Source organism: Myiozetetes cayanensis, unplaced genomic scaffold (assembly GCF_022539395.1).
Source record: "Myiozetetes cayanensis isolate MyiCay16 unplaced genomic scaffold, myiCay2020 scf5-8, whole genome shotgun sequence".
Classification (NCBI taxonomy): Eukaryota; Metazoa; Chordata; class Aves; order Passeriformes; family Tyrannidae; genus Myiozetetes; species Myiozetetes cayanensis.
The window spans coordinates 112,951,732-113,095,910 of record NW_026087742.1 but is presented as its reverse complement, the minus strand read 5'-3'; the positions used below and the strand labels follow the sequence as shown (position 1 = coordinate 113,095,910).

Here is a 144,179-nt window from a genome sequence, read left to right as displayed (position 1 = left end):
AGATCAAAAACTGGCAGTGACAGATGAAGTTCAGGTGGAGAAAGGCATGTGCCTCCATCTACCCTCCTGTCAGGCATCGGCACAGCTCCTCTCAGCATCGCTCAGCACCTTCAGCAGTTTGTCTCCTGGTGTCAGGCTGAACTCTCTGGATGGCTGTCCTTGGGCTTGGTGGTGCTACTTGTTGGCTACTCTTGAAGTGGGGAATGGAGGGAGCCACCAATACCTGCCACATGAATTATCAGCCCTGTCCCTAAGTTGCTGGGCTGAGCTCTCTTGCAAGCAAAATGTCTGCAGAGGTACAGATAGGGGAGAAGACTATAATCTGTTATCATGAATTTTAATGCAGTGCTTTATATTTATACCCAAGCTACAGTCCATAAAACTGAAATGAATTTCTAATGCTGTAAGTATTATTTGCTATTTTCCATTCTGGTTGCCATTTCGTTCAGATTTTCTTTAATAATGCATTTTATAGGCCTGTACCTCTGCAGCTCCCCCTCTGCCAGCTCAACTCCTCTGCTAACAGTAGCAATGCTTCACAAAGCCCTGTGATTTGAAGTGACCTTGGGACTACCTTTTTCCCTGTTCTCCCCAGCCTGGTAAAAATCACAGCATTAGCTGGAAGTAGCCCTGAATTCCCTGGCTTTTGTTAGCTTATCTCGGATTCTCCCGACATGCATTTTTGATGTTTAATTTCTTCTGTGTTTGGCCACCCTTCTAAACTGAAAGGGGAGCACAGCACCCCTCCCCAAACAGCAGCCGGGAGCATCACCAGCCACCTGCACGCTGATGGGAAGCATCTCACCACTGAACCTCCCAGTCACCACAACCACAACCGTCCCCTCATCAGCACGGTTGTCACGTCCCTCCAGTCTCTGCCACGGTGCATCGATGAGGCTGCTAAAGGTTGCAAAGAGAGGCAAGTTGCTTAAAAGCACCCTGCTGCCGACTCCCTGCCTCATGCCTGACATGCTGAGGATGCCACGTGTCAGGTGCCATCTCCTTGCCTCCCTCCCCAGGCAGGTACCCTTCCAGTTCCTGGAATAAAGCCCCTTGCAAATTAGGAGCAACAAGCCCTCCATGCTGCTGTCTCGTCCTCCTCCTGGGTCTTGCCACTTCAGTTAAGTCCTGGAATTGTTCTTGCTGTTATTGCCTGGCATCTCTCCCTCTGTGGCACTGATCTTCCCCATCCTCCCCCTCCATCTCCTCTTTCTTTGCTTTATAAACAGCAGCAGAACTATTTGCTAATGAGGGAAGCCCCCCACCTCCCAGTGCCTCAGCCTGCTGTCATTCCCGAGTCTCGAGCCTTACACTTGCAAGGAGTGGGAAACAATTCTGGCCAGGTGGGCCTTGCAGCTGTTTTTCCCAAATAAACTGATAGAATTTAACGTGCTCCCTTTACAGTCAGATGCTGACTTAACTTTTCCAAGCAGCAAATATGGGCAAATGCTTGTTCGGGTTTATATCACGTACCCAGGAAAACCAACCTTTTCTCCCTAATTTTGTCCTGTTTTATCGTAAAAGCTTGAAGAAGAAGAAGACACCAAAATAAATTAACCAAATCTGGTTTGATGAGCTATAAATTGCCCTTATTGGATGGGGCTCTGAGCAAGCTGCTTGGTGGGGAAGGCCCCCTGCCCATGGCAGGGGGGTGGAACTGGGTGATCTTTAAGGTCCCTTCCAACCCAAACCACTCTAGGATTTTTATGATTCTATGAAATAAAGGAAGGCCCCTGACTGTTTAGTGGTGACTCAGCAAGCAGCATAACCTTCCTGGCTTGACCTCACACGATATAGAGCCCATATAAACAGTTTTAAAGCTAAACAAACATAGAGAGAACCTTATGAAACGTTTCTAAAGCTGGTCCCAGGGCTTTGGAAGCATCAGTTTTAAGGCATGATTTGCTGTCTGCTATCACAACAAAACAAATACCACAGATTAAAAGCAAAATATGTCTGTGAATCTACAAAATATGGAAATAATGCACATGGAAAATGGAAATCTTCCTAACCATCTGGAGCCTAAGTGTTTGCCATCAATGTTGGATCCAGTAGCACTGTAGCTAGTTAGCATTTTGTCACTGATTTCACTACGGCCAGGAATCGTGGATAGCCACAAGTGTTCGGAAATGGAAGCTCAGTGCTAGGTAAGCAGAAGAACTCACTTCCAGCAATTATGAAGTCAGAGGTGTGCAGTTGCCTGGTTGATTTTATTTGTTTGCATGCTAGGCAGTAGAAAAAGGAGAATAACAAAAAAATTTATTTCCTTTGCTGCTCCTCTTTGATCACTTTGGATAATTCTAAAACTTCTACCAGAAAATTATAATCATGTGTTGTGTAAGATATATGTCTAAGCAAGACAGAATCAGGAGCTGAAAGTTTGGAGCTCACCACTGAAACAATATTATTTTGTATCCTTTAATACAAAAATCTGCATGTCATGCAAAACTCCCAGTAAAATATTTTCATTATGCACCGTGCAGGCAGCACAAGCAAGGGCATTGTTCCCTTATCCTGCTCTGCCAGTGGGAATGACCCACATTTAACAAAGATCATGAGAGTTACCAGAGAATTAGTGTAGGCCTAAATCTCAAAGACTGCAAGGTTTTTTCTGGAAGGTAGGTGGCTTTTCTCCAGAGTTCCTCCAAATCCATCCAGAGACTGTACAAACATCTCAAAGCTTTCCTCCTTCTCATTCCCTTAACTATCAGACTAGAAACTGATCTTCTAAGGCTACATGGATGGCAACTGCATGCTCTGATTAGCATGGGGAAATAAAGCAGCTGAAAAATCCAAACCAGCCCATGCCTGCACCCTGCAAGAGAGTTTCTCACCAGGTGGGAAGGTGGCAGCATGGAATCTGGATATGTGCTCCAGATAATCTAATTCTGACACTGAAACTCCATCAGCAAAAGGGAGTAAAGATCATTTAGTCACTATCCCCACAGATGCCTCTTCTAGGGACTGCATCACATCTACAAGCTGTTGTCTGATGTTTTGGGTACCCTGGAGAGTCTCAAATGGCATCATCACTGGCCTGTGGTTCAGTGACACCGTCTCTGCTTCGCTCCATGACCAGATGAGACCACGAGGAGAATGCAAGAAGTTGTTTTCTCCAGCCCCTTTTGCAGCTTCTCATCTGAAAGCAAATCTACACCACAAAATCATAGAATAACAGAATGGTTTGGGTTGGAAGGGACCTTAAAGATCATCTCATTCCAATCTCCCTACCATGGGACTTGTTTCACTACACCAGGTTGCTCCAAGCCCTGTCCAACCTGGCCTTGGACACTTCCAGGGATGAAGCATCCACAACTTCTCTGGGCAACCTGTGCCAGTGTTTTCCCACCCTCACAGTGAAGAATGAGAAGCATTCTCTTACTTTGAAGATTGTCTACTGGCCAGACACCAAAAAAACCCCACAGCACTAAATTAAATACTGCCATGGAGTTTCCACTCTTAAATCATTTCTTTAAAAGCAGCCTAAGTGTTTGCGATGAAGGAATATTATAGTGATATGAAGGCAGGTGAGTGCTCAGATACAACCACATAGACTTGTCAATATCTGTGCATCACACTGCTTTTTCAAGTGGTAGATGTCCCACTGGCTCCAAAAATACACGGTGACACGGAGGGGACAGAGGGTTGCACAGGTGCCGCAGGGAACATTTCCGTGCTGGAGCTCAGTAGCCAGGGAGACTAAAAAGGTATGGGAGAGGAGCCTGTGGGAGGGGAGTCAAACACAGCAGGGAGAAACATGAGAAGAGGGATGTGAGGGAGTGCAGTGAGCGTGAAGGTGATGAAGAAAGACACCATGTCCATGCAGCCCCTCTACAAGCAGCTGCAGGCAGGCAGATCCAGTGCTCCTGCTGCAGTCCATAAGCTCCACGCTAATCCTGGGGTCCTCCCCCCTGCTGCAGTGCTCAGGTGATGGGAACACCTTCCCCTGCAAGGGGGGAGCCAGGGAGGGGTGAGGAAATGGAAGGACAGAGAGTGAGAGACAGGTGGGGTTTCACTAGGACGGGGCGTTTGAAATGGACACGACAGGTAGAAAAAACATTCCTGGCAGGAATGCCGAGGTGGAGGAATGCAGTCTGTGTTTGGGGAGGAGAGAGAAGCAATATTGCATTGCATTGCAACGACTTGGAGGGAGGGAAAGATCATGGGAGCTACAACATGCGGGGGAGAATCCGAACATAGGGTGAGCTGCAAAGCCACGCAGAAGGAGAGGAAGGGTCAGGTATCAGATGTGGGGGTGAGGAGGGAGGAACAGCGTGAATTCTTGTACAGAGTTGTAATAATCAAAACATTGGCAGGGCCTTAACTAGGCAGCCCTGCTGGGTGCCCAGATAATACAGCTGATTTTAATTGCTGATGTGTGCATTTCATGTCACTTGCCTGATGCACAGCCCTTTTATGACCGTTGCGTTTGACCACAAATCAACAGTCAGTCATAAAGCATCAGGCAAATGACCTCCTCTCCCAAACAGGCTGTGTTATCTTTATTGATATTCAATATTTAGATTTTAATGGAGATAGATGGATGGGCATAAGGTGGGGCACAGAGAAACGGGTTTGAAATAAACAGGTTGACAAAACACAAAGGCAGGAGGCAAGAGACAGATGAATAGTCAGGGAGGTGCCTGCCACCAAGGTAGGCAAATATCATCTGGAGTCAGGCTGCTTGGGAGAGGCTGATGAATTACAAAACTGCCAGGCAGCAGAGAAATATGAGTATGAAATAGGAAAAGAAGGACCAAAGAGACCGAAAAGAAAAATAATTTCATACACAAATCCCGTTATTCCACCTTCCCCCTCCCCCCAGCCCACCACTCTGCTCCTTCCCACCTCTCCCCGTTTCCAAGGAGCACGGTATAAAAGGTTTGATTTCGGGACTAGCAGGTTACATATTGTCAGATGTGGCATTGTTAGCTGGAGGTCTACAGGAGGATGCATATTGCTTCTCTCCCACCTGCTGTTCATTTCATAAACTGCAATCAGCACACAGTCAGTCAACACCTCTCTTGTTTATTATGTGGTGCAGCGGGAGATTTCATTAGACCTTTAAAGCACTGGACCAAATGCCACACATCCCAAGCTGTGCCAATGGCTGAGACAGGGGTCTGTGCAGCACCTGTGCCCTGTTTGTCCACAGACCTCACAGACTGGTTTCTTCCTCATCCTTATCCCTTTTAATTGCGTTAGTTTGAATTCTCTCACGTTGCCATGAATTTCTGTTCCCTTACTTGATTCACTTGTTACTATCTGTGCTCAGCCAGGAAGCTGTTTTAGAGATCAAAAGTAGCATCCATTTCTGTCAAACAGGAACAAATGGTTATTGCACTGCCAGATATTTATCATATTTATATCATGACACAGGAAGTAGATGTTGGCTCCTGAGCTCTGGGGTCCCCAGAACAGCAAGGGAGTTGATCTGTTGGAACTGGTCCAGAGAAGTTCACCAAGCTGATCAGAGGGATGGAGCAGCTCTGCTATGAGGAAAGACTGAGAGAATTGGGATTGTTCAGCCTGGAAAAGAGAAGGCTTTGGGGTGACCTAACTGTGGCCTTCCAGGACACGAAGGGAGCTGACAAGTAGGATGGAGTTCCAACTCCCATCCAGGGAGCACCAACCTGTAGGCTCCCTTCAGGCATGACAATGCTCTCCAAAAGCCCCAAAGAAGCAAGCACAGGTAACAGAGCTGCACTGGGCTTGCAAAGCTGCCTGAAGGTGTGGCAGCCTCTGCTGAAAGGTTCAAAATGCCATGTCAGTGTACTGGGCATGCAGAAATATTGACCCCTCTTTGGAGAAAAGGATACTACTGACCAGAAATTCCAGACAAACAGGGGGACTCCTTATTACTCCCCCTGTGTATGATTCCAGTCAAGGGACAAAGACTGTGTCTGAAACCTCCATCTTCATAAGAGGAGTAGGCCAATATAATCTGTTGCCCATTTTAGAGATGGGATCATTTGCCAGTTGAATATTTCACTCTCTGCAGATGTGAAATGATGACTTCAGCTGCAAGGTGGCAGATTCAGGTCTCCACCAATGACTCATGCTGTCTTTTCACATGAGTGTATGGAGTTTATGTGCTTGTCAGTGACATCTCTAAGTGACCACAGTCCCCAAAGTCAGAAATAAAATCCAAGAAATACCCTTCAAACGTTTGTAGCTAGCAAACAGTATATGACCCCCTAGCAATATCTGTCTTCCAGTCCTTTTTTCACAGGTAATAGATAGAAGAAAAAGCAGTAACTGCTCCCTGACATTCGTGGGGCTCATGTGGTTGAGACCTGAACTGGGAATCTAATGACTGTGTACAAAGGACTCAGTAAGGTTTCACGTGATTTGATTTCAATCTTCCAGGGTTCTTTTTCAAAGGATTACATTCAAAAAGTTGCACTGCTCAACCAAGAAAAATTTAAAAACAGAACAAAACAAATGTAACAAACAAATATACTTAAAAAAAAAAAAAGGTCAAACAAAAGGGAGCTGTGAATCTATAAATCTAATTCTTTTTTCATGCATAGCTTTTATTATGCAATCACATACTCTATAAGCTTTCTCCAAGTGGGATAAGACTAAGCACACACTCCTGTGAAAGCAGGTTGCAAGGGCTGCCTTTAATCAGACTTTTCCAACATTGCTACTCCTTTGATGGACAATATTAAGTGCCCACTTGACTGTGGGCAGATTTGGGGTTTGCTGACAAAGACCATGCCTGTTCCCAAAGTATCCTGCCTTCTCTTATCCACTGCAAAGGGTGGCTAAGCACTGACCTCCTCTGTCCTGGGGAAAACAAGAATGAGTAAACATTACTTATTGTGGCTAGCATGAAATGGCTCATCAGGATCTGGATCAAACCACCTGGTCGGTACCTTAGCAAAGACAACACAATATTGCTGACCCGACTTCAGCTTTGCAGGACAGGAGCTCCAACAGTGTGGGACAGGGATACCAAGTGTAAGGGCTGGGTCTGGACTGATAGAAACATGGAAACAGTAGAATGGAGATGGGGAGGAAAGGGCCATTTGCATTTTTTTCACATGAGAAAGTTGTCTATTCAGGCAGGAAGATGGACATCATCAGGATGTTCATCTCAGGTCATGGGTCTCCCTCCCCTTTACCAGTGAGGTGCAAAAGTAAGAGAGAGGAACAGGAAAGTCTGTGTGCCAGATAAAAAGGCATCTAGAGGCAGACCTACACCAGACAGCCAACCATTACTGGTACAGACCATGAACAGACCATAATAGACCCTTTGACTCAGGAGAAAGAGCTGCTATAGAACCTCTCCTACGAAACATTCTCAGCTTCCAACAAGTCTGAGCATTTACAGGTCCTTGTGACCCTGAAAAAGTAACTCATGTTGCTTCTGGAAAGGATCAGATTTGGCCTCGTTCTGATTTGTGAGTAAATAGGACAATAAAATGTATCAAATCTTGTGAAAAGGAGGTCCAGAAAGTGAACCTGTTCACATCAGCAATGATACTTTCATTTTCTCTTATTTAAAGAGCCCTTGCAGAAGAGGAGGAAAAGGTTATTTAGAGGATCTTGCTTTCTGTTGGCAAAGCTTTCCAGAAAAAACTCAGAGACGGAATAACAGCTGAGTGAAACACCTGAAGAGTCTGTCTGAAGTGCTAAAAACTAATTTGTAGCACCCAGGAGTTTGCAACCTGGTCACCCTGTGACAGCTTGCACTCTCCAAGAGCTTGTGCACAAAAACGGCCCAAGCCAAGCCTGCCTTGAAGGTCACCTCTGAGGCACAGCAAAGTTACCCAGGGAGGTGCCCATGGAGCAGCTCCCCTCTGAAAAAAATTATGCAATTAAAAGGGGTCAAACTGCCCTACTCACAGGGCTGATTGCTCTGCTCCCCAGCTGAGCTCGGAAACTGTGAGTGAGGAGTGGTTTGAATCCTGGTCTGCAGCAAAAAGAATCCCTTTCACAGACAGGGATGCAGGGAACACACATGGATGACTGGTAAGGATCTGAGGTGGGAATGTAAAATCTTCTCAGTGAGGACAAATCAAAGTCGAAAAGCTGGTTGTTTAACTCTTTTCATATAAAGTTTTTCAGGGGAAAAAAAACAAAAAAAAAGCCAAACAGAGCCACATCTGCCTGGGTAGGGGAAGTTCAGAAGGGAAAATCAAGGCTCCTCACTTTGAGATTTTCTCCCATTTTATCTCTGCACCATGGAGCTGGACTCTGAAGACCCAGCCTCTTGGCTGCCAAACCTGAAAATAATTTGGACATGGAGATTTTGTAGAACGATGCCCTTCAATACAAAAACCTTTCCCTTCATCCTCGTTCACCCTGGCTCAGGAGACAGCTTCCTTTTTTTTTAAAACAAAAAAAGTTTCCACGGAATAGTGCCAGTTCCCCTGCAAAGGCCAGCCTTTTCCTTCATCACTGCAGTACCTGTATGCCCACCAGAAATGGAGACACCTGGGGTGATCAAAACCAAGAGAAGCATGAGTTCACATCAAAGCTCCCCTTCCCAGAGGAATGTCCCAGGCAACTCCACAAAGCCGCCCAGAGCCCGGCGCTGAGCTGAGCACGCATCCCACATCCCGGTCTGATGAGACTGGCAACGACCAGCTCCAGGGACAGCCTCAGATCTGCACACCTGAGCAGCTACTGAAGCAGCTGTGGGGACCACAGCCAGTCCCCTGCTGTCTCAGCCTCTCTCTGAACCAGGTGTTCAAACCCCCTTGCCCAAGAGCACACCCCCAGGAGCGGCTCCGTGTGAGGCGCAGAAGTTACTCGCGTGGGATTAGCACCAGGCACGAGGTGATCTGCGGCAGGACCCGGACTTCAGAGGGCGGAAAGTGTGAGCAGTTTTGGAGTCAAACAGATGAGGATGGAGCAGCAATGGGTCACAGCTCTATTGCTGCCACAACCCGAGCGGGATAACAAGGCCATTTCTTGCTGTGAAATGGTACTTACTGCATTCAGGAGGAGGGTCTGACAGTGAAGAGGGAGATGCCATCTCCAGCTCCCTGGCTTTTTAATATTACATGTGCATGGCTGGAACTAGTAAGTCTTCACTGACACTAGCCCCAAGGTACAGACAGCTCCGAGAAGCAGGCTAAAATAAGGAAGCAGATGTATGTTGTCATTACCTTTAGGAGTGAGTTACTACTGCTGTTTGCTATTTGCATAACAAGCAAGTTCCAGAAGCCCCAGCCAGCACCTACATCTGACTTTACTGGCTAATCTATGCCTGTAATATTGTATGGTGTTCATGAAATAAATAAAACACAGTTGTAGTTACACTATGCAGCAATTCTACAGTTGTTTTTCTGGAGTGCACTCACAAGGGCTGCTATTCAGTTGAGGTCCTCTGCAGCAATCATTTTTGCAGACTCATAGTGCCTTCCAGGAAAAATCCCAGAGCAATTTTCTATTTTTGAGAGCTGGAGAAATCTGCAGAGGGTGAGATGCTGAGGGCTGCTAGTCCAGAATCCAGAAATGCCATCAACAGAAAGGAGATTGGAATTTGAGAATGACAGACAGATTCATGTCTTCCTCTACTGACAGCTCTAGATTCCACCCTAAACACAGAAGAAGTGGGGTCTCCAGATCAGGGTCAAAGGTCTTCAAGGTAGGAGACAGAGATAGAAATACCTAGGGACGTGAGCTGGGGAGGATTAAAGTTCAAATAAAAATCTTTCAGAGACTTTATCAAAGCTGGAGTAACAGTAAAGAAAATTCGTGGCAGGTGGTTCATATTCTGCTGTGTGGTATTGTGCTGCCCACTGAAAAGAAGTAAATCAGAAATAAACACATACTGGATGTAGTCCTTGTAGGACTGTTAGAGAAAAAGCAGTGGTTTAGACTTACAAAGCTTTTACATATGCAAACAGTTTGGAGAGAGCACATGGATACACATAGGGATGTGTGTGTCCTTTGGACTGGGGAGAAGAATGAGCAATAGAAGTTGCATTATTGATCTTCATTTCCAATAGCAAACCCTTATTTTCTGGTCTGTATCCTTTATATCTATCAAAAATTCAGAACTGTGCCCAATTCCTCTGAGAACCACAGCATCTTTCTCCAGAGGGTACCTATATTGTGAGAGCACATATGTATTATATTTTTTTTTTCTCTCACTGCCCTCAAAAGAAACAAATCCATCATCAGGAACTTGCTTTATCCTTCATTAGTGTATTGCAAAAAAAGGCATGTAGACATGAACCTTCCTTTTTTTAAAGCAAGCTTCCTACAAAGGCTTCTCATTCCTAGAGAACCACATCTGTTTGGCTTCTTTCTGCTATCAAAAGGCTGAGACAACTATTGCTGGTAGTAGGGTATTACATAAAGTAAGTACAGCAGTGACGTGCTAGACATCAGCACAACTGTTGCAATAACAGGGAAAAATAAAACACACATTAGGATGGGAATCTTTCTGCAGTCTTCCACTACAGTTTTCCTATTCCCAGTTGCAAAACTGGCTCATACGGAGAAGACTTGATATTTATGTCTCGATGTGTCTACCAGCAATTGCACTGATCACATTGTTAATATTTGAATTTCTGATAATAGGAAGGTGGGTAAGATTTAAGGGGTTTGTATAACTGCAAGAAGATACCACTTAAATTTCCATATTAACTGCAAGAGTCAGCATAAATACGCTCTCAGGCGTCCTACAGCAATAAAAACCCAAATTCAGCCAGGAGTTTTTGCTTTTCTAACGTGTAGCTCCTCATGGAAATTCTAATTCACTCTATGATGAATTCCTATTAAAAAGAGGTTAACCAAACCCAGGAAAAATGGCTTCATTTTAGGCACCAGCCAAACACAGTAATTCTCCTTTTCCTCCCATGCCTCCAGACTGTATGTCTCCAAACAATACCTACCCTTAGAATTGAAAACACAGCAGAAATATCCTCAAATTGTCAGAATATGTCTCCAAAGAAGTCCTTCCCAGATTGAAAATGGTGGTACGTTCCACTTACAGTTGTGAGACAAGTTAATTAGACAGATACAATAAACTACATAGCAATTTCCAAGTAACTCCACTGGAAATTATGGTAATTGCACAGTCATTGAAGTAAAAAGGTCCTAAATAGAAAAACACGGCTCAAATGGCTTTGTATACGTAGCTGCTTTGACTTCAGCTTCCTTTCCCCCCCCCCCAAGTTCAAAATACTGAGCACCCACCTTCCCTGCGTGCACATTTCTTGGCAATTCATGGCTCATTTTGAAGAATTGTGTCATTTTGTGAGGCTCTCTGAATGCAGTCAGGTGCCTACGGGCTTTACTGGACTGGAGCTACAGCACAGACAGATTGCATGACTGAACCCCTTGGCCATTTCACCTCCACTGTATGATACCACTCCATTAAACCTCAGTTCTGGCTGGAGGACAGAAGCAAAAGGAAAAAAAAAATACTGGGGATTGGAGGCACAGCTCATGTGCAAGGTGCTTTCCTGCTCAGAATGCCATGCCAAGTTTAGAGTATGCTTTTCTTTAGGTCTTGGGCAATATAACATCTGTTAACTTTGCCAGAACCAACCCCAGTGTAAACGACACAAGAAGGAAGCTCCAGAGCTTTATACCCGGTGAAACATGTCTGGATGCTTGAAAATAAATGAAAGCATGTACAGAAATACCCAGAAGGCCTTTTTGAAAGTGAAAACTAGTCCTGGCTGGAGAGGGGGAAAGCAGATCACTGGTCTCCAGAGCGCAGGCACACCACCTCTCCCACTCGGGATTGAAAGGGATTCCCCAAGGAATAGCAGAGGGAAAACAGAGTTCATGGCTCCCAGTTGTCCCAGCCCATGGCCAAGACCATCCTCCACAGGAAACCACAAGGTGAAGCCAAAAAGCCTGATGGCAAAGGCCAAGACTGTCCTTCCATGATGGTCTCCACGAGGAGCCACGCAGTGCCCGAAGCAAAACACTTCCCAAATTCCCCCTGGGGAGAGCGGGTGGAGACTGCCACAGCCATTGAAGACAACAGAAAAGCTTCAGGAAGGAGTGGCACCCAGTGTCCCAGATATGCCATGCAAGGAGGGGACAGTTTGATTCCTCACGTGCGGTCAGGTACAAGCTGGAGGGAAAAAAAAAACCCCTGAAATCTTTCAAATTCTCAAACACGTATTCGTGCATTTCTCCCCCACCCCCCCTAGAGGTTTCATCGTGTGACTCATGAAACGTGTCATTTTAAAACCTCAGAGGATAAGTTGTCAGAATATATTGTGCTTTAAAGCCTTTCTTTGGTCTCTCATTTAAATCTTTGAAAGACTTTGTAAGTTATTTTTTCGAGTTCACTTTGGTTTTAATATTGTAGAGATGAACGTGCCTTCTCTCCTGCGAGTTAAGCACTCAAAATATTCCAGAAAAATGAAATGTGAGGCATGAATCGTGAAAAATGACAATCCTTATGGCCCTCTATATGCAGAGCAGCTCCCAAGTCTTGCAGACCCTTTAGACTTCCACCTCCTCCTCTGGTGGTTACATCTTAACACCATGCTGATAATAAAAGGTAAATGAGCTCCCTCAGCAGAGTATCAAGGATGTGAACGTGGATGCTGCTCTTAACCATTACGGGCAATTAGAGGGCTTCGAAAGTGTGTTGCCTGACTTTCTGTTGCTTGGTAACTGTGCACCTAATTCTTTCTCTAAGAGGTCACAGAAATGTCAGAAAATCCATTTTGTTGGGGGGGGGAGGGAGGGGGCGAGAGACGAATGCCCCCATCAGAAGGGCAGCCTATGGGTTCGTTAAAAGAACTTCATGTCTTCCATCAGCAGATACAAAATAGTATCAGTAGTATTATTGTTATTTGCCTAAGACTACAAAACTGCAATTTCTGAGCATCACCAACTGTATAACAGGCTTGCTGTGCCAAAGGGCTCAGGAACTGCAAACACACTGACGAAATTTGGGATGATAGAGGTCAATATAACTCATGGATAGGCTGACAAGTGGCCATTATTGGCCTGATGCAGAGCCTGGTGGAGTCAATGGAAAAACACACAAAAACAACGATGGTACTGTCAAAGTTTTAAGGAATTTCTGAGATGGGAAGCTTTGCAAACATTGCCTGGCATGGGAAAAAAAAATATATATGGAATTAGAAGGAACCTAATGAGACAGAAGATAAAATTCTCTTCCCCAAAAAGATCCAAGTTGCAGTTTCTGCAGCCCCTGAAATGCTGGATGACTTTCACGAAAGGAGAACAAATTAAGTGACGTCTGTGAGGGGAAAACTTGTCTATTTTTACCTACATTTTAAGGAACAGGACTTTGGAAGTGTATCTCATCTTCAGCAAATTTCCAGATCTTTCTTCTTTGAGGCATCTCTGGTAATACACTCCTTGTTACACGCTGTTCCCCACAAATGGATACTGTCAAAAGAAAACTACTTCCCTTCAGCTTGAGCAGTGTGCTCAAGTTTGCAAAATGCAGTTTAGATTAAATGGATGCCCCTGAGATTAAGCAAATGCATTTCAGGAGGGACACAGTATGCAGGTGTCCAGCACTGACCATCAATCATTTTCTTGCAGAGCTGGAGGTTTCCTGCAGTTGTCTCTGTAATCGCTCTGCAAGAATTTGCAATCATTTTCTAACAGCATTTTTAGGAGGAAAGAAAGGCAGACAGTGCATTTTGTGCTTAAAAAAAATGTCTATTTCATCATAAAAATGAAAATAAAGTACATTTCCGTGTTGAAGCAGCCTGCTTGTGAAACACCACAACTATATGGCCCTTAGACCCCTGCACAGGACAATCTTGTGCCTGTGGGCAGCACAGAAAGACCAAACTTGGGGTCCCAGCCTTCCTTTGGCCACAAACTCACTGCACAGTATTAAATAAATAAAACTCAAGCCACCACCTAGTGAGAGGGCAAATTCATTGATGGAAAACTAGAACTTCATTTTTAAACGTGTTGCGAAAAAAAGATAAACCTGATTTTTCCTTACGATCTTCAACTAAAAAAAATTCTTTAATTCAAGCTAAAAAATGTCTGTTATTCTTTCAGTGCATAGGTGTTTTTCTGTCAGCCATTTTTCGACATAATTTTGAGGTGAAATCACATTGTTTGGATGCTCTCATTTGTTTATGTACAGGGGACAGTCAATGTGAACGAAGAACTCACATAAATAAAGATTTCATGCATATCCAGAACAAAAGAGTAGCACAGGCTGCTTTGAGAAACATATATTGGCAAAATCCAGCAAATCTTTGTGAAGATGCTTGTACCATTATTCTGGTCCACAGACTAACATGGGTTTTGAAGCACTCTAATGCATAATTAAATTCTACTGTGCTAAGTATGTTTCTTCTGACATGATTTTCCAAAGACACCACAGAAGATGGAAAAAATGTATTACGCAATCCCTTAAAAATTGTAAGTTTACAGAAAAAACTCCTGAAAAATTTTTGAGGCAATCGAAGTCCTGTGAAATGGAGGTGGATTGGAGGTCCTTGGGAAAAATAGATCCCAGGAAGAACAGAGGAGTTGAAAAGTGAATAACCAAAAAACCACGAAAACAGTAATGGTGCAATAAAAGAATATTTTTTTTTTTCAGTATTGACTGTGGATGCAAATTTAACACTGGCCAAAAATGAGCTGTGCCAGCCATGTGGAGAACCGTGCAGGTAACGAATGTGCTGACTCTTAAACCCCTCCACACCTCTTCCTGTGGATGGTTTAAATGCTCTGCAAAGGCTTTGGCTGTAGTGCAATGATACTAAATGGCCACTGGCATTTAGGCAGCACAAAAAACTGCAGACAAACACGCACAGCCACACACCCACTCGTTTTCTGTAAATAATCTGTCACCTTCAAGTTCCAGGACTGCATTTTGCTGCTCCATATATTGTCTTCCTGGAATCAGAAAACTGATTCAAGCAAGAATGGAAGGAGGAAGCAGAGCATGGTGGAGGAAGCAGAGCATTCAGCTGATGTGGAACAGCTTTCCCGATGTGCCCCTCACTGAAGTGCTCTGGCACACATCTGAATTCCCTGTACACTGTTATTTTTCTGTTTCAGCTACTTGAAGGTTTTCAAGTTTTGTGCTACAGGCTGGGGGCAGAGTGGCTGGAAAGCAGCCCAGTGGAAAAGGAACTGAGGGTGCTGGTCACAGTGGTTGGACACGGCCCAGAGTGTGCCCAGGTGGTCAAGAAGGCCAAGGGCACCTGGACTGTATGAAAAATAGTGTGGCCAGAAGGACCAGGGAAGTGACTGAACTTTTGTCCTTGGCTCTGGTGAGGCCTCACCTTGAATCCTGGGCTCAGTTTTGGTTCCCTCATGACAAGAAAGACATTGAGGTGCTGGAGCATGTCCAGAGAAGGGCAACAGAGCTGGGGAAGGGTCTGGAGAGTAAATCGTATGAGGAGGGGCTGAGGGAGCTGGGAGTGCTCAGCCTGGAGGAAAGGAGGCTCAGAGTGGACCTTCTTGCTCTCTAGAACTGGCTGAAAGGAGGTTGTAGCCAGGTGAGGGCTCTGCTCCCAGCAACAGGACGAGAGGACACAGCCTGAGGCTGCACAAGGGGAGGTTCAGGTTGCATGTCAGGGAGAATTTCTACACTGAATGGATGGTTAAACATTGGAATGGATGGTTAAACACCCAGGGAGGTGGTAGAGTCCCCATCCTTGGAGGTGTTCAAGAAATGACTTGACAAGGTGCAGATCGGTTAAAGGTTGGACTCAGTGATCTCGGAGGTCTTTTCCAACCTAAATGATTCAATTGTCCTGTGATTCTGTAAGTGGACTGCTCAAGGGCAAGCAGCTCGAGGAGGTGGTTGTTCAGGTCCCCAGTGCTGAGGGAAAGGCTAAGTCCATGCCTGGAGAAGGAGGGAAGGGACAGAAACCACAGACACAGAGAGGGTTGACAGAAACCACAGCACGGGAGGGCTGACAGAGCTGGCAGGAATGGCTGCAGGTCACACCAAAGCCAAAGGGACTCTTTGCAATTGCTTTCAGCAAGCTTTGGCTCTGGGCCCAGGTCTCTTCTATCTCAATTTGCTTTTTTCCAGGATTAAAGATTAGGAGAAGGTATAAAATGCAGTCAGACTGGAAAGGGGAAGCATTACTTGTGACCATCTTTCAACACCCAGTGCTGTGCACTCCCTGATCCACATCACTGTTACTAATTTCACATCAAAAGCAATTCTGAGGTTGTTTAGGGTATAACTGTGTTTATATTTCAATTTAAACGAGTTAGCAGCTCTTCTTTAATTGTCCCTATCAGCTAGAGGAACATGCTGTTTGAGCAAAACACCTTTTAAGGAGATGTTTGGCAGATCACCTCACCACGCCATAATGTTAAGGGCTGAACTTAATACATGTGGCATTTTGAAATTGTGTCTCACAAATGTCTCTTGGTAAATCCTTCTGAGTCCCAAAGCCTATTCCTGGGAAAATCAGAATCCTCTCAAGGTGGCATGGAAGTTAATTTCTTTCTGAAAAAAAAAAAAAAAAGAAGATGAAGAAGGAGAAGAAGCAGAAGAAGATGCAGATGAAGAAGAAGGAGAAGAAGGATAAAAAGAATAATAAGAAGAAATTACTTTATATTTTACCAATGTTTGCAGTTTTGTCTTAAAGAAAATTAGGTATGATTAAATTTTCAGTAAATAATTTTAAAAAAAAAAGGCAAAAAAACCACTCCCACCCCACAAAACACCAAACCAAACTAAATCAACAAAAACAAACAAACATAATTTTTGACTTTTAATAAAGATTAGAAGGATGTACTTGGAAAAGCATAGAAGCCAACAGCACAAATATAAAACCTGTATTAGTTTAGAGTGGGTGTGTGTGGACACATCTCATTGGGCATTGCTGTTCCTACCAGCAGTAAAACGAGTTTCCCCTCTTGAGTGCAAAATGAGTGAAACATTTTCCACTGAAATACAACAACTGTTTTGTCAATCTCATGAAACTTTTCACTCGCATTTTTCAAGGACTTCCATGGGACAGAAAGTTCTTCCAGTCAGTGAACAGACATGACTTCCTTACTCAGCAGCTGCAGCCACACACACACCCCATTTCACATAGTTCCAGTGTGACCCTTCCCTCTCCCACTGTCTATTCCTGAAAGTTCATCTCTTGCTCCATAGAGAAGCATAAAATGGTTTGGATTGGAAGGGACCTTGAAGGTCATCTAGTTCCAAACAAACATGAGCAGGGAACCTTCCACTAGACCAGGTTACTCAGAGCCCCATCCAGCCTAATCTTCAGCACCCTGCTTCTCCTTCCAGGCCCTTCTTAAAGGTCAGTGTGTGGGATCAGCTCTTGGGTACACATTTGTGTAAATACCTTTGCAAAGGACATTGGGCACATTGCTTTGCAGTAAGGAAGAGCACAAGGTGCAATATTTTAACAGGAGAAAACCAGGAAGGGAGTCCTTCAGAACATGCCCTACCACAGGGGCCACGCAAGGTCTGAGTGAGCACACTCCCAGATCCAAACAAAAGGACTATGGCAATTCCAGAAAGAAATCAAATGAACCTTTGAGTAAGGATAGAAGGAGAAGAAGATACACCATGAGTATGAGATTTCTCCAGTGTGTTATTCTTTTTAAGTAGAAACATGTGGTGGAAGATTAAGCAGCATCTTTTTAATCTCCGATTGTCCAGCTCCCCCTGCTGTAATTACATATTGGACACAAATGGCAACAGATGTTCAGTGTCTAAGCTAAGAATTATATACTTACTCAATATCCCAGTGATTCAAAACACTGATTGGGAGGGTTAGAATTTAAATTTACATGGAGTGACAAATGAAAGAGTTCCTAGACACGGGTGAGGCTCAGAGAATATTAATGCAAACTTGAAGATGCCCCCCTAATGGAAGGAGACAGACAGACTGAACATTAGATAGAGTGTTTTTAATTACAGCACTTTCTCCATGAATGATTTTAACCCATCCTCATCCCTATAAATCGGAGCTTCCAATTTTTATTTTTCACATGATCTAATCTCTGCAGCCCTGTGTATACAGCCAGATAGAAGGTCCTACCTAATCATTTCATCATATATCAAGCGGGCAACCTAATTTCCCCATATTAAACCTAATATTAACAGATCTATCAGCATGTATTTTATCTTATTTTCTTTGAGATACTCACTTGTCCATAACCCAACTACAGGCTTTTTGCCTGATTTGCTGAGAATTTTAAACAAATATTTGTAACTCCCTTTCACCAGATTTTCTTTTCCTTCATATATCACAGTACTAGGAATGAAGATGCTTTAAACTGGAGAGGTGCCTTATGCAGCACAAACTTGAATCATCTTCCCTAAAATTTAAGGGTATCATAATCAGAGAGAGAAAACAGTTCTAGGAGAGTCCAGGCATATGAACTTCTAGTGATGGTATCTCACTCCAACCAGTCTCTAATTTCCTAAATTACCAGACTTGCTCCATTTTCTCCCAAACATACAACTACTTCCACCCATATTTTGGTACCATATGAAAGCTCATAATCTGATTCCTCCCACTGCAATGGCTCAGGCAGGAGTGCAGATTTGAATGTTCTGAGTGCTCAGAGGTGCAGATGCACCCCAACAACATGTGTCTGAGTGGGACAAAAATTCCCTTTACTCACATGCACATTGCAATTGGGAGCAGCCACTTGTCTACCAAAACATTTTCTGACAGATAACTGGAAACACTTTTAAGCCCATTAGTTCCAGTGAACATTACTGAAAATGTTGTCTTTTAAAAATGCATTTTATTATATATGACTTAATTTTTCTTGCAAGATCACAGGCTGGGATGCAAACCAATATACTGTTTGCTGCCAGATGGCGTGTTGGAAGGGTATAAACTTATTTCACACAGAGTGCTATGTGGCATGAGAATGCTGTTCTTACACTCCTAAATAGTCGTGCTTCTTTGAATGGTTCAGATTTACAGTATTTTTTCAGTAAGCTCATAAGCTCTTCCCATTTTAGCTAAAGCCTTGTGAACTTACTAGAAAAACACCAGAAAACCTTCAGTGAAATTTTTATGGATGGCTATTCTGGTCCCTGCCCCTTAAATTTACTAGAAGGGTCAGCAGGGCAGCGGGTCCAGGCACTTGGCTGATGTGCATGGGGCCACAAAACCCCCACAACTGCCAGGTATTAAAGCAGCTGAGGAAGTGATCCACACACACTCTGAAAAACAAAATAACCTCCACGTGCCTTCAACCTGCACTGGGTCCTCAAGGAGACAGGACACAAAGTTTCCACGACCACCAGTCTGTAGCCTTGGCTGGTCATGAACAAAAGCTGGTAATGCCCTCGACAGCCCCAGGCTCTCCAGGAAAACCCATCTCTGTATTTTACCTGTGAGAACTAACAAAATGCTTCAAAACCCTTTGGAAAGTGTGCTGATGGGCACATGCCACGTGTCAACAGGGAGATTCACATCCCTAGCCATCCTACAGACAGGCAAAATAGGTTTAATTTCCAACAGCAGCCTCCCTGCAGCAATCCTGCATGGCCACCACGTGCCTTTCAATTTTCTACATATTTGCTTTGGAAAAGGAGGTGGAAAAACCTCTCCCTCTTTCCTTCAGCAAGGCACAGTCTGCACCCGCAGCTAAAAATTGTATCGGTATCAATCTCCTCAGCATCACAAACACACCCACGTGCGTCTGAGTCCTGAAACGCTTATTTTGCAAAGAATGTGCCAAAAGATTTACTTACTCTTTAGAAACTGTTTAATGATGTTGTGGGGATCAAAGGAGCAAGCATTTTCATGACAAAAGGAATTTGTACTCCAGGCTCTGCAGCACAGACAGTGATTAGTGAGTCACACATAAGAAGTGTCTCGCTTTTCTCTTTTAAAGAGCTGTTGTAGCATTTACCTAAACATTACAGTGCTGAATCAGTAGTTTCACAAGCCTGTCTTCCCAGTGATTGCCTGAACTGCTCACCTTTACCTGGTAATATCCTGGTGATAGTTCCTCGCCTGAAAAATGTGTTCGAGCTCAGTTACTTGGCTGTTAGCAGCCAGGCAGACATTAAGTATGCATCCAGGATTTCCTGGAGGGCTTGGAAAGCAACCACTGCATGTGAAGGAGATTTAAAAATATCGGTTCTGAATGTATATTTCTTCATAAGCAAGAAAAGAGTTAGAAAGTGTCTCGTTGTGGAGCTCATCTAACCCAACAAATATTTGAATTCAATTACTTAGTCTTTAAAAAAACAAAACCAAAAACAACCAACCAAATAAAAAAACCCCACCAAAAACCTACCCAGACCTGAAATGTCTATTGTCATTGTGATACAACTCCCATCCTCTCCTTGACTTCTTCATGTTCAAGCTCCACTTCTCTCTTCTCCCACAGTACAGCCACTGTCTTGTTGCCTTCCTTCCTAAACAATCCTCAATAGTGGTGGATGATGATGGTGAGCCTTTCTCTGCCCTCTCTGCTCTGCCTTCCCTTGGGGAGTATCTCTGCAGCTTTGTCAGATTTGTGGCACCCAAACAGTTCATCCCATGGTGGTACTGGCTTGCTTTTGGAAATCAGGAGAGTGTAAGGGAGAAGAGGAGGATTTTCTTTTTTAAATTGCCTGGAGTAAGGGGTTGTTTAGTGGATGTTGTGGATGCAGTTTGACACCTGGAAACTTTTAAGGGACTTGGGCTTTTTTTTTTTCATACTATGTTCTCCCTTCCTACTCACTCAACAAGGAGAGCTTTCGGTGTTGAAAATGGAGAGATTTGCAGAGAGGAGTTGCCCTTAATTTGAGTCCTCTGAAAAACCTGCAACTTCTTGAAAGAAATTAAAACCAACATGAGAACAAGCTGCTTTCTCAAAAAAAAAAAAAAAAAAAAGGCATTTTAAGAAGAAAAAAAAAATAAACCCTCTAGAATTTGTCTAAGCTGGGATCGCTTCTTATTTTCGATCTGCTAAGACTTCTGTTCCCCTCTTACAAATCCGCCTCCAAACATTCATTCCTTCATTAGCAATTCTCTTCACTCCCCTCAAGGGGTTCACTTAGCAATCTCCCCACATTTTTGTTAGGTTTGTTCAGTGTGTCCCAGCTAGGGGGACATTCAGGCACCAAATTTGACACTGCAATGGTAGAGGCCCCAGTGAATGAAGTTCGTGTGGCTTAATTCCCTCATGCATGAAAACCCCTGACATGACACTGCTCTGGCGAAAAAGCAGCTGAGGAAAAACACTTCTCTTCCTTCTTTTGGTGCTTGTTTTTCTTATAATCCCTGCTCTGTGGAGTTGGAAAGTACGTTTCTCCCCAAGGCATCACCCCAGCCCTGCCGCTGTCCTCGGTCCTGCTCTGAGCGCAGATGGCATCAGTGCAGGTGTCACCACTCACCTGAGCACCAGCTGCATGGCACAGCTCAGGGCGTGCTTCTGCTGCCAGACACTGTTATTTTAAGAACAGGCACTGTTACCAGGAACTCTGAGAAATGCTTGGGGTCCCAGATTGCAGGGGAAAAAAAAAAAACCCACCCTTTGAAAGAAAACATTCCTGGAGCGAGCGCATTATGCATGATTCATGGGCAGCACGGCACCTGAAATATTCCTGTGATGCTTTTTCCCTCAAAGAGCAGTGTTAGGATTTCAAGAGAACATGCCAATGTACCCACAGTGTTTCTGCACAGCTCCTTGAATAGACACTGCTAAATGCATCTGAAGGAAAAATTTTAAAGCTGTGCTGAACTCCTGTGTAGAATATGGCCAAAAACTTGACATTTCTTCCTTGCCTGGTTGCTTAGTGCTAGAAGGGGAGGAAACATATCCAGTTTTTCTACCATAATAATGAGTTAATGTCCTGACAAAAGATATCTAACTTGGGATCCTTAGCCAAATCATCATTTCCTCAAAGTTAGGAATATTCAGATGAAAACTCCAGACTTGGGCAGAGCAGAGAGAAAAGACTGAAATACCATCAGTCAGGTTAGCTTGGAAGTCTGGCACAGGAAGCAGATTGCTCTGCTGGGAACTGATGCTTGGCTTTATGAGAAAACAAATCAGTCCTTCAGTTCTAAAGGTGGACAAACCTAAGGCAAGGATGGCTTTAAGGATCCCACATGCCTAGAGAGAGATTACTTCCTCTTAGCTGAAGGACAGGGAGATTCTTCTGAGATGGCTTCAAGGTGTGTGACAGACCCAGCTTGCTGTTGATATTCTCTGATTCCAAACTAGGATTTCAGAACCAGACAATAAAATTCATGTTCCTGGCTTCAGGTTTAGCCTCCTAAGTAGATGAAGAGCAGAGAGAAGCACCTGCAAATCTGATTTATGCCAATGGCAGCTGCAGGAATTCTGCATCTTTGAAGCTTCAAGCCATTTTACATAGCCAGCTTTTGAAGGACTGAAACATTTAATACCTCAAATGTGATACTTTTTATTACCTTGACTAATATTTGAGAGCTGCAGCTTCCCCTCTGCTGAGGCGAATTGCGCAGACCTCGCATGGTTCATCACCTCTAACTTGTCAACATCCCTTTGTTCAGGCGTTGACATCCAAGCAGATGGTATTCCCGGGGTGATCCCACTAATAATCAGAAGTCCTGCCCCCCTCCTCCTCCTTTCATTGCTATTTAGCTCTGCCTCTGCACTGGAGCTCATGCCTGATTGATTACCTGCTACTGCCTCTGCCTCCTCTCCAGATCTGCTGCCTTGGGAATGCACTGCCCCGTCCTACAAGTGAGAATTCCTCTCTTTGTCCCTGGATGTGTGCCCTGGCGTGTCACATTAGTGAAATGCATGTTGCTCAGATGTACCCACCTCCTCAGGAGATCAAGGCGAGGCTGTATCAGTAACCAGTTCCCTTTCCTGTTTATTTATGTCTGTGGCGTCACCTGTGATTTATTGTGATTACTTCTGAAGATGCTAAACAGCACTCAACTAAGAACAGATTCCTGGAGAAACCTTCTATTAACACCCTCATAACCTGCATCATTCCCATGGCCCATGAGCAAGGACAATTTAAACCCACCCTACTACTGCCTTTGTGGCTTTTCTTTTATCATAGGGCCATTCAGATACCTCTCAGAAATCAGAATAAGTCACACCAACAGTGACTTCTTGCTTTATTAAAAACTATGAAGTCGGAGAATTCTTATTCTACCTGGAGGGAGTGTTGGATGACAGCAATGCACAGTCACATTTTAGTTTTTGCCCCATTCAAGGTAAAGCAAAAGCTCTTCCAGGAGTCTTGCTGGAGGCAATATCAAATGAGCCAGTTTAAAGTTTCTCACCTTAAACCTATTAGTGTTTCTAAAATTAGCACATTGTTACCTTCTTCCAGCACTGTGCAACTTCCTTGCTAAAAGTCCACAGCAAAGGTTATCCAAAGTCTCAGCCAGTTCTTGTTTGGCCAAACAAAGCAAAATAAACCTCACATGCATCACATTTATCAGCTGTCTTCCTTCTCTTTTCATGAGTTTGTCCTTTTTTTGTTTTTCTTTTTTTTTTTTTCTTCTCCACAAGAGCTGGTTATGAAAAGTTGTCCTCCTTAAATCCCTTCTCCACACCAATATTTCTTTCCTTCTCTGGCTCTTCCTCCAGTCTGGACTCTTTCCACTCTGAGCTTTATTTACCCAAATGCCCTGGAGTGGGGTTTGGGTTTCTATCCCTCTGATAATTCTTTTACAGGAAGGAACTGCCATATTTGATGGGATCCAAAGCCCTCCTCTTTCAGCCTCTGGGTTCTGACACAGGCCAGTATTAACTGTTCCAGAGGCAAATATTGCCCAGCCTGCTGCCCAGGTAGTCTCTCTCTGATTCCTGATGCTTAAGGGTTGTTTTAAACTTCATCCTTTCTCCTTTCTTCTTTTCCAGAATCAGACTTTTAATGCGATACAACCAGAGGCAGGATAATGAGAGTAAAATCCAATCACCTGTTTTTCACGGGGATCAACTGTGAATCTTCTGAGCCAAGACTCTGGCAGAGAAAGAGGCAGTTTCCATAATGGAACTGTGAATCAAAACACACAGCAAGGGATTATTATTGAGCTTCCATCCTATAAACTGAGAATGTATTTTTGAACTATTGCTTTTGGTACATATTACTCCACATTCACTACACTTAAGCCCGCTGCACTCCTTGGTTACAAGAGTAATTCATTACTGCTGTGTGAAAATTCAGTGGTTACTGCAATACCTAACCTATGCAACTTTAAAATTTATCAGCGTGTTATACTAAATGCATGCAATCAAAATGAATAGAATGTCTTATGCAGATAATGCAATATGCAGAATGAGTATCACATGTGAATGATACACAGCAATAACACAATTAATGCTGACCTAAGATGTGGCACCAAGTTAATTGTTCTCAATGCAGCAGGAAAAACAATGACATATTGAGTGAATGGACAAAAAAAGTTCAAGTGAATTTGTGAGGGTTGTTTTTTTCATGCAGGAAGGCAACACAGCACCTCAGACTTTGAGAAATTACAAAGACCCAGGGGAAGAACAGGTCACACAGCTGAAATGGTGTCCACTGTGCCATGGCCATGGGCTGCCCTCCTTGACAGAAGGCTGTTGGAAATGCCAGAGGCACTGGGGCACCCAGCATCGACAGCAGATTTCAGCTTGCCCTGGTTAGCCTGGGTGTTTTCCACCATGCCTCAAGTCTTGGAGGCAAGGAGGAAAAGCTGAGACTATTTGGGATTGATCATCCTGGAGAGGAGAAGGCTTTGGGGTGACCTAATTGTGGCCTTCCAGGACCTGAAGAGAGAAACAAGAAAGATGGAGAGAGACTATTTACAAGGACCTGGAGTGACAGGACAAGCAGGAATGGCTTCAAATTGACAGAGATTAGATATTGGGAAGAAATTCTTCCCTGTGAGGGTGGGCAGGCCCTGGCACAGGTTACCCAGAGAAGCTGTGGCTGTCCCATCCCTGCAAGTGTCCAAGGCCAGGTTGGACGGGGCTTGGAGCATCCTGGTCTAGTGGAAGGTGTCCTTGCCCATGGCAGGAGGGTTGGAACTAAATGATCTTTGAGGTCCCCTCCAAAGCAAACCATTCTATGACTCTATAACACTACCTTACCTTACTTGTTTTTTTCAAAATTATTTCCAGCCTCAAAGTTTGCTGAGAAGCACCAAACAAATGTGCTGTGAATAACTCAGAAGCTAGAAGGCAAATGTGAAAGATTTCTAACTTATTTTCCCAAGTCTTATGCATTACTCTTCGATGCCTATTTTAGCCTGACTCATCTTGACTAAAAGCTTGGCAATAGCAAAGGTTGACAGTAACTCTAAACAACACTTGGGTGAGAAACAAGAAGGCTGGCAGAGGTAACAGGGTTTGCTGATAAAAAATAAATCTCCCACTTTATCTGCAAAGTCAGGTAGCCAGTAGCTTCACCACTTGAACCCCTGGCATGCTGGATACTGTGACATGACATGGAGGAGTAAAGGATGGGGAGAAGAAACTTCTCCCTGCCACAGCTCCAGGGAGCACACCAGGGAAACCTACAGTTCAGCACACAAGGAATGATTGGAGTTGTAATTTATTCTTTGCTCTGGCCCTAGTTCAGGAAGGCTGCTAAGTGCCTGTCCAGGATCAGAAGCAAAACTGAAATTAAATTCTTCAGTGGCCTGTATGTTACATGTTACAGGGTGCAATTTTTAAGGAAAAGAAAATATTTGAAATTATATTTTTTCCTTTGTTATTAGAGTTTAATCTGAAGAATTTCATTTAAGGCGCCATTCATAATATTTGTCTAAATGGTCATTTGAGATATTAATGTGTTTTGCACCATATTCTAAGGGCTCTTCATGTACTTGTTACAGCATGAAAAATACCTGAACATTGGTCCTGGAAGTCCTCTGAGCAGGAGGACTTGTTTGTGAGCAGCTGATGAAGTTACCTACAGGTAAGATAAACAATAGGAGAAACCATATATATATATAATAACATATCTCTTTAAATAAAAACATAAACATCTGTAATTTCTAAGACAAATGCATGGTTAATATCTTCCTTACATCTCCCTGCTACATCCCCAGAAATTAACTTACCTTCTATGACACAGTTTATCTACCCAAGTAGCAGGTCAGGGCAAAGCCTCAGCATTCCCCAAATTCAGGCTCATCCAGTGGCGAGCTCCCACAGTCAGAGCTTGCTGAAAATACCCCCACTGACCAGTGATCCCAGAGGCCTGAAAAGCCTTAGGGTTGATGCTAATTCTCATGGCCTTTAAAGAATGCTAGAAACGTGTACCCAGCACCAGGGAGTGAGGCAGGACTGTGAGCAACCTGGACTTAGTTTGGCTTGAATCTCTCTAGAAACTGCTCTCAGAAGTCTGGGTCATTCCAGAAGGTTTTAGGCAATTATTTCTATTCTCACAGAATCACAGGATCATTTGGGTTGAAGGGACCTCTTGAGATCACCTAGTCCAACCTCTCTGTTGAGGCAGGGTCAGCTAGACAAGACTGCCCAGGACTGTGCCCAGTCAGTTTTTTAGTATCTCCAAGGAGACTCCACAGCTTCTCTGGGCTGTGCCAGTGTTTGATTACTCTCAGAGGAATAAGTGGTTTATTGTGCTCAGATGGAATTTCCCGTGTTTTCCTTTGTGCCCACTGCCTTTTGTCCTGACACTGAGCACCACTGAGAGGAGCCTGGCTCCGTGTTCTGCATCCCTCCTGTGCTGGGCACTGGCGAGGCCACACCTCGAGTGCTGTGCCCAGTTCTGGGCCCCTCAGTTCAGGAAGGACATTGAGGGGCTGGAGCATGTCCAGAGGAGTCCTATGACTGTTAAACAGTGGGTTTTATGGATGGCAAGAAAAGAGATCTGAAACATTTGCTGTCCTGAGTGGACCAGGACTCTCACGCACTTCCCTGGGTTCCCTGAGCACTTCCATTCCCCACCACGTTCCATCATAGGGGACACTGAAGGGGAGATGTCCAACTGCTCTTGGAAGGGCAGGAGACCACACACACGTGCCAGGAGATGTTCAGTACCGAGGCACCAGAAATTAAACCACCTCAAGAAATCCGCCCCAACGGCAAAGATTTTATAAAGAAAAACAAGGACTGGAAGTGTGTGTGAAACAGGGAGATCAATTAGCTTTTTTTTTTTTTTTTTTTTTTCCCTGCCTTGTGGATTTGTTTTAGTTTTGCATTTGTAATTACTTAAATGCAGTGTTCTTCACAACAGACATAATTCACAGGCCTTTAATGCTGTGCCTTTCAAAACAAACATGAGTCACAGCCCCTAGGTAAACTTCCCAGGCTGGCAGTGAATATCATTATTGTGTGATAGTGTGCAGCAAGCTGTTTGCCAGATTACTCAGTCTCCTAAAGCTAGCAAAATGCATTGCCATTTATTTATTATGCTCATGATAATTACAATTATCATCACTGCAGTGCCAATCTGTTTGCTGCAGAATGAAGGCCTCTTCATGATGTCTCCAAGGATTCAATGTTAGGCCTGAGTAGTTAGCCAAATTATGGGGCCTTGCAGGACTTTTTTTTCCTTCAAAACAAGGACTCAGTAAGAGGTATCAAGCAGCACACTCCTGCTCATTTAACAACAAAGTGCAGGAACACAAGGAAACCACTACTACAAACCCCTCCTACTGCACCAACTACAGTTTTGGTCATTGCTTTGGGCACTGTCTTCCAAGACAATACCCAAGCACAGGTTCCAGTTCAAGGTCACGTACAGTGAACATAAAAACTAATATATAATACCATTTCCCCATAAATGTGTCTCCTCCTGTATGTATAAGGACCCACAGAAATTACATAATGTCTGAGTATGTGTACAAAGTAAACAGGAACCTGCCTTTATTTCTAGCCTGTTCCTCAGTACGTCTTGGCACTAAGAAGGAGGAGTCAGAACACGCTGAGACATTAGGCCAGAGAGAGTAGCAAAACCCAGATTGTGAGCAGAGGGGGTGGAAACACAGAGTGTAGGCAGGTGAGAAATGTGAGATCATTTATCCAACCCTGCAGCAATCTAAAAGAATACTCAGCTTCATATGGCGCTTTAAATCTCCAAAATCCCCAGTGAACATTAGTCAAACTAATGAAATTAGTCATCTAAGGTCATATTCTTTTTGTTTTAATTTTAAAGGGATTTTTGTTAGAGGATTTTGATGAGTTGAATTGATGGAAAACTCTACAAATGAGTTCTTTTAACTCGCCTTGCGTTTGCCTTCACATGTCTCCTGACAGAAAATCTGCAGGTTATCTGAAAGTTGGTTCCTTGAAGGCTTTTGACATGATCAAAGGGTGTGTTTCCTGGTAACACATGTTCCAATGTTAGGTGACATTTCTCAAACAAGATAGGACCAGATCTTTGGGATTCGCTTTACCTAATTGGGTTTAGAGAGCTGTCTTGTCACTGCACCTTCACCTTACTGATGTGGAAATACGTTCAGCACAAATGCACTAATCTCTTTCATTTTCATATACAATGAGATGCTGAATTACAGCACTTAACACAAACCACTTTGCTCAGCCCGGCGGGAGCTGCGGGGGATCGTCACTCTCGTGAAAGCGCCGCGATCATCTCACCACACTGAGCCTTGGCAGCTCAAACGTGGATATAAAACCAAAGCACAAGCTGAAGTCAGCTCTTGGATTGGTTTAGTGTTGTTATTAGTCACAGAATCACAGAATTGTAGAATATCCTGAGTTGGAAGGGGCCAATCAGGGTCATTGAGCCCAACTCCTGGCCCTGCCCCCCAACAATCCCACCCTGTCCCTGAGAGTGTTGTCCAAATGCTCCTTGAGCTCTGGTAGCCTTGGTGCTGTGACCACTGCCCTGGGGAGGCTGTTCCAGCACCCAGCCACCCTCTGTGGGAAGAACCTGTTCCTAATATCCACCCTAAACCTCCCCTGACACAACTCCATGCCATTTCCTCAGGTCCTGATCACCACAGAGGTCAGTTCCTGTTAGTTACGAGCCACTGGATAGCAAGATATGTGGAATGAATAACACATTTGTCACCTCTTTGGACTACCAGGGGTCTATCTCTGCAGAACAGCAGACTAAACCAGAGGTCACTCTACTTTTAATCACACCAAGGAACTTTTTTGATAGGCATTTGTTATGATTTTGCAGTGAGGGGAGAAAAGCGAGCCCTGAACGTTCACCTTGTCAAACCTCCCAAAATGATGAATGATAAAGGTTCTCAGTGAGTGACCCTTATTGCACAGCAGCAATTTAGGCAAAAATTATCAGGAGCTGAAAGTGTTTATCCTTTGTTTTGCTACCATGCATAATGGACCAATTAAGATATATGGTGAGCTGCTCATTGATGTCAGATATAAGGCAGAGGAACACCACAGATGAGAACTAAATCAGATCACCAAGGACAATACAAAAGAAAAACATAAGCACATAAGGATAAAGGAGAAAGCAATAAGCAGGAGACACAGAGGGTAACAAGAATCATTCCATAAATACATTAATAGTAAGAAAGAGACTGAGAAAAGCTTTGTTCACTATAAACAGGGGAAGTGTTACTCTGCTATTTAACAGAAAGTGACTGTCAGGTGATGCCAAAAACACCACAGCAGTTAATGCCCCTTTTGTATCAAGTCTCCCCTAGAAAACTGTAAACTACCCTGTTACTATTAGTAGCAAAAAGACATAGCAAAAGACAGAACCAAGGGTCCCTCCCTTATGAAGGGAGGTTGACAGTAATTGGTTTGGCAAGATGGACTTCATCCAAGGATTTCTACAGAAGTGTCACAAGCAACCTCAAGAGCACCAGCAGTCACCTCCCAGGACAAGGGGAGGGCAGGTGAGGGGGCAGGAGGGGACTGGAATGGTGAAAACACTGCACATCATTAAAAAGGGACAGAAAAAACAGAGAACCAATGACTGGTCTTTGTAACTGAATCCCCTGTGAACATTCTGGAGCAAATGAAAACACTCACGAGCTTTAACTCACAAAGAAATAAAAAAGGTTTTTACTTCAAGTGAGTTTAAATTCTAACTCTGAAAGGATAAGAGGTCTTTTTAATATAGGAGAGGCAGAAAAGAAAGATGGGGGAGACTATTTACAAGTGCCTGGAGCGACAGGACAAGGGGGAATGGCTTCAAACTGACAGAGAGAAGGTTTAGATAAGATGCTAGGAAAAAATTCTTTTCTATGAGACTGGTGAGGCCCTAGAACAGGTTGCCTAGAGAAGCTGTGGCTGCCCCATCCCTGGAAGTGTTCAAGGCAAGGCTGGATGGAGCAACCTGGTCTACTGGTCTACTGGAAGGTGTTCCTTCCAACCCAAACCATTCTGTGATTCTACGAGTCTGTGTCCTCTGGTTTGAGTTTAGTAAGCCTTTTTATATGGTCTGACATAACATTTACACAAGCAAGTTGCAAAACCCAGCCTAGGAGGAGCTGTCTACATGCTTATACCCTAGTTCAGTCCTCTTCAGTCTTTTCATTCATAGCTACCACCGTGGAGCAATGCTAAATGTAACTAGAGGCACATGGGAATAGAAGGCAAAATTGTACTTGTGAACTAGAAAAATAGGGGGAAAAAATAAAGTTAAAAAAAAATGCAGTTGCAATACCCTACTCTCAACAGACTGTGCAAATACTGGATGTGGAGAAACAGGTTAGGTAACAGCTCTGCAAAGAAGGGTGTAGGTGTTACAGTCAATGACAAACTGAGCATGAGTCAGCAGCATCACACTGTTGTGAAAATGGCAAGTGTCATACTGAGACACAGAAACAAAAATAAGGTTTCTGAGACATGAATCAATCCTTCTGTTCTCCCCAGCGCTGGCAAGAACACAGCTGGGCTGGGGCACTGCACTCCAGGAAAGTGTAGACTAGAAGAAAAGAGTCCAGAAGGGAGGAAGCAGTGAAAGAATTGGGTTGTTCAGATGAAAGTAAAGAAGAAAGCATGTAAGGTAGCCATCTTCTAAAAGAAAACTGTCATAAAGAGGAAGGGAATAATCTGTTCTTTGTGGAAATATAAGCTAGGAGAGGTTTAATTTGTGGTAAGAAAGGGTAAACATTAGGAAAAAGATTTTACAGGAAAGCCTAATGAAGCAGTGCAGTGGATTTCCTGCTGAGGCTGCATCTCCATCACTAGAGGTCTAGCGATATGTCAGAGAAACATGTCAGAAATCATATAGGTCTGCTTGATACTCTTTAGGGGAGTGGACTAGATGTTTGGAGGTCCCTCTGTGTCTATCCTGCAGTTAACACCTATGTCATTTATAAGCTGACCACAGCAAATGAACCCAAATCTTAATGAGTGAACTTGCTCCTGCAGTCATGCACATCACTCCTCACCTCACCATCAATGTGCCTTCTGAACAGAAACAAATTCTGCCATCCATTTTACAGCTCCTTCCTCTAAATAAGCAATATTTTTTACTTTTAATTCTGGATCTTTTTTAAATTGCTTCTCCTTACAGAGCTGGTAAAATTCTACCTTGTGTTTAAATAGTCTTATTTCAGGAAAATGTATACATAGCCCTCTCTTAAACAGTAAACAATCCTCTGCTTAAATTGCACTCCAAGCAGATGCAATACTTTACTGGTACTTTCTGTACTTTTCAGGAACACCACGAGGTTTAAAACTTACTACTAAGTAACTCTAATAGCAAAGCCCCAACCAAGAAAATGCTGCATCGTTTCATTCCAAACATGCATTTATCTGTAAGCAACCTACACCAACCAAACCAGAAAACCAAGCTACTTTACATCATGTGCAGGTTCTCTCACAGTGCTGACTCTCCTGTTCCTGTGGGAAAACTATGAGCTGAATTCTGAATCCAGCCAACATTTATAACAGAACTGTAATAATCAATACTTGCTTAGTGCCTTCCACCAGAGATCCTTGAGTAAGTGACAAAAAACTGATGCTATTCTCATTTAACCAATGGGAAAATACCAGTAGCCCTGCCTTAATCAAAGATTAAAGTTATTTCTCAAGGTCAAACAGCAAATCAGTGCCTGAGTCAGGAATTTTGCCCTTCAGGCCCTTCAATTTTTCTGGGTCTGGCTCTTGCATTGTTGGTTTGAGTTGCTGTGTTTTTCTACATAATGCAGATCCCAAACACCCAGTTTTAGACCAGGTTCCCTTTTGTGCCTAACTATGGGATTACAGCAAGTACCCTCACAGCTGTTTTGGTTTTTTTCCAGAATAAACTGTACAGTGTTAACCATTGATGCTTTATTGTCATTGATTTAGTAGCTGTCAGAGAGTTACAGGAGGAGATAGATTGCTGTTATTTTAGCCTATAAAAGGTCTTATGCCTCTGTCAGCAAACACTTTGGTTTCCTTAAAATAAATATGTAATCTGAAAGAAAGTACACAAACTGGAGAAATTTTTTAGACAAAATAAACAAACCAAAAAAAAAAAAAACACCAAAAAAAACCCTAAAACCCCACTTTTTTTTCTTCTTTTAGATATATTATTTTTTCATTTTGTGTTTTAACTGCTGCATTGACTATTACTTTCTGGAGAACAGAGCTATGTAAAGTTTTCAGTACTTCACAGGAACGTGGAGGGCAAGTGAGGACATTCTCCACACCCCACTGGGAATACTTGTACTGGGCATTGCTGGCAGGATTTGGGAAGCAGAGGACTGCAGGGGTGACCTGTGTGGGAGGAGGCCATGAACTGCCCTGGGCTGATCACAGCCACGGCCAGACAGCTCTGAAACATGAAAACAACCCACATCTCAAACATTTCAACCAGCCAGAGGACTCCAGCACTTGGCTCCTCTGCTCAGACATATTTAAGAAATGGGGGCAAGCCCTGAGGGCAGGAGGTACAGGAGAAAAAGAAGACAAAGGGGTCTTTTTTGGACGCCAAGGAAAATCCGTGAGGAGAAAGTAAAGAGAGAGCTTTGGAGGAGCAGAGAGGGCACGTGGAAGATGCTCCCGAGGACAGGGCTGGAGACACACTCCTGGAAGGAGGCACTCCCTGACAGAAGAGGTTTTCCCTCTAAGGGACTGTAGCCCACAGGTGACCCCCACTGAGGCAGGGACACCTTGGAGAGGCTGTGGATATGGATGAGCCATGCTGGAGCAGTGACATCCCAAAGAGACTCTGGATGTGGGTGACACACTGCAGTGAGGACACAGAAAAGGGTCTGAGGATGTGGGAAGGATCCTAAGCAGGGTAGGGACAGCCCTTAGGAACAGCAGCCTGTGGGCAACACACCCCATGGCAGGGACAGCCTCAGTCTATGTCAGCTTGTAGGCATTCCAGAGCCGTGGCATCCCCAAAGGGATGGTGGCTCTTTGAGGATCCCAGGCCAGAGCAGGGAGAAGCAAAGAGCCAGATGCAAGTATTAGCAGAAAGAAACCACTGCACACTGAGCCAAACTCTTGTGCTGCCTCTCACCTGCCCAGAGGAGTCAGTGGGGACTTACTGTAGCACACAGGGACAAGGGATGTGGGGAGTGGGAAGGAGGGAGGAGAAGTGCTGGACTGAACTTCATCCTGGGGAAAGGGAGGAAAAGTGATGTGTTTTTTAAACTATTTGTCTTTTTATCTTTTGTCAATCTCTGAATGAGTAATTAGTGGCTTACATTAACTGACAATAAATTAAGTGAAATTCCTTGAGCAGAGACATTTTGCCTGCGATACCTTGTCTTTTCTCAGTATTCTGAACAATTTTTCCAGATACAATCATGTAAACAAATCTGCTTTCTGTTACCTGCTTCCTAAATCAGGTTTTAAACTCAGCCCTGCTACGGAACAGATCAGTTTTGAGCTGTGAATCCAAATCTGCCACTGATGTCAGAGGGACACTTGGGAAAAAAATTCCCCCATTCAGAGCAACAGCAAGAAATGCCACTGTGCTGCAACTAGTTTTTCCAACTGTGTTCAAAATGACACCATGCACATCCCTGCTCCTGTACCCTCAGTGACCAAGAAAACTCAAAAGCACCAGGAATGCCTGCACAGGACAAACACATGCAGAGCAGGAGAGTGTTATCAGTGATTCCATGAGGCATCAACAGCATTTAGTCAAAAACTAAGGGCTTGGCCAACTGACTTCAGTTATCTAATTTGTGGGGCTATGTTTCATATATGTTTTGGGTTGATTTAATTAGCGTTAATTAACATATCTTTGTGTATCATGAGAGACAGCAGATACCCATAAAGATTTTTATATTGAGCCGTATGGCAGCCAGCAACAGACCAGCCAAAAAACTATAATGAGGCACATAAAAAACTCTGCTGCACAACACTCCTTGGTAATTTTGAAAAATGAATGTCAGAGTTTGCACAATACAAGAGATACCATCCTGTTCTTGCCTTACCCAGTCTGGCTATGGAAGTTGGATCAAGCTCTGGTTGGGACTATGGAAGATCCAGACTCCAAGGCTGATCTGAAGGGAGTTCACACCTCTGGATTTTCTTCTTCCCCACAAAGGAGAGCAGATGGAAGTGTTGCCTTTAAGATTAGGTAGGCTCCACATGAAAGATACGTCTTGAACATTTCCCTAAGATCAGGAGATAGCCAATTGTCTCCTTCGATCCTTTATATGGAGTCTCAAAGGTTTTCCATCATTTGCTGTCTGCCAGTTGTTAAAAACGGTGGCCTTGAGACCCTGCCTGGTTCTGTCCAGCCCCACTCTGTTAACACAGAGACAAATGGAGCTTGTTGTGCAGGAGGTGAGGAATCTCCACCTCTAACCACAATCCATCACCTGTCCCAGGGAAGAGCCTAAAGCAGGAAGCTGTGGGGAAAGCCAGAGGCTGGGCCACAGAAGCCACGTAATCCCAGATATCAAGAGAAACAAACAGCAAGGAGAGCAGAAATCTTCCCTTATGTCCCACAGAAAATGTCCACCCTCCAATCTCAGGCACAGTCACATCTGGAAGGGAATCTTCTCCCATGCAGGAAAAAACAGGCACACTGTATTTAGCAGCACCTTCCTTTAATTGCTGCTGTCACCCGTGCAGGAAGAACTCGGGAGCCTTCGGTGACTCAGTTTGCCAAGAACCAGACAAGGTGGCTGAAAAACAAACAAAAATCAAAGAAACAAACAAAGAAAGAGTCGATTCCACAAGAAGACTTCCTATTTACTTCTCCCAGCATTCAAAGCAGCACAGTTCCCATGTGGAATGAATGTATTTCGCACCTTCATTTTCAGATGAAGGTCCATTTCAGAGATGAGGCAGGGCAAAGAGATGTTGGAATAAAAGAGGAAAAACTGGAAAATGTGAGCACTGCAAGGACAAAACGTTCCAATTAACTGCCATTACTGCTCTAAAGACATAAATTCAGGAGTGTGCTGGATAGAAGAAACAGAGGGCTGTTGGGGTTTTTTCCTCACATTTTGGCCGCGGGAATTTATAATGAAAAACAGTAAAACCAGAAACCTCTTGATGCTCATAAACAAATGCAATCTCCTTCCTGCCACTTGCCCTAATTACCTGAACATCCCAACACTCCAGACTCTGCCCTGAGTTCAAAATCAGAGCCTCAACCTTGGCATGATTTTGGCATCCTGAATGAGTGCCAGCACCGTCAGAGTAAAGGCTGTTCCTTATAGGCTCCATTATCCCGGTCCTGAAGAGCCGAATGTGCTTTACAAGACTGCCATGACTAATAAATTCCGGTAGAAAAGCTTTGCAGAGCTGGAATTTTTCTTCCTGTGCTGGAACCTCTTTTTATCTATATCATAGTGACACCCGGTGGCCGTGAGTATGAATGGACCTACGTGACAGTGCTCGGGCTGCTGCTTTATTGCAATGTCAGAAAAAAATGCATCCTGGAGTGTGAACATGTGAGCAGAAAGTGAAAATTGTTTATAACTAGACTTTTTTTTGTTTTTAATTTAATGAATTTTAGATGTATCTTCTTTAGAGAAACCTATACAGGATTTCTTATCTTTTTTTTTTGCGTGATGAAATAGGTGCAACTGAAAATTAAATGCACACAGGATGTGCGGTCATTACTGAAATATAATTTTTTGTGATGCTTACTGCGCATTTTTATGATGAATCAATGCACAAACACACACATTTTTCCTCACAGAGGCAGATTTCCCATCTTTGCAAAATCAAAGAGTGGAAATCAGCTTAAGAAAAACGAATAGTCCCACCTTGTACGTTTGCTTCAGTGTGTAACCAGAACTAAATTGCTTTTCTTTCATATATTATGCAAAATATAACCACAAAAAAATGTTGAATACTTTGTTTACTATGAGGGTGGTGAGGCCCTGGCACAGGTTGCCCAGAAAAGCTCTGGCTGCCCCATCCCTGGAAGTGTTCAAGGCCAGGCTGGATGGGGCTTGGAACAACCTGGGACTAGTGGAAGGTGTCCCTACCAATGGTAGGGGTTGGAACTGGATGATCTTTAAGGTCCCCTCCAACCTAAACCATTCTATGTTTCTCTTCTGGAAGAGAAAGCATTCCAGTTACAAGGACAAGATTACCCAGTTCTTTATCAACTGCACTGGTTACCTAATTTACATGACTTTGGATATTGTTGTTCAATTAGGAAGATAATTAGAGGTCAGAAAGACCAGAACTTGGAAAAATCATCATTCCCAGACAGAAGGGGGCTGTCTGCATTTACAGAGCAAACTCACATGTAACTGAATGTAATTGAAGTCAAGATCAGAGATACAATCTTCTCAAAGAACATGATCACAACAACTATTGTGCACTGACAGTTCTTCTATTTAAGGTGTTTGACAGCAGGATTCCCACTTTAGTGTCCCAGACACTTCACCATCTCAGTTAAATTGCCCACTGCAGAGCATAACAACTCTACCAGGTTCCTCCCTTGACCTGACACTGGGTCATACTCCTGTTGGTCTGGGGGTTTTATGAGTGAGAAATTTAGTGGTCCACCCTTCTTGCCCTCTGCTACAATTTCATTTTCACAAGCTCTTATATCAACACACTGACACCTCACTGGGCTTAAACAAAATCTTTCTTCACAAGTCACAGCATGGAACAAAATGCTATCCAGAAAATATTCCTTCTAGTTCAGATATGAAATCCTGCCCCATGCACATAACATGGTGTTCATCAAAGCAAAGTACTGTTGCAAGTAGTGTCATGATTTGAACGAGAGGCTGAGGTGGGAGACTCGACACATCAGCATGCAAGGAGCCTCTGTCTCCTGCACAATTTTTCACTGAGAATGCTTTAAAATGCAAAGCTCTTCATAACCTTCATCATCAATCATTTCACTGACTACAACAGCTATCTTTCACTTTGCTCTCAGATCTGATTCACTCATTAATACAAGTATCTGTAAACTCTGCCTGGCTGGTAACCCCTTGAAATGTCATCAGCACGCTTGGCACAAGCCTGGAGAAACTGCCAAACTGGGGGGCTGTCTCCCATAGATCACAGAGTCACCCCTGCCTAAGTTCAAGCCCAGTTCTAAGCAGCTTTCAGCTGCCATGGCTCTACAATTTATGATTGACCCCTCAAAGCAGACCCTCTGGCTTTGAACATGTTGTGATCTATGCAAGTGGTTAATTATTCATTAATTTCTTTCTGTGGTCAAGAACACTGTTGCATATTCTGCAAAGCAGAAGTTTCTCAGTGTTCCAAGCTGTCCTTTTTCAAAAAGTTGGCAAAATTATTCAAGGCTGACGTTGGAGATAACACTAATAATTTAGTCTTTAATGGTAATGACTCTATGAGTTATGTCTAATGTTATGTCTTTATGTGCTGCCCTCAACCTGTGCTCTAAATATCACCCTTCCAGCTTTCAGAGGGGCCTGGTGGCACCTGGCCTGTCACAGCAGGCAATTTATAAAGCTGAGCAAGCACATGATCTGGACAGCCATGAACCACTCCCCAAATGAATACCCCACTGGATGTGGGGTGCTGACCACCCCCAGGCAGATGCCTGCACCACCCCAGGGTGATCAGAGCTTACACTGAAGCTCTTCTCTCGTGGTTTCACTTTTCCAGCACCTGAAACAACTCAAAGTTCAGCTCATATTTCTTTCTCTGCCACAGTTACTGCTGTCCAGTCATGGCTGAGGGAATCCGCTTGTGCTTTCCACCTCATAACTTCTTTTACTGACAGGAGGATGTGGCCAAATATATATTTTAAATAGGCTAAATATATTTTAGCTTCAATCCAGGCATTGCAGTCTAACCCCCCCAAAAAAACCAAAGTTTCTTAGTTATTTTCCTAATTTGTACTCAAATAGAAACTAACTACCAAACTTTTCACCTATGTTTTCAGATACAATATTCTGCTGAGCTTTTAGATATCTCAAAGTCCTTTCTGCTAAGAAAGCTTAGAGGTTAGGCCAGCACATGCACAGTGAAATGTTATTTGTAAAGTAACTTTGGTGTGTTTCTGTAGAAATTGTTGGGATGTAAAAAGACTGGAGTTGAATATATATTCTGTCCTCTCCAGTGGCATTTATAAGAGCTCAGTAGTTTGCAGACAAGGAATCCAGGATACCCCTCTGCAGTGTTATTCTCAAGAAGTTGCTCAGACTTGTTTTAAACTGACTTAATATCTGCTACATCCCTTGAAGTCTTGCAGTGAAAGGCTTCCCTGTTATCTGTCCTTAACCTCCCTCTTCATTTCATACTGTTATACCTAATTAACACAATAATTCTCTTCCCAGCCTGATATTTGTGCTGTTTAAAAAAAAAAAAAAAACAAAACCAAAACAAAAAAACCACGCTACAAGTGGTTTTAGACAAGACAGATAACAAAGAAAAACAATGCTTCTCTGATAAGAGGAGAAAAATTGTAACACAAAATTTCAGTTCCCATGACTTTACAGATGAGATAAAAACCACAAGAGAAAAATCAAGGCTGAATAAGGAATCTGTGCAAGGCTCCCAGCACAGACATGAGACTCCAGCTATCAAGCTCTTTGGAATTCTGCCTTGCAGCCCAGACAGGAAACAGATATTAATCTCATTCCTTGTGCCCTCTGCTTTTGCCCTGGGGACACTCCTTTCAGCACCTGGAATCATAGAAATATTCAGATTAGAAGGGATTTCTGGTCCACACGACTCCTCAGGGCATGGCCAACTTCACAGTGAGATCAGGCTGCTCCAGGCCCCATCCAAAAAAGTTTTGAAAAATTCTGAGGATGCAGGTATCACAACCATCTCCAAGCACCTGTTCCAAGCAGGACATCCTCCTGTGTGGGATATTCCTTCCCAATTCCAGAATTTCCTTCTTCGACAAAGAATCATGCGTGAGATGAGTGATAAGTCTGTGTGTAATTTATAAATCAAACAGCTACACAAGTATGACATTTGGTAGTTCAAAATACCCTGTTTGGTCAGTGGCCAACTTCAAGTTATTTCCATTCTACTGCCTCTCTCCGCGACAGTCTGGTGTAATTTGGGAAATCCCATGTAAGCAAACCAAAAACCAGCCCATACTTCTCCCCAGCCTTCTTTTGGAGTCCCTCAACAGCCAACAAGTGTCAATTTATTCAAAGCCTCCCTGATCCCAGGATCATTCACCCAGTCAAGTAGTTTCCAGACAGCTTTTGTGAAGAGAGGATAAGAAAAGTTTTGTCTCTTATGAAGAGTGGCAGTTACTCTTAATGCCTTGATTCCCCTTCCCAGTTGTTTGCAGTTCCAAGCATTTCCCTAGATTACAACCCCTAGCTGGCATAAATATTTTAAGAAAACCAAGAAACTTAGAACACTTTGCCATCCCAAATATTCAGTGCATTTATCACCAGAATAATAAATAGTAAGCAGAGAGGCAGCATTGACACTTGGCCTAAGGCTGGCACAGCCAAGTGATGTTTAAGAAAGTCTCTCTGAATTCTGAAGCGCTCTTATGCTCTTTTCTGTTCATGTACCCCTGCTTTGAAGTTCATAAACATTCCAGTGAATAGCTTTTTGATTCATGTGAATGCTTGAAAAATACCTATTCTCTGCAAAATGCCTGCACATAATTGAGTTTTTCAATGCAGCAGCACAAATATTTGCTATTCAGTATTCTCCTGCTTAAAAATCTCTCCTTCAGTCCATGAGCAACTATGTAGCCACATAACCAGCACTATATCAGAAAGGGCAAATAGTCAAACTAGATAGTTTGCACATTTAAATTGACAATTGTTCATCTATATTATCCTCTGAGCAGATTTGCAGAATCCACACACAGTTTATAAACAGTTCATGAACAGTAAAAAGTGTTTTCACAGTAATCAGTATTTTCAGTTTCTGGACCATTATTCATTATCACTTTATGCTTTAAAGTAAACTCTCAGTTATTTAAACACTTTTTTTTTTTTCATGTGCATGGATGACAATGAATAGTGAGAGTCTGCTGCATTTCTCACCTGCAGATGGGAGGGTTTGGCACTGCAAATCATCACAACGTTTGCCTTGATGCAAACACCCCAGCACATTAATTGCCTCACATAGAACTTGCTGGGCATTTATTAAAGCAGGGAAGTTCTAATTATCAAAGAGATTGAAGTGTTTTTAAGCCTTCACACACTAGTTGCACGTGGACAAAAATAGAAGAGCTGTGACTCAAAGTCCAGCATTTATGACAATACCAAGCTTTATGACATTCCCAAGGAAAAAATGAATCCCATGGCATGCTCAACAGTTAGTACAGTTCTGTGACTGAAAGCACTTCTTGAGAGCTGAATTCTGCATGTTAAACTCGTGTCCTGAACCACCAGCTCTGCTTCCAGCTGTATTTTGAGCATGGACACAAACCTCACCTTTTGATGTTGTAGAAAGGAAGAAATAACACAAGGCAACACGGGGCTTTACACAAGGCTCATTTTCCACCAGGAAAAGCTAACACAATGGCCTTTTGTTGGCATTTCTCACAACTCCTGCTGAAGGAAGGCCCATTGAGATGATGCTGACACGTGGGACACCACAGGGAGTACAGGGCTTGTAGGTCCACCCTCCTTCTCCCTTACACAGCTACAAAGGGCCAAGGGATTTAAGAGGTAACTAAATCTTCCCCAAAACTGCTCTAGCTTAAGCCAGGCATTGTGTGGATGTTTGCCAGGCTCTGAGCTCCAAAGGCTCATGGTCCAGTGCACTTCCACAGCCACTCTCAGTTCCTGCTCTAGGAGGATATGAGCCCTTCATCTCTGTTGCCTCCAGCAGGTCACTACTACACAAAGCACTTGTGGTTTGACTGTTTGTTGTGAATTCACCGCCTTTCATTCTTGTAAGGAAACTTCTCATTCTTTGAAGTGAGAAAGAGCTTCAGGAAAAGGAAAAAAAAGAAAAAAAGGGCTTGTTTCTTGTTTCATAATCTTTTAATCTGAACTCTTTACCAAGTTACACAAGCACTATGGTTAAGGTTCTCGTGCAGGAGTGTGACCTCCTCCTGCAGTTCTGCTCTGCTTTCATCACATTCTTCTGATCTCTCATATAATTTGACTATCTCTTGTTTAAAATGATAGAAGAGAAGGACTCTAGCAGGAACTGTAGTGACAGGACAAGCAGTAATGGGTTCAAACTTAAAGAGGGGAAACTTAGGTTAGATATTAGGAAGAGATTCTTTACTGTGAGGGTGGTGAGGCCCTGCCCAGATAAGCTGATCTCCCATCTCTGGAAATGCTCAAGGCCAGGTTGGATGGGGCTTGGAACAACCTGGTCTAGTCAAAGGTTTCCTGCCCATGGCAGGGGAGTTGGAACTGGGTGATTTTTAAGGTCTCTTCCAACACAAACCATTCCACAATTCTCTGATTCTAAGACTGGCCTGGTCAGCTCTTGTTTGGTTCCTCCCTTATCAGTAGATGTAAAACAAGGGAGGATTTCAATCTCACGTGGTTCTTTTGCCCTTCCCCTCGTGGGAATACAGATGCCCTCAAATGTCCTGAGTATGACGACCAGTGTGTCTCCCACCACATCACTTTTGTGCAGCACCCCCCCGCAAAGCACTCCGAGGGTTACATCACATTGCACCCTAACAAATGACATGTACCAGCTGAGCCACGGTCATTACATCAGCACTGCTGTGTTCTGAAACCATACAAATCCCCGGGGGAAGGATTTAACGCTGCTGCACATTCTTTTGCGTTAGATGGAGTTGTAGAGCACGATTGTTTCACCAAAAGGCTGCCTGAGACGTTTGCAGTGACATTTTCAGACAGAACACGCTGAGCCTCAGCTAAGGCAGTTTTGAGAGCTACAAACGAGGCCAATTTGGTGCGATGAAAGGTGTTATTTTTTAAATCACCGTCGGCAGCTTGCACTGACAACCCCCTGAGAACACCCCAACAGTACAAGCACAGACTGCGTGTACCTCGGTGCAGGCACAGGGACGGGCAATGCAGAAAGTGGCAATGCATTCAGTGCTTTTTTTTTTTCCTCAGTCTTCAAATTGTTCAGTTCTTCTGTGCTTACCACAGAGTTTGGGAAGGAGGGCAGCAAACAGTGGGAGAGCAACTGGTGGTAAATTATACAGAAAAGATCACCCAGACCTGCAGAATTTCCCAGGGTGTGCCGAAAGTGATGGCTGATGGGATAGCAAGGCCCCTGCCTGCCATCTAGGCAAAATAGTGACAGTCAGGGAGTGTGAACTGATATCAGGAAAAGGGGAGCAGTTGCTGGATGGCAGAGCCCGAGTCCAGAGGAATCCTGTAGAACAGGAGGATCAGACCAAAAGAAACCTCCTGGATTCAACAAAGAGAAGCCCAAAGACTTTTGGCTCAGAGGGAAAAGCTCCATGCATCAGGACAGAATGGGAAGCAACTGAAAAGGGCTCCAAAGGATTTGGGGTGATGGTGGACACCAGGCTGGATAAGAGCCAACACTATAACTTGCCCTGTGCATACAGCGAACTCCAGGTCACATCTGGAGGGCCGGGACAACACATCCAAGGAAAATGCTCTCCCAGTGTGGTCAGCACAGGTGAGACCACACCTGGAACAGACTGTGGACAGCTGTGGGAACCCAGTTCAGCAGGGATCTGGCACAAGAGGGACTGGCAGAGGGTTACCAGGTAGGCCAGGGGCCACAAACACGGGACCCGTGATGAGGAGCTGAGAGGAGCTGGGCTTTGGTTTTGCAGACAAGAGGCTGAGGGAAGATCCCCCAGCAGCTCATGACAGCTTGAAACACAGAAAGATGACACAACCAAGCACAAAAGGCAACACCCACAAGTTACATTTTGTGAGGTTGAGGCTGGACAACAGGAAATATTTCCTCCATGGGAGAGTGTGGCCCAGCACTGGAGCACACTGCCCAGGGGGAGCAGGGATTCTCCATCCTCAGAATTTTACAGGGCTTGGCTGGGCAGAGCCACAGTGGAACAAGTGTCAGAAATATAATCGCTGCACGTAGAAAATTGATCTTTGTAACCTCCAGAAGTCCCTTCCAACCAGATTTTTCCATGATTCTGTGGTACTGAGGTGACTGTGTCTCTCTGTATGCACAGACATTCATTCAGGTGTATTTCAGGGGAGCAAAATTCCAGGGCAGAGGAGGAGAGGAAAACAAAAACCCCTCACTGTCTCCAAGTTTAGACAGTAACAAGCACAAGGTCCTCAGGATCATAGTTTGGACTGAAATGCCTAAAATCCACACAAGGATTTCATGGCTTTTGAACATGTCTGTGTGACAAAACAAGGAGGAAAATAAGAATTCTGACGTGACAGTGTCACACTGGGACTTTTGCCCATAAAGACGTGCAAGCACTTCAAAACAAATATTCCCTTGCTTCTGAAGACAGGTGGGAAGCATGTGAAAACCTCTTCCTCCCACCCCTTAACCCCAAATCAGACCATATAGATGGACTACCTGCCAATTCCTGTAATTTATTGCTAATATAGCCCAGCTGTGAGCCTGCATGAACGTTTTTTTCACAGTACGGAAGAAACTATACTTCAGAGGTTTTTCCTCTGGAGAACAATCCCTTCCAGAGCTATTTTGGGAGTGCAGACAATACAACACAACACCCTGCAGTGCAGGAGACACAAAAAGGTGCACGTGTCGAGTCCAGCAACCAGAACCAGTTTCATCGATCTGCACCTGTCTCATAGTTCCAGATGTGCCTATAATAGTTTCAGATCTGCTGATATCTTTCAGGGGACCACTGAACAGATGTCCCCCAGCCCAACAAATCTGGCTGGTTCAGCACAGCAGCACCTACACAAGCTGGCTGAGGCCCAAAAAGCAGTACAGCTGTGTTGAGTGGGGTGACATCCAAACTAAAGAACTCCCCTACATTGTCTGAGCCATCCCTGCACCTAAGCAGACCCCTGAGGTGACAAGGAAACAGCAGTAAATCGACTATCAGAGCTCCCTGAGCTGGGCCCACTGCTTTAATAACATATTGGAAATGGCCACAGGCTGGTCTCACCTTCCAGGACAGGGAGCATCATGACACCCTAATGAGAAACCTTCTGTCCAACCCTTATTATTTGACTCCCTCCCCTCATAAAAAGCCAGGGTAGCTCTATACAATTACTAGGATCCCTCAGGCTTCCCTTACCCAAAGTATAACCTCTTTTTTTTTTTTTTTTTTCTTTTTCAGAAGCACTATCTTCCTCCTCTCTCTTCCTATGCTGGTTCCTATAAGCCAGACAGGAAATCAAATGGCTGATCCAAATCCCTGCAGCTGTGCATCACTGGACTGCACAGGGGAGACAGCCATCCTTCCAGGCCTTTAAAGAGCCTGGGAACTTTTTTGCAGATCTCCAAGCTTCACACCTCTGAAACAGAAGCATAAGTCCAGTCCAGACTTGGCTTAAGAGCATTTTAAGGGACCTTTATCCTCCCAGGCATGCCTCCACATGAAACACTTTCTCAGAACTCTCTCCCAGTTTCCTCAGTTTGTGCATGATGGGGCCTCTCCCCTCAGTAATTGCATCACGTAAATCCAGCTTCTTCAGTGATTTTTCCATGGAAATACTCCTCTCCCCCACTGCCCATTCTATTATTCCTCAAGGCCTACTTGAGGAATTGATCTTTCCAAATCTCCCCACCTCTACTAGCAAGGAGAGGTATTTGTATTCTGATTGCGATGGCAAATGACAAATCACCTGTCCCCCAAATGGAGAAGATGGATTTAAAAATCATAGTATGATTTTATTTTTTTTTTTTAATTTTAAAAGGCTTCAAACAACAACCACATTCTGGTTTATGAATCTTTCAGACACAGTCACATCAAATGTCCTTTCCCCTAAAGACGTAAGGAACAGATAATGGGCTTTTTTTCAGTGAAAGAGGAGACTTGCACCAAAAGTATCTGTCTGCAGCAGCTGAGTATTATATCAAATACAGAGAGACTTGAGATGAAATCAGGCCCCTAAACAACACAGTGAATCACCCAACCAGAAGTATTTTTCTTTGGCTTTCACAGTTGGGTTCTGCCTCCAGGCTCACAGCCACCCATAAAGCACAGTTTTGTAGCCTTTTTCTTTCTCCCTGTGGCTCATTCAGCACGTCTGGAACCTGTGCCCAAGTGGATTTGGCACAAGGGATGAAAATGCATAGGATAAAAAAAAAAGCCAAGAAACTGTCTGCAGCCCAAAGCGTTACATTTAGCTGGGCCTTGAACCCTCTCCAAAGTTTTCCTTTCTCTTCCACAGTTGGATTGCCCAATGCAGTATTTTTTTTTTTTAGGCTCTGAAGAAGATGCCTGTGAGTTCTCACATCTTTGATTCCTTTCAAAAGAAGTCTTCTCATGTTTTTGTCTTTCTGGAAAATAAGAGTCTTAAAATTATGCTGCTTTTGAGTAGAAACAGAATAAGGATGAAGTTGGAAATAAAATATCCATAACCCTTGTAGAAGTTTCCAATATGACACTTGGAGGAGGATTATATAAAGACACGAACAACAACAAAAAAACATAAAAACATCAGGCAAGCTCAATATCTTCCAGGGTAATACAGCCTAGTAAAGAAAACAAGCAATGCTGATCCATGAGAGACAGTATGCTTGGGATTAAGTAGAAAAACACAGAAAGTCCTTTTAGGAAAGGATTTAAATTGTGGAAACAAACAAGAAGTGAAAGGAGTTAATAAAAAAAAATCCAAAGGACAAAATGAGAAAAGTGCAATGTAGAAACAGCAAGGAACAAGGAAAGGATGCTAAACCCAAAAAAAATGTGAATTGGCAGGTGGAGAGGGAGCTGACAAAAATACACAGAAAAGCCATAATAAACATAAGATGATAATATCAGACTACAGTAGTTAGCCTTCAGAAAAGATGGGGATCATGAGGAACAGAAAAAAAGTGCAAAATCAGCCTGATTTGCACCAGCTTTAGGAGAGTGCAGAGGGTGGGTAAGGAAATGAAGACATTGGCATAGATGATGTGGCTGATGTGGAGGCACAAAACAAAGCCACATGGAAGGGCTTATCCACTGAACCAAAATTAAGAATTGCCACGAACTGTGTTTAAAAATAAACATGCCTGTTTTGATAGTGTGGGTGAGACGGGGTCCAGAGCAGAGCACCACTGTTTTTTAAAGAGGTATTTTCTTGGCAATAACAACAAGAATGACACAAATGTTGCTAATGGGAGAAGAAAGATGAATGGTGAGAATCAGAGGGGAAGAAAAGAATTTCTGTTTCTTGTTATCTTTAAAGAAGTTGTGTCTCTCCAAGGGAGAGATAAGGGAGGTAGAAACAGAATTATTGATGAGCATGTGAGCTGACAAGAGAGAAGGAACATACCTGGGTGCTGTGAGCATACCAATATCACTGGCCAGGAGCAAAAGAGCTGCTGATGGGGTAAATATAAAGATAACATAGAGACCAAAACAATACCCTGGGCACAGTGCTGAAAGAAATGCCTCAAAACTACTAAAAACTTCAGCAGTCAGGCCAGAAGAAAGGTGAACTGAAAGCCCAGAACCATGATAAAGAAGAAGGAGGAAACAAACTGTTGGGTCAAACACAGTCCTGGTGATGTGATTGCTGAGCAAAGCAAGGACGTCTGGCAGTGGAGGGACACAGAGCAAGAGCACTGAAGGGCAAAGTGCTACAAAGCAGCTCAGCCCTTAATGCTCGAGGATTATCATTAAGGGTACATTTCTTTCCTGCAGCATTTCTTTCTCACTTGGTGCACTCCCAGCTTGGTAAATTCCACTGACTTGTGTCTGGGTTTCCCTTCCCAGAAGGGGAAAAGCAGTAACATAGCAGGGTGAAGGAGCAAAGTCTGGCGTGCAGAGAAGTAGAGCACCACCATTTTTCTCTGCTACAACAGCTACAGCAGCACTGCCCACTCAAGCAAATTGGTATTTTGACCTTATATATTTCAGCTGCAGCACAAACAGCTCTAGGAAAGACTTTGTAAACAAGACAATGGAAGTGCTCAGTGACTACAGCCAAAATAAGTTACAGGGTAAAGATGAGAACAAGACGTAAAGATTCCACCAGTCAGCTGTCCACAGGATAGAAAGATGCTTTAGAAAGCAATGATATGGCCTTAAAAAAAAAAAACACGTGGATGCCAGCTCGTAGGGTGGGAAACCATTTTAAACATACAAAGAAATATATGGAGAAAGAGGAATCACAGAATCATTTAGGCTGGAAAAAGACCTCCAAGGTCATCAAGCCCAACCTTTGACCAATCTCCATCTTGTCAACTAGACCAGAGCACTGAGTGCCACATCCAGTCGTTCCTTGAACACCTCCAGGGACGGGGACTCCACCACCTCCCTGGGCAGCCCCTTCCAATGCCTGTCCACCCTTTCAGTGAAGAAATTCCTCCTCATGTCCAACCTGAACCTCCCCTGGTGCAGCCTGAGGCCATTTCCTCTTCCTCTGTCACTGATTGACTGGGACAAGAGGCTGATCCTCACCTGGCTGCATTGTCCTTTCAGGAAGTTGTAGAGAGTAATAAGGTCTCCCCTGAACCTCCTTTTTTCCAGGTTGAGGCCCCCCAGCTGCTCCTGGTGCTCCAGACCCTTCCCCAGCTCCGTTCCCTTCTCTGGACGTGCTCCAGCTCCTCAGTGTCCTTCTTGCAGTGAGGGCCCAGAACTGGACACAGCACTCAAGGTGGGGCCTCACCAGTGCTTATCTTTTACATCCACACTGTCCTAGGAGACATCTGCCTGAAAACCAGGTTCACAGTCCCTCCAGACAGCAAACCTGAAAGCCCAAGCCCAGGCATGGCCAGGAGGTACCTCCTCATTGCACAGAAAACCCCTCTGGCCCTAAAAAGAAGAGTGTTTTAAATAGGACTTTATATTTGGAACTACTGAGCAATTACACCGGAGTTTTTCACAACAGGAACACCAAGAAGAGATATTATAATATTCCAAGAGCAGGAAGTCAATGACATTTTAGGAGAAGCAGAGTGTTGGAGGTGGTGTCTCTCTCCCTAATTATAAAGATGTGCTCTATGACACTTCATCTCTCTCATGTCAGTGTGAGGACTGTGGGACCACCTGTGTAACAGGACTCTTCTTCCAGACACTGCCCTGCAGTACTCACAGCCTGGCAACACTGATCAGCAAGGGGCAGGTAAGGGGGAAATGGTCTCCATCCATTCCTCCTCCCCAGCTCTACTGCACAGAGGAAGCACTGGCAAGATTTTCCAGCAGAAACCGGGAGTCAGAGGGTGTATCCAGCAGTGTACAAGGGCACTGCAGTACCTCACGAATACGAAGAGCAAGCTGCACCCCCTCAGAACCACGATGAGCCTGGCATGTGCACATCATCCATCACCACAATGATGATGAGAGCAGTCACTTCTGTATAGCCACAGAAATGGCTTCAGACTGGGAGAGAGTAGGTTTAGATTAGGTATTAGGAAGAAATTCTTTGCTGTGAGGGTGTTGAGACACTGGAAGAGATTGCCCAGAGAAGCTGTGGATTGCCCATGCCTGGAAGTGTTCAAGGCCAGTGTGGATGGGGCTTTGTGCAGGCTGGTCTGGTGGAAGGTGTCCCTGTGATGGTGCTGCAATGCACCAGTTTGGCCTACACCTTTTTAGGCCAGTTATCCTGCAATTCTTTCAGAAAAAGAATAATGCAGGATGAAATGTAACTTTATTATATAGTTTTCCTTTACCCTTATTTGGAGCTTTTAACTGGGAAGACAAAGGAGTAGGGAGGGAGAAGATATGCCACGGATTGTCCTTCACATGGACCTACAGCAGAAAACAGAGAGAACATTCTTCAAAACAGGGGATGGGATTCTTCAGCAAGCAAAGAACCCCTTCTGCACATGTCTCACTCTTGGAAAAACTGGCGTTGTAAGTTTAGAACTCTGCTTTTGGCTTGCGTGAGCTGCATTTCCCCAGCAGATTATCCCTGATCTCACTGCCCTTGGCAGCATTAGAGGGGTCACATTTTTACACAGCTGAACTACTTGAACAATTTCTTCAAAGTATGAAATAAAAACATTCTTTCCTTCAAAGCAGCCATGAACGCTTTCTTCTTTATTCTGTTTGTTCAGTTTTTCTTTTTAAGTCAATAAACACTTTATACCTTGTATTCATTGCAAGAAAAACAAATTCTACTCCATTACTTGTATCTACATTCTGCTTACAGAATCAGCTGCTGATAAGGAAGCATTTCACATGTGTCTTAAATTCCCTTCTAAGATTTAAGTGCAGCCCCAAAATGATCTTCTCCCCAGCAAAAGTTCTAATTGCATCTGGCAGGAGTGGAGTGGGGAGTGACATCTCTGATTATCTTCTCTGCCAAGCCTCAAAGAGTTGCTGTGTCCTCTTTCTCAGCTCCCAGGAGAGAACCACTGCAGTAAACACCATCTTCCTAGGTACTACATGTAGCAGCAGCAGACACATTTGCAAAGGTCACCTAGCAGAAGGCATTCCTGCCAACTCTCCTTCAAATCCAAATGGTTATTATGAACTATTTAAAGCAGGGCCTGCTTACACATGGTGGAGTGAACCCAAGCTGCACGTTACAGCTCTCTTTTGTTACAAATGGATCAGATTTACCTGAGTGTTAATAGAGCACAGGGGATGGATAAGGGTATTGCTAATACAAGGTAACCAAAAACTCATTCAGTACTTCCACAGGGTACTTCAGCCTACATGAGACCTTAGAAAGGTGAAACAGCAATTCTGGAATGCCTTCTCTCTTTGAAAAATGCATTCTCATACAAGTCTAATAAAGGAGATTACCTTCAAAGTTGAGTCAACTTCTATTTCTTTTTTATTTTTATTTATTTCCTAAACTAATAGGATTATCAGTGCTATATCCTGAAATTCATATTCAAAAGCAATAGCATCTAAACCCTTGCCATGGGGACCAGAGCAGGAGGTGAATCCCTGAAGGAGACTTTTTGTGTGGTTCTTCAGAAGGTATTAAAATGCAGTCAATAAACTCATCCAGCAGGGACTAAGAAGGAAAAGGCCTCTGAGAATCCAGAAGGTCTAGTTGCTCTCAAAATAAGACAGAACAGATTCCTGTATGGAAAATCTTAATTAGTTAACAAACCACTTCATTCCAGGCATGTTGGATTCAGGCACTCGCATCCTCATTTGGTAGGAAGTGTTTTAAATCCACCACCAGCTCTTCTGCTCTGTATCAGCTTGTTCCTGCCACTCCAACACACCCTTTTCTCTCCTCCAGGTCACATCACTGTGCAGGTCCATTTCTCTTTGTGCTGTCACAGCTCTTCTGTCCAGCCCTGTGCATGCCAGGCCACGTCCTGCTCCACTTCAGCTGCCTTCCTTCCTGCACTCTCCTGAGAGCCTCTTGTCACTGCTGTGATCTCTGCCCCTGTGTTCAGAGCACAAGAGCAGGAATTCCGAGGAAAAGTCTTATGAAGTCCCACACCAGGACCAAACAGTGCTCTCCAGCCTGAAGGTGAACACCAACAAAGAGATGGGATAATTTCCCCTGGGCCCTGGGAAGAAATTAGCTGCTAGTTGAGTTGCCACTGAGCACATGTAAGCTGATTTTTATAGGAAAATAACTGTGACTGTGCTCACATTTGATTTTATTATATACACCTCATATATATATATATACACACATACACCTCACATATACCTCATAGACAGGCAAATTTCCTTTGAGTCTTTTTTTCTTTTCTAGTACCTGGATATTCCAGATCTGCTTCTCAAAATTAAATACCCCAAATTGACTGGGTTTTGGTTTTGGTTTTGGCTTTTGGTTTGGTTTGGTTTGGTTTGGTTTGGTTTGGTTTTGGTTTTGGTATTTAACTGCAGCACAATGTGTTTTTCTCCAGTGCACTCCTCAGAAAGGCCAGGAACAAACTTGAAGAAAATAGGATGAGTCTCTGTCGAACCTTCAGCCCAAAAGACTTCAGCCCCTAAATTTAGCAGTTACAAGCTTCTCTAATTTGAGGTTCTGGGCATTATCAATCAGAAGTCACAAAGCCAGCTCCAAGTAATATATTTCTGACGCCCAACATGAGAAATAGTATAAACTATTAAGAAGGAAAGACAAACTGAGGTAAAATTCCTAGATCTTGCCCTTATAAGCAGCATATCAATCTATCTCACTTCAGTGGGCTCTATGACAAATGAGGGAAGAATCACCTCAAGTTTTTTAAGCTTTGTTTGCAGACTTCTGCCTCTTTTGGCTGCCTGCCTGGGAGAGCCTGCATCTCCCTGATGCATTGTTTCCTGAAAACAAAGAATTCCAAAAGGCAGGCACAATTATTCTCATTGTTGGATTCTTGAAACAAACGTCAGGAGACATAAATTATGAGAAGACCTCTGTGCCTGTATCTGATGAGGAATAATGAACAGAGAAGACAGAGAAAAATTGAAATGCAAAGGTGTGTAAAATTTCACACATTAATAACATAATCAAACTTTCTAAGATCACAAATTTTACTCTTTTTTTTTTTTTTTTTTTTTTTTTTCTGGAAAGGGTTCTGAGTGTTTTGCCTCAGGATGTATTTTTTTTTCCTGGACCATTTCATCTACTGTCATTACCAGGTGACTGTAGGATAAACAGCCCTTTTTCTAATTGACTTATTTAACCTTAAAGCACCTAAACCATTTTTTCAGCTCTGTCTTGCAGAAAGTCCAACATTCACAGCCGAAAACAGTTCGTTATCACTTTTTTTAAAGTATGTGTGAGCTTTAAGTAGCATTTTGGGCTTATCATTAGCACACTCAAAAGGCTAAATATACCCTGGTACATCATGAACCAGCATTACAGTTGCCACTGCAGTTCATTCTGTAAAACACAATTTCATTTCACCTTCCTCCAGCCCAATAAAGCATTTCAGAGATCTCCAGAGGCCCAGAAGGATAACAACAAGACCTTATTTTACAAAGCTGATAGATGCTTTGTAAACCTCTCTTAGATGCATCAGTTTTTCCCCATGGCTTAGATGCCAAGAATATTTCAGTGCTTGTGGTCTACTTTGCTGGTAACATCTTCATTTTTCATGCACAAGTTTCTCTTCACATACATGAACAGAAAAACTTCGACCTTTCTAAGAATTTTGGAAAAACAGAGCTCAAATTTGGGGGGGGGGTGTCTTTTTTCTTTCTTTTTTTTTTTTTTTTTTTAATTAGAAATAAATGGGATACAAAGTAGGTTATTTAGATCATGGTCACTGAGACCAAGGTAACAATTTTTTCCCAGTGTTTCTCTCTTACCATTTCAGAAAAAAAAAACAACAAACAAATACACACACCCCGAAAACAACCACAAAATCAAACAAACAAACAAACCCAAAACAAAACAAAAGAGGCAAAATTTATAAACAAAGTACTATTTCAAGACTAAAAAAATAAAAAATAAAGAGCTCATTGTCAGACTGAAAATAATCTTTTATCAAAACGGAAAACAGGTTTTAAAAAAAAAAGAAATCTTTAATTAATCCTACTAATTACATGCACCCAGGTTGTCCCTCTGAATTCTCCCTCATCCAAGTATCACACAGACCCTTGGAAGTCAGTGGTTCGTGCTCAGCCTTCAGCATTTCAGATTTTATTTACTGCAGCAGCGTATCTAAACTAGAATCCAGAAATTTACTGCTCCAAGAGGAGAGACAAGGAAGGAAGGAATTAAGTTCTCTGTCCAGCTGGCAGTCACTGAGTTGAGGACCCCAAGTTAAGGAAACTGCAGATGTTTATAGACTGTGGCAAAATTTACCTGCTGCATCCAGCCTTCAGAGGCTCTGTCAGGGTCAGCATCAGGGTGATAAAGAAAGGTGGACCAAAAAAAACCCAGTAAGTCATAAAGACAGGCTGCAGGAACTGATTTTGTGAGCTGCTTCGTTTCTTGAACTTTCCAGGCTGGAGTGGTTATAAAGATTATCACAAAGGAAATGAAGACAGCCAGTCAACTTCCCAGATGAAGGCTGGCTGTCCAGACAACGTGGTCCCTCACTAAATTCCTCAGTCTCTCCAAAAATGGGCAAAAATATAGACCCAAAGCTCTATTAAATGACAAACTCATTTTAAAAACATTCCTCATTGCAGTGTTTAAGGGGGGTGCAGGCAGGAGCACACCTGTATTTGTCTTGCTGAACATCTGGATCACAGGTAGATCAGAACAAAACCCATTCAAGGCATTTACCTCCCCAAAAAGACTAGTGCCCAGACCTCCACAAGGACTCTCTATCCCATGTCCTCTACTTCTCAAAAGTCTTAACCAAGCTGACTAGTTTCCTGAACATCCAGTAGCAAGCTATTCCTACTATTAACAATAAATGAATAGTCTATCAGTTCTGGGCAAGTGGATTGTAGCCCCACATATTTATATCTGAGTAATCTCAGCATTACGTGCCAGCTCTCAGTGTGTTGTTTTCAAAGCACTGTTATAGTTCACTGCCTGTTTAATTTTTCATAGTTTATAAATTTATAACCATTGCTGTTTGTGGTGTAGGAAGGTCTGGAATCAGAAGGTCGATATTGGATCATTTTAAGGTCTAACCCTCAGATTATTTCTTCCGTTGTGCCAGCTAAAGAACAGAGCTGGGGAAGCCTGCAGAACTTTCTGAGGAGAAATAACACTTTTCTGAGAGTGGCCAATGCTTTTTTTAAGAACTCTGAAGGTTGCCTCAGCTGCGAGGCAGATGCCCAAAAAATGAGTTACACCTGATCCCCCACTAGCAAGATTCAAACAGAAGGTGATAAACAGACAAAACAAACACAGTACCAAACATATTGATAACACTGTAGCATCAGGATGTCCATGACCTTTCCCTTGACCTCTGCTCTGTGCTGGCCTTTCAGCCTGTGGGGCCTGAGCAAACCTGACCTTGAGCCACTTTGACCTGCAGCTGTGTTTCTGCCTCCCCTTCCTTTGCTCCTGCTCCTTTCCACGAAGGAGGGATGGTGGCTTCTGCACAGCTCCTCTGCTCCAGCACTGAGACAAGCAGAAAACAAGCTGGTTTTTTGCATCTCTTCCCTTTGACTGGTGACACAGCACTTTGTCAGAGAAAAAGCGATCCTAGGAGCATAGAATGGCTTGGGTTAGAAGGTTAAAGATCATCCAGTTCCAATCCCTCTGCCGTGGGTAAGGACACCTTCCCCTAGATCAAGCTGCTCAAAGCCCTGCCCAGCATGGTCTTGAAAACCTCCAGTGATGGGGCATCCACCAGCTCCTCTGGTCAACCCATCCAGTGCTTCACAACCTGTTGCCACCCTCACACCGAAGAATTTCTTCCTAACATCTAATCTAAATCTACTCTCTTTCAGTTGGAAGCCATTCCCCCTTATCCTGTCATTACATGCCCTGAAAAAAAGTCTCTTTCCATCTTTCTTGGAAGGCCACAATTAGGTCACTGTGAAGCCTTCTCTTATCCGGGCTGAACAATCCCAACTCTCCCAGCCTTTCCACCCAGCAGAGCTGCTCCATCCCTCTGATCATCTTGGTGCTTCTTCTGGGCTCTCTCCAGCAGCTCCCTGTGCTCCCTGTGCTGTTCCCAGGGCTGGAGGCAGCTCTGCAGGGGGGTCTCACCTGAGCGGGCAGAGGGGCAGAATCCCCCCCTTCCCAGCTGCCCACACTGCTTGTGATGCAGCCCAGACATGGTTGGTCTTGGGGCTGCCAGAACACATGGCCCTGGCATGTCCAGCCTCTCATTCACCAACACCCCCAAGTCCATCTTGGCAGGGCTGCTCTCAATCTGTTCATCCCTCAGCCTGCATTAAATCCTGGGGGTTGCCCTGATCCAGGTGAAGGACCTTGCACTTGGATGAGGTCGGATAGAGGAGAGGGTGCTGTATATGTGGACTTGAAGACCTATGAGAGAAAGAAAACATGTTGGGGTGTGGAGATTTCTGTAGGAGAAAGGGTCCCATGCTCCAGATGGAGACAAACACGCCCTCTGAAATCTTGCTGGGGTGGAGGGGACCTTGCTCTGTAGAAGACGTTGCAAAATAGGGACCTCAGCACCCAACGGGGTGACAGCCTCTCACAAATCACTGTCTCGAAAAGACTTTTGAAATCAGCTCAGCCAGGCTCCCCCAATGATCTCATGCCTTCAACAGCAACTAAGGATGATGTTGTGCTTGTTTTTTAACGGATCTTTGACTAAAGACAGCTGGCTCTTCAACATCTTACACCTTCAGCTGCAGCCAAAGAGATCTGTCATCATTCAGAAAACTCACTGCACAGTGATCAGACACCCCTACCCACAGATTCTGTACCCAAAACAAAGAGATGGAGGGTGATAAACATTTCCACCTACACCCCCAGCCAACTGAGTGTTCAGCCACAAAATTAATTTTGCATGAGCTCTGTACTGGGTACATGTGCTTGGTCCTTAAACAAGTCCCAGAAGTGTCCATGCCCTCACTTTGGCACAGGACACAGTACAGTGCCCTGGCAGTGTCGCTGGAATAGCTCTCTTTGGTGGCATATTTCTTGTTCCACGGGGCAGCTGTTTTGGTCGTGGCCTTCGAAGGCAAACTGCCTTGGCAGACACAGAACAGAGCCAAACCTTGTGGCCTCTGCTGCCCTTTGATTGTTTGCTCTTCTGTCATTTACCAGCAACATTTCACTGGATTAGGCCCAAAATATGAAAAAGCTGATTGCAAGACAACCAGAGACAGAGAAGACCATTTCCCAGTCAGGTCCAGGAAGAACAAAATCTCCCCTCTCCCAGGGCTACCAAATTCTTCGAATTAACAGCTTGTGCACCGCAGGTACAACTGGGTTCCATTCAGTACCAGTGTGCAATTAGCAGTAAAGAGCAACCAGTCTACTTAAAACTGATTAAAGTATTGATTATGCTAACAGAGGGAACACAGAGAGTAGGCAAAGCCAACTCAGAACAGAAGTCTTTGTGTCCATCTGCCCTTATCATTGTGTAACAACAGCACAGGTCAGCCTGACTCTTTCAGAAGCAGAGCAGAGAATCGCTTTGATCTGAGCAATCCCCTAATAGCTTCCTCTTTGGGAAGGAGAGGATCCCTTTTTAGCCACACAGAGTTCCTATGCTCGGATCAGCTCCAGCACTTCCTCTGCATCTTCAGACGTCTTCTCCCTTCCTGCTTGTTTTCTCGGCAGTCCTGATTTAACATCTCCACACAGTAACTGTCCCTCTGACTGAGTTCAGATACCTTGTCCAGAGCAGTTGCATTTTTATGATGCTCTGTGTTCTGTAAACACTGGTGGAAAGTTGTGTTACAGGGACAAGCACTAATTCACTGTCAAGTGGCTTTAAAGCACCACTGTACCATCAACTAAATTAATGCAGAGTCGGATCAAAGTCAAGATATACCTGAAAATTTATACGTGGACAATTGACTTTATTTTTAAAAAAAAAAAAAAGAAGACCTATTCACGCAGCCTGATATTTAAAGGTTTTTTTATTATTTACTCAAAGAATACATATTTGGAATCACAAAAAGAGAGGGGGAAAAAACGATTCACCAAACATTGGAGAATACAAGGTGTACAGACACTTAAAACTTGTGTCTATTTCTGGCACTCCATTTCTTTTCTGTATGTGGTGCATAAAACTGAAATGTGCATATTGACTGTGGCACTGGTTGCATACAGATGACTTCCCCTCCGAGGAACACTTTGGATACAGTTACATTTGGCTCTCTGGGAGGACTTTTTGAGATCTTCTTTCCCAAGCAGCTGTTCCCACTGCTCCTTTAAGGCCCGTTCCTGCCATCCTTCAGAAACGCAGAGGAACTTCTCACCTGTACCCAGCCTTATCAGATACCTAAGCAAATAAAGCAGCAGAGGAGACTAGAGAAGGCAGAAGCCTCACAACAAGCTGTTGCACGAGAGCACGAGCCCTGCTGTGATGGTGAGATGGGAGGACAGAAAGGTCGCACACACAGCATCTCATATGCAGCACATGAGGAGTTATTACAAGACTTCTCTAGGTCTATGGAAAACAGGACAAGAAGAACTTTTACAAACAGTATGAAAAAAAAAAGACACGTTTTCTCTGAAACACTTAAAGGCTATGCTATATCTCCTATCCTCTGAAAACTATACACTTCTTTGACTGGAGCTGCTTTAGCCAGAAGTGTGGTAACGTATCTTAGCAACAGCAGCAAGGGGGAAGACTTACTGTACTGTAAAAGAATTAAAACAAAATGCATATAGCTGCTGACTGTTATAAATACACCCCTACCACTCTGAGGGGGTGTTCCATTATACTCCTGATTACTTTTCACATTCCCTTTTCCAAAGGGGCGGGGGCATTTCTCCGGTTTTCAGCTCACCCATGAAGAGCCCCGAGCATTTTAACTCCCTTTCAGCTTCAGCTCCGACTAGACAGGCCCTACAGTGTAACCTGTCACCATCCCAGCCACATTAGGAAAAGCCATTACTGTAGCACCCCGGAGGTAACCTCTCTGTGTGAGCTGTGCTGCCACTCCCTCAGGTGTTCAGCAGCCATCAGCCCGCAGCAGCTTTTCCCTGCTCTGTCTGGAGCAGGTGAGACCAGACACATCAGGGCTGCAATATTTCACATTCCTACTTGTCAGGCAAACAGAAAGCTTTGTGCAGCAGGGGAACTTCACACAATTTTACCTTTTACTAGGGTGTGTGGTTTCCGCACAGGTACAATAACCTCTTTGAGAGCAAGCTTCATCTATGCCCTCTCCTCCAGTCCCCAGCCAGGCCAAGGTCCTTGCGGGCTTCCCACCTCCCCTGCAGTGCTTTCCTCCCCGTGGAGAGTTCCACCAGCCAGGACAGGGACCATATCCCCCTCCTGCCCGGGGGAAAGCATCCAACTGCACAAGAAGACAAGAAGCACTGATCTGATGTAAGGGAGAACGTACAAAGTCAGTGCAAGAGCTCCAGATTTTAAATGACACAGACAGAGCACTGAAAACATGAGTGAAAAAAAAATGTAACACCTTTTTTTTTATTTTCTTCAGCAAGTGAAGGTGGGCTCCCATTTTCTTTTTAAGGGTTATCCTTTGCAATCAACTCTGACAATGGCTACGATTAACATCCTCACCTGAGTATCCTTCCAGCAAATAGTTTGCTCAGCCTTCCTGGGAATGAACACTACCACTGTCTAGCTCCTAGTGAAACTTCATTTAACACCCGTGAAACACCTGGAAATCTTGTGGATGATTACTCCAGCTCAAGGAAGGGAGGGAGGGAGCTCTTTCTGTTTACTGTGGCAAGGGAGGGATCTTAGTCCACGCAGCTTGGCTCAGATTTAGACACAAGGAGTGACCAGGTGGTTGCCTACGGCAGCAAATTGATCAGCGGACAGCGAGAGTACACACGACTAAGGCTGAGTAATTTTCAACTTTATCTACTACAGAGGATGGGGGGAAGGGTCAGAAACAGCCACAAAGTGACTCTGCTGAGACTTGCCCGGTGTTATATTACAAGGCTTTGGGACTATCTGCTCCATCCAGCGATCTATCTGGCGCTGTCATTACTCCAGAGATGTAGAGACTAATTCCATCCTAAGTGTTCCCATCCCTCAAAAGGCCGCACTTGACTGCCGTGATTAACTCCGTGCATGATGAAGACATTCAAAAAGCCTCGCAGGCTTTCTCCCAGGCAGACGCCTTGCACGACCTCGCTCCTGCCAGCGCCAGGAGATGAATTTCCACACGCACATCCATCCGCTCGCCCGCTCCTCGCACACGGACACCCGTGCGGGAGGCGCGCCCGCATCCCCAGGTGACCCCGCATTCCCACCTCCGCCTCCTCCTGCCCGAGCACAGCCTCTGCTCCCGCGGGGTGGCCAGCCTAGCCCTGCGAGGTTGCCGGAGCCCCAGCGGGGATCCCCGCTCCGCCGCTCTCCCTTTAGGGCTTTCGGAAACTTTTCTCCCCTCCGCGCCATCACGCTCCGATAGCGGAGCTGCGGGCTGGGCTGGGTTAGGCTGAGTCGAGCCGTGCCCAGCCGGGAAGTTTCTCCCGAGGGCGCTGGGTCGGAGCAACTTTCCCGCACGGCCCCCGGGCAGCAGGAGCGCTCGGAGCTTTGGGGACCGTGCGGGAGGAACGCGAGGAGGAGCTCGCTTCGGGGGAGGGGGAGATGGAGCCGGGGCGTGGGTAAGCCGCTCCCTTCTCCTTCCTCCTCCTCCTCCTCCTCCTCCTCCTCCCCTCTGCTGCTCCCGTCTGGCAGCCAGGCGGCCGCTGCCTCCGGCCGGAGCCGCCGCACTTGGGAAGCGGCCCCCGCGCTGCCGCCGGGATGGGGACGCCGCTGGCGGCTCCCGGATTCCTGCTCCTGCTGGCCGGCACCACGGGGCTGTGCCGGGCTCTCTTCTCGCTGCCGCTCCGCGTGTCCCGTCCCGCCGCCCCCGGCGGGTCCCCGCCCGCCCCGGTGGTGCTGCGGCCGGGGGGCAGCGCCCCGCAGCAGGACCCCGCCGGGGCCGCGGACGGCTTGGCCCTGGCCTCGGATCCCGGGGACACCCTCAACTTTTTGGCCATGGTGGAGAACCTGCAGGGCGACTCCGGCCGCGGCTACTACCTGGAGATGCTGATCGGCACCCCGCCGCAGGCGGTAGGAGCGGGATGGGGGATGCGAGCTGGGGGAAGGGTGGGAGGGTGGGGGCAAACTTCTCCTGGGTGGGAGCGAATCTGCGGCCCCCGCCCTCCCCAGCCTGGCCCAAACGCAACTTTCTCCCGGTGTTTAGTGCTGGCACCTCCCTCCCTCCTTCCCCTTTTCCCTCCCCCCCTTCCCCAGGGATGGTGCCGGTGCTCGGCGCGGGGGAGCGGAGGCGGCAGAAGGGAGTTTCCACGGGCCGGGAAAGAGGGATGGAAGGAGGGAGGCGCATCATCCCCCCGCCCTCCCGAACCCCGGCTGCCCAGCCCTGTCCTGCCCCGACCCGGTGACTGCTCGGGAAATCCCGCCGACCTGCTCCCCGTTTTTAGGCCGTGTCACGGCGTTTGAATCCGCAGCGAGTTGCTCTGTCAGTTCGAAATGACAGTGGTTTTGGAGACGGAGGGTGCTTTTTATATTCATTGCTTTTTCTGAGCTGCTTTGCATCGTGATTGGGCGCTTTGGTGGATCTTCCCGGTGCTCCCGGGAGAATCGCTCGAAATCTTCCTGCTGAACAAAGTGATGGCTGGGCAAAACCAGCCCCTTCTGTCGAGAATCCACGTGTTACTCATTAACAGCGTAAAGAACGATTGTGTTCTGAATATTGTTTTCAAACAGACCGTGCCGCTCTGAATCTCCCCCGTCTGCATCCACCAGCGTGGCTGAAGTGTTGTGTTTTTGGGGTTTTTTATTTGCCATGTAGTTGCTCTTTCATCTGTGTCATGAGATCCCAGGAGGAGCGGTGCTGGGCTGCTGGTGGGGATGACTAGTCAGCTGAGTGGGGATTAATTTCCTGAGAGTCCTCGGGGCTTTTCCTCAGAACTTCGTGTTTGCTTCAGGAGTTTAGGTCCTTCTGTTCCCAGTGTACACACACACACACAAAAAATCTTTATTCTTCTGCTTAACTGCTCTACGTAATAAAAAGCCAATGAATGCCAAAATGCCCAGCCAACAGGAAGTGTTCAGCTGTCGTTACATTTTTGGACGTCTGTGAACTCTTTCTTTTTTGCACTTCTAATGTGAGAGGTTTGGCCACATCATCGCTCTTATCGAAGTGTACCACACTAGGATCAATGCGTGTATTGAGAAAGGCTGGCGTGATCAATAAATGGAGTTTAAAAAAAAAACAAACCCTGACTAGCTCTGGCATATCAAGGTGTGGCCCCACAGCCACAGAGGCCATGAAATAATTTTTCCTCCGTGTTGAGCGCTGCATATTTGACTAGTTCTGTTCCTGTGGCTTTGTGAGTGCTTTATTACTCCAGGGAACATTCAAACATTCAATATTGGTTTCTGCCAGGATCAAGATACTGAAGTTGATTGGACTAATAATCTAATTCAGTATGTCTTAAATGAAAAAAAATAATTTCAGGTAGAAAAAGTGCCTATCAAGCGTATCATCTCCTTATGTGTCTAGGGGGATTCTGAAACTGGAAGAAATGGAGAAGGAAAAATGTGCCACGCTTTTAATAATATGACTGGAGGTCTAAGAGGGAGAAATGTGCTGCCCTCAGTACACCCAGAGGCTTCACTTACGCTTAACAGCTCCTATTACTTGTATTACAGGTGATGTAAGATTTCAGCTAAACTTCCCTCTGATTTCTTATTTCTTTTTCCACCTGAAAAAAAAAAAAAAAGGCGCTTTGAATGTGATTGCAAAGCTTTTACTGTTTTGAACTAGTTCTGATTTCTTGCAGAGTTAATTATTTAAAAGACAGCTACTGGTGTTTAGCACATGTGAGGTTTTGTTCACGAGTAGGCCCACCGAGGTTGTAAGCGAGGTTATAAATGCGCTTGTGCTTCCAAAATCAGATCTTGGTGTGTAGTGACTCAGTAGAGTGCAGTTAAAATTTATTCTCTACTTTTGATGGGGAAGAATTTGTTATCTCGCTCCCTGCCTGAAACTGGAAGGCTTAAAGATCACAAATGTACTTGTTGGGTTTTTTTTCCTGCTTTGCAATGAATAGTATAAAGCTACAAAGCTGCTACTGGTGCTGCTTGAATCCTTCGCATGCTGATGCTAAAAGCAAGTGTCTGGGTACTGCCAAGCGTTGGGATTGTGTTAAGCTCCTTGTGCAGCGAGTTTCCGGAGTTGGAGTGGGCTGTGCATGATCATGTGGAAAAGGAGAGACGTCTCTTACTGATTTAAATGCTCCTCCCAACCTGACTTCGCTTCACGTCAGAAGCTGCAGCGTAAAGTGATGCTTGGACACATTCCAGTGCCTGAAGGGAGCCTACAAGAAAGATGGAGAGGGACTTCTTAACAAGACCATGGAGTGACAGGACACGGGGGAATGGCTTCAAACTGAAAGAGAGTAGGGTTAGATTAGATATTAGGAAGAAGTTCTGTGCTGTGAGGGTGGTGAGGCCCTAGCACAGGTTGCCCCATGAAGTTGTGGTTGCCCCTGGATTCCTGGAAGTGTCCAAGGCCAGGTTGGATGGGGCTCTGAGCAACCTGGGCTAGTGGAAGGTGTCCCTGCCCATGGCAGGGGGGTTGGAACCGGATGTTCTTTAAGATTCCTTCCAACTCAGGCCATTCTATGATTCCCTTATTCTTGCATCCCTCCAATATGTGGGGAATTCCCAAGCTACCTCCCTTCCTCACCCAGGCCTGTCCTGGCACTGCCAAACCCACAGGGCAGGTAATGCTCTCCTGACGTTTTTCCAAGGAGGAAGGAGGAGACTGGCAGAGAAGAGCAGCAGAGCAGCACAGCTGTTGGAGCAGAAGGGTGGACGGCAGAGCTGCCCTGGATGGCCTTGCAGAGAGGGGATGGGTAAATGCACACAGGGCAGTCAGTAGTGGGCCACGACCAACTAGCAGGCTGTGAGAAGAGGCACCAGACGTAATGTCGTGGTTACAACAGCGTTGGCACCTGCGTGTGTGCGTCGAGCGTCAGGAGCTGCTGTGCCAGGATGGGGAACGAGCATTTGTGAACGACTTCAGCACTACTGAGCTCGCTTCAGCTGCATTTTTAGAAATTTCTCCTTTTCTTTTTTTTTTTTTTTTTAATTTCTGTTCTAGGAAGGAAGCTACTATGACAGAATTTCGTTTTTCAGGTCATTTAAGGCACGCTTTTTGGCTTTGGTTCCAATCCTGATTTGTCATATAGCAGATAAACACAGCGCAGAACTGCGATTCACAATGGCAGTTCTGAAACACTTGTTCTGACGGTACAAAAATAGAGCAGCTGTGTGAAGTCAAATTTATTTTATTTCCGAGACAGGAAACTTCAGTGCAGTCAATCCAGTTTTGCAAAGTGTTTGCAGCCAAAGTGTTTCTGATCATTTACAGTTTTACAACACAGTATCCTTCCTAATCCTATCAGATCTCCAGACTAGCTACCAGGTGGTATCAAATGTCATTACTCCCACTAATTCCTATTCATTCACATGTAGACCTACTTAAGAATTATGTGAAAGGTGAAAAAGGTGTACTGTATTGAAGAATGTGATGTATTTGTCCCTTATTTCATGGATGTATTACTATATGTCCTACTTCTGACGGATTATGTGCTTTATACCTCTCTGTACAGGTGCACTTCTTCCAATTCCAGATTTAAATAAGAGGTGGCAAGAGCCCAATATGAATTGTGTGCACTGTTCTTAGTTATTTCTTTAGATAATCTGATGGAATTCCTTTGCTCTATCTTTTATTATTTTGCCTACCCTGAGATGATAAGCGCTGTGAGAAACTGAATCAAAGATCATTTAGGGTTTTTTGCTATCTTCACTGCAGTTCTCTTCATATTAATTTTGTTTCTCCCACGAGCCTTTGACCAAAAGAATAGTCAAACCCTTAAAAAAACCTGTGTTCTTCACAGCTTTCTTGAAGTCCATCTGGACTGCATTAAATGTTTGCAGGGAAAGCACCATTGCCTCATCTTGCCTCTTGTGCTAGTCCTCATGGTACTGAGTAGTGGTAGTCCTGCTGATCCCACTGCATTTCCCAATTGTGTTTTTACTGAGACCAGGTGAATGTTATTCCTGCAGCTTCATTGTGAGGAGAGGCCGGGCTTGTGCCTCCTGAGAGCTGAGATCACACAGCTCTGGTCTGATTAGCGGGTACTGAAACCACAGCAGGATCCGAGTTGTGCTCTGAATGCCACAGCTCCCGTTTTTTCAGTGTTAGTTTTTTTTCATTCTATGCATGGAGAGGGTTTATCTGCTGGTTTTTTTTTTTTTTCCTGATGGCAGTGTGTTCTGTGCAGGGGGTGAGCAAAAACCTGTTCTGTAAACTTGCTCTGAAGTTTTAAGGTCAGAGTGGGTGCTGGGTCTAACAGCCTTCACTGCAAAACACAAACTCCACTTCCCATATAATTGGTGGGAGGTTATCTTTCCTTCGGTTTCTTCCAGCTATTAAAGAAAAGAAGGGTAAGGAAGGATATGTATTAAATACCTCAAGTGTGTCAGGACCCTTAGAATTTATGGCTTCGTGTTTTGAAGGTGATGAACACACACATTAGCAAGTTCTCAACCTGCAGCCATTCCTCCTTAATTGGTGATGGCCCTTATTCCCCGAGTGTTGGAAGGAATGAAGATTGTGAGGGAAGATTCAACTGCTCTTGTAATTTCACTGCTTCACTAGTCGTGCTGTATTAGGTGATAAGGGCCTGATTTCTGGAGCTGTGCTATTCCCCAAGAAGCTAAGCTCTGCTCTCTTAATTTTGCTGAAAAGGGGTTACTGTCTTTCCAGACACGAGAAGTTTGAAAAACGTGATGTCTCTCCATTCAAATATCAGAAGGCAAGTTCCACCTCAAGCCTCTTTTTCTGTCTTTTTGTTTTGCTTTAGATTTTTTTTAATAATTACTTGGGTCTTTTATGTTTATTTTTGAATTCTTTATGAAAGCTGAAGAGTTGAGAGGCAAAGATGAGTGCTGTGGTGCACTGGAGTATTTTGAGGTGGCAGGGTCAAAATCCCTCCAGGTCCACCTAATGGAAGTACTATTGAAAGGCAAAATATTTCTGTTGTTAAACAATGAGTAAATTTTGGTTGTTGTCATTGGATGCCTGCAAAATAAAAAGGAAAGGGACCTGGCAGTCATAATCCAGGACTTAATATAGTGAATGTCTGTGGCGTGGTGGGGTGTGATGTATTTTTGACCAAAGACAAAGCAAATAAACATACCAGGTTTGGGTTGACTGAAAAGTCCCTGGCTTTACAAATTAGCATTGCAGCACTTCCTTCCAGCCAAAAATAGCCCTGGTAAAAGGGACTGCATGGGGGTAGTAGGGCCTGTACTATAGAAATAACCTGAAAAATTAGTAACAATTACAATGCAGCTGCCCTGAGCAGGGTATAGCACTTGTGTTCTGTAGCAAGGCTTTGTCCTGCTGTGTAAGTGGGCTGTGATGTCCACGCACAGGGTGACACTAAATGGAAGAGGCTCACTGTGGTTGTTCCTCGGGATGTAGAGCCTCACTAACTGCTCCTTTAAAGGTGCTTTCTCCTCTTCAGAGAAACAGTGGATGTTTTATTTTCCAGGGTTGCTGGCTGCAGCAATTGTGCATTCAAATCCTGGTGGGCCAGGGCAGAGGAGCTGTCGTGAGGAGCAGGGGTGGTGGTGAGAGGTGTCAGGCTCGTGTTTTTTACCACTTCTCGCATTTCCTTCCCTGTCAAGGGAAAAGCATCAGATAAATTTGGAAAGAGGAAAGTGGAGGGTGAGCAAATAACTGTTTGGCTGATTAAAGAGTAAATGAGTTGGGATCAGGAGTAGAAATGAGATGAAAATGAAACAGTGGACAAAAGAAAGCCCATGTGCGATTTCCGTGTGTTTGGATGATTTGGATTATTAAGGAAGGAATATTTTTCTTCTTGTAGTTTTTTTTTTCCCCCTCTTGTCCCCCCTCTAACCTGAGGGCTGTGAGCTTTAGGGATAGTGTCTAGCAAGACAGATTTAAGAACTCCTACACCTTGCAGAGTTCTTCATTTTCTTGAAGGGCACTTACACCTTCGAGTATGCAAGGACACGTTAGCTATTAAATTGCCTCCACATATTATTACCTTTGAAATTTTCTCACTTACTGTGGGTGAAACAAGTCTGACCTGAAATGTTATCTGCTCATGGTCAGGTATGACTCCATCTGAAAAAGGAAACTGGCAAAATGGCATACCCTTGAATGTGGCCCTCTCCAGCATGAGTGGGACAGACCTCTCTCCCCTTTCTTACTGCCTGTGAAATACAGATGTAATCCTACATACACTTGTGTAAATAAGTGGAGGAACTTGTCACTTCTATTTCAGCCCAGATTAGGACTTGAGATCAAATCTTCAAAGTAAAGGAGGCAGCTCTCAGCTGCCTCAGAAAAGGAAGTGTTTTTTCCTGCCATTGGTGGGCCTGTCCTACATCTTGCTGCTTTTCAGCCTGGGTTTGCTCTATAGATCCGAACTCACGAAGCAAAAGCAGATACCACACTGCTGTTCAAATCAAGAGTTTTACGTTTTGAGTCATTAGCTCAGTGTCATTCAGAGCACTTCAAGTAGCCCAGGACTAAACCAGATTTATATTTGCGATTTTTGGCACATGAACTCCTCCCTTTGTTTTAAAACAACAAGTTGCCTGCCTGTCTGTCTCCTCTGCACCTGCCTCCACCACAGCCACCTGCGTGACTGGAGAACAGCATTAAAGAGCCGAGGGAGTAGGAACCAGCTCTCTTGGGTTGGTAACAGTCCAGGTGAGACAAAGACCTCAGCATGAGCAATCCACTGTGCTTCTCCTGGCGAATTCAACACACAGCAAGCTCCTCTACCACTGGCAGCACCTGGGGTAGCTTGAGCACGACTCCATCAGCTCCATGGTTTTGGGGGCTCTGCTCAGCAAAGGATGCTGCAGCCTAGAACCACCCAAGGAGCCTGGTAAACTTCTCCCCCTTGGGATGAAAGTTTGGCCACTGAACCTGCTGGTGCCCACACACCCAGCCCTCTGAACAGGCTTCCTCCAGGCGTGGCTCTCCGATGGGCTTTGGGCCGGAGGCAATGTTTGCTCCATCTTTTGCCAAAAGTTGACAAAATATTTCCTTTCTTCCCCTCCTCTCTCTTTTCCCTCAGTTCTTCCCTCATTCTTCATTTTGCCCGTCTCTCCGACTGCTCTCGCTGCCTTTTTATGTCTGAGAGTATTTTACAGGGAGGGCAGCAGGGGACAGATGTTCTAGAGCTGTTTTGTTTTTCTAAGAGTCCTCCTCAAACAGATGAAACCTGCAGGGTATGGTGAGGAGGGAATTGGAAGAAAATAAGCTGGATGGGGAAAAAGGATTTTATTCGAGTGAAAATTACAATTCATTTAATACAATTAATATGTCATAATTAGGCCCTTTTGAAGGGAATCTGTTAAGACAGTAATTGCACCCTGCAATCCTTTTTTCCCTCACTGCTGCTTACTAATAATTTGATATTCTAAAAAATAAATTACTTGTAGATTTTGTACTATTTGCTCAGCTTGTGAGTACTAAAATTAGTTGATTTTATTTGGCTTTATGGTTGGCTTATTTTTGTACCTATTTACTAGCAAAAACTGCTGTTGAGCTAGATTGCATGTGTTTAGGGAAGATGCCTGTGTCACACACTAGTCTGGTCTCATTTTAAAAGAGGAAAGGTATTAATGCTGCAGTAACAGTTGGTAAGCTTCTTCTCCCTATACACAAATTAATCTGTTCTTAGGGATCCAAAACTCCAAAACCAGCGTTTTTTGTTTTAAAGAAAAAGAGATGACAACTCAAGAACTGAGAGTCACCTTTCCACTTAAAGGAAGGGATTAAAGGCCAGGACCTGCCATTTGACAGTGAAAAAAAAAAATAATTGGATGCTTTTGGCGGCCATCTCTCAGATAATTCCTTGATATTTGTTAGGGATCTGGCTGTGAGAGTGGCCTGTAGAAGAGCCTGCTGTGACACTGCAGCTGATGCTCAGGGTCATGTCAAAGCCAGATGTGAGAATTTTCTAACCCACCCAGGCTCTTTCTGCCTCCTACTTTGCCGCCATAGGAAGCTTCATACCAGAGAAAATCAGGCATTTGGGGCTTCTCTGGAAATAAAAGGCTTCACCTGCTGTGTCATCGTATGGAAGGCTGAGTTCTGCATGTGCCTCCTTGGAAATTTTGGTGTGGTGTTCAGGAAGAAGCAAATTTGGAAGATTTTCTTTGGCAGCAATGGTTTTGGCACAGAAAATAAAATACTGGGGTGTCCATTTCGACTGCAGGCTTTGGATTCATTTTTTGAAATTGTGACTCTGTGAAATATGAAGGCAGGTTTGGTTTGGTTTTTTTTTCCCTAATTTTTTTCCTACCTAAATGGAAACTTTGCTTCCAAAATTCCATTAAGACACCTGTTGATAAAGAAACCTTGGCTGTCAGTGTTTGCAGCGTAAGAAATGTATAGTTGTAGCAACTTTTCAAGGCCAGGCTGGGTGGGGCTCTGACCAACCTGGTCTAGTGGAAGGTGTCTCTGCCCGTGGCAGGGGGTTGGAATAAAATGATCTTTAAGGTTCCTTCCAACCCAAGCTATTCTATGACTGAAGAGAGAGCACACTATTCCAATTTGGAAGGTCTTCAGGGCACTATTACCCCGCTGCTAAAGCATGGTGTGGAAAGACCTGTGCTTTTATTCACTGTGCTGTGTAGTCAATGTCTGCTACGGGTGAGAGTGAAATGTGAGGCGTGTCAGAAAATGATTCATCAATCCTACTGCTACCTTTCTGTGACTAAAGAGACTTTTATTTAATTCATTCATTTTTCTTCTCAGTGACTCTCGGGTTGCAAATAAGACAGAGGAGTTCAGAGGTGGTCACACTTCCCAAAAGTCTGAGAAGTGCTTTAGCAAGATAACATCTGATGCAGTCACAGTGCTTCAGTTTAACTGTCACAGAATAATCTTCTCATTAGTTCTCGTATGCAAAGTCCTTCAGGGAATAACACAAACATCTCACATGATCCAAAGTGCCAGATTTTTGCATTTGAACTGCTGAGATAAATAATGGGAGGGAGGGAAGCTCAGAAAACGTCTCAGGAGCTGTAGTTAGGAATGCCAGTGAGTGTTACATGTTCCAGCTAAAACTAACTTTCATTTGCACTCTGATGAGCCTTCAGGTTACCTCTGTATTGTCAAGTGACCAAATCCTAGTGATAACATCTGCAGGTTTTTGGTCAGATTTGGAAGCTTTCTCTATGGCAGGCGTGCACAACGTTTGATGTTGCTAGTGGGCGAAATTCCACAATTCCAGTGCCCTGAGCACCATCAGCTCCAACTTGGCTGCACTTGCTGCCTTCCCTGTAGTGTGTAAAATGAACTTGAGGTACCAGACAATCACAAGCTGGTTTGGGTTGGAAGGGACCTCAATAATCATCTATTTCCAACTCCCATCACACATCTGCCATCTCACAGTGGGTTGTAACCCCTGGCCAAAGTAGAAGTAGCTTAGTCCTACACGCAGGTTGATATCCGGAGGAATGGATAGTAGGAATGCATATTCCATGTGTTGTTGTGATGTGTCCTGGCAGACTTTTATCAACCTGAGAGCATAACTAAGTCTTTTAACTTCCTGCCCTACAAACTCAGCCTGGTATGTGGAAATAAAAGCTGTGCTCTCCTGCGTAATCAAGATTTTTATAGTGGAACTTGGTTAACAATTGTATTGATGTATGAGCCACGGGCAAAGCTGGTTCATTTCCCAGAGCTGCTGCCTCTACAGTATTAGCCAAGGTAAAGACTAAAGTACGAATGTTTGAGGAGAGAGAGAAATAAATGAGTCCAATAGCAGGGGGAGGAACACTGCTGCTTTTAAAAGAGAACTAAAGAATCACATCTTACTTCACTTGAGAGTCAAAACTGCCTTTTAAATCGCCCTGCCAAAATTTTAAGTAGAAATGTTAGAATAAGTATGAATAAAAAATGTGATTCTTATTTTTAATAAATCAAACTCATCGTTTTGACGGTGCTTAATAGCTTGTTTTCTTTTTTTCCCCCCAATCAAATAATCCTTCCTGCTATTAATGGAACGTAATGCTGCTTTCTGTTTGTGCCTTTGAACTCCCTTGTATAATTCCAGGGAACACCCATGATGACAATCAAATTCTGCTTGGTAATATCCTAAATAGGTCAGGTGCAATGGGGAGCAAAAGCCTTCTGTCTGTTGTATTCCCTTTATTAATTACCAGGGAAATAAAACCACTGGAGTTGCATCACCTTGTTTGTGCTCTCAGACCTGGGGCTGCCTGTGTACATTCCTGCAGCCTCCAATGATGCCACGGAGCAGTGGGAAGCTGCCTGGCCCTTCACCTTTTCCCCAGAGGTGTGGCACAGCTTTCCCAGCAGGGAGTGCGATCAGAACAACCAAATTCCAGTCCTTGTGCTTGGCAGAGCTGAACTTCTTTCGGTTTTCATCCTGCTCTCTTCTCACCCTCCCTTTGCCTGCACCAGCAGATCCAGTGGTGTCCCTTTACCATCCGTGTAGCAGCAGCCCAGTAGGTGTGTGAAAGTGTGGGATTGTGGCTGTTTTCTTGGCATGAAGGGAGGAACAGAGGTGGGAGCTGCTGTGACAGGTGAAGAACAGGTACTTCAAGGGAGTGAGGGGATGGGATTGGTCTTTTCAGCTCTCCAGGCTGAAATCCCAGCTCTCATGTGTTAAATAAAATCTGGCAGTGCTGCCAATCCAGTCCTGAAGAACAAGTTATGGCATTTTTATTGCAGAGGTCATGCCTTTAAGTACAGGGAGTTCACAGTTGGCTTTCCAAGGTGTGTGCTCATTTATTTGCCTCTCCGTGATCTCGGCTAATCCAGGGATCTCAGTGTGTGAATGTGGGATTGGTGGTAGTTTCTTGGCCTCCAGGAGGAAGAGGCAGCTTTCACAATCATGAACTTGACTTAAGGAGCAAGGTGGGAGTTCCCACATAATCATGTCCATTGACTTTTCATGTTTTGGGAAGGTTGGTTGTCTCATTGTTGCACTGTATGGGTACAGAAAACCCAGGAAAAACTGTGCTTATCCACTTTGGTTTTGCTGTAGTCTTTTAGGGGAAGTGCTGGAAAATATCTGTAAGCATTCAGTGTCCTTCTTGAAGAAAAGCACTAAAAAAAAAAAACCACATAAGGAGGACTTCCTGAAGCTGGAAGGATGTTATAATGAGTGGTGGCCCCACTGTGTGGGGAAGAGCTCCTTCTGGGGAGAATAGAGAGACTTGATGAGTCAGGAGTGTCCTGCCTTCACCTCTCCTCCTCACAGCTCTCCAGGCTTTGAAAAGTCTTTGCTAACAAACACTTGTCTCCAAAACCAACATCTTGACAGAGGAGGGGGAAAAAAAACCTGAAAAGAGTTGTGTCACCACAAGGGTGAGTTGATGGGGGGAGGAGAGGTGAGAGATCAGACCTGGTGTGCAGCCTGCTGAAAACTCTGGTTTGTCTCACTGCTGTCCTGGAAGCTTCTTTTTCTTCCTACTTGCCTTTGAAATGTAGCCTTTTTCCAAAGTTACTTGCTGCCTTCAAATCATAGAATCATAGAATGGCCTGGGTTGGAAGGGACCTTAAAAGATCATCCAGTTCCAACCCCCTGCCATGGGCAGGGACACCTTCCACTAGCCCAGGTTGCTCCAAGCCCTGTCCAACCTGGCCTTGGACACTTCCAGGAATCCAGGGGCAGCCACAGCTTCTCTGGGAAACCTGTGCCAGGGCCTCACCACTCTCACAGGGAAGAATTTTTTTGCTAATATCTAATCTAAACCTTCTCTCTGTCAGATCGAAGCCATTCCCCCTTGTCCTGTCATTACACACTCTTGTAAATGGTCTCTCTCTCAAAAAAAAAAAAACATATTAAAAAAAGTTTCTTAAAATTGAAGGAGCAGCTTTGGCACCTGGTTTCACATCTCCGGTGCAATTTGAAAGCCAGGGTTTTACTGAAATTTGAGATTAAAGTTCAGATTTTTGATGTGAAGGAGACCCTTTAATGGAAATAGAAATAAAAGAGTGAGACTGAACCTCTCCTGGGAGGTTTCTGCCTGCTGCTGAAGGACAGGAATACAGTGGTGTCTGACAAAAGGGAGATTACCAAAAAATATAACAGTGCTCATGGGGCTAGAGATCCCTCTTTGCTTAATCTCAAGAACATTAGGAATGGGCTCCGTAAACAATATTGAAGTTTGAAATGTGTCCCTTGATTAATTTTGTTATTTCCAGATGGCAGAATAAAGATGGGCAGTGACTCAGGTGTAGAAGCTTGGGCAGGGTGAGGAAGGTTTAACTACCAGTCAGTTCGAGCCCTCTTGAGTTTACTTAGTCTGGCTTGGCTCCCTTCAAATGCATAAAACTGTTTTGGTCTTCCTGCAGTTGGAGGGTTGTTGATTTAGTTTCAAAACAAATTTTTTTTTTGTGGTGTAGGACTTCTGAAGGTAGGTAGAGAAAAGCTAAAAATGTCTTTTCTTCCTTTCTTTTTTTTTTTTTTTCCAGACAGCAGTTTCTCTGAATCTAATGAATGATACAAGAAAAGAAAAGAATGACCTGACAGAATAAATTGGAAGCTAATTTTGCAGAGCAAAAGCCTTGGAAAATTGAAATTCTGAACTTTATGCAGCTTCTAACTGTAATCATTCACTGGGTATAATATATTAATGCAGGCTTACTGATTTCATTTCCTTAGGAAAAAAAAAAAGGCAAAACAATAAAGCAAAAAGCCCTCCTTGATATTGTATTCTGAAAGGCAGTTTATTAGCATGGTGAGTCCTTTTCTCCTTTATTTTTGCCCCCCCCCCCAAAAAAAAAGAAAAAAAAAACAAACAACCTACCTCTAAAATTCTTTGACATGATTATGCTTTTTTAGAAGGATCATGCCCTAAGTAGTGCTGGTAAACAGAACAGCCATAGCAGACATTTAACCTCAGACACTTGAGGTGGATGGTTTGTTGTTTGTTTTTTTTTTTTTTTCAGTGAGGTGATTGTCTTTTTTTATTTTCTTGCAGAGAAAGTTTCGCTTCAGGTCAACTGAAATAATTTGACAGTGTTTTTTTCTCAGGAGCGAAGCGAGACAGGCTGTGGTGGAGCACAAGGGTCCAAGTGCACAGGGGCTTGCTGAGGGAGCTGTCTGGGGAGAGTGAAACCCTTTTTTGCTTCCTGGTGGTGTCTGTGCCCCTGGATTGTGAAATACAAGTGTGCAGCCCTTCGCTCACCTCTGCCACTGTCCCATTTACTACGGAGCTCGAAGCTCTCCTTCTCCTCAGGTCTTCCTGCAGTGCCCAGTAGCCATCTGATGTGACTGGACACTGCTCCAAAGAGCTCAAAATCCTGCAGACAGTGTCCAGTAGATCTGCTTAGGAGTGGTAACACTCTGTGGTTTCCAAGAGGGAAAGGGGTTTATGCTGAGAAGGTGACTATGAAATCAGTGATGCCGTTCACGAGCGTTATCTCCAAGAGAAAGGCTCTTTTTAGCTATTGAATTATTGAATTAATATCTGTCTCTCCAACACCTTGGCCACTGCGTTCTCTAGGGAGGGCGGGGTGAGCTCTGGATGAGGTGTTTACTAATTTAGGACACGGCACAGAGCTTAGATGTAGCCTATCTCTAAACCCAGGCTGCGTGGGCACTGGGATTCCTCATGAGTCTTGCAGTTAGAGTTGCTCCCAGTGGCATTCGGCTCACAGTCTCCCTGTCTCGTCAGTGCTGTACTGTAATTAGCAGAAAATTGATGAATTTAATTCCTTTACACCTAGTAACAGGTGGAAACAGGCTTTGGGGTTTAACAAGAGCTTTGTGTGCACTTAACTGCAAATAGCTGATGTCTCCTGCACTCATTCTTGAATTTCAGAGTGTGTTTGTGGGGGTTTTTTAATCCTCCATTTATCCAGGCACTCATTAATCTTTCCATTCAAGAAAGTCTGTAGTATAAGTGTAGCAAATATATAGAATTTCCTCGCTCAAATCTGTGAGCCCTCGAGCAACTACTGCTCTTAGTAAGAACTAAGAGTCTATTTGTGGTTAACGTGTGTTGCTGCCTACCCTGGGAAAGGCTGGTGAAGGTACCTGTTGGCTCACATGCAGCCCCTTCTTCCTGAAAGATCTGGCTCCCAGGGTGTCTCTGTGGCAACCCTATGTCTGTTAAAAGACTATCACAGTTTTCCTCAGGCTTCTCAAACCAGTTCAAGCCTGTCAATGGTTATTTACAGGTGAGGTTTTGCTAGACCTCTAGGTTATTGTTGTTACTGAACTTTACCTACTCCAGATTTTCCTTAAGACTCAATGCCTAGAGCAGGGCATGATTTCAGCTGTAGCTGGTTTATGTGAACTAGGGGATTTTTTCACACACACATAGTTTTCTGTCTGCTATAGGGTGTAATATGGGAGAGGGACTTGTATTTGAGGGGGGAAGGAATAAAAAAAAGAGGAAGAAAGGTTAATCTTGTCTGAAAAGGTAATGGGACAAAATTGCTACGAATCACACAGCTCTAAGATAAGCAAGTAATAGCTCATGTTCAACAGCAAAGCATGTTCATATAGCATGAATAGGATGGATGTGTTGTATGATAAATCTGGACACAGCAAATAAATTTCAGCCTGAAAAATAAGATAGCACATGAGACTGCATGTGCAGAAAGAATGCTAATGTTTAGGGAACCGAAGGCATTGGCAGAAAGGAGAGCGTGGAAATGAAGAATAGATATTTTGTTTTGTTCCCAGGATTGATTGGCTGACTATTTTTTTTGTCTTTAAACCATAATAGCCTTCCCTTATTGTCAAAATGATAATATATATAAAGCACTTCCTGTAATATTTCTCTTCAAAATGACTATTCATCAGTCCCAGAGTCAGATGCTCATATTTCAACTCACAATTTAGTTTAGCAAGTTTATACTTCAGAGCAATCTGTCATTTTAGCATTTGTGTTTTTTATACAAATCTCCACTACAGAAGCATGCAGTGCTCTTAAGCACGGATAGATTGGCTAATCCAGATAGTACTTTGTAATCTTCTGGCCAAGAAAGAGATTATTGCTTTTCAGAGAGAAAGAAAAAGTATTCCTCCCAGTCTGGCAGTGCAGATCATGCAAAGATTGAGGGTGAAAGACTCTTGGTCGTCTGCTGGGCCCAGTGATAATGTCCAGGAATAGCTGAGTCTTTTAGGTGATTGAGGGAGAGAGTGAATATGAAGGTAGTGTAGATATGGGGTCAAATTCCAGGTCCTGACACCAGCTGGATGAGGGGAATGTCAGCAAGGGCCAAACTCTCTGGTGAGCTTGTTCTGCTGCTGCTGCCCTGAAGAGCCTCCACTTGCCACTTGTTTTCCTTCTAACTTCCCAGCCTACAAACACACCAGTTTCTGTGAAAAACTTCTGCTGTTGTGAGGGCAGGAATTACCCTTGTGATAAACCTGACCTTCTGGTTTGCCCACCTTTTCATGCTGCAATAAGTCACCTTCCTTTGAAGCTCCAGTGCGACCTTGCAGCGAAATGCGGGCACCACCTGCTGAACAAACATCATCAGAAAATAATCAATCCCTGTTCATTTTTCCTTCTCACAATGCCTCTCTTATCTGGGCTGTGTGGTTAAACCCTTCTTACGACTGTGGGAGGTAGGAGCAGATAGGTCTGTTTTCTCTGGTGAGGTGACCTCACTCAGGGCAACACTGGAAATACTTCTCCTCCCAGACTCGGCGTAACATGTGGGCCTGCACTCTTCCTCCTCCTCCTCCTCAAAGGTAAAGTGTAGAGACTCATTTGGCTCTGGGTGAGGTGTTCCTTCACCACTGCCAGTGGCTGTGGACTTGTCAGCCAGAGAGCTGGGCTGTGTTCTGGATTCCTCTACTTGGCATTGGTGAGGCCAAATCTGGAGCCTCTGTCTCCAGCTCTGGGCTCCCCAGTGCAAGACAGACACAGACATGCTGGACAGAGTCCAGCAAAGAAAGGGCCATGAAGACATTTAAGGGACTGGAGCATCTCTGGCATGAGGAAAGACTGGGAAAGCTGGGACTGTTTGGCCTGGAGAAGAGAAGGTTCAGGGGGATCTCATCACTGCACATAAACACCTAAAGGGAAGGTGGGAAGAGGATGGAACCAGGCTCTTTTCAGAGGTGGCAGTGACAAGACCAGAGGCAGAGGGTACAAACTGCAAAAAGCACAGGAGGTTCCCTCTAAACATATGGAAAAAACCAGATTTTTACTGTGAGGGTGACCAAGCACTGGCACAGGTTGCCCACAGAGAGGTGGTGGAGTCTCCATCCTTGGAGACTTTCAGAAGCTGTTGGATGTGGTCCTGGGCATCCTGCTCCAGCAGAGCCTGCTTGAGCATTTGGGGCTGGCCCAGATGACATCCAGAGGTGTCTTCAACCTCAGTCATTCTGTGAAGTGCTGCTGGGCTGCTCTGGTCCAGGGACTGCTTATGAGCAGTGAAAAATGGGAGAGTCCCATCCCTGCCCCTCGTCCAACAAACTTTCCTTTTTCTTTTTTCTTTTCAGTCTTACCTCTTCAGCAAAATACATGCATCACTGTGGAGTCTTTTTAAGTTTATATCTGACTTTGCAGGCCTCTACATCTAGAAAAGTTGCAAATATTCTTCTAACTCATCTTTTAAAGTGGTTTTATTTCTGCATCATAAGAAGAGCAGAGGAAGAATCTATATTAAAGCCTAGCCTTCTGATTTTTTTTATTAGAAACTAGGCTGTAAATGTTAATTCCAAGTAACAAGGAGGAAAAAATCATGCAGTGCTTAAAAAGCCTCTGTATATTGTAACATTACTAATTTGTAGAAACAAATTGCTGAAATAACCTGACTGTCAGTGCCAATAATAACACGTAATAACTGTGGGCAAACACAGCATATAGTTTCTAGTGTGTTTTCTTTTCTCTGTGATGGTTGTGAGCAATTCTTGCCAGATGGGCTGATAATGTAATTAGGAATCGTTGTGTTAAATGAGGCAGCATTTAAATTGGCAACTAATTTTCCTATCTATTAACCAGCTTGAAAAAGTAGAGCTGTTACCCAAATGATTTCTAGCTGTTAATCCCTAGCAAGAAACCCAGTGCTTCTTTGCACCTTTTTATAAGCACTGTCTAGCAGATTATTTTCTGGAGGGTTTATTATGTGTGGGACAAAATAAGAAAGAGAGTTAAGAGATAGTACAAGCTCAGGGGTTAGATGGGGTGGACTCCTACTAAGCCAGTACATTGTGATGTGTGGCAACAGCTCCTGAGCAGGTGATGTGGTGCTTCCTATTACTGGTCTCTACATGGGGATAAAAACTTTTTTACTTTGTGATAGTTCACTGTGGGGCAATCTCCATGAAGCAGGGGAGGATTATAAGCCCTGTTTTAAGTGTGTACTTTGGGAGAAATCATGAAAGCACAGCAAGACAAGATTTTGAATGGCAGATGAATGTTACTGGTGTGGAACCGTCGCTTTCTTTACCGGGGATGGGAGGGAAGGGAAAAGAAAGGAGTGCCCTTGGGTCAAGTTAAAATCCCAGGGAAGGCACAATGGCTTATCGTTTTCATCATGAAAAGAGATGTCATTAGTAAAAGAGTAGGTTTAGATTAGATATTAGGAAGAAATTCTCGGCTGTGAGGGTGGTGAGGCCCTGGCACGGGTTACCCAGAAAAGCTGCGGCTGCCCCTGGATCCCTGGAAGTGTTTAAGGACAGGTTGGACAGGGCTTGGAGCACCCTGGGCTACTGGAAGGTGTCCCTGCCCATGGCAGGAGGGCTGGAATGAAATTTTGAGCCATTCAGTGATTCTATGAATTCTTACAGTCAGCTGTTTTGCTCTGCTGGCTTATGCAGTGGAAACTATCAATTGTCTGTTATTAAGGTTTTGACTGAACCCCAGAGTAAATGTAAGGCTGAATGAGATTGATTATTGCATTTATGGCCCTCTCTGTGTAAATCTTACTCCTTTTTTTTTTTTTCCCCCCACCCCCTATGCTTCAGCTGAAGCAGGGATGAAGAGCCAAATATATTTTTGCAATCTGGTTTCTCCATAGAATCATAGAAATGTTAAGGTTGGAAAAAACTTGTAAGATCATCAAGTCTAACCATCAACCCAGCACCACCACCACGTTCACCACTAAACCATGTCCTCAAGTGCCATATCCACATGTTTTTTGAACACTTTGTGAATGGTGACTCCACCACTTCCCTGGGCAGTCTGGTCCAATGCTTTATAACACCTTCTGAGAAAATTTTTTTCCTAATATCCAATCTAAACCCTCCTGGTGCAACTTAAGGCCGTTTCCTCCATCCTGTCACTTGTTACCTGGGAAAGGAGAGTTACACCCACCTCACTACAACCTCCTTTCATGCACTTGTAGAGACTGTAGTCTGTCCAGTGGTGAAACTTTATTACTTGGCCTAAAAGAATCAGACCCATTAAGCTGGGAAAAAAAAAAAAAAACCTACTGGGAATTTTTCCATGGGCCAGTCCTCTAATGGGAATGAAGACTATCCCTAGCTCAGTGTGGGTTACTCAAGGAGTCACATCAAAAGCTACAGTGGGACAGGGTTGTATGCAAGCCCTAGGATTCCACACCTGGAAAAGGCTGTGTATGCTAAATCATGCACAGAGCTTCTTGGAGGAAATGCATTTTGGCCTTTTAAGCCTGTGAGATTTCCTCTGCATATTTTTCTGAAAGTTACCAAAAACTCCCAACCTCAAAGTAAAACAGGGAAGAGAAACTTCTGTGAAGTTGAGTAGGGTGTGTATCAGAACAGAGGCGAGTTTTTTTTTCTGCTAAGGGATGCGAGCAGCCTCTATGCGACAAAAATTGAATGATTGCTACATTTTATCACTTTTCCCTGAAAATGTGAAGGAAATCACTTTCTGAATGCATGGTGGGTGACTGCAAATTGCTGTTCACCAGGCAGTTAAATGATGCATGCATAATGCCTTAGGCTGGTGTTGATGTCATCGCATTGACATCACCTCCTGTATCAGATAGGGCAGGTGCCTGAACACGGGCAGCCAAAGCTTTGCTGAGTGAAACGAAGATGACACATGAATAGACAATTACTTTTTTTTCTTTTCCTGATATCAAAATACAACATTCAGCAATGGAAGGCTTAAAAATACTAAAGACGTAGTGGTAAGTTAAATTATTGAAGTGGGATTGCATATAGAAAGTGCTGTTTGATGTTGGAGCTAAATCAAGAACTGGCAAGTTTGAGGGATCCTTGAAGTATTGACAATGTGTTTGATTTCCAGCTGGAAAAAAAATCATTACAACTAGGTTTTTTTTTTGGTTTTTTTTTTAATGTGCCTACCCCTTCAGAGTAGAAAAAATGTAAAATGCATGACCGAAGAGGCTTCTACTTTCAATGTTCGTGACTTTCAGTAAACAGGTTTGGATTTGTTTCTTTTTATAACCACAACTTAATGGCATATAGATGGAGTGTCAGATTCTGTCTGTAAGTTTGTCGTGGCAGAGGTGGATGTTCCTAGCTTACTCTATAACAGGGATCTTTATGAACCTCCTATTAATAATAGCAACACTATTTCCACATAGGAAATGCATCCAACAAAATAATCTCCAGGTGCTTTACTAGGTGCAGGTTTTATGTCCCACGGCTGTGGTAAAGGTGACCTTCAGGGGGAAAAAACACCCTATTGCATTTGCTCTTAGTGTCTGCTATGTGGGTCTGAAATTGAACTTGGAAGCCACAAAAAATAAAAGAAAGAAAGAAAGAAATAAAGAAAAGCCAAAACAACAAGGCTTTGCTTCTGTGCCTCTGCAAGCAAGAGGAAAATAGGGTTACATTGGTTTTAAGGCTGGGCATGTGATCGGTCAGCAGATTTCGTGCAGTTTTTCTTTCATAGCCTTGTTCAGCCGTGTCTTGGCCTTTGCAAAACCTGGCCTCATCTGACAGTCTTGGGCAAAAACGGGGTGATCCCTAAATAATCGGTTCTGAGTGACAGGAAGTGATTCACTCGATGGACGAAATAAACCCTGGGAAGCTGCTCCGCCTGCCTGTGAGAGCTCAGAGTTACCATCTCTGGGGCTGCCGGAGAGGGTGGTACAACCACTGTTGGTTCTGCCTCTGCTTCAGGGTATCCTATCCCTGTGGGGGAAAGGTGAAAGCACAGGGAGGTTTGGCCACTCTCCAGCTGTCACTGGGGATTGCTCAGGGAATCAGGTGGAGGTGCCGTGGATTTCTGTTTTCGTTAGTAAGCTGGGCAGAGAAGTGCCATGGCTGGGGAATGAGCACACGGTGTGTTTGGCTTCATCTTTTGGGAGAAGTGCCCTCTGAAGATCACAGAATCATGGAATAGTTTGGGTTGGAAAGGATCATCTTGTTCCACCCCCGCTGCCATGGGCAGGGACACCTTCCACTAGACCAAGTTGCTCCATCTAGCTTGGCTTTGGACGTTTCCAGGGATAAGGCATCCCAGCATCTCTGGGCAATCTGTTCCAGTGTCTCACCAGCCTCACAAGAAAGAATTTTTTTCTAATATCTAATCTATACCCAGTCTCTGTCAGTTTGAAGCCATTTCCCCTTGTGCTGTCACTACAGGACATTGTAAATAGTGTCCCTCCATCTTTCTTAGCTGCCTTCAAGTACTGGAAGGCTGTAGTTGGGTTACCCTCTCTCTCAAGACTGAACAATCCCAACTCTCCCAGCCTTTCCTCCCAGCCAGAGCTGCTCCATCCCTCTGATCATCTCGGTGCCTCCTCTGGACTCGCTCCAAGAGCTCCATGGTCCTTCCTGTGCTGGGGACCCCAGAGCTGGAGGTAGCTCTGCCGGTGAGGTCTCACCTGAGCGGGGCAGAGGAGCAGAATCCCCCCCTCATCTGCTGCCCACACTGCTTGTGATGCAGCCCAGGACACGGGGGGGGGGGTCTGAGCTACCAGAGCTCGTGTCCAGCCTCTCCCACACCAACAGCCCCAAGTCCTTCTCAGCAGGGCTGCTGAGGATGTTTGATCGAGGTGGGGCAGGATGGGCAGCCCCGGGCCGTGGCTCCTTCAGTGGCCACCTTGTGACTCGTCCCCAGAGCTCCCCTGAAGCTCCCCCAGCAGCACCGCGGACGGAATAAAGAAGGCTCCGGTGGTGACAACGTGGAAGTGGCTCTTAATGAGATGCGAAGGCACTAAAGGAAACCCAGACCCAAAGGGTAGCCGGGAGAGAAAGAGAACTCAGTAAGTTATACCCACCCCAAAATGAGCTGCTAATCACTGGCGCTATTGTGAGGGCTACAATAAATCAGTGTCTGCCCTGGCCGCCTGCATCTCATTAAGCACAAACATGCGGATAGGGAATGTCAGGCTCAATAGGGACCTGTCATGTGAGCGCTGCTGTGTCCGTGTGGGCTGGCGCTTGCATGGTTAGCCAGCTTTGTGTTTTCCCTTTTTTTTTTTTTTTTCGTGGGAGATATGTATTTTCTTCTGGAAATGTTGACTCGCTCTGTACTGTGGGTAGTAAATTTGCCCTTTTCTTCAGTGATTTGTGAATTCTGTGATGATAACATTGTATTTAAGGTGTGGGGGTAAAATATCTTTCATATGTGTCATATTTTGTTGGGGATTTTTATGTTTTTTTCCCCAAGTCCTCCTCTGTGTATGGTGCCATGCATATTCCTGAGGCTGGGGCAACACCTACGTGTATTTATGCAGCTGATGTACAGTGCCCATTACTCAAGCATCACAGACTGCCTCAGAAAGCCTAATTAATTTAAGCCCTGCAGCACCCCTTTGAGGCAAATTTTGTCGGTCCTGATGGATGCACACGTTGTAGCTGCTCTTTGTTATTTATTTTTAATATGATTTCTATCCCGGAGAAGGGGGGAGGGGCGAAATGAATAGTTTGTACTTTGTTAGGTAGTTGAAAAAATTCTAGGCTTTTGATATCATCGAAACAAAGTACGTACCAAACTTTAGATTTTATTGCAAGCCATGCCTCATAGGTCCTTATTTTCTTTTAAAGCCTCATCTTCTGGAGCCAGGTGAACTTGTAGATGGCCTTTTGTTTTGAAATGTCTCTGTCTAGCTTGTGGGGTTGCAAAATACATTTTAATGTCTTTTTTAAGTCTTTGCTTAATCTAAAATTTGGGATGCAGTGAGGCACTTGACTGAGGTTGTAGGCTGGTTTCTTTTTAGTGTTAAAATTTCTGCATGATTAGGACTGGGAATACCAATGACAGAGTATGAATGAAGTTCAGAAGGGATTCCCACAAGTTACTAGTTGGTTTTTGTGTTCATGACTTAATTTCAGAGCTCCTCAGACCCATTCTATATTAAGTAGGTAAAACAAGGGGAACCATCTCTTCCCTCCCACTCCATGAGTGAACCAAAGATGTTTTTGAACACTGACTCACACTTTGTTGTCTGCTCAGTGTTAGACTTAATAAAGAAGGATTCAGCACATTTTCTCCAAATGCTTTATCCTCCTTAGTCTTTACTCTCATTTCTGAGCTCAGCTGTGTTTCTCCACTTCTTTTGTCAACACTAAGCTTGTTTCCCTGATGGTTGTCTCTTACCCTTCCCACATCCCCTTTCCACGTTGGATCCCAAGCTACCTCGCTTTTCGAGGAGTGATGAGGGCTGACAAAGAGGCTGATTCGAGCTGTCTTTAAGCCACGGGCAACCAAGTCTTCATGTCTCACTCCCTCCTGTAGGAAAATTCTTCATTCCTTAATATTTTTCTAGGGACACCCTGCTGCTTTAGGGTGTCATTTCACAATTGTTTTAAGCCAATCTGAGACCACACTTGTCACCAAAGGGGGCAATCACCCTTTTCTAGTATCTGCTCCAACCACTTCTTTTTGAGTAGCTGCCTGATGTGGCAGATTGCTTTTTTTTTTTGGTATCTTAGCTGAGGCATCTGCTCTGATTTGCATCCCAGTCTCATGGATATGCCAAGAAGCCCTGGGAAGCACCCAGCCAAGAGCAGGGAAGAAGTGTGACCGTTGCTTTCGGAAGCAGTACAGTCCTTGACTGACTGACTGACTGACTTCAATTATCATCTAATGACACCAGATCTAATGTAGTTTCTTGGTTTCACTGAAAGGAGTGAAATTCTGCATCTGGCTGCTGTTTCCTTCAGCGCTGTGTTAGCACAGGCTGTGGTGAACCAGCCTGGTCACCTGAGCCAAATGGGGAAAAGGAGGCACCTCGTTTTGTCCCTGTGGTTTTGTGAGGCAATTTTAGGCCTAAATCACCCTCCCAATTAACCAAACACGTGGCCCACTCTTAGGCCACCTTTCAGTCAATGTTTTTCACCGTGTTTATAAATCCACCATCCTCCTGTGTGAAGGTGGTGAAGGCTGTGGTAGGTTGTTGCTGCTGAGGACAAACTGGGCATCGTTCCCGAGCCACGAGGCCCCTTCGTGCTTCTCCTCATTTCTGTCCTAGACCTGCACTCAGTCCCTACATAGAAATCTCATAAGCTCTAAGGCAAACAGTGCTTTGAGCAGTACATAACTCAGCTTGTGTCCCGGATGAGCCAAGTTTCTGAGACACACGGGTTGGGCCAAAAAAGAAATCCGAGATGATCAGGAATTCATCTGCTGTGCGAATATGGGCTTGGCAAGTTTCCCCCCTTCCAGGAACATGACTATTTTAAAGCACTTCAGCATGATCAGCTGTTTCGAAGGGCCTGCAGCAACGTATCTTTCCCCACAAAAGTGACTCTAAATTTGTTTTTCAGGGCAATGTTCATCGTCATTTTTTAAACTGAAGGTAGTTTAGACAAAAACGGTAATGGGAGTTTTTGTTTGTTTGTTTAATTGGATATGCAAATCATTTCTCTTTTTGTTTCCTGTTTGTTTTGTTTTGTTTTGGCAGTTAAATATTCTGGTTGACACTGGGAGCAGTAATTTTGCTGTAGCAGGTGTGCCTGATCCTGATGTCACCTCCTACTTCGATGCCGAGCTGTAAGTACCTGTTTCGGGCTGGGCTGGGGTGTCTTTTACATTCTGGTTCCTCCACACAAGGGAGGATGAAAAGGCAGTTTATGGGGCTGCTGTGGCATCCCGTGAGAGTGGGATGTTAGTTGCCTGAATGGGAATTTTGGCCTTGCCTGATGCAAAGTCCTGCCTGACACCATGGACAGTCCCAGTGATTTCAGCGCAGCTGAGCTCTGAGCACAGCACTGGTTAGAGCTGGAGGAAAAGGAAGAAGATTACAGGGTAAAAATCGTCTGCAGAATCACACCAGTTCCAGCCAATTTCTTCCCTGAATAGTCTTGGAAGGAATTAAAAGTTTAAATATACTTTGCCTTTGTTCGAATACAAAAATTAATTAAATTAAATTAATTAAATTAATTGTATCTGTTCACATGACATCTCATCCAAAAGCAAAATTAGTTAGTCAAAACCTAATTTGTTGTGCCTATTTTGGCTCAAGGGCCTCAGTCAGTTAATGATCTAGACAGACCCTGATGAATCTTGTTATTTATAAAATACAACCTTGTGGGTTTGGGTGCTTGTTATGCACTAAATTTACTGTGTTTAGCATAAGCTGACATTAATCACAGCCAAACACAGCTTTGTCTGAATCACTCTCCCCCTTTTCTTCCTTCCTTTCTGCCCTCCTCTAGGCTCAATTATTTCAGGTAAACTTCTCTGAAGTGCAGTATCTATCTTTAGCTGAAGCATATGGATGAAAATACTTAGAGGTCTGGGAGGCTGGAGAGTGTCACCACTCTTATTACCTCATTATGTACTTTAACATGGGCTTTTGCACTTTTTTTTCAGTAAGATGCACTGGAGGGAAATCCATTACTTCCACACTCCTCACTAGAATAGCCTTATCTCCTGTCATATATTCTGTTAATGGAGATATTTCACATCTCTTTCTGATGTGCTACAGGTCTGGAAAGTCCAGAATTTGCACTTAAAAGCTATTTCTGCACTACTGCAGAGTTTTCCATGCCAGATATCCCCTTCCATATGTAGTCCTAGAGGAAACTTAATTGCAAAGAATTTAAAGCACAAGCATTCCTCCCCCCTTTTTCTCTTAATTGATGTTATTGAGACTGGAAGGACAAGGCCTCTCTCATAAGAACCATAAATCATTGGAAGCAGCTACAGTAAAGGTTGTGTGTGGAGAAAGGCTGGGAAATCACTTGAAGGTTACAGTCTCTGATCAGTGTTCTCAGTGTACACTGTGTTTTGAGAACTTTGATATAAAGTTAATAATGAAACCTTGACATTTAGGCCCCGAAGCGTTAGTTAAGGATGTTTTGCAAAATTATTCAAATTCAAGATATTAGAGTCCAGAGCAATTGCAGTGAGAGTTTCTGGTTTGTCTTGGATTGATGGAGTACTACAGTGTGCTCAGAATAAAGTGCAACTGTTAGCAAGTTTGAACCTGGCTACACCATGCTTCTTGCATTTTAAGTATTTTTAAATGCATTTAAATAAATGCCATCCTGGTGTGATGCTGGCCCCAATGAAATCAGATGTTTCAAAAATGTTGGTTGCAGGAAACCTCTGTAGGACACCTTGCACATATCCCAAATGAGGTGGGGCTGTCACTAGATCAGGTTAGCCATGGCTGAGTCCAGCCAAGCCCTGTAAACCTCTGGGGATGGAGAATCCCTGCTCCCCCTGGGCAGTGTGCTCCAGTGCTGGGCCACACTCTCCCATGGAGGAAATATTTCCTGTTGTCCAGCCTCAGCCTCACAAAATGTAACTTGTGGGTGTTGCTTCTTGTGCAGAGAAAGGCTTGGCTGTGTCATCTTTCCGTGTTTCAAGCTGTCATGAGCTGCTGGGGGATCTTCCCTCAGCCTCTTGTCTGCAAAACCAAAGCCCAGCTCCTCTCGGCTCCTCATCACGGGTCCCTTGTTTGTGGCCCCTGACCTACCTGGTAACCCTCTGCCAGTCCCTCTTGTGCCAGATCCCTGCTGAACTGGGTTCCCACAGCTGTCCACAGTCTGTTCCAGGTGTGGTCTCACCTGTGCTGACCACACTGGGAGAGCATTTTCCTTGGATGTGTTGTCCTGGCCCTCCAGATGTGGCCTGGTCTGGACTTTGCTGCATGCATGGAGCAACTTACAGTGTTGGCTCTTACCCAACCTGGTGTCCACCATCACCCCAAATCATTTTGAGCCCCTTTCCAGTTGCTTCCCATTCTGTCCTGATGCATCCAGTTGTTTCCTCTCAGCCACAAAACTTCGGGATTCTCCTTGTTCAATGCCACGAGGTTTCTGTTGGCTCAGTCTTCCTATTTTTCCAGGTTCCTTCAGATTCAAGCCCTGACATTCATCGTGTCAACTTCTCCCTTTAATGTAGTGTTTTTGCAAATCTACTGAGTGTGCTGTCTGTGCATCATGTGGGTTCTTGATAAAGATGTTCACAGAATCATTAAGTTGGAAAAGACCTTCAAGGTGATTAAGTCCAACCTGTGCCCAATCCCCACTTTGTCCCCCAGCCCAGAGCACTGAGTGCCATGTCCAGTCATTCTTGGACACTTCCAGGGATGGGGACTCCACCACCTCCCTAGGCAGCCCCTTCCAATGTTTAACAACACTTTCCATGAAGAAATTCCTCCCAGTGTCCAGCCTGACCTCCCCTGACAGCTTAAGGCTAGGTCCCTTCATCCTGTCGCTGGTTGCCTGGGAGTAGAGAAGGACTCCCACCTGGCTACAACCTCCTTTCAGGTAGCTGTAGAGAGTAAAAAGGTCTGCTCTGAGTCTCTTTTCCTTCAGGCTGTTGAACAATTTTTCCCCCATTTACAGTCCCTGGGTGTCGAGCCAATGGTCAACTGTCCTTTGCTGCTCAGCAATAACAAAAACATCTCTATATTCAACACTGTTCTCTGCAGAAACCCAGAACACAGCCCTGTACTAGCTACTGTGAAGAAAGTTATCTCTAACCCAGCCCAAACCAGCCCACCTGGTTCTCATGATTTTGCACAGATGGTTCACAGGGGCCTTGATACCACATCAGCTGGATCTGTAAAATTACCCAACAGTGACGTTTACCCATGTGTAAATGAGAAAAGTGACCTGTGGGCATTTTCTTTTCCACGCTAGGAGGAACACTTCAAAATTAGATAAAGAGGTTTCCTCTCATCTGGTAATGGTTCCTGCAGTTTTTCCCTATATTGTCATGGAGTGGCTTCCAGAGTCATAAACTGCAAGTTGAAGAAGAGGGGAAAGAAAGATTAGTAATTTGTTAAGTTAATGGGACTGATTTATAGATGTGTGCTTATTAGAATATTAATGTTGTGTTGGAGAAAGAGAGTGATGAGTCTGGATTTCCTGATGCCACGCTCTTAGTTTAATTTTATTCTGATGATCATAATCTGAAATGGAATGCATGAGTGTTTTTTGACTGAAATTGAGGAGGGTGCATAGGAAGGGCACTATCTTTGTTTCAAAGGACCCAGAGGGTGCGTTTTTCAGGAAGAGCCCTCCTGGAGCACTTTCAGAACTAGCTTGTTAAATGATGTCGTGTATCATATCATCTGTGCCGTATAACTCTGCGGTTTAATTATCTGCCTCTTTCTGTACAAGTTGAGTAAAGCTGTTATCATGAACTCTTTTACAACTTGGGCTCTTGAGTGGCTCTGACAGAACTTTGCAGTGAGAAGTTCTGAGTTTGCTGTGATAACCATGCTCTGTAAGTCACCACGATGTATAAGGTTTTGCGAAACGGCCCAATTTGTCCTGAACTGCAAAGAAATCACAGTGCTTGTTTCTCATGCTGCTCAAAATAACAAGTAGTTTTGTTGAATGTGCTACTTATGATAAAAGAGATACTTAAACAGACATATAAAGGGGTTTTTACGGCTGAACCCAACTTATCTGTGGTGGCTCTGCAGCAATATGTCAACATGACATACCCAGGGCTTTCAGTATTCAGCAACAGCATCCACTTTTATTTCAGCGTGAGAACTGTGTGAAGGTTCAGGAGCAAGCTGCTCAAGAGTTGATCTTTCTGAGAGATAGGGAGGTAAGAACAATAGAGGCAGTAAATTGAGGTAATACAGTCAGTTATGTACCAGCAAAGCAAAATAAACTGCCTTGCAGTGCCGATGCTGTGAGTTTGGTTGTGTTCACTGCACAGATTGTGGTTTGGGGTGAATTATAAGCTTCTTCCACCAGCCCTGCAAATTAGATGGGACTTGGTGGTTAGAAATCAATAATTTATGCTATGTTTTCACATTTGCTTTGTCCTAAAGTTGTTTGGTGAGGTTGGTGTTAAGCAGGGCTTCCTGCATGTAGTGCATTTGCTGTTGCCATGTTGAGCTTCCTTCAGAGGAATCATGACACGAGAAATAACATTTTGGTCATTTCATTTATTTCCTTAGTTGTTTTGTTCAATGCTATATGCTAGTAATGAGGAGTAACTCTGCAAGAGAAAATTAACCCATTGCTAGTTTGCTCTGCTGAGGCTTGAGATCCATGTGAGGTTTGAGGGCCATGTTTCTGTTGGCTGCCCTGGAGAGAAGATACAAAATTGGAAAGGGAAAGAGAAGGGAGTAGGGTCACTACAGCACCATGGTCTAGGAAACCTTTGCCTTTGCCTCTGGCTAAGTTGCACTCTGTTCTGCTGGAAGAGTTGAATTTCTGCTTTCTTATCACAGCCAAAACAGCTTGTTTGTAATTTCTCTCTTTTTTTCTGCTGTTTGTTTTAAAACACTCAGCCCATGAATTACAACAAGTCTCTAGTTTTGACCTCTAAAGAAGGTTTCTTCCTTTAGATCAGTGAGGTGGAAAGGTGGAAAAATCAGAGTAGCTGATTACAGGCAAAAAGATGGAGCAGGAAGTGGTTTTGCAGAACAGAATATAATTTACTACCACAAGTATTATGTGAGTTCCCTTCCCATGCTGGATATTTTGCTCCTCAGAGGAAATAATAGGGTCTTCCCTTCAGTGTGACACTTGTGAGCTTTACAAATGAGATGAACATCTTCACATTCATTTCTACAGGTGGGAAAGCTGAGGCACAAAGAGTGAGGAAGTGATTTGTCCTGCCTTTCCACAGGAAAGTTCATGAGCCCATTTTTTCTGTGTCCTGGTCCACAGCTCATCCATCTGGCTTATGGAACAAGAGCTGTGTGCTGCTGCTGTTGCCAGTCACACACCTTCTGTATTTGCAGATTTGCTTCACTTTATCCTCCCAGCACTCAGTTTTCTCTCTGATTTCAGAGGTTTCCTGTTCTCTTGCCCAGCCAGACACTTTTCTATAAGATGAACCCTGTGTTTTCCCTTTCATTTCCTGTCCCCGCCAGCGTCTCTTATGTCACTAATTATTCAGACTCTATTTTGATTTATAAAATGTACTGCCAGTATCACAGAGATGTTCTGAAGGCCCTGCCTGAGCAGAGATGTTCCTTTGTGTAAGTGTCATACAAATGCAGAATTACACAGCAAGTAAAACAGCAGTAGAAGTAACCAGACACAGGTAGTAACTACCTCTGGAATTCATGCCTTTGGAAATATTATCTCATATATTTCTGTTGTCTGGGATGTCAACCCTTGAAGGGTTAGGGCTTGGGAGTATCAAAACCCACTTTGGGTCAGAGCCTGGCTTCTCTTCCTCCCTTTTCCAGGAAAAGAGTCAGTTGTGTGGTCTATGTGGCCAAATTGTCCCCCTCAGGATGAGGCATTTGCATGGATGGAACTTGTCTGTGTTACCATCTAAAGGTTATTCCCCATAACAGGCAAAATCACACTGACTTTGTTCTGGTGAGCTCAGGTGTGAAGCCACTTCATGAGGATGTTTCTGTCAGAGCAGATCTCAGATTAAAGCTGGGTTGCTAAAAATATCCACACTTGATAAATCACCTACCCTTTCTCTTGTTCTACACACTTGTAAAGGTGGTGTTATAAAATTATTTTACATTTCCCCCCCCATCATTTTACTTTTTTAAAAGATGTCAAAAGAAAAGTCTGCTCAGGTGAGCTGGGTGGGGTCACCTGTGTCTTCAAAAGGGAAAGCTGTATGGCCCAGGAATGGGTCCAAGATAAATTGTGAGGGATCTGAAAGTTTAGTAGCTCTTTGGTACGATGTGGGTGAAATATGATTGCAGTATTTAGGGATTACAGGATTTTAAATGGAAAAACATCTATGGAGATTTCTTCTAATGTTTGTGTTAAGTCTTCTAAACAGGATTCTGCTCCTTCCTTTGCTTGCCATACTTAACTGCTCCTTTGCATTTTCTACTGTGGTCTGGAAAGAATTCCTTCCTTTCCTCCTCCAAGTCAGTGAATCATTTGTTAATAATATCCAAGTCTGCTTGCTTCCTGATAGATAGACCAAACTGCAGATTTAGAAAGCCTCTGTCTTACTGCTGATACTCACAATAACATTCCAATTTACCCAAAATGGATCTTTTAAGAATATTAATGAGGTATTAGTCTACAGCTATTCAGTCAGCTTGGCATTTCAATTTTTCCATTTGAATTCAGCAGCTTTTCATTTCCTAACACTGCTCAATATGTTCCTTCTCCAGTTTAGAGTGTTGCTCCTGTTGTGATGGACCAGTCTGGGTCAGGGGCATGCTGCACCACCAGGTGACATAATATCTTAGATTAAAAAAAATAGGGTTTTTTGAGTTGAGTTACTGATGGCTTCTGGATAAAAACAGGGCCTTGAGATTTTCTCTTCTTTTTTTTTTTTTTTTTTTTTTTTTTTATTTCTGCATTTTACAGCTTTTACAAGCAGTATGCATATATATATTTTGCAGGCTTAATTTTTTTTTCCCCTCTCTGGGGCAAAACTGAGATGGAATATGTTCTGCCTTGCATCGTAGATGAACAGCTTGTGCATAAGAGTATCTTTTCCTTTTAAAGGTCAAGCACGTACAGATCTGAAGGGATTGAAGTCACAGTTAAGTACAGTCAAGGAAGCTGGACTGGAGTGCTGGGTACAGATGTCATTACGATGCCCAAAGGAATCTATGGCAGCTACACCATCAACATTGCCACCATCCTGGAGTCAGAGAACTTCTTCTTACCAGGGGTTAAATGGCACGGGATTCTTGGCCTTGCCTATGACGCCTTAGCCAAGGTAAACCTTCCTTTCCACGGTGATTGTCTTTCACAATGACAATAAACAGAGATCTGACAATTAAAATAAAGTGTGCAGATGATCTGTCAGCATTAGACTCCCTCCCTTCCAGCCACCCTTTCCGGGATCTTTTATGTTTGTTCCTGAGAGAATTAATTGGTTTGTGGTGGCACCATGCTCGTTCTCATGTGAGGATTTTGGCTTTCTTTGGTGATGAAAACACCGTATTTAGCTCCTCTGGAATGAACAAGCTTTTACAGAGCTTATAGTACTAGAGTATGGGTCTAAAGGCTTCTGGTTATGTGTGAAGGGTGTTATTAGGGCACTGATGACCATCCTCAAGACTTGTCCATGGGCTGATGAACTTACTTGGCAAAGCCCTTGGCAGTTCATTCCAAGACATTCTCCATTCATCAAGTAGAAGTTGAGATGGAGGGGATAGATGGATAATTCCACAACAAATGTTAGCCACAGTGTTTCCCTGAACATAGAGCCAAGCACATCACGGTCTTCTGGAGGTAGGAAATTCAGGGAGAAGTTTAAATTAACCCCCATAATTTATAGCCTAAAGCTTATAACTTTATAATCTAAAACTGAAAACGTGACTGGAATGCTGCATAGTCATAGTTTTCAATTACACACCACAAAGTGAGATCTCTGCAGTCAGAACAAATGATTCAATACTGCCTCACAACTCTGTTTTACTCAAGAGTGGTGTGAGCCTCGTGTTGACTTCTGCTGTTGACTTGACATGTACTGCCAACAGGAAGAGAAGAGCTGCTCTTCAAACTCTGTTTTGGGCAAATAGTGTACTCAGGGCGTTGATTTTTCCCTTCTTCCAATGACTTAAGAGTTGTTGTCTTCTGAGGCTGCTCTGTCTTTGTGCATTAAGAGCCCTTGGCCCCTCACACTTGCCAGGGTCTCTGCCCATCAGGAGACCTACATGCTCAGAAACCTGAATTACAGTGAGGTTGCAATGCTCTGATAACTGCAAAGCAAAGCACAACACGCAGTGTAGGGAAGAACCTGTTGGCCAGCAGTCAGCTCAAGTGAGCGTGCTTGGACATGAAATTCCTCAAAAGGAAGAAAAGGAATTAAGGGGCCATTGAATAAAAAGTTTGTTAGAATTAAATTATTTTGGAAAAACTGAAAACTTTGACCTTAAAATTTTGCCTCTTAGCTGTGGAAAAGTGTGAAGGGCAAGTTAACATTTGTCTGTTCTAATAAGCCAGAGCCTTTTCCAACTGGAAAACATTGGTGAGAGTTTGTGCCTGAAACCAGTATTTGAGTTTGAAAACTGCAATTGAAAATTACTCTTGTGCTTTAGGGATTTGGTGGCAGCAACAGTGACAGTGGTCAAGAGTAAAAATGTTTTTAAAAACAACAGAAACAGAAAAATGACAGATGTTGTGTTTTAATGACTTATTATATCTAGAACTTTCATCACCTTGTTGTCAGAAATTCAATTTACTCGTGAAAAGTGGTCTTGTTTGAATGATTTGCTGATTTCTGCAAAGCAGCTTTGTAACGAATCCTGCGATTCTTCCGTTTTTTCTTGTTTTGTTTGGTTTTTCAACACCTTCAAGCCTTCAAGTTCCGTGGAGACGTTCTTTGACTCTCTTGTGAGGCAGGCAAAGATCCCCAACATCTTCTCCTTGCAGATGTGTGGTGCTGGACTCCCTGTTTCTGGAAGTGGTACCAACGGAGGTAGTCTTGTGGGTATCTGTCAATCGGAGAGGGAAGATGTATCTTTGTTAATCTCTCTCCCTCTTTTCTGTGGCTATCCTACTTCTGCCAAATTTAGTGTTTAAATATATGACATTTTCTATTTTTTTTTTTAAGGAAAAGTTAAACCCTTAGGCAAAACTCAAGTGTCTTATCTATTTTCATTCTCAATTCTTCTTTTTCTCTCTCGAGTCTGAGTAAACTTCTCTTCTTTTAACAAAGAAAAACATAAAGGTTGTGGTGCTTCCTCAGGGCAGATTCTGCTACCTTTCTCAACCTGAGTAGTCCCTTACTCAGCTGATAAACTTGTTTAATCTCATCAAAATATTACAGTAATTTTTTTTACATGATGTGAAAAGGGGGAGAGGAATGAAGGGTCTTTTTTTTTTTTTTTGGTGGTTGTTGACAACATACTACAGGAAAAAATCTGAAGATGAGATCTTGTTACTTTTAGTAACATCATCATCAGTTTTAGGGGGACCAAGAATTGGCCATTATGTACTTGGAGTTGGAATGACTGTTCCCAAATTATGCTGAAACAGGTATATCAGCACAGGAGTTGATCACAAATAGTTATTTTGCAGTGAATTCACATATTCTAAATGTTACTCATGTAGATGAAGCCCAAGAGAGAATTCCCTAATGTTAGTTCAGTGCAAAGTCTGAGAGTCCACTATGCTCCCAGTCATCCTCAACCTAAGTTTTGATGGAAGCCAATAGCGATATCAGTGACAAGATGTTCATATTCCATTTTGGATGTGTGCAAGAAAAATGAAATGCTCTTGAACAGTATTAAAGCTTTCCTGATCTGATAAAGCAAATTCATCATGTGTAAGTTTAATATTCTGTCCCGTTTTTATACATTGCCCATTTTATACATTGCCCTGAAGATTCTGTTTTGATTTTAAACAGCAGAGCTCTCATAATAAAGTCAGTGTGGGCTTTTAGATAAAGATGCTGGTAATTTGGCCCAATATGGGAATTCTGTGTGGCTGAGGCACAGTCTATTTAATGTCTAAATGTTTCATACTGCTTTATTATTGACAACGAGCTTGTCAGTAAAACCCTTACAAATGGTGCTAAATTAAAATGTTGGTGCCCTGAGTATCACAATTAAATATTCCCCTTTCTGCATGTACTTGCCCCAAGAGCTAAACCTCTGGGATTTTAAAGCTTGTGAATTGTTTTCTCCTTTCCCTTAGGTCCTGGGTGGAATTGAACCAAGTCTGTACACGGGGGATATCTGGTACACACCCATCAAAGAGGAGTGGTATTACCAGGTGGAAATTCTCAAACTGGAGGTTGGGGGTCAGAACCTCCAACTGGACTGCAGAGAGGTATTTACCATTCTGTGTTTCAGTCTATATAAATTGCAAGTTTGGTTGAGGAAAAAACACTTAATTGATCGGTTTGGGTCTTTGCAAGCAGATGTGTATCACGGTCTCCTCTGAGAGCTGGTAACTTTGAAAAGAAAATGAGTGGGCCGTGTGAAATTCAGGGTGTCCACCAGACATGCTGAAGTTGCTTCACAGAGGACTTTAACACTCACTGATAGTATTCCAGTAAATTGGGAACTAAGCTGTAATTGTTAAGCCAACAGTCCACTGAAAATCAGGTTGCTGTGGTTTGGGAGGGCTCAGCCTCTTGCGTTGTTCCAGTTGTAACAAAGGTGTCCAAACACTGAAGATGGTGCAATTATTCAGGGAGGCAATAGTCTTTCAACAACTACAGCATATCCTATGTTTTCCTAAGCAAAACCAAATCAAAGAAGTTTAAAGTAGTTCTGGTCAAACAAAGAAAAGGGGAGGGTTTGGACTGTCCCCTGTAGAGCTGTCTGAGCACACAATTCGTGGTGGCAGTGGACGGGTGTTATCCTGGGATGCTTCACAGAGTTCTCATCCTATGCCTCCTTTTTTATCTCATATTTTTGTAATCTACTTTTGATCTCTTACGCCTTGCCAATTGTTATTCCTGATGGATATATTTTCTGGTTTTATTAGTAATAATGTTCTGTTTTGTTGCAATTTTTATTCCAAAGCCATTTCCTTTTTTTTTTTTTTTTTTCCTGCGGAGGATATCTGTGTATGTGTGTGTGTTTTATCTCTTTCTTACCATTGCTTGTTGCTATTCATGTTTTGATTTCAGTTCTGTAATTTTCATGCCCCTATTCCATTAGACATTTGAATTTTATCTTGTAGTTGTGCTCTCTAGTTGGAAATCATTGGGATGTTTTTCTGGCTGGGGTTAAACCATGACAGACATGATAATTCTGAAGGTTTTATAGTTCATATAAATTAAGTGAAATTCATGATTAAAATATTACACGTGCATAAATATTTCCATACAAAATATGGAAATCATTTTGCCATATAAATTATTTAGGATTAGTCACAGCATCTTTCAACTTAAGAAGCAAAACAAGGTCTATTTAAATGCTTTTCTCTATTATACTGTTAGGAAAGCAAAACCGCTGGTCCTCTAACATAAATGTTTGCTTTTCTTTCTTGCCTTTGAAAACAGTCAACATGTTTTTGAACAGGAGCCCTTGTACTAATGGTTTCATCCGTGCTGTTTCCAGAAAGCAACTCACTTAAAAATCCAGCGGTGTGTTTACAAAAGTTTCCTGTTATTGTTGCTGTTTTCTGAGCCGGGGTTTGCTTTCACATTGTGAGTGTTAGCACAGCACGTTGGTCACTGACACACAAGGACTGAGCCTCCCTTGATCACAGGCAATCATCCCACAAAAAAAAAAATCTAGAGGAAGAACAGTAAAACGGAGCTGGTATGATTAAAGTTTGGCTGGTTAGGAGCCTGCAGAGGATGCATGAATCACTGTATGGGATGGTGAACTATGTGCCCTCTCTCCTCTTGGTTGTTTTCTAGGAAATGGAACATTATTTGTAACCTTCACCAGAGACTGCTCCTTTCCTTGCCAGGGAAAAGTTGTCCCCCTGCTTCAGTGCTGGGAATCTGTCCAGTGTTGGAGCACAGCTGTGTCCCTGAGCCCGGCAGGCTGGGGCTGGGAGAAGTCCTGAGCTGCTGGCAGTGCCCCCTGCTTAGGCTGCCCTGGTAAATATTAGCCAGGGAGGCCAAGAAGGCAAGTTGCTGCCAGCACTCTGTACACAGCCCTAGCTGAGCCATCCCACTGCTCCCAGCGTTTTCCATGGGTTATGTCAGTGGTTGACCCTCCCAACTACTTATTTTCCAAGGATGCCAGTGATTGTGTATTTGTGGTACAGATCTGTGTTAACATGGACTCCACAAGGCCTTGATATTCCTCTCCACTCTCTAGAAGTGTTTCTGAGTGTATAATAAATGGTTTCCTGTTTGCTTTTCTGTCGGCTCTGTATGGCAGCCTATAGCAGCTCTTCCAGAAAAGAAGTAATACAGAAATAGCTGCCAGAGCTACTTTTTCACTTTTTGGTGGGTTTTATTTTTGTCACTTCACTAAAGGGACTCCATGTCCATGTGACTTGATAGCATCTAGACCAATGCATTTTAAATTCACTTGCTGTTTGACCTCTTCCTAAGTAGCTTATGCTGTATATTATCTTGTGTGCTATGATTATGCCATAAACATGTCACTGTTCAGTTATATTAATCCTGCTGCCTAAGCTGGCAACAAAAGTAATTAATGCAAACAGCTGTCACTGCTACTTTTCCTTTCTTTTTTTCCCCCCACAGTTTTTAAGGAGTTCATGGAAAAAGTTCTACTTCTTAAAAAGTTTTTATACCTTGTTTACTGTACCCGACGTTTGCTGAAATCTCTTAGTCTGATGGTTAGGGTTTTAATAATAAAAGAAATGTTCACTTGGAGGGGGGTTTTGTGCAGATTCTGAGGCAGCAAGACTGAAATCTGAAGTTTCTTTGTGCTTGCTTTTGTCTGTGTTTCAGCGGTTTTCACCAGTCGAGGGAGAAAGGTGTGGCACTTGTACTCTTGAGCCAGTACCGACGCACAATAAGGCCTGATTTTCTCTGGCTGTGCTTAAATTCGATATGCCAGCCACTAAAACAGTGTTTAGACTGGAGTGAGTTGTCTCCATGGTGGCAGAAACCTTGATTGAGGGCTTAGACATGTGCGCTCAGCACCTGTCTGTAAGGAACATGAAAGTGCTTTTGCCCCCTCGGAGAGGGGCTGGGCTTTACTTCTTTTTTTCCAGCATGTTTTGGCCATTTGCACGGGCTGTGGTGGCACACAGCAATTTCCTGAGTGGTGCAGATAAACTCACTCTTGTGTCTAAGCTGATGGTATCTTGCTTTTGCTCTCAGACTTCATTTGAATTCAAGCTATCAGCTGGAGAGGGCTGCTGACAGGAATGACATGCAGGTCTGGGAAGCCAGCTGCCAAAAAAAAAAAAAAAAGAAAGGAAAGGAACAGCTTTGTTATGGTTATGAAACAGTGGAATCTGCATTACAGTAACTAGAGTCTCCTGTTTTTTCTCTCCCCTCCCCAGTACAATGCTGATAAAGCAATAGTGGACAGTGGAACCACACTCCTTCGTCTGCCAGAGAAAGTCTTCAGTGCTGTGGTGCAGGCAATAGCTCGCACGTCCTTGGTAAGCTGATGGCATTCAATCTGCCCAAAATGTGGGATTCCTATTAAATGATCCCATGATCTTTGAAAGGAGTGTCATCTTTGCTGTCTGCCTTGCAAGTTGTAGGTTTTTAACCTGAGGGGAGCAGAACCTCACCTGGTCCAGTCCTGTTAATAAGTGAGAAATGACTGATGGAAAGGGAGATGTGAAAAGGGAAAGGGAGGAGGGCAAAGGGGGGTCCAAGTACAGATAGAAGTGTGTGTCTGGAAATGCATCAGAAATAGGGCAGAGACAGAGAGTATTTTGTTCTAAGCATTTCAGAAACATAGACATAATCCCTGTTGCTCTGATTCAAAGTATTAAGAGTGCAAAAATCAGTCCTTTCATTCAAAACAGAGTGTTTCTAAAGTAGAGGAACCTGCTGCTGCAAGCAGTTCCTTTCCAAGTATAATGCTTATTGCTGTCTAGAATAAATGCCATTCATTAGGATTATTCCTATCAATAAAGCTGCTTTTGACCTTCATTATTGAATTATTTATGTTCAAAAGCATCTTTCTTTGGAAATAGAGTGGGCTTTAGAAGTAGGGCATGGGGATAGTTCTCTGCATGTAGAGTAGCTGAAGCAGCATTTTCTGGTTAATAAAAACTATTCATAAATTTTCGGTCAATGCAAAGAAGAGAACAACAAGGTTAAAGATGAAGACTAAATCCCAAGTATTTCAGTGTGAACAATTTTGTCACTGTTGTCGTGGATTCACAATCAGACAGTAGCAAATCACAGGAAATCCAGTAAACAGCTTCCCAAAAGACAGAGTGTTTTCCTGTGCACTGATAATTCAAGACTGAGGTCCTTTTCCTACCTGACAGAGAGCAGAGATTTGGCATGAAGTGTTCTTCACTGCCTGCAGGTGTCCAGTATCTGAAATAAATGTACCAGTTACAAGTTCTTCTCTTTGCAAAACACTTCAGTGTTGACATGTACAACTTCAGTCGATGGGGGGGAACTGAAAGAAGCCGCCCCAGAGCTCTTGTAATGGTACCTTGTGGATGGGGCATCCCATGAAGTGGGTCCCAGTGGTTCACAGTCTGCTGCTGGTCAGGACATGACCTGTGAATAGTGGACTGATCAATAAGGTATTAGAGGGGAACCACTCACTCACTCTGCTCAGTGGTTTTTGCTCCTCCTATTAAAAATGCATAAAATAACTCTTCTTTTTCGGGGTTTCTTTTTAATCCCAAGGACCTCACTGCTGTGAGGTCACACCCCCCAAAATTTGGTTTCACAGCTCTAAAAGAAAGGAAGTAGTCTACTAAATAAGAAAGTAGTTATAACCATGTAAGGATTGGAGTCCAGCTGTGTAAGAGCAATGTCAGAAAAATGGGTATTTTCAGCCATTGTACTGCACAGCATCACAACTGGACTCTTAGTCCTCTGTGCTTCTGGCAGGATATGCACCACTGAAACATAAAATCATCTGCTCTAGTCAGACATACCTCCCTGACCACAGGTGAACCAGGTTAACAAGTCCCTGCTCCTATTTGCTTGTTATGATCTTCACAGCCAGATGTCAGTTCCCCCTCAGATATTCTGGGATAACTGCGTGTGGCACATTCCTTTATTCAGCTCCATTAAAAAAACAAGGCAGTGAGCTTTGTGCTCTTCAGTGGTGCAGGTGGGTTTTTAAACCAGACTTATTTGGACTGAAGTCTTTTAAGGGAGCTGCAGTTTGCTCTTGGTAGGTTTGAAGGGTGGTGGTTTTCACAGGTGGGCAGAAATGAGCCACAGAGGGTTGGCTCCTGCTACACCTCACTGAGCCAAAGTCAGAACAGTGTCTACTCACAGCATTAATACAGTGCTGAGATAATTTGTTGAAGAAAGGAAGGTTCAAATAAACCTAAAATCTTTATTTTAATAGCCCTTTAGGAATCATACACTAAAATCTCCCCAATGCATTGCTTCAACATACTTAGAAGTAAGGCAAAGAAAGTCAATGTATTAAGCAGTTTTCCTGGGAAATCAAAGCAGGCACTTAAAGCAGAGCACTTTGCACACTTGGTCTGACCAGTCTAGGTGCTGTCTTGTAATTTTTCTCAGACCACAAGCTCTGCTTTTCAAGACAAAACAGAAAGAGAGAAGAACTGTATTTCTCAACAGGTCTGGCCTGGGACTTAGCTGTGAGGGGCAGAGTGTTCTGCCCTGTGCTGAGGGATGTACTTAAGCTTGCATTGAGAGTTAAGGGTAAAAGCAGCCTGTTTGTGATGGTAAGTCTCCTTGTTTACGTGAGCCAGTGCTTGCTGACCCAAGGAAAAGGATGAGCACTTGAAAGTATGAAGTCTCTGTGCAGCCCTAACAAACATTTCACTGTCAGGTATGTGGGGAGGGCTGAATACCTGTCACCCGTAAAAATGCCATGTTTAAAATGTGTGAGCTGATGTTTACAAAACAATCAATACCACAGATAAATACAAATGAGGAGAGCAGAAAGGCTGGATTCCACCCTTTTTTTTTCACCCAAATGGAAGGCTTTGGCTCTGCAGCCTCAGAACGAGATACTGCCTTGAATGCTGCTTCATGGGGGAATAAAAACCAGCACAAAGCAATGCAGTAAAACAAGGAAGGTTTCTGCTCTGATCTGGCAGCAGGTCAGCTTCAGGGTGCAACAGCATTAGGCAAGATGTTTGTCTTGGCCAAACAAGCTCTGTAGGGGTTTGCTTTTTGCTTTGTTAGTTCCATGGATATATTACAAAGTACTTTTAATCAACCTTATTTCAAAAGCATGTCAGGTTTCACTGGTGCTGAGTGATGGGGCAGCAAAGGAGACTTTCTTCCCATTGACTTGATTCCCTTAGATGCCAGGAGATTTTTGGCTTAGCCCTCGGCTTCAAAACTCTGAAAGCTGGGTGAGAAGCTGGAGATATGTGAGGAAGGGACATCTCTTTATTACATATTCTCATGGTTTGTGTTGTGGTTTGTGTTTTTTATGAAGTGTCTGCTGCTTCAAAACGTTGGTGTTTGGTCAGAGAGGAGGTGGGGGGACACTGAAAGCCCGTTGATGCTTCACACATGTTCAATGGAGCAGTGGAAGCAATGAGACACGAATGGGGAGGAAAGGGAGGGCTAAACTTGACTTTGCATCTTCCTCCTTCTTCCAAGTCGTGCTGGGCTATGACACACCTCAGTTTGGGTGTTGGGGATTGAGTTTTTGTTTTGGTCCTTAAAGAAGCAGCTCAGATTTGTGTTCCTGCTTGAATTTCTCCACGGGAATGATGGAAGTATCGAATAGTGGTAGCATTCACTTACAAAAAATCTATCAAAATATATGCAATATGTAACTATCACTTTTTTTTCTCTCTTTTTTTTTTTTCAATAGATACAGGAATTCTCCTCCGGTTTCTGGACTGGTTCCCAGCTTGCATGCTGGGATAAAACTGAAAGACCCTGGGCCTTATTTCCCAAACTCTCCATTTACCTGAGGGATGAAAACTCCAGTAGGTCGTTTCGGATCTCTATCCTACCACAGGTCTCAACCTTCTTTGTTTATTCACTATGCATTTATTTTTACCATCGTAAAGCACATGCTCTTAAAAAATAGGAACTCTTTTTAGCAGGAATGGAGAACTGGTTTATTGCATACAACGGAAATCTTTTTTTAATCAAATTTTAAATAGGGAAAATAACAAACTTCTCAAACCTAAAATTGAGAAAGAAAAGCAGTTTCCCTCTCAGTGCAGTCCATGTAGTTGAGAACGATTTTTTCAATTTGTCAGGAAAAACAGGCAAGTCTTGTTTTGTTTTCACGAGCTTTAGCCACATCACATGTCAATACAGAATGTCTCTGCTCGTTTTGATCTTCTCCTTTTGGGAAGCAAATTGATTTGCCTTTTTTTGTGGCGTTTTGAGTTGGAGCTCTTCTTCTGAATATGAAAATCTTGGCAATGACCCTTTGTGAGCTCTTGACCAGTTTCTGTAACTTTGTTGGTTTATCTTTTATTAATATGCCATCCCAGCTTTTAGAATATAATGTGCTACTTCTATTTTTCCTCTCTGGCCTCCCCACCCAGTATAGTTTACAGTGCAGGCTGGTATCCTCTAACATTACTAATACAGTCTTTTACCTCAGGGGACAGGCAGGAGCAAAGGAGAGAATGAACCTATTAAGTACATTTTAACTTGAAATATAGTAAAGCCTTATGATAAGCTTTTTCTGTATTGATCATGTGGCTTGGCAGCCATTCATCTTCCCTGAGGAGACAAGGGGTAAAATGTGACTTGAATTTATAAACCTGGAGCCTTGAAGCTGACACTGAATGCTCTCTGAAACAACTCCATCCTGATTACTTTTTAAATAATAAAATGATTCTCTCATTTGAGTTCATATCCCAAGTTCTTTCTGAGCTATCAATCCCTTGTGGAAAATACAGGAAAAAGTGGCTCTTGTGAATTTGCTGTTGACCTTCACATAGTGACTGACTGTGTTCAAATTTAAGCTTATAATCCACGAGCTTTACCTCTCACCTGCATGTGAGCTTTGACCAGTTTTAAACCACGTACAGAAATGTTTGCCCCTATTCATTCTCTAATTCCAGTGGAGTTTGAGTGCTTGACTATAAAAATCAAGGACTGAACTTCTAACTACTGTGTGGTGTGACTTCTTACACTCTGGATCTTTTGTTTGTTTGTTTTAATAGCTCTATATTCAGCCCATCCTTGGAATAGGGGAGAATTTGCAGTGCTACCGATTTGGCATCTCTTCCTCCACAAATGCTCTGGTTATTGGTGCTACAGTCATGGAAGGCTTCTATGTGATATTTGACAGAGCCCAGAGGAGAGTGGGCTTTGCAGTGAGTCCATGTGCAGGTGAGAGAAATATTGCTGAGGACCTGGTGAGTGAGGAAACCCCTGCTGTCTCACAGAAACACCTTTGCTACTTACCTGATGGGGAAAAGCGTGGTTACTCATAAAGTGTGGAGGGTATATTTTTGAGCAATTCCAAGCTATTCACACTTAAAAGGAAGGAAAAAAAAAAAAAAGCAAAAAAAAAAAAAGCTGTGTTGCAACAGTCTTCTGGCATGAAGTGAATCAGCCTCAGCTCTGGGTACCTTCACTGTTGTTCTTCCCTCTCACAGACAGGATCTTCCCAAGACATCTGTCTGTGTGTGCAGTTTCCCCAACAGTTATATCAGATGAGTCCTTGTTTTTAAGGCAGCTTCATTTTTGTGTAGTTCCTGTCCTAAATTGTGGATAAATGGATTCTTCAACTAACTTTTGCAGTGTGCAGTGAAGTACCTTCCTCACACTTTACTCTTAATGTAAGTTGAGCCTGTTCAGCCTCTTGGAAATTCACAAAGAAAGAGCTGAGATGAAAATGGGACTCACATTAAGACTTGTGGTGTTTGTGCGGTTCTAAACAAATAGTTTTGTCAGTGGAAATAGAAAGCCTGAAGTTTTTTAATTAGTTGCTAAGGAGATGTGAAAGAGTTCAGGACTTTTGGAGACAGTCCCATGCAGGAATAAGAGTTGGACTCTGATCCTTGTGGGTCCCTTCCAGCTCAGCATATTCTGTGATAACTTTTGGCTGATTTTACTCTACTGGTTTACTTTCCTTTTCATCATTTCTCTTATCTCACCAAGGGCAGCTAAACCCAAAGGTTTTGGGTTTTCCTCGCCTTGTTGTTCAGACATTGCTTTGGCATCACAAGAACATACAAGTGTGGGAGGAGGGAAAGGATGTGCCCCCATATGCAAGTCTCTGTCCCAAACAGGAGTGGCTTATGCCCTAAAAACCTTGTGTCACCTGAGATTTGCATGAGAAAACGACTAGGACTGACAGTGCTTCTTTAATCTCCAATATCTGTGTTACAGAGCGTAGGGATAGTAAGGATTTGAGTGCTTAGTGCAGCCAGGGAATAGAGGGGGGGAAGAGAAATGCTAGCTGGCCAAACTGTAGCTGTAGGGCATTTTTAAAGCTTCTTTTTTATTTTATTTTATTTTATTTTTTGTAATGTCTCCATTGTTAATGGGTTCAGAATTGTCAGTTTTGAGCTTGCTACGGAAGAAAATCAGGATATTGGTATGGGTTGCTCAATGCAGGTACCGTGCAGGGCTGAAAGACACGTTTTAAATGCACCTGGCAGAAAGGAGAGTGTGACCAGACAAATGCTGCAGGCCAGGCTCTCCCTGTCTTTCACTCTTCCCTGTGCTTCTTTGTTGCAGTTTTAGCAAGTGTAGAGCTGCCTCCTGTCCCCTGTCACAGCGCAGCCATTTAGTGGAGCATTTTGACAGGACTTATTGATCGAGGTGTGACGGTCAGCAGGGGACAGGAGCCAGCTGGTGGGCGTGAGAACTGCTTTGACAGCACTCCTCTGCTGAGAAAAACAATCAGGGAACCATCATAATAACAACCACCTTAGTGTTAACACCGCTACCTGGAAGATGGTTTGGCCACTTCACGTGGTTCTGCCAGGCTCGTCTAGAGAGGAAGAACTGCTGGATGGAAATGAAATGCAGTTGGAATTTAGGTGAGCTTGGGCACGTGATTGTGCCCAGCTGGTGCTGGAAGACGTTTCCTCCTCGCCTCTCTGTCCACATTCCATGCATATGTCCAACCAGGCATCACTGGGACTGAGCTTCCTGAGGAATCAGATGACTGCCTGAGGCAAGACACGCTGATTTGTCACATTCCACTCACGTGGGGCAGATGACATTTCGCTGGATGTGCCAGTTATTCTGAATTCGCTCCCTCACAGCTTGTGGTTTCCATATTTAACGCTGCTTCCATCAGAAAGCCACAGCTGTGAGTGGTGAGTGTCGGTGCAGTGTGAGGGATTAAGCTGCCTAACTGGCTTCCTGTGGAGGCCAGCCTTGTCCTCCATAGCAACTATATTAATGTAATTTATTTGGAGCTTTTTAAGGCTGTCCGTGGGCATAAATTAAACTGAGTTGCTGGGGGCATAAATCTTCAGAAACAGAGAAATATAAAAGGCCGTTTGGTGTGGCTTTCGCAATGACCTTGTGCTTTCTTAAAGCCAACATTAAATTAAATCCGTGTTTTTGTAAGGTGTTAAACTGGTACCTGCTGGATGCAAAAATCATGGGAACAGGATTAAAAACCTTAATTTCATTGAACTCCCAAGTTACTGTTGAGGCTTGGCTACAAATAAGAACTGGTTTATCCCACACTAGTCCTTGGACCATTTTAATTCTCCAGGATATTCCAAGAAGGAGGAAAGTTAGATAGATGGCTGCAGCTATTCCATTGTAGCAGGAAAAGAAACTTGCTTTTTCCTCAGTATGTGAAACCATTTAAGACTTACTCAGGCAAATAGTTTCAAGTTGCCTTTTGATAACTTGCTTACCAGGTGACTAGGAAAGGTTTTGGGATCAGGTCCCTTCTTGAGACAGTATGTTCAGATCAATGAGTTAGTTTTAGTGATTTCCAGGGGCCCTTTCCAAGCTGCACTTCATAATTTTATGATAAATTTGATAGAATTCCAGGTTAATTTCCTTTGCAAACCACCCAGGTTGGTTAGTGAGTGTGAGTGTATTAAGTTCTACACAAATGTTAGAAAAGGGTATGTTTCCAGAGGTGCCTTTCCTGTCCTGTAATCATCAATAATGAAGAAAATCTCACTTATTCAAGGTTATAAAAGTCCTGTAGGTAGCTACCACCACATGTTCTAAGAAAATACCCCAAAATATCTTAACTCAGTTAATGTGTAATATGCTAAGCGCCTGTGACTCGTAGTTTATGTTCAGGGCTTGTTTGAACAATTTAGGCAAATTAGCCCTGAAGCTCTCTGGGGGTGGAAGAGTGTGAGGGAAAACTTTTTTATTTTCAGAGGGAAGAAAGCAGAAGCCGTGCTGCTATCAGACATTCTCAAAATGTAATTTAAAATGTCAGCCACTATGGCAACAGTTTTGTATTGCCTTTTCTAATAGGAGTAATTATTGCACTCAAGGCAAATAATGAGTAATTAGAGACTGTTTATTTTCAAAGCTCTCTGCAAGGTGGAAAATTGTACTGCCTTTTTTTTTTCCTTCACTTCTCCAAAATACTACTAAGTAGTAATACTTAGGCCTTGCATTTCACACTAGTATTAAATGTGGTTTAGTTTGCTGCAGAACTTCATAGAGACAAGTGAAAGAGGGGGTGAGAGGGTGAGATGTCCAGAAGAAACAATTGCAGGACAGACAAAGCACAGTCCTGGGACTCTGAACAAAAAGGATTTCTACCACTGACTTTCTAGGCAGTCTTTTACCATCTGGTAAATTTAAAGAATCTGTGTTTGATGTTCACCAGTGTCAGGGTGCTGTGGGTGCAGCCTTAGTCCGCTCTGTGTAAAGGAGTCTTCTTCCCACACTTACAGCTGGAGAAGGTTTGGTTCAGTTGGGTGATCCTACAGAAAATTCCCTTTTTGAGCATTTTTTTCACTCTGATAGATTGGTTTTCCATCTGATCTGCGAGTTGCAGCACCAGCCCACAGTTATTAAGTCTAGTAAGACCTAAATCTTAAAGTAATACAAGGTGCTGTGAGGCCAGGGACTGAATACGAACTGAAAACTATGCAGGTAGAGCAACCAACCTGTTCTGCATTTGTTTGTCCACAAAGAACCTTAAAGTTCACCTTTCCTGCCTTTGTAAAACCTTTCCTTCCAACAGGTGCTCTATGTTAATCTCTTTAAACATGGTTTCAGCAGTCATGACTGAGATGTGTAAATAAGAGATACTGTTTTCAGTAGGTGGGGTCACTTACAATTGAGCAAGAGTGCATCTGTATATAAAATGAAAAAAGAAATCAAGCAGGACAAGTAAAACAGAGGCCTTTATTAAAAATGCTCAAAAGTGTCTTGAAGTATCTGACTGGAGAAGTGGATTACAGCTGTTTGGAAGGCTTCTTAAAATGCACAGAGAGTGCTGACTGCAGACTCCTTGTTGCCCCAAGCAAGCTGAAAGGTCTCCATCCTTTCCCCAGCCACACACCTGAAGGTACAAAATGCTCCCAATATTTTGTTGCCCCAGGTAACTCACTTGCTCTGCCATTACAGCGCCCTCAGCCCCGTCCACAACTCAGGGGAACTTGGCTGTGCCTGCCACGGTTACTGTGACAACCATGGGCAGCCTGACCTTTTTTAGCACATCCTGGTTCAACAAGTAAGGGGGCTGTGATGGCAATGAAATGAAGTCACACAGTCTTTGATGTTGCTGAGATGGATGGCTGTTCAAAAACGGAGCTGCCAGGGCACCCCTTCGTGCTTCTTGCCTCCGTTTTGTCGTCGTTTTTTGAGCTGCTTGGTTAGTTCCCCCTCCCTGCCCAACAGCGCTGCTCCTTCGTGTCCCAGCTCCTCATTCCTGGCACTGACCTCCCTCTACGCCGTTCCCCTTTTTGGGCAGCTGTCACCCAGCTCTCCTGCCTCACCTCCCCTTCCTTCTGAGTTTTCACCTCCTCCCACAAGAGTGTCTTTGCTGGTTTCCACCCTGCACCTCGTGTTTGGGGTACAGTGCTGTAAGGGAACCTGCTTGCTGCTCCCTAAGACCCTGGGAAACAGCAAACACAGAAGACACAGGAATCATCTGAGGTACTTTGCCAGTTGCTGGAAATGGCAGAAACAAACAAAAGCTGCCCTGGCTCTGGCCTACACCAGTGTAGATGTTGTAGGATATTTAAATAGGCATTTCTGACAGGTTAGTCCAGAGAGAAAATAAAGCGATCCAGGGGTTTGGGCTCTGACTGTGGCTGTGGGAGAGCTGATTCAAATGTCTGTTCTTTCATAGACAGCCTGTGTAGATGTGGGAGTGCCACAACCTCCTTATGCTTCAGATTCCCTTTTCATAAACATGGGATTGTAGCATTTCTGTTACAATGAAAAATACAATAAAACATGAATATGCTGAGATGTGTGATGATGGAGGGAAGAGATATACAGGTATTTAGGCTAGAGCTCTTTGTTATTTGCTTTTAAATGCTGTCTGTAGGCTTAATGCACCTTTTCCTTTTTGCATTTTCTCAGAGGTTGATGGCTCTCCAGTCTCTGAGATTGAAGGCCCTTTCACAACAGCAGATGTTGCGAGCAACTGTGTTTCCAGCGTTTCTTTCCACGAGCCGGTGTTGTGGATTGCCTCCTACGCTCTCATGAGCCTGTGTGGAGTGATCCTCCTCGTACTGATTGTCCTGCTGCTCATCCCGCCCCGGTGCCAGCACCGCTACACGGACAATGACGTGGTCAACGACGAGTCCTCCCTAGTGCGTCACCGGTGGAAGTGACAAACTCCATCCTGAAACCTGGGACTCCAACAGAACAAAGAACAGAGAACTTTGCCAAGGGGAAGAAGCCAATGCCTCGGTCCTTTCTACGTCCATTGCGAATTTGCTGTTGAAACCCCACCGAATATCCTGCATCGTAACTTTTATAGCTTTATTTTCTAACACTGATTCTGAACCAAAGCACTGTTAACCACCTCTGAAGTGCTACGGTACTGGATTTGCTACTGCAGTGCAATTGAGCCTTTATGCTCTCAACAGTACCTTCTTTAAAAAAAAAAAAATCTAAAGAAAAAGATTAAGAAAAAAAAAGATAAAAAACCACACCATCATGTTCTTCCACTGTCTGAACAAAACTGTCCATCTCTCTTTCACAAAAAAGGACCTGTCAGTATTTTCTAACTAATCAAGCCCTGACTGTAGAAAAAGAGAAAAAAAAAACAATTTAATAATCTTTCTTATTAATTGCATTAAATGAATCATGCTTTCTGTTTACACCAATTTATTTTGAAACTGTGCTGATGGTGCGGGGGAGGGAGAAAAGTCAGGCGTAAGCAGCAGGGAAAAGCAAGTGAGGTCAAGAGGAAATGTTGGTTTGTGGTTTCTTTTCCTCAAGATCACTGCTGCCACTTGAGAGGGTCACCCTCCCTGAGTGTTACAAAACAGCTCGAGGTGGTGAAAACTGGGTAAACAAACTTGTTCAGCCTTAGTGTCAAACAAGACTACCTCTCTTAATTCACAAGGATGCTACCACTGGTGAGCGTGGGGCTTAGAACTGGTCTTGAAGCACAAGATGCTCCATCCAACCAAATGGAACTGCTTGGTTTTGAATTTTTTTTGGATTTTATAAAAAATTAATACTTCGTGACTTTCCACTTTGGTGCACAAACAAAACAAACAAAAAAAGCCTTTCAGTTTTCCCCCTCAGGTGGGATTTGTTTGGGTTTTTTTGAGTTGAGGCTGACTGATACTTAGAAAAGGCTGATCTGCATATGTATGGGCAGGCAATAAAGCAAAGGTCTGTGTTCTGTGACATCTTTCTCTATTTCTAGTGAGTGTGTAACTAAAAGGAAACAACAAAATAAGAAAGACAACCTTTTTTTTTTTTTTTGCTGAGCTCAGCAATCATGAGTTCAAAAGAGAAGTATCTGTCTTTATGGACAGGTTGTGAAGTGAAAGTCTTAATGCTGGCTTGTTTTCCAACTCGAGCAGCAGTTGGAGGTGTTTTGTTTTAGCTTCACTGCTGTCAATCAAAAGAAAAGTGTGTGTGGACTGACTGGTTGAAAACAAACATATGGTGAGACTGAAAACAATAGTGGGAGAGAGCAGGGAAGAGTATATTTGACCAGATTTCCATTCTGCAAGTGCAGATATTAATGCTGGGGTCAGAACTTGGGCTTTTCTTTGCAGATAGGACAGTTTTTCTTGTCTCTAGTCAGTGAGCACTGCGGGACCTCCGTGGCTTCTCTGTAACAGTGGACAATGATTGGATTTGAAAGATAAACAATGCAAGGTTGAGGATTTCACTGGGAAGTTATTTTGGGAAGTATTTTTATATATATGAATAAAAGGAAAAAGTTATTCCTTTGCCTTCTGATAGAAGAGCAGTTTGCATATCCATGTGGGAAACAAGGAGAGGGAAAGAAAAAATAAGGAAGCTTAACTCTGAATTTCCCAATCCCTTGCCTAGACAGTTTTCTGCCTCTAATCCCTTCATATAGCTCTCTGATTCACACTGCCTCTGCATCTGACTCTGCATGGAATAAGGAAAGATTTCTGGGGCTTTTTTTCAGGAAGGGTGCGTTTACAGAGGTGCGCGTCATGTGTGTGAAAATAAAACACTGCGGGGGTATTTTTAACTAACTTGTGTGTTTCACGTCATAACTGGCAGTGCCTGTGGTTTTCTTTCCCTTTTAATACTTGCACTTTCAGATTGCTTGGCTCAACAGGGTGAGGTAATTGATGTGGTGATCCAACGTCTGAAAATTATTTCTCTTGGAATTTGGAGCTGGAAACAAACGGGAATTTTTGAGTTTGTCTCCTTCTTCCTCTGCCTCTTGGTTTTTAAGAGGAGAAAAATTGTGACTACAAGAAATATAAGAAACTATAGAGCTTAGCTGTTTTGCCAGTGTTCTATTTTCCATATCTTTTAACATCTCATAACTATCCTGGGTTTGGCTTTACACATAACAAATAATTTCCAAGTTTTATTCCTCCTTCTTCTACAGTGTGGCAATAGAAGCAATGCTTCTGTCTCCTGTTTTGAACAGAAACACAGTCTGAATTTTGGATTGATGCAGTGTCAAACAATAAACCCTCTTCCAACTGAGAAAGTAGTAACACTTGTACGCTCTTAAAAGATTTCATCTCTGCTTCCCTCAGCCCAGCCCCTCCTATCTCCTTACCACAAAGAGTTTTAGGAAGGAATTTATTGGGAAAGGTTCTGAGTATGTTTCTAGTGCCAGCTGAGATTTCGTCTGAGCTGGTTAACAAAAGTCCTTTTGGTGCACTGGATTTCGTATAAAAGCCTTTCAGCTTTACCCTCTCACTTTGAATGCCACCGGTCAAGCTATTTTAGTACAAACACTTGAATTATGGGAGCAATAATCAAGCAGCACAAAGGAAATACTAACATATTCCTGAGCTTCCATGGCTCTCCTTGCCACTAACATTTGGCTTGTAGTAAAAATGCTGTTAGTGGCATCTGCTAGCAGCACAAACTTCATCTTAGCTTGTAAATTGATACTTACACTGGCAGATATTCAGGTGAGTATTGCTTTGTTGCTCTGGCAACAAGAAGAGCAATAGAAAACCCCTGAGGTTCATTTTTAGCCTACAGCACATTAAGAGAAATAATGCTCTTGAGCATTTTTGTGTGGAAGATGAAATACAGTGGCAGACTACAGTATTACCAAGTGTGTGTCACTAGTGATCTCTCTCTCTTATATCTTTAAAGAAAAAAAAATATGCTGGGAGGTATTTTATGCTCCTGTTACTAACTTCAGATGTAAGATTAAACCACCCCTTAAAAAAAAAAAAAAAAAAGGGGAGTGAGGGCACAAAAAAGCTGGAGCATTGAGTAAAAACAGTGCTGGAAAATATCCTGTATTTATTGAGGAAGGCAGGATGCCCCAAGCCACAGCACTCCACATCATTCCTTGTACAGGGATCAATATTACTTGCTGAACCAGCCTTTTTCTGATGTGGATGTGATGTCACATACCATGAGAGTGTCAGAAAGCTGCCTTTCACTGGGTGCAGCCTTTCAGGTAATTGATACAATCGGTGCAATCAAGAGGGGTTTGAAGGGCTGTGATTTGAGTTCGACTGGTTAAACCTGAGTTCAGGCAGGGGAATATCTTGGTTCTATCCCACTGCCTTCATAAGTTTTAGAAATGCTATCAGGGGCTTTTCTGAATAAGCCTTTTGTTCAGGTTCTGTAAAAGAAGGGGTAGAGGGGATTGTTTTGTTTTTTAAGCTGAAAGGGCTTTTGTGTTTAGGATTTGTATATTGGATCAACTAAATACATCAAGGCAGTGCAGCATTCCAGTTCCCAGCTCTGATGCTGTGCAGGTGATCACAGAACTGTGGGGTTTGGGATCTCTGGTTAAACACGTCAGGTGCCTGACAACAGTTAAATTTAACAGCTAAAATCAACCTATGAGCATCCTACCCAGTTCCTTACCATGTATTGGCTGGTTTCACTCAAGGATGAGCCATTTGCCTGCTAACCTTGTCCTTTTAAATATTTAAAGGCTTAGGAGAGTTGCTTAACACAGCAGATTTTCAGAGAGAGAGAGGTCCCTAAAGTTTCTGAAAATACAGAATGATTGTGCTGCTGAAAGCTTTAATTCCTGTAGGGCTTTCCATCAGCTGGGTTGGTTGGTTGTGATATCCTGATCTCAAATGTACATTTAAGTAGCAATATGAGCTGTGTAATGAAGGGTGCTGGTAACAGTGACCTATGGAGCTGCAAGTGAAAGGAAATTATGGAAAGAAAAGAAGTAAGCTACCTTTGACTTCATTAAAAATTGCAAGAGCATAACAGATTGATCCTTTTAAGAAAGAGCTGTACAATTTACCAAGACATTAGTTCCTGTCAAACTTGACTCTGTGATTGATAAATTGTTCTTTTCTGGCTGCTGTAGTTCTTGCTGCTGTTCAGAGAAGCGAAGACAGATTGGTAACAGGATACGAGCAATCTTCTGAGCCAGTTAGATCTTCTGGCTTCTGAGGCCTAATTAGATGTTAATCCAGGCTTGTGAGCAATCCAGCATCCTGGTCAATAGCTCCTCAGGAATGTTAGCAGAAACAGAGGTGTTGGGTTTCAGCCCAACGAGGCATCTGTCCCACAAAAGCCACTGCTATGACCTGCACTTGTGGTGAGCTGAAGGTGGCTGGAGGTGTGAAATGTAGAGAGGTTAAATATCTGAGTCTTCTGCCAGGCCTCCAGATCAAGGCTGAGTCTCCTTGGAAGAGCCAAATGGGAGAGCGACAGCAGTTGCTGACAAGCTGCTGTGGGAGTAACATCAAGTCAGCCCCTGGGGTTCACTTGCCTGAATATTTTGAAAACCAGCATTCTAAAGTGCCTGTTGGTGCTACTGGGAATTATCTGCTCACAGATGAATAAGAGGCACTATCATCTTTAAGTAGAATCATTGCCCAGTCGCTGAATATTCCCCTCTCTGTATAACAAAGCACACGGTGCTGTCTCACCCCCACGGCAATATCTGTTCATAAGCAACAAGACACGTTATCATAAAACATGTTGACATCAATGACTGTACAGTAGTAATAAAAGAATGTTTTGTGTTTGCTTTGGGTGGATATTTGTGGTCGGGTAGTCTTTGAAATACTGGGAATTTTACATTAGACTGCAAAGGCACATGTAGAGTTTCTTTTAAGTTGGACAAAAAGTAAAACACAGAAGGTAATTTTCAGCATTTAAAGGGAAGTAGCCCTTAATAAGTGTTCTCTCCTTTTTTTTTAGTTGATGATAATCACCTAAAATAAATGTATGTTTGGATAGTTGCTGTCCTGCTAATTCTCTGCTTGTAAATCTGATTTTTCTGATTGTTTTCTGGCCCACTCAACCCCTCTCCCCCTGCAAAAACATTCCTAAAAGCTGAAGATGTCCATGTCCAAAATTCGACCTTCTAACAAAATATGCAGATTTTTTTTTTTTTTTTTTTTTACCATTCACAGACCTGTTTTAAAGTACCTTTTAAGTCTTTAGAAATTAACTCTGGGTTGCCAATACTCACAGGAGTATTAGGAGAAGAACTAGAGCCAAAACTTCATCTTTTCCAATGGTCTCCACGTTTTTCTGTGTGCAAAGAACTCCTTTGTGCATTTGACTACACTTCCTAGACCTCTTTTGCTTCCCACGTGGAAATACTCTCGTTATTCCTCACTGGTCCTGTTTGTAAATTCTTTTTCTCTGTCCTCAGGAAATACTGGGGTGGAGAAAAGGACCACAAGGAGCTGTGGGAGTTGGGGCCATTCCTTAATCAGGTGACAGCTTCTTCCTTGAAGGCCTTGGTGTTTTTTGTCCAACACCAACCTCACTGGACCATTATGGTCTGTTGGCTCATTCTGATGGCAGAGACACTTCTGCTCCTTCCAGCTGAGCAACTCAACCTGCTCTGATTTTACAGCAACGTGTACTTAGGCAAAACACTTCAATAAACACTATTTGTAATAATCCTCTCATCACACCCCCTTTAACTAGGGAAATTTTCACAGAGCCAAGCCAAACCTGCGAAGGGGATGTTTATTCCTGTGTTTTCAGGAAGGGATTATGTAGGTGAGTGTTTAAATGGCTGCATTTGCAATGTAGCTGTCCTCTGGAAAATTCTGTGGGGGTAGAAAAATGAGACTTGAGAATGCTGAAGTGGTCCTAAGAAGTACAGCTGACGATTTCTTGGCAGCATGAAGGCATGGATTGCTGCAATATGTCCTGGAAAGAAATTGCTTTGATAGCCAGTATTCTGTGCGTGCATAAACTGTACAAAGTCGAGTGTTCAAATAAGACTGAATCTGAAACAGGCAGTTCACACTTTTTATTGAAAGTTTTATATGGAGATGCAGAGGTCTATTAAAACTTTAATACTACATCAGTTGTTATTTCATAGTTATTTAGGAAGTGTGGAAAGGCTTTCACCGTTAAGGAAATTACTTCATCTTGTAGAGGCATTTCTTCACCTGTTTTTTTGTTTGTTTGGGGTTTTTTTAATCAGGTAATATTTTTTAACAATTGACTGAAAGGAAATCAAGGGATCAAAACGTCAAAAAAAAAGTGGTACAGTCTTTCTAATTCAGGCTTCAGGTGATGTTACGATGTCTATCCCACTTACTGTCAAGCCTCATTATTCAATTTTCAAAAACAATTGATACTTTGTACTTTCAGGTCTTGCCATTTTCAGACAAACACTATGTAAAAGATCAAATTTTATGCTGCTTAAAATAAATGATTAATTCTTTCAACCTATTCTGTGTCTTTTTAAACCCTGTCAGGATGAACTTCAAAGCTGATAAATTTTATCTGTCCAAGTTCTTCCTGTGACTTTCAGTCCTACCTTCGGGCTTTAGCTCTGGAGGGAGAGCAGGACTGCTTTAGATCCCGTCTGAGCCTTGCAGGGAGGAGGCAGGCAAGTCTGGTTCCAAGGTGATTTTTCCTGCTTATTCCCAAATACGCAGGAAATAAATATTCTTGCTTCAGCTTTTCGTCAGTTCCTTTCAGCATTGCACAGAATCGGGAAAGGAAAACGTGAAGTTGAGAAGACGAAGCTTCTGATCATTTGGAAGGGATTCAAATCCCATTTTGGATTGTCGCTGTCTGCTTCACTGTGGATGAGGAAGGGACACAAGTCGATGTCCCTGTCCCCAAGGCAGGGAGCCACCCCCTGCTCTGTGCTCCTCATCCCGCCAGGTGGAGCCCACGGCGTGTTTTTCAAACCGAGTTCTGAGCCCCTTCACAGCATTTTCCTTTTCTTGTTTGAATTCTAATAAAAGTACTTTCATTTTTCTTTTTAAAACATCCTTCCTGAAAGGTCCTCAGCTCAGGGTCTTCTGATCGTTTAGTCATATCCCTCTTCCCTCCACCTAAAAGCCTCTTTAAAAAGTCCATAATTTTTAAGCCCTGAGCTTTTTAAAGGTAGCACAATGTACTGTGCATGTTGGGAAATTTAGGGGATTGGTCAAGTGAGACAGCGTAGCACCAGCTATTTCATACTTTTCCTTCAGGAAGCTGGCTGGTTTTGCTTATTATTTGTCCTGATATTCAGTGAAGCCTCTCTATGTGTTGGAACAGATTGTCCGGAGAAACTGTGGACGCCTCATCCCTGGAAGTGTTCAAGGCCAGGGTGGATGCGGCTCTGAGCAACCTGGGATACTGGAAGGTCAGGGGTTTGGAGCTAGATTATCTTTCTACAGTTCTGTAATTACACAGCTCTGCTCACAGGGCCACTGCACAACTTCTCGTTCTTGTGCTTGAACTGCTCTTGAAATTGCCGTCATCTTCAGAGCACCTTTCGTGCTTCAGGCTCATGGAATTCAAAACTGTAAAACTGTTCATTCCACCCTCTTCTTGTTCATCTTCCTTCATTAAAGCTGCCCTGTTTAGACAAAATAGCTTTTAAGTTCCTGTGTGAAACACAAAAGAAGTTACTGCAAGAATATGGCTTTTTTGGTAATGACAGTGCAGTGTAGACAAACATGTGAAGGTTTGCAATTCAAGTGCTCAATAAAATTTTTCAGGACAATGTGTGATTCTGATGGAAAATTAAACAGCAAACATTAACTATCCTTCCCTTTCTGCACCAAAACAAACTCTTTAAAATAAATGGTTGGGGTTTTTGTGTGGTGTTTTTTTCCCTTCTAGAGGCTTACAAGTACCATCTGTCTATACCTTGACTCATCATTGGTTTGTGTAGAAAATTCAATAGCATTTCCCATGAAATACAGGTTATTTTAAAGACTACAAGGATCTGTGCTGCCAGTACCTACACAGATATTAGCATATTGGATTTTTATAGTTGTTAGCTTGATAAAGCTGCTCTTTATGTACAAACAAGGTATTGTGATTCTTCAGATATGTTCTTCTCATGCACCCAGAATTGTTCTGAAGTGCTATGAGTAGGAACATTATTTACTTTCCCTTTGAGTGTTTTTTAATTGTAAGTTTAACATTAACTTCCAACGGGATGAAGTTCAACAAGGCCAAGTGCCGGGTCCTGCCCTTTGGCCACAACAACCCCTGCAGCGCTACAGGCTGGGACAGAGTGGCTGGAGAGCAGCCAGGCAGAAAGGGACCTGCAAGTTTAGATTGACAGAAGCTGAACATGAGCCAGCAGTGTGCCCAGGTGGCCAAGAGGGCCAGTGACATCCTGGTCTGCATCAAGAACAGTGTGGCAGCAGGAGCAGGGAAGTGATTCTTGCCCTGTACTCAGCGCTGGGGAGGCCACACCTTGAGTTTTGTGTTCAGCTCTGGGCCCCTCAGCTCAGGAAGGACATGGAGGGGCTGGAGCAGGTCCAGAGAAGAGCAACCAGGCTGGTGAAGGGACTTGAGCACAAGTCCTATGAGGAGAGGCTGAGGGAGCTGGGGTCGTTTAGTCTAGAGAAGAGGAGGCTCAGGGGAGACCTCATCACTCTCTACAACTCCCTGAGAGGAGGTTGTAGCCAGGTGGGGGTTGGTCTCTTCTCCCAGGCAATCAGCAATAGGACAAGAGGGCACGGGCTTAAGCTCTGCCAGGGGAGGTTTAGGTTGGATATTAGAAAGAAGTTCTTTACAGAGAGAGTGATCAGGCATTGGAATGGCCAGAGAGGTGGTGGATTCACCGTCCCTGGAGGTTTCTAAGACAAGGCTGGATGTGGCACTGAGTGCCATGATCTGGTAATCACAGTGGGGTTGGATCAAGGGTTGGACTTGATGATCTCAGAGGTCTCTTCCAACCCAGTCAATTCTGTGATTCTATGATTCAGCTTTCTGTATTCTTAATGTATGAGGGTTGGTTTTTTTATTGTTGTGCATCTTGAACAAACTCCAGGCTTGTTTCTTATATTGATTTTTAACTGCTGGTGCATTTTTAGTATCCCCTGACTAACTAATACCCACCTTTTCCCCACACTGTTCTGAAGTACTGACCCACTGTGACTGCTCATGTCCCCACCCCAGGTAAGGTGTTACCTTTTTTCTCTCTTCCCCTTGTCTAGAAGACAGGAGAAAATCCAGCTCTCTCAATGTCTGTGCAGATTGGGCTTCAAAAATGTATTTCTTATGGGGTTTTTTTTCTCTTTTAGATCCCCATCATCATCTTCTGGTGACCTGAGCCCGTCATGGTGGAGACACCTTGTGTTGGCAGAATGGATCAGGGAGAAGCTCCAGGACATACCATGGGATGTCACCAAGCTGCAAGTGCTTTGGGACTGTTGATAGAAGGGATCTCACCAATCCAGCTCCCTCTGGTAAATCTCCACTTGATGGAGTGGTCCTGCAGAACTGTCTGGGATTGCACAGGGTCTGTGCTCACAGGGACCTGAGGGCTCAATCAGTGTGTTGACAGCTGCATTTCAGGGAAACAGTCAGCAGATATCCTGAAAGATTGTGCAAAGCCATGTGAAAACACCCAGCATTTAATAGAAGGATTTTCCCCTCCCTCTCATTTTGCCCTTTTCCCTACCCTTGCCTTTCTCCTCTGAAAAGTCTGGGTTGCTGTGTATTAAGGAGGGCTAGATTTGGACCCATAATATATTAAGCTATTGCTGCTAATACTGAGAAAACTTCCTCGGTAAAAGTCTTCTATCTGGGTGAAGTGCAGTTAATGATATTTTCCATGCATTTCTCTGGATTAATAAAGCATAAGGAAAACATACAAATATGCCCCACCTTTGTGTTGTTTAACAGGCCAGCAATATCCTGGACTCACAAGCTTTACAGGTTTTGTAGCTTATCAGCTGAAAGTAATCAATGCCTGCTTTTTCCCCTTTGTTATATAATCCCTCTGTGCATATCTTGAGGAAGGTGATTTTAATATATCCACAGAGGAAGTATCTAAAAGCTGTCCCCTTGTTGGAAGTATTTGCTCCTGGGTTTCATAAAAACATTCAAGGTATACCAGAAAAACACAACAAAACAAAAACCAACAGTAATTCTATTACAATATACATTTACAACTCTATTTCTCCACATTCCTCTTCATGCTGCCGCCACCAGGATGCTGAGGTTCCACCTGAATTATGGGCACAAGCACCTGATGAAGCATGGCTGAGTTAAATAATTGCTCTTCCACATTTTCACCCCTGTTGTCGATGTGTATGTTCTCATCTGCCCCAAGTCTTGGGTAAAATCATTTAACTTAAACAGCAGTTGCACATTTTATGTAGGTGGTCTGTTTTGATGTTTTTTGGTTTTTTTTCTCGTAACCCTTTGATATCCTGTGACCTCTGCAAGCAAAGATTTAGTACGATGTTCTTTTTCTGCCTTACGGATTCAGCCTCCATTTTAAATCATTAAATTCTTTTAATTCGTCCTAGCAGGATTAAAAATCCATTTGTGGATGAGCAGAAAACACGTAAATTAAACAGCCACAAGGACTGGAATGACACTTTTTGCTCGTTTGCTAGTCAAGTGGGGTGGATGCAGAAAATACCTCTGGAGGAACATTGGCTCAAAGGACAAGCAGGAGCTTGCTCTGTTGTAGTTTTGCTGTGTTAGCCCATAAACTTTCTCTGCTGACTGGCTTTTGTGATGGTAAGACAAGACTAACACTGTGTACCATTTAGTGTCTGCAAGAGCCATTTGTTCCCCTGAGTAGATTCCCTGTCCTGCTTATCACCAAAGGGTCTTACAACCTCACAGGCATCGAGGGGAAGGTTAATATTTTGTAAGTTTTTCTTCTCCTCTGAGCTTTCGAATTACAGAGTGAATGGGTACAGAGGGTAAGATCAGAAATGATACTTCAGAAGTCTTCTGCATTCCACATCTGTGATTAATTACTAAAGAAAGAATATTAGTGGGGTTTTTTGCAGACACCAAACAGAGATACCTGAAGTAAAACATTTTAAAGATTTAAAGTCCTTGGGTATTTAAAATTCCCTCAGCTGGAGACCACTGGATCTCTGGGATTTGGCAGGCAAGCAAGACACTTACTGTGTTGACTGGTTTTGTAGGAAATGCCTGGGTGTGGGTCAGTGAGGTTTAGGTAATAATGAAAATGAACTAACCTGTAACAATTTCCTTGTGGGTAAAATCAGGTAAAATAGCAGTTTTCCAATAGACACTGATTGATAATTATGGGGTTTTTTTCACAGTATTGAGGTGGTGACCAAGTTCTTAAGGACTTAAAATTTTTCTCTATGAAGTCTGTGATCCACCAATGCTCATAGAATAAGTTTATTTCAAAATTAAATTATCCCAAGTCCCAGTTAATGTTCCTTTCTTAAATAAAAATAGAAGACTTTTTTTCGTTTGGCTGCCACAAGCCATAGCATTTTGGGTTTAAAGCCAGATTATTGTTACTTTAAGGGCTAGAAGTGCACTCTTCAACAGTTTCAGTCCTTTATTAGCAGAGGCACATTTCCTGATGTGCCATTTTGCAGGATAAGACTTCCTGCAGAAATAATTGCATGTTTGGAAAAGCAACCCAGACTAGTGGTGTCCTTAAGTTTCTTTTGCTCTCTCATAACACCTTTCCCTTTCTGTCCTGTGCTTTTCATTCCTCAAGTTTATTTGTCCCATGCTACCTCTGTAATTATTCACACCCCAGGTTTCATGGGATGTTGCTTTTCATTTGCAAGCTCCAGTATGTCTGAAAATAACCAGCAGCAATTGCTCCCTTGGGTTTTACCTGCAATTTATAGGATATTATAATATACCACTCACAGGCAAGGACAAGAAACACCTCTCCTCCAGGATCTGGAAACATTTATAGCTTTCATGGCTGTCCTGGGAGGAATGAAAAAGCCCAAATCCAGCTGTGGTCCTACATGTGCCCTCCTGCAGGATTTTATTCATCTGTTTGCTGAACTGAACATAATTTCTGTGCATCATTAGAGGCAGAGGGAACGAAAAAAGCTTAAGGGAAACCAACTCTGAGAATTTTAAGGGCAATTACTAAATCACAGTGTAGTTTGAGCAATTTTCTAAATGACAATTTAGAGAAGTGAGGCCACACCTCGAGTGCTGTGTCCAGTTTTGGGCCCCTCACTGCAACGAGGACATTGAGGGGCTGGAGCGTGTCCAGGGAAGGGCAACAGAGCTGGGGAAGGGTCTGGAGAGTGAGTCATATGAGGAGGGGCTGAGGGAGCCAGGGGTGTTTAGTCTGGACAAAAGGAGGCTCAGGGGGGACCTTATCACTCTCCACAACTCCCTGACAGGAGGTTGTGGCCAGGTGGGGGTCGGGCTCTGCTCCCACTGAACAAGGGACAGGCAGGACAAGAGGAAATGGCCTCAAGCTGCACCAGAGGATGTTCAGGTTGGACATCAGGAGGAATTTCTTCATGGAAACGGTGGTCAGGCATTGGAAGGGACTGCCCAGGGAGGTGGTGGAGTCCCCATCCCTGGAGGTGTCCAAGGAAGGACTGGACATGGCACTCAGTGCTCTGGGTGGGTGACAAGGGAGTGTTCAGTCAAAGGTTGGACTCACTGACCTCGGAGGTCTTTTCCAGCCTAAATGATTCTGTGATTTTGTGAAATTACAGGCTTCTTTGTTAGAGTTCTGCCCAACTTGGAGGTCTTCAGCCCAGTTTCCCGAACATGTTTGAGTGGCTACTTCAGTCCTCACAAGCTGTCCTTGGTGTGAGCTGTAGTTTCCCTGGTTCAGTGCCAGGACTGACTGGTGCTGCTGGGGCTCAGCTCCACACACCCATCGACCAGACCATGTTGGAAAATGGAAATTTTAAAAGCAGAAAACCAAGCCCATGATGTGAGGCTCCTGATGGGCAATGCCTTCATCTCATTTTATCTGCCAGCACTGTGCTCTAGTTTCACACTCCTTACATCTGGGCTGGGAAGCTGAGGAGAAGGAGGGGAGCAGGGGAGTGCTGCCCCACATCCCAAGTGCAAGTGGTGCCAGGCTTTTTGGTGGAATAATGCAAACAATGAGTGACCAACCTACCCCACCAGGAAGGAAGCATCCAGGTTGATGGTGCATGACACCTTGTTGGCAAGGAAAGATGAACCAAGGGCTTGGCCCTGTGGGCTGGTGCTCGTGCTGGGACTTGTGTCATCCTAGGGTAGAAGATAATGTGTAGAAGAATGAGGAGAGAGCTCCAGTGGACCAGGCAGACCCTGGCCACTGCCAGGAAAGAAAACCTTGCTTGCCTTCTGGATTGTGTTCGACAGATTTAAAAATAACTGTTTCATCTAGAGAATGGATTCAAACTGAAAGAGAATAGATTTAGATTAGCTATTAGGAAGAAATTCTTCCCTGTGAGGGTGATGAGGCCCTGGAACAGGTTACCCAGAGAAGCTGTGGCTGCCCCTGGATCCCTGGAAGTGTTCAGGGCCAGGCTGGATGGAGCCCTGAGCAACCTGAGATAGTGGAAGCTGTCCCAGCACACAGCAGGGGGATTGTAACAAGATGATCTTTAAGTCCCTTCCAACCCAAACCATTGCATGGTTCTTCGATTATGAGACCTGGAGGGAAAAAAACCAGGCAAAACTTCATCTCTCTGAACGAGCTGCCATGTGAGCCTTCCTTTCCATCCCACCAGCCAGTTGGTTGCTTTCTGCAGAGAAATAACTTCAGAGTTATTTCCTTTCAGCCCCGGGGCGGTGCGGCACTGACAGGTGGCCGCTCCCCTTCCTGGTGCTGGCAGGAGAGGGACGAGGAGCAGGAAGAGGAGGAGGAGACGGAATAATGAAGCCGAACCGGCACTGTGAGTAGAGTTCACCCCTCTGGGTTTGTGCCCCCTCCTCAGGCAGGAGCCTACAGAGACCCTTCTTGCCACGGGGAAGGGAAGGAAAGGGAGGGCTGTTCCCAGCTCAACACCCAGTTTTTAGTCTGGAATAATTCATGCCTGACTCTTCAGTATCTTCCTTTTTTTAGTTTTGTTTGTTTTGGTTTTTTTCCCTCTGTTCAAGTCCTGCTGCGTAGAGGTGGGTGTGTATCAGCAAGGTGAGGTTTTGTGGGGATATTTAATCAGCTAAGCAGGGAAAGCAAACCCAATACTGTGCTTACATTTAGTGCTTTAGGTGCTGCCCGGGGGCAAGTGAACCACCTGAGGGAGAAGGGAATTTGGGAGCCACTGTAAGGTAGGACTGCTGGCTCAGGACAGGAGGGCACGGCGTGAAGCTGTGTCAGGGGAGGTTTAGGTTGGATATTAGAAGTTTTTTTTACCCAGGGGCTGTTGACCAGCACCTCCAGATCCTTTCCTGCCAGGCCCTTTCCAGCCCCTCTGCCCCCAACCTGGAGCTGCAGGGGGTTGTTGAGACCCAAGTGCAGGATCCCTCACTTTGCCTCATTGAACCTCACGCCATTGTCCTTGGCCCATGGATCCAGCCTGGTCAGATCCCTCTGCAGAGCCTTCCTGCCCTCCAGCAGATCAGCACTCCCACCCAGCTTAGGGTTGGTGGTCTGTGAACTCCCTGAGGGTGCCCTCCATCTGCCCTCATCCAGACCATCAGTAAAGATACTGAACAGGACTGGCCCCAGCACTGATCCCTGGGGAACACCACTGGTGACTGGATCCCAGCTGGATGCAGCACCATTTACCACCACCCTGGACCCGGCCCTCCAGCACAGGGTGCCCTGTCCAAGCCGTGGGATGCAGCTTTTCCAGGAGAATGCTGTGGGAGACGGTGTCCAAGGCTGTGATGAAGTCCAGGCAGACACATCCACAGCCTGCCCCTCATCCACCAGGCAGGTCACCTGGTCATGAAAGGAGATCAGGTTGGTCAGGCAGGACCTGCCTTTCCTAAACCTGTGCTGGCTGGGCCTGATCCCCAGGTTGTCCTGCCTGTGCTGTGTGATCACAGTCAAGATGATCTGCTCCGTGATTTTCCCAGGCACCACACTCAGACTTAACAGCAGTTGAACATTTTATGCTTTCTCTTCTATTTAGGTAAAATGCTGCACTGTTGAGACTGTTTTGCAACAGAGTTGCTCTGTAGTTTTGATGGAAAACAGTGAAAAATCATTGTAAAGATAAACCTACCAAGCCAACAATAGAAAAAGCCAAAGAAAATCTCACAGATCTTTACACCCCACCACCTCCCCAAAAACAACCACTACAATCTCTCAATAAACTTGCAGTTTTCACTTAATTCTTCCTGGGTTTTGAAGCTCGTGACTTGGTCTCCTTTACCAATTAAATATATTTTCGGTATAAATCTGGTATTTTTTTTTTTTAGTATTCAAAAGGATAAAAAATGAGTTTCATTCTGTTGTTTCCACCAGTTCTCCTTATTTGCGCACATGAATTTTGTCAGTGCTTATGTTCAGACTCGCTGCATGAATGAAATGTTGGAGCAATTTTCTGTATTTCGTGTGGGTTTGCACCACTACTAGTCACAGAGTGAGAAATTTCTCATATGTAATAATAATGGAAATTTGTAATATCTGAAGATTCATTATATTTCTCTTTCAATTGTAATCCTTTGATTAAAATACTATAAATTTCTTACAGTATCTTACTTAAAGTCACACAAATGTTTCTGCGGTGTTTTGTTGGGCTTTTGATTTTTAAAGCCAGGTAGAATGCAGGAATAACCATATGCACAAATACAGGATATGGAGGAAAAATCCAGTCTTCATGGTAAATTCTAAACAGAACCCGAATCAATAAAGTCTACTCTTATTAAAAAAATAAAGTCTAAGTTCCTTCTGGCATGTATAACCAGAAGTAAAGTCTCAAGACTGTATTTGTTGAACTAGTGTGTTCATTCTGGAGAGTTTTTCAGAATTTGGATGCAGACCAGTTGGGCAGAATTCACAGGAAAGTGGTAGAACCTGCAAAACAGGACTTGAGGAAGACAAGTAGAAAATTTGGCCTTATTCTAGAGAAGAGGTAGGGCAGAAATCTTATTGTTTATAAAAGGCAATTCCAAGAAGGAAAGGAAAGGAGTATCTTATAAATGTAAACTGTTATAAGGACAATTTAGGCTTGACAATACACAACATTTTCTGGGTGGCTGTAAAAGTGAACATACTGAATATTTTTGGACATTGGTTCTGTTGAACTTGGTTTTCAGGACTATGCAAATAATAATTTTTTTTTTTGTTGTAGCAGACCCTTATTTTCAAGCTCATGTTTCTTCACACATCAGGAAGTGCCTCATGCCATCGAACAACAGCTGTGTTCCACAATTGCAATGTGATGTTTCCTTGTTTAGCGTCATGAGCTAGGTCTAGATCAGGAATTGCTGTTAGCATTTCTGGGGTTGAGGAAGAGTAGACATTCAAAGTGGAATCTATATGTATTTCTCCATAGTCAGGAAAATTGTGGATCCTGTTGTTTTCCTAGTGTGTAGATGCACAGCTAATACAGTCCATGGAAACTTTGATGTGGCTGAGGGAAGGTGAGACAGTCACTCTAGTTGGGTTTGAATGTCTCCATCAATGACAGGGGCAGTGGGATTGAGGGCACCCTCAGCAAGTTTGCAGATGACAGCAAGCTGTGTGGTGTGGTTGACACTCCTGAGGGGTGGGTTGGCCCAGAGGGGACCTGGACAAGCTCGAGAAGTGAGTCCATGGGAATCCCATGAGGTTAAATGAGGCCAAGTGCACGGTGCTGCACCTGAGTCAGGGAACCAGCCTTCCAGTACCTAAAGGGAGCCAACAAGGAAGATGGAGAGGGACAAAAAACAAGGGCCTGGAGTGACAGGACAAAAGGGAATGGCTTTAAACTGGTAGGTTGAGACTAGATAAGAGAAGTTTTTCACAGGGAGGGTGGTAAACCAAAGGTTGCCCAGGGAAGGTGGTGGATGCCTCATTCTTGGAGACATTCAAGGCCAGGGGGGACAGGGCTCTGAGCAACCTGATGGAGCTGAAGATTTCCCTGCTTATTGCAGGGAGGTTGACTAGATTACCTTTGAGGGTCCCTTCCAACCCAAATTATCCAACGATTCTATAAATGCAGTCAGAGCTCATTGTGTGAACAAGGTTGTTTGGGCCTTCTTCAGGTATTTTTACCCAACATGTTAAAAGGGTGGATGGAAAGAGTTCCCTGTATGGCCAGTGTTTTAAACCATTCCTGTGGTGTTTGCCTATCACAGAAAGCCAACAGTAACTGCAAAATACCTTTGTAGTAGCTGGTACTTACTTTTTAGAGTAAAAACCCTGCTAAGATTAAGTTGAACTTCATGTTTCTTTGGGGTATTATGGTTGTGGATCGAGGGGAGTCTTGGTGAGAGTTTTCTGCCTGAAGATCAAGTTTTAGAAACAAAAGGAGTGGGAATAAAACAAAGCTCTGAAGGCTGTGATTAGCACAATGTATCATGCAGAAAACAGTCGGTTCATGTAGCAGTGCTAGCAGTGCCAGAAGGAAATACAAGATTTTGTGTCCTACTGTGAAAACATATTTATGTCTTCGTGGTTATTTTGTTGTTGTTGTTGTTGTTGTTTACTTTTTATTTTTCCCTTCCCAGGTCTTGTGAGATTATCAGGGCTCTTGTTGACATCATTGGCTGCTTGGTATTTGGGATTCTTCATCGCTGCTCGGTTACCCCAAATGACAATATCTAATGCTGAATTTCAAGGCATCAGAAAGAAAACAGTGTTGAGGGGTGTGTAGTTGTATTTATTTTCTTTTCTTTTTTCCTTATTCTATAGCTGATATCGTGTATTTATACGCCAGATGGGAAATGGCTTGTTAGCTAAGAAATTACTTAGTCTGTGCTACCATAAGAAGGAAGTTGACTGGGTAAAGTTAATTATTGTAAGGCCAAACTTTTTCTTGGACACTATCTGTGAAGAAATACAATGTCAGCCTATATTTGCCAGTCTGCAAATGCAATTAATTGAACAGTGATGTAAGAACAGATTATTTGTTTGCTGGCATATAAGTGCAAAGCTGCAGCTTTGCTTATATCATATGTATTTCCTAAATATGGTAAACTGTTGAACCACTAAACGAACTTTGTGATTAAATTATCATTATTTTTTCTCTCTAATCTGACCAGGTGGCTTAATGTGTACATTTTTCTCATTCTGTGACTATGTGATTGTTAAAAAAAAAGTCTTAAAATGAGAATGATAACTATTAACTTGAAGCTTTTGCTAGGAAACCTTCATCCCTCTAGGCCTTGTTTCCTGTGTTATATGGAATAGCACAAAATAATCACTCTAGATTCAAATCAGATCATACTAAATGGGGCATTTTTCCCTGGATAAGAGTCAGTGATAACTTAAAGCCCTGATAAACCTGTGATAATGTTGCCCTGATATAGGAAAACTGTCAATTTATGTCAGAAAACTGCGTTTATGTTTGAGCTCAGAGTGTTGACATTTAGTGATTATTCATCCCACGCAGAAATTGTTTCTGCAGCATCCAAGGAAACGTTTTCCCACCTTTGCTGTTGTAGCCCCAGTCCCCAAGAGGCAGAAGTGTGACCACTGGACCCCCTGCCCAGCTGGGACTTACGCCTACCGGATCCTCAGTGGTGGGGGAAAAGGAAAGATGGCTAAAATCTGTTTTGAGGATGAGCTGTGAGTACCAGGTTAACTTTGCATCCAGACAAGTGCTTTTTAGTGTGAGAAAGGCTGTCTTGTTTTGGTCCAGTAGCAGCAAGTGAGCTCCTACCTGGGGGGCTCCTGTTCTGGTGAGAAACTTCTGAGCATAACTGACAGTGTTAAACTCTTTTGTCCACTTTAGTTTTGGTTTGTGGGCTTCTTTTTTTAAAGACTAAACACATTATGTTCTTTGGTCCTCTGAATAAGCTGCATTCAGCTGCTTCCAGTACTATTTTTAATTTCCATGGAAGAGCACAGCAAATTTACAGACTGTTGAGTGGTCAACACCTTCTGAAATTCAGGTTCTTTCGTGGCTTTTCAAACTGGACAGGTAGAATAACTTCAAAACCTTGCAGTGATCTTTTCTGAAGATACAGGCAACAGAGAATAGGGCCACAAACCCACATTTTATCTTGGGGTTTTTTTTCTCCTTTATCTTTCCATCTGCATTTTCTTGATCTGGCTCATTTTGAAAGACCCATTTTTAAAGGAAACTGTCTGATACAATGTCCAAGATTTTTAAGCCACAGCTCTTGTTCACTACAAAGTCTTGAACTAAATAACTGAAGAAAGCATAAATATCAGAAAATTGCTTAGCACTGGTAAATATAGCTTTGGATCAGATGCATTTTACTGATACTGTATTTATTTCAATTCCAGGCTCATAAGTGAAGGGAATGGTAATGTTGGAAGAGGTATAAACATTGCCACTGTGAATTGTAAGTAAGAGAAAAAATGTTAGAGAGGAACATATTTTTGCACAGCAATAAATTACATATCTTCTTGGGGGGTTGGGTTGTTGGGTTTGTGGGTGTTTTTACCAGCCAACATGGAAGGGAAAGGAAAATACTGCAAACTTGGTTCATGCTAAATGTAAGAAAAACAAATCTGTGTGAGAAAAACAGTCTTCTGAGTAAACAAAAGAAACATGTTCAGAAATCACTATAAGAAGACAGAAAATGTGTGCATAGAAGTGGTGTAACTGTATTTTGTTAGACAAAAAACCTGTAGCACAGCACAGATATCTGTGATCTCCAGCAGAAAGACTGAATTTTCAGCTTCAGCCTTTGAAAAAAATATATTTGCTGCTCCACTGATAAAGAGGAGGCAGTAACTGGGAAGTGCAGTTCTGCCACAAGGTGCAGAATTCATTTTCCAGACAAATTCATCTTCCAGACTTGGTCAGTGGACAGAAAGACAAACTCAAAGCTTGATTAATATTAAACTGCCATTATAATTCTTTGTTAACAGTAAAAACCATTGGGAAGCAGAGGGTGCTCTTTATTGCAGATCTGGAGGCACCATTTTGATTTAAATGAATGGGAGTGGTGAGGAAGAGCAGTGTCTTCAACAATAGATCCTGGGAAAAATGAATGCCTAAATCTTATGGGGGAGAGGGGGAAAGGGAGTTCATAGGCACAGTCAACTTGGTTTTGATCACAAAACACTTATATTTCATTTTTTTTTGTCTAAGCAAGATCTTGATCTTATCTAAATTTGCATGATTTTGTTGAAGGTTAAATTAACCATCGACAAGAATCCATTCCAATTTTTTTTTCCAGTTAACTACTGCATTTTTTTCCAATAATCATAAAAACTTTACTAGTTATAGGAGATAAACAGTTAAAAAGTTACTTTTCAGCAACAGCTGTAGAGTAAGAGGGCGAATACTCATCTTGAATGCATAAGCAAGATTATGGCAAATAGGAGCAGGTAAATCTGTCCATTTTCCTGCACTAATCTTTAGTGACACATTTTTTCTACATGTCCTCTAATTAGATCAGTCAAACTAATGACTTTGCTCAATAAGTGTCTTATGGCATCACACTTGTCTTTTATTCCATAATGATAACTTTCTTTTCTGAATGAATATAGTCTTTTGTAAGAAGGAAGACAGAACTATTAAGCCCAAACCAACAACACAGAGGGAATAAAAAACAACTGTGTGAATTTCTGCTGTCCCCACTACAGGCTTTTCCATTTTTTTGTGACCTCTGCTTAGAAGCAACCCAGGTCTAGAATTCTGTTTTTACCACTGACAGAGTTTTGCCACCTTTTCCCCTCATCAGCACTGATAAACCTGCCATTTAGAGTCCTGTGCTCAGCAAAATCTGCCATCACAACTTTACCATAGAGGGACAAGCCAGAAAGGAATCAGGAAATCTCGCTAGGAATGAGTTGATGCCCTCTAAATGGAAAAAATCCTCTCATGTAGCAGGGATCCAAGCAGGGTCTTGGATAATGACAATCAATTAACTCAGTTTGCATGGGTTCAGAAATTGGTAAAATATTTTCAGTTGTACATGTCTTGTTTAACCAAAGATAAGCATCTGAACAGCAGCATAATTGATGAATATTTGCCAAAATGTTTTGGAATTATTAATTATTTGCATGCCCAGTTTCTGATACAGTCATGATGATTATTGTGTTTCTGTCTGCTGACTTTCAAACAGTAGGAAAGCCTGAGCATCTCAAACACTTCACAAAAATAGTCTAAGCTCATTCAAATAGGCTTAACCAATTTTCCTATCAATGGTTGTGACCTAGTATAATACATTTACATATAACAACATGGAAGCACATGGAAAATTGATTTTCTTTCTTTCAAATAAGAAGTAACACAAATGTTGTAGTCACATTTGGTGATTCAGAGACTACATGAATCAAAATATTCTCCCCAAATCTTAAACTTACATTATTCCATATTCCTATTTAAAAACTGAAACCAAAGAAAGCTGGGGAGCCAAATAATACACCCAGCCTAGCTTTAGCTGAACATGCTATATATATATATGCTTATTGAATAAAATAATAATTACTGATATTTACACAAGTCTTTATTTAATTACAGATAAAACAGGAAAAGTTACATCGACAAAATTTTTTGACATGTGGACAGGAGGTAAGGAAAAGAGTGCAATAGAGCTGTGTTAGTGTTTCAGCATTAAGAAAGGACTTATAAAATTATTCTGCTCTTTCAAGTTGATTACGTTTGTGTTATCAACAGAGATCAATTAGGAACAAACAGCTGCTGTCTTCATAAAATATGCTCTGGCCAGATATGATGACAAATGTTGCCTTAAAAGCTGAATTTCTCCTGTTGGTTGAGATAGCTGTGTTTTCTTAAAAAAATTTTATTGTTCTTTTCCCTTTTTTTTTTTTTCCATTTTTTTCTCCATTATTTCAGTCTGGTTTGAGCAGCACTTAACCAGATAGTACAACCAGATCCTTCACTCAGCAAAATCCCTTTTCCTGACATATTTTGTTGCATTTTAGTTACAAAATCATCATAGGAAATATTCTACTCTGTCTCTTAACATCCTTCCACGTAACCAGAAAGATGATCTACTTGTAGAATAGCTTTTAACACATTTTCTAAGCTTTCAACAGTAAGTTCCCTTGCCTGTTACTGAGGAGAAACAGAATGATCTGGGGCACTGGAAGCTGACTCTCTGACCACTTAAAAATGTTTGTGGTCTGCCATGCATGAACAGGAGCATGATGTATGTGTGGTGAATGATCAGTTGTGTGATTGATTCCACAGACCACTCGGGAGAGATGATGAGTTTCCTCAGGAACGCTCCGGAAGGGACCCTCCTGCTGATGGCGACTCACGACGATGGGAGCACCTTGTAAGCAGGTTATTCAGGCTGAGGAACGGGGCTGGGAAATTACTGTTGAGTCAGGGCTTGAAGGAATGGTAAATTCCGCTCTGTAGTCAGAGTCGTTCCCTCATTTCCTGCCTAAAAGGTTTTGATTCCATGTCCTTTCCGCGATTGCACATATCGTGCATGTCGATGTTCCCAAACATGCATAATTGCAATATAGTGTTTAAAAGCACCCTAAAGGGCACTGCTGTTACCTCTGGGTCATAATCTTCTTTATTCTTACATGTTATTTATCCACACTCACAATTATGATGTACCTAGTTTGCATTCCTTCTTACGTCTTAGCCTGATTCTTCAGGTGCTTTTGACTCTGAAACTATGATACAATAATTATCCAGTAAAAGACTTAATCCACATTTGATGCCCTTGTCCTTACTTAAGAAGGGTTGAAACCACAGATAGTGTTTGGGAGACATTCTTCTTTCTACTGTGCTGTTGCAAACAGGTTGTATTGACATCAGTAACGTATTGAGGAGGAAGAAAATTCCATGAATTCAACGTGAATTCTCCTGCTGAATTCAATGTCATGCTACTAATACAGTTCTCAGGACTTTTTAATTATGACTTTTGCTTCTTCTGATTTAATGCTTATTGTAAATCAGCTGTCATCTTTTTCAGCATTTTTCACATCCTGAATTTTTAACACTTATTTTTTCTCTATGTTTTCCTAGGCTGAAAAATGACGCCAAAAAATTAGTAGAAGAACTTGGAAGTAAAGAAATAATGAATATAAAGTTCAGGTCAAGCTGGGTTTTTATAGCTGCCAAAGGCTTCAAGCTCCCAGATGATATCCAAAAAGAAAAGGTCATGTTCATTTTATTTTCACTTTGTATTTGTCTATATATCAGGTATAACTTGCAGGTGCAGAATTGTGAGTTATTTATAACAACTGCAGACTGTTTGTGCATCATTCCATGCTTTGGAACTGGGACATGTGCTAGCACTGACTTGCACCACACCAGGACTAAATCAACGGTAGAAAAATTTTGGAAGTGACCAGAGATTCTGAAGAGTCTCAGTTTGGAAATGTTCAACTTGATGTCCTGTACAGAGACATTTTATTCTGGAAAGACAAATTCTAAATACTTCCTAAAAAATATAAGACTGTTTTTATGTGAAAATTGGGCTGTCTCAGATTGGCTGTGCAAAGGCAATGCTTGAACCACAAAACTTCTGGAATAAGTTGCCTTCAGGCCTCAGGAGGACTAAAGATGCCATTTTTCATGTGGATTTCTGTTTGCATCTGTGACCTTGTGGTGTTCACTTTCTGTAAGCCCAGTTGAGCATCTGTGTGACAGAGGCAGACAGAAGAAAACCCAACACAGATGTCAGGTCCTCGATGATGCTGATTCCTTCCAAAGCCATGTCAAACTGCCATAGTGTTTTGGTTTTTTTCCCCAGAATATTACAGAATTACAGAATGGGTCATGTTGGAAGGGGCCACAGTGGGGTCATCTGGTTCCACCTCCCTGCTCCAGCAGGGTCATCCCAGAGCACGTGGATTGTGTCCAGATGGGTCTGGAATATCTCCACTGGAAGAGACTCCACACCCTGTCTGGTCATCTGTTCAGTGCTGGGTCACTGCCCAGCCAAGAAGTTCTTCCTCCTGTGCAGGTGGAACTTGCTGGGCATCAGTTCCTGCCCCTTCCTCTTGTGCCATTGCTGGGCCCCCCCGAGCAGAGCCTGGTCCATCCTCTGCCCCCTCCCTGCAGCCCCCACAGACCTGGGGGAGGTCCCCTCTCAGTGTGTGCTCTGGAGGCTGAACAGCCCCAGCTCCCTCAGCCTTTCCTGCTCCCCCAGCCTGTACTGGTGCAGAATATTGTTGCAATATTGTTCACATTTCAGAGCTTCTGCTGGACAAAGGTATCCAATTTAGTGTATATCACGACAGGCATCTGGGAAACAAATAAAGCACTCCCTGTAAGAGAGAAACTGGTAGAATCTTCACCCATTATGTCAAACATGATGTGCTACTTTGCTTCCCAGTCCTCCTCCATCACCTCTTTCTCTTGTATGAGGTTTGACAAACCGGTGTGTAAACGGAGAGAACTAAATATTGATTTTTGAAATTTATTTTATTTTCACAGATAAACCACTCTGACCGGAAGACCAACAGATACAATGGCTGGCCAGCTGAAATCCAAATAGAGGGCTGTATCCCAAGAAACCTGATCTGAACAAATGCATAACTCATTAATAAAGACAATTCTATATTTTTATATCTATGACTCTTGTGAATGGCCTCCAGAACCAAATGAGCAGCTGAACACTAGTTGTAAAATAAGTCATATGCACAATTTTTAACCTTTCTTTCCTCTCTGTGGTTTTATTCTAAACTGAAAACACATAGGCATTTTGAGAAGTGGAAATAAAATACTCCAGTTTGGAATTACAATGTTCAGGAAGTCAGTCATAAAATACCATGATTTTTGAAAGTAAGTGTACATTACCATTAGTAATTTTAGGGGTTTGGTTTTACTTGTTTGTTGTTTTTTTTTTTCCAGGATGTGTTTTCTTTCGGTTCCCTTTAAAATACTAATATGCAAATAGAACTTAACCTAAATCATAATATAGAATCCCTAGCAAGAAAGAAAATCACTTTGATGTTACTTCATTAGTAACATCCTTTCTCATCAGAAAAAGTATGGAAATAGCAGTTACATTTCTTGAGCTGATTTTAGTGATGCTGACAACACGGGATTAGCAATGTTAATGTTGCATCTTAACACGTAAAGCTCCAGTTACTTGAATTTTTTTTTACCAAATTTAAGCTGAAAATCTGTATAGTTTGGTTTAATTATTTTTTCGTCCTGTAAGGTTAACTTGAAAAAAAATGTAGTGTCTTCACTACATGCAAGCTCAAGTGTTGTTCATGCAAACTATAGAATCAATCACGTGATTGAAAGGAAATCATAGAACCTTTTATTCAGTCTCACTGTCTCTGAAGCACAGCGAGTATGTCTGGGCTGTTCATAGCTGCTGTTTGTCCCCCTGTTGTTCAGAAGCCTCCCATATGGCAGATTCCACAGCTTAAGTTGCTTCCTGTAGCATTCCACTGTTATTGTAGTTGTTCCCCACATACACTGATTTAACCTAAAAGGACCAGGCCAATTACATGGAGAATAACTCACCACTGTTCTTTTTATGCCGGTCCATTGTGCAGCTGCAGACTGTCCCCAACAACCCTCCGCTCCGTAGGCTGCACCCACCTGGTGCATTTTAACCTTTCTTTACATTTTTCTCAGCGTTAGAACATCAGTTCAGCAGCTTCGTGTTTCCTGCTTGGAGCCCTCTTGAAACTCCAGATGAAGCTTGGCAGCTTCAAATCTCTACCCTTGTCACAGCTGTCACCGCCTACTTGTAGTCACTGCTGTATTCCCGGCAGCTTTCTGGTATCACATCCCTCACCAGTCCCTAAAGTTTCCTGCTACCAGTTTGCAAACTGCTCCACGTCCCCGGGGCACTGCCAGAGAAACACTTAAATCCCTTTGAATTTGGCAGACTCACTGGTTGCTCCTTAGCACCTTGCTGCTGATGAGGTGGTTACAAATTGAGTGCTTCAGTGGCGGTTTCAGTGTTTTCCCACATCTGTCATTCTTCTTTTAATAATAATAACGATTTATTCAGGCAGTGTTCATGTTATTGGTAGAGCATTTATACCCTTACATCATAATCACCCTTTGTTACTAGCCTGAATTATAAAAATAACATAATTACAGAGCTAACTGTTTGCAATCCTCAGAGTCTGACAAGTCATTGCCTTCTGCTCCAATCCACAATTAACCTTACATCAATTACAATTAAATTTTACTTCGATTTGTGTTTAGCAGCTGCCATAAACTATGCAAGTACTCCAAGCAGTGCATTTTTATGCCTTACATTTGCTCTGTTCTTCACTCTGTGCAAGTACCTCACCCTTCGCAGTCCTGCAATCTGAATCAAAGATCAAACCTTTCGCAGCACAAATTCCTGAAAAATTATCTTTAACTCCCTGGTGTTTTCATTTTTTCAGAGATGAAGTTGAGTCATCTGGACAAGAGTGTTGTTAATCTCCAGTGCTGAATAGCTGTAGTCAGCTTTGTTTTAATTTGTTCGTGACACTGTGTTTAAACATGGTAGGCAGAGGAGCCTCAAGTGCTTTGATAACCCTTTGATCTGAAGAAATCATGGAAAAGTGGTCAATTGAGCAAAACAGGTGTCACTTTTTCAATCATTTTTCAGATTAGAAGCAATCTTGCAGAGAGTTGGTTTGAAAGTGGGATTTCGACTTTGCACCCACTTCTTGAACACTTTTAAAGGCACGGCCTCCTCGGGAGGAGTGAAAAGCTTTTTCATGGAGTTGTAATCCTGAAAAATTAATCTGGGGAAAGGTTAAGTAGCTTTGGATTTATAAATAAGCAAAAGATCATGAAGTTGAAAACTTGAATTTTGTTTGGGGGTGAGGCCACAGGGTGTAGAACCCCTATCACAGATCTCATTCTTTCCTTCCTTACCTTCCCTGTCAGGTGCCTTAGAACACAGACCAGCTCCAGTGGTGGAGGTGGATGCTCTCAGTGCCAGGTGACACTGCCAACCACAAGCAGCAGGTATGGTTGTGTGGAAGTGATTTGCTGTGCTCTCCTGGGCTGGGTAAGTGCTGTGGTCTCACCTGTGAAGTACCTCGGGGTGGTTAGTGGGGTCACCACCATGAAATGAGGTTAAAACCTGCGCAGCAATCCATCTTCTCCTTACCCCAGGAGGCAAATCCCACGGGAAGACATGAGCTTTGGGCAGTGGCATCACTCAGGGCGTGGATTTGTGGATTTAGAAGCAGAATGGCACAGCAGGTGGCAGCAGTGTCTTTCCAGATCCTCTGCATCTCTGTGGAAATACCCAACCTATCTGTGCTTGCTGTCCTGGACAGACACTGGAAGCCACAGACCCGGCTGGAGGTCGCTTTGCCTTTCCCTTGTGGCTGGGTGGAAGCCAGCAGCTTTTGCCTCTGACGTGCCAGACCTTCCTTTCCTGGGCTTTGCCAGTGGCAGGCTCCCATTTCAAACATCTTCCCCCCAGCAGCAGCCTGCCAGTCAGCATTCCACACAGGAACGTCCCTCGGACCCTCTGACCATTCAGCTGGACATTTCGGATGCTCCCATTTTCACCTCCAGTGTGAATGTGGCAACCAATCCCATAAAGAACAAAGAACCTGGGAAAAAAGATCATTTTTTCTCTCTCCATTTAAGAGCATGAAAAGCATTTCACGTTCTTGACGTGCCTCTTAAAAATCCCTGGATCCCTGGTGGTCCAATTTGATGGCAGCGGCAGGAAATATCGATCAAATAATAGGTAACATTTTCAGTTTCTCAGTGCTAACTGTTTCTTCACGTTCTTTGTGTCATGTTACCTGCCTCAAAGTGGGAAGTTTCCTCTGTATTTAAAAGAAAAATACAAGAAAGGAAAAGTTCTTGGGTGAAAAATCCCCTTTTGAAGGGCAGGCAGTGCTTAAAGGAAAACTCCCACCGAGTGCAATCCTTGCAGACCAGCAAAGAGAAACTGCTGCTTTTACTTATACATAATGCCTGGAGGGAAGCAATGTATGACTGTGATTTATCTGATCTCTTCTGAGCTGCAATGAAATGCTGAATGATGACTATAATTCAGAGGATTAAGATGGGTGGTTTTAATAATGTTAGAGCGACAGCCGTTCCTGGGACTCTGAGTTTTGGTTTCACTTCTCTGCTGTGTTTTATTTTTTGTGGTTTGGGTTTTTTGGTGGTTGGTTTTGTTTATTTATTTATTTATTTTTTGTTTGTTTTTGTGGTTTGTTTGTTTGTTTTTCTGGGGAAGATTTTGAGCAGCATAGGAAACGTAGCTTCTCCTTGAAACACAAACTTCACACTAGCAGCTCCTTCTTCCAAAGGTGAGAGCACACAGACAGATGCTTTGACCAGTCCCTGTCCCCACTGAGGGTCTCATTAAAAAAAAAATATTTTTTAACAGTAATGTTTCAGCCAAAATCAATACATGTTTCAACTTCGTACCTCTCAGATAGATCTTAGATGGTTGTGCTTTTTATAGCTACTTTCCGTCTCCTAGGAATTCCCTACCGGAGTTCTTGGGAATGAGGCTGTACTTCTACCTTCTCCCCAAAGACCTGTGACAATCTGGACTTGAAAAAGAGGAATGAGGTCTGGAAGTAAAATTTTCCAAAGGGTTATTAGTGTTTTGGAGTCACTCCTGACTATAAATTCCAGTTTCTCTCCCATCTGGTAGCACGCTGCCTGATCAGATTTTATTGCCTGCAAGGACTGCAAGTGGAAGAATTACACATTGAGTATCTCTGGACACAGGAAATCACCTCTCACTCCCTGTGCCACCATAGGTGGGTGATGTGTTTAAAGCCAGACAAAAGCAACCCCGTTTTGCAGAAGAATGAAAAACAAATGTTTGCCTCCCCTTCACGGGTCGATGCTGTGACTCCTCACGAGTCTGCCTTTTATAACCAAAGACACCATCCATAATTGCTCTGCAGTTGCCCAGTACTAAAGATCAAGGAATCTGACATTCCTTGTGGTATTTCAGGCTTTCTCCTGGCTTGGAGCATTTGCTGATCAGGCTTTCCATCCCTTTCATTTAGAAGGCATCATGTAAGTGCATGTGCAATGTTTATAGTTAGACCCTGGTTTATGAACCTCGTATTTATGAGGCTCAGTGTGATGGACAAAATTGCAGAACACAGCTACAGTTTCTGCACAAAGAAACACCTGGTGATTTTTTAGGGACATGTGAAGTGTCTGCACTTTGAGCTCATCAGAATTCTGTGCACCCCTTTTTGCTTCACTGACTGAGAGCACCTCTGCACACAGCCAGCAGCTGCCTTAGAGTGATCTCTTCTTCTTTGCTGACAGCTCAGATGAATCAACTGTGAGGGCTTTTTTTGTGTCATTTCAGAGAATAACGGGTCAGGAGCACAGAAAGTTCAGGTCCTGATGGGCTTTCCTGTCACAAAACCCATGTCCATGTCCAGCTCCAAGTGATGGCTGCTGACAACCCCCTTCCAGATGAAGGGCTGAGGGCTGGTGAGACTTGGATGCAGAATAACCTTGTTCTGGGAGGCTGTTCTGACCTGTGTAACATTCCCCTTCAGTGGTGTGATGGTTTTAGTCAAGGCCTTCCTGGTAACCAGCTCATAACCAAGGAAGTGGCCATGTTCCCAGTATTCCATACGATTTTTACGTGGGCATTTGGCAGGGACCCACATCCAAACCATCACAGATGGGAGCCCAGCCCAGTGGTGCACCCCTCCCATCCCTTGCCTAATATTCCAAGTACAAAAAAGGAAGGTTTATCTTGTTGTTGTCGTTCATTTGAACCTTTTATGGCGCTGTAACAAAAATGAGGGCTCAAGAGTTTTCTGTGATATAATTTCCCACAGTTTTGATTGCAGGGCACCTCAGCAGGAATGCAACATACCCCTTAACTATCCAGGCTGACTCTAGCTCCATTAGGGATGAAATAAAACCAAGGAAAGGAAGGCCCCCTCACCCTGCTCAGCCAAGCATAAGTACTCATTGTTTATGCTTATATCACTACAACTGTTATTTTCCACTGCTGCCAAAAATAATGTCTAATATCCCAGGATATGCATTTAGAGATTTAAGAGATTTGTTTCACATATATGTAATTTAGCCAGAAAACATCAGTTAAACGTATATACATCAGTCAGGCATCACGTTGTTCCTCAGAAAAAGCCTGTTTATGAAGTACTTGAACATTTTTAAGACACAACTGATGCCACTCAGACATGGAACTGGCCCTGCAGATTTCATGATGCTGTTTATTATCCCACGTTTATTCCCGAAATGACACGACCTGCCTGTGCACTTGGCAGTGCTGGATTTAGAGCTGGATTCAATGATTTTAAGGGAGTTTTCTAACCTAAAGGATTCTATGATTTTCTCATTCCACTGTTAAGGAGACTTCCCTGCCTGACCACTCCAGAGCCGCTCTGGAAGTCACAGTCCCACCACCAGAGACTTCCTCTGGTGGGACTGAAATCCTTCCATGGCAGGCAGTTCCAGTGACCCAACAGGTGCCCTGCAGGACTCCCTACACACCCCACTCACACAGTCAGACCAGGTTTCCTTGCCAGCTCGACCCCAGGTTTCCCACAGCAGAGTCTCAGACATCTGGATCCTTACAGCACTTTATCCACAGCTCAGTAACACAGAAACAGCTCAAGCTGCTGCCTCTGAGGAGGGACCCCAGACTAAGGAACCCTGGACTTTTAAAAATCCCCTCTTCCTCCTGAGTCCTTGGCTCCTGCCTTGTCTCTGAGTGTCTGGTCACCTGTTTGGTGCCACAGGTCCCTGTGCCCTTTGTTGTGCAAAGGGTTGATGCCAGTTCACAGCCTCTTGCCTGGGGCTCCCACCACCCAGAGATCAACCTGCACCTTGAACTCCCCGAACTGAATGGGTTCCTCATCTGTGGTGAAAGCATTTTCCTTCTTTCACACTCCACTGCTTGGTGTCTGAGCCTCTGCTTCTGCTTTGCTGCAGTGAAGTGAATTTGTCAGTGAAATACTGACACGTTTCACAGCAAAGAATGAGTATTAATTAGGTTCATAACCTGTTTGATTACTATGGCATAGAAGGTCATTCCTGACCATTCAGGAATGATCTGGCATGGAGGGGAAAAAGGCAAGAAAGGGTGACACTCAGGGGCCACCTTTGGACAGCAGGGAGGATGGACCAGGGGCTGAGGTGCCCTGTGCCAGCACTCACCTGAGGGATAGCAGTGCAAGTGTAAGGAATCAGCCCGTGCCACATCTTTGCACACTCCTCGTAGAACAACTTAGAACAGTAGCACTTTGCTCTAGACGCCGTTCATTAAATCCTTTTTTATTCAAGCACAAATATGTGCTTAACTCGCCTCAGGGGATACAAAAATCCCCCAACATTATTCTGCCAGGTCCTCAGTTACTATTTAGTTTCCTGTTGGCAATGATAATTTACATGAATCGAGGAGCTCACCTCTGTAATTTTTAAAGCAACAAGATTAAAGGAACAGGAGTGGAGGGAGCTCATGCAAAGCTGGTTGCAACCAAGCAGTTCCTGAGCTACAGGTCAGGTTCCAGTTTGCCCCCACCCCACCCAAATTGTAATGCTTGAATGCTAAAGATCTGTGAGGAACTGACTTTATTTGCCTTATCTGTAACACATAATGCTCTTCTATTCCTTTCTCATTATCAGAAGCTAGGAAAGTGGGGAGAAAAGGTTAGATAAAAATATCACTGCTTGTAAATATCCAGAGGTCAGGATTCCATTACCTTCTGGCAACTGTTTAGATACCATCATCATAATGATGATTAACAAATTCCAATACCCCTTGAACAAATAGGTTTATACACCAGATAACGAAGTTTTAAATTCTTAGTCACACTGCCTTATATAAATTGAAGAATTGATCTCTCTCTTTGAGGGGGGATTTTTCTTTTCCATTTTTTTTTCCTCTTTCCCAATGCTTCTTGATAGATTCTCTTCATTTGGGTTATTTAATTTATTTTGGCAATTTTGTTGTGTGGGGTTTGTTTGGAGGGGATTGTGCCCAATCCATGGCACAATTAAAGCTCTCCTTTCTTGTTTGATACTTCAGTTTTCACTTTGTTTGTTTGCTTTTGCTTTATTACCTTGAAATTTGGAGGCAGAAGTATACGTCACTTTGTTGGCTGTTGCTGGGTTAGGCTCTTTATTGCCTCTTAGCAAATCTTTACTCCTTTTTTCAGTGGAGTCTCTACCGTCTAGTCCCTGTACATTAAGATTTTTATCATTTTCTCAGTGGAGAAAGAAAACCCCAACGTGTAACTGAAAACAAACTCAGAATGAGGACAACAACAAAGAGGGAGTTCAGATGTCAGTTCCTGGGCTCACTTCTGACTGCCTTCCTTTAGACACTCTTTTAAAGCTACTTCTGACACGGGAGGGGAGGTTTTCACAGTGTGAAAAAGAAAAGTACTGGCTCAAGATTTAGAGTCCAGACAGGAAAAATGGCTTTGGCAAACACACCAGCACAGACAGTTTTTGATCAGGGCCCTCAGTTACAGCATTTTCACCCAAACATCATTACAGCTCCCTCTGCAAAGCGTTCCCAGAGTAGTTCAACGTGTTTTTCTCAGGTGCTGGACTGAACCACCCCCTCTGCCCAGAAAGCATGACACCTAACAAATGTGCAGGGCAGCTGGAAAACGGGAAATAACCCAGGCAGTGACTATTTAACAGGAACTGTAAGTCTCTGCACACAGCTGAAGAGGACACAACCCACTGGGTGAGGGTAGGAAGGACCTGACACTGCAGAAAACTCAGTTATCTAGACAGTCCTAGTTCCAGTGCACGTGGGATTACCCTGGCATTAATGGTGTCAGCAGCTCCCACTGCTTCGAGTAATTTGGATCTCTCAAATTTTGCGCTGGAAAAAGATCCCCTTGATTACAATATTCAGTTTACATAAGACAATCAGGCCTCACTAAACCACACTCAGACAAATCACACTCTTGGTTCCCTCTCTCTGACCAACAGGAAGCCACACAGTGATGGATACTCACGTGAACAAGTTTCACCCCCCTTCTTCACATTCTTCAGGATTTTCTTTCTCATCTGTAAGGATGAAACTTGCATATCGAGTACTTGGTGCTGTGACCCAAACTTCAGCCAAGCCAAAAAGCAGACAAATACACTTGAGACCTTTGCAGGAAGAGGTGAAACAGTTCATACACACCCCATCTGCCAAATCCTTATAACCCATCCCTTCCTAAAGAAAAGCAAGGCTCAGAAACATGTAACTAAAGAAAAGGGCTCTGGCTTATGTGTGTCTCTCTGCTCTGAACCATAGGGAGTTTGTACCCACCGGCGTAATTTTTAGACCCTTCATGCACACACAGATCTGAGAATTCACCCTCCCCCAATTATCTTTTCCCTCTGACCTTTCCACTCCTCTGTTTAGCTTGAAGCCTTTCAAGCTTTCACCACCCACTCCTTCCTGCCATGAGGGACAAAGTGCTTTTTGTCTCCATTAGCTCGTGCTGAACCAGCTTTGCATTTGAACTGCAAAGCAGAACCTCCAGGCAGTAACAGCTTCTTGTCAGAGAAAGCCATCAGCTTCCATCCCGTGGGCCACTCTCTCCTCACTTTGTTGTCTCCTCAACTGTTGTTGCAGGGACATGGGATTCTCATTCCCATCTTGCACCCACCTGGCTGTGAGTGACAGAAAATTGTGGAACCAGGAGATGTTCAGTTTGGTTTAAAATCTCTCACCGCCCTTGGAGCTAACCAAGAGCTCTGTCCTGGCTTTTTGTGAGATCTCCTCACTGCCAGAGCATGGGAAACTGAAAAGTCCTTGACTTAGGGTAAACACTACTTACCAACAACTAAAACATCCCTGTGTTATCAACATTATTCTCCAAAACACAGTACTTTTACTACTAGGAAGAAAATTAACTCTCTCCCAGCCAGGACATTAGGGAAGGGATGGTTCTGTGGGTGGCTTGTAGCATCCCCTGGTGTCTGAGAAAACGGTGTTGAAGCTCTTTGCAGAGATGCAAAGTGGGGGAATGAGAGATGGGGGGCTTAAACTGAAACATGGGGGCATATATCCAACTGGATATGAAGAAGAAAAAATAAATCATTAATTCATTGTTTGAATTAATTTCATAGTGAAATTCATTTGTGGAATCTCCATACCTGAGGGCTTTCAAGACTCAGCGGGATAAAGCCTGAGGCAACACTGTCTGAAACACTTTGATTTATAAGAATTGACTGGACAACATCCAGTGTAATAGCTGAATAATTCATGATTCAGGATTTGTCCTAATGGTTTATGTCACATAATGATCCTGCCAACCAGTGCATTTACATTTTGATAATTCTTTTTAAATTACAGTCTGAAATGGCTTTGACAAATGCTTGGTCATTCATCTTCTGCATCATGTCCCATTTTTCTGTTCATTAAATTTATTTCAAAACATACTCTACACTCTCAGATTCGAATGAAATTCTGCTTAATTGTTTTAAACATCCTTTATTGTGTTGCCTTAATGTGTAGGACTGCATTGCTGATGAAAACAGGTGTTATAAATCATTGCACAAACATGAAAACTTTTTTCAATACCTTACATTAAAACATTTTCCAGTAAGGGGGTAAAGATTTTATTTTGCTGTTTCAGGAAAAAATAGTAGAACCAAGACCTTGGCATGTGGAGAAAGGAAAACCCTGGTTTCACCCTTCACAGCAAGTGATATTGTCCAGAGTTCTTTTTTTTTTTTTTTGAGAAACATAGTCCTGTGATTAAACAAAGCCCCACAAAAGAACTGATCATGTAATAAAGACACTGCTGAAAATTCACAATCCAGTCTCTATGTGGATGTACAGCTCCCAAATACATAAATTATGTTTAGCATGTCTCAGTAACTGCAGCAGCTACAGAAAAAAAAACAAACAATAGGAGAAAGAAATTTAGGATAATGTATCAACTGAAACCAGGAATTTTTGAGCCACACATTCAGTAATAACTCACTGCAAGGGCCTGATAAGTAAAGTTACAATTCTGATTGTTGGGGTAATGGGAAAATGAGTTTTGTGACCATCCTTCCAACTCACGGAGTGCACAACTGGAGATACTCAGCTGTCTGCTGAGTCTCTACATGCCAGAATGTCCCCTTCCATTGTTGGGATGAGATGCATTTTGCAAGTTAAATGCTCAAATAACTTTTTGGAAAGCTCTGTGTGTCTCACAAGAGAAAGCATGGAAGGTTCTAATCTGTTTACTAATGAACCAGAGCTCAGAAGAAGCTGGGAATGACCTCCTGAATGCAGTCCTGAATGCTGCTTAGAGTGTCAGTCAGAATTAGAGACCTTGTTCTCAGGAGTATAGGTAGTATTTGAGAACAGTAAACCAAATAATCATGGAAAAATGATTATTTGACTGGTTTGGAGTTAAAAGATGCTTTCTTTTGCATTCCAGAGGATGAGCAGAGCCAGACTCTTCATGTTCAAGTGGGAAAAATATGGCAATGGGAAGAAAGGTGCAGCTATCCGTGCGGAACATCGGTGGTAGGGACACTCCTTTGGGAGGATCACTGAGTGCTACAGGGATTTTCACTGTTGTTCTCTTCACCCTGTTGCTGTTTTCTTAATATTAACTCTATCATGCTTTGTCTTAACTGCAGCACTGTGTATTTGCTGCACACATTTTGCATATTTGATTTGGAAAATCGTGAAGCAATTGACTGACCTGTCATAACCATGATTCATTTTGGGAAAGTATGTGATGGTTGTAAGAATTGAAGCTCTTGAATCTTGTCATAGAGACGGGCCTCAGAGCCTCAGAGAGGGGGGATGATGAATGGCTCCTATACAGATAAATTAAGCTTAACATGTCCCAGTAATTGCAGCAGAGAGAGAGAAAAGAATAGAAGAAAGAAAGTTAAGATAATGTATCAGCTGAAATTAGACACAGTTGTTGAACCAGCAGACCAAAGACACTTGGTGAAGCAATGAGGTAATTCCAGATTACAAGGAACAAAACCAGGCCAGTGCATCAGGCCAGGAAAAGGTGCTTCTGGCCAGGGGTGGTGGAGGAGGCCAGGAGAGCTTAGAGATGTGTTGTCCTGCTGTGGCCAATGCCCAGCCATGGTGGTGCCTGTGAAACACCAGTTCTGTGTCACATCCTGCCACTCACCTGCAGCCAGAGATCAGAAACAAGCCCTCTGAGTCACAGAGGAAGAAAGGGCTGGGTCTAGAGAACAGTGGGAATGCTGTGGGGTCGGACTCATGGACTAGAGTAAAGCAGTTTGAAACCCACCAAAACAGGCAGGAATTGAGAGCAGCTGATCAGTCGAGGCAGCATTCAAAACCAAAGAGAGTGAGAAGTAAGGGCTGATGCTGCACCCGACTTGGAAAGCCCCTGGCTGAACAAAGCATACTGATGTTGCTTAACAGCTTAGAGCCTACTAAAAAAAAAAAAAAAGTCAGAAAAGGGCAGGAAAGCAAAGCCAGCAGAAGAGGGAGCATCCTGACCCAGTGATTCTGAGAGAACAGCACAAGGATTTGAGAAACAGCTTGAGAGCTCAACTGCCCTGAAGCAGTGAATAACACAGACAAACCACCCTGAGTGTCACTTTGCTTTCTCTCACCCATATTCAACAACCTCAGCCATGCCCTGGCAGCCCTGGCTCAGCCCAGGTGAGTGGTGGCACAATTTGCCACCCTGGCTGGGCTGGAAAGGCTCTCTGTGAGGTGGAAGAAATACTTCTTCTCCTGTGGAGGGGTCCTCACCCGCTTTTTTTTTTGCATGAAGGGATAAGAAAGCTGAAAGGGTCCCCTGGAGGGCACAGGACCAGCAATTCCTAAGGGGCAGTACTGGTGGGATTGGGGCACAGCAGCTTGCCTGGGTTCCTCTGGAACCAGCAGGTTTCACCCCAGCTGTGAGCGAGTTAACTCAGTGAGCTGACTTGTTTTGGGGAGGAAAAGGGGGTTGTTGCTCAAGGGCAATATTTCCTTGTACCTCTGCCATTCGCCTCTGACACCCTATCATGCAGTACAGCCAAGAGAGGAGGAGCTGTGTTGTGAGGAGTTGCATTTCTCCAGTTCCCTAAACAGCAGGAGGAAAGCTGGCATACAAAGAAATGAAAGGGAAAAATACCAACACATTGCATTACTGTTTCTTGAGCTCTTGTGAAACTGTC

The 144,179-nt window shown here is 43.5% G+C and overlaps 2 protein-coding genes across 3 annotated transcripts; both read left to right on the top strand.

Annotated features, from left to right (window-relative positions):
* The first annotated feature begins 59,343 nt into the window (after nt 1-59,343).
* On the top strand, nt 59,344-113,577 carry BACE2 (beta-secretase 2). The gene is made up of 9 exons (XM_050332832.1): nt 59,344-59,655; nt 83,426-83,514; nt 90,387-90,603; nt 92,190-92,318; nt 93,531-93,665; nt 96,783-96,884; nt 100,235-100,384; nt 101,553-101,721; nt 106,873-113,577. Exons 1-9 carry the CDS (start codon nt 59,344-59,346, stop codon nt 107,124-107,126), a joined length of 1,557 nt encoding a protein of 518 aa, XP_050188789.1. The 3' UTR covers nt 107,127-113,577.
* Nucleotides 113,578-120,963: 7,386 nt separating this feature from the next.
* Nucleotides 120,964-131,639, top strand: FAM3B (FAM3 metabolism regulating signaling molecule B). Of its 2 annotated transcripts, none has more exons than XM_050332885.1 (8): nt 120,964-121,001; nt 124,711-124,848; nt 125,647-125,770; nt 126,455-126,513; nt 128,646-128,696; nt 129,339-129,426; nt 130,134-130,266; nt 131,550-131,639. In XM_050332885.1, exons 1-8 carry the CDS (start codon nt 120,983-120,985, stop codon nt 131,637-131,639), a joined length of 702 nt encoding a protein of 233 aa, XP_050188842.1. In that variant the 5' UTR covers nt 120,964-120,982. The 2 variants fall into 2 exon arrangements, with proteins under 2 accessions (XP_050188842.1, XP_050188843.1); XM_050332886.1 differs by lacking the exon at nt 120,964-121,001 and adding an exon at nt 123,627-123,642.
* The last annotated feature ends 12,540 nt before the right edge of the window (nt 131,640-144,179 follow it).

Bases quoted from the DNA above. Each gene is read 5' to 3' on its own strand.
- BACE2 (XM_050332832.1), top strand. From the start codon at position 59,344: ATGGGGACGCCGCTGGCGGCTCCCGGATTCCTGCTCCTGCTGGCCGGC. The intron at 59,656-83,425 runs GTAGGAGCGGGA...TTGTTTTGGCAG, and splicing joins TCGGCACCCCGCCGCAGGCG to TTAAATATTCTGGTTGACAC. The intron at 92,319-93,530 runs GTGGGTATCTGT...CCTTTCCCTTAG, and splicing joins GTACCAACGGAGGTAGTCTT to GTCCTGGGTGGAATTGAACC.
- FAM3B (XM_050332885.1), top strand. The intron at 124,849-125,646 runs GTGTGTAGTTGT...TTGCTGTTGTAG, and splicing joins AAAGAAAACAGTGTTGAGGG to CCCCAGTCCCCAAGAGGCAG. The intron at 128,697-129,338 runs GTAAGGAAAAGA...TTGATTCCACAG, and splicing joins TTTTGACATGTGGACAGGAG to ACCACTCGGGAGAGATGATG.